The sequence below is a fragment of the Corvus moneduloides genome, chromosome 27, assembly GCF_009650955.1.
Source record: "Corvus moneduloides isolate bCorMon1 chromosome 27, bCorMon1.pri, whole genome shotgun sequence".
Lineage (NCBI taxonomy): Eukaryota > Metazoa > Chordata > Aves > Passeriformes > Corvidae > Corvus > Corvus moneduloides.
In genome coordinates, this window is record NC_045502.1 from 4,973,854 (window position 1) to 5,107,553 (window position 133,700).

Sequence of the window (133,700 nt, forward strand, 5' to 3'; positions counted from 1 at the left end):
CATGCTTGTCACAGGGAAACAAACTCTGGCATCGATCACACACACGCTGGAACTGTGCTTCCCTCTAGCGTTGTCAGAGCTCTGAGCTTGTGGAGAATGTGCAGCGACGGAGCGGGATGGCACCACGGTGATCCAATTGTGCCTTAAAGCTGCAGGGCAAACCTTGCTGGGTAAAATGGCTCGTTCTCCTCCTATACGAGGTTCTCATTACAGATGAAAGAGCAGCTGAAGGGCGTGGGGGAAACTTCAAACACACACGGCCAGTTTTAAAGGACGCAAGTCAAAATTAAAAACTGAAGCTGACAAAAACCAGGACCACACTTGGGTTTGGGGCAGCCCCAGCAGAGAGGCATTTGAAGGTGGTGATTTCTGGAGAAGCTTCAAGTTTGTTTTTCATAATTTTTCTCTAATTAGAAATTCTAGATAAAAATTAACATGAACAAGAGATCTCATAAGTGAATTCCAAGTATGACCTCTCTTTCAGGTGAAAAGGCCCACAGGGAATCATACTCCCAGGACTAAGTATCAGGGACAGCATTCACCACTCAAATGGAAGAAAAAAAATCTACACGCACAACTGACATCCAAAATGGCTCAACATAATTTATTTTTTTATGTTAAAATGTACAGAGTTCTTTTGAAAGTACTTGCTAGAAAGGGGAAAAAAAAGTGATATTACATACAAGGAGAGGAAGGGAGACCATCCAGCCAGGAGCGTATGACATGAAGAATTACAAAGGCATCTAGGCACCCCCTTCCCCTTAGCTTACAAGTCACCATGAACAAAGTACAAAGAGGTTACAAAACAGGAAAAGCAAATATAAACAGACAGGAATAGACTCAGCTTCATTTGTACATGCGGCTTTTAGAGGCATCTGGAGCTCCTATTCACACACTCTAGAGATCTCTTTAAAGAGAATTTTATCTTTCTTAAAATAGTTTTTAATATTCTACAACAAAGATAAAAAATTTTAAAGATGGAATGAAATGAAAAAGCTCTTATTTTTAAAAGGCATCGAAGTCACTAACAGTGAGATTTTTTTTAATTTCTTTTAGAAGATTACCCAAGTTATCTTGCTAAAAATACATTTTTTTTTTTAAACAGAAGTGAAAAAATGGTAGGTACCAATATTACTGCGCTGGATAATTTCTTTTTATATATAGAAAAGAACTTTTTTTTTTCTACAATAGTTCTACAGTCACAAAGGTTTGTGGAAAAGGGAGCTGCCCAATTGATAAAAAAACCCATACAAAACCAAACCAAACATAAAGGCAAACAAACTGAATTCATGGCCCTCGTTTCAACAGCTTCTCCTCCTGTCTCAGACCCACCCCCACCCCCAGGAAGCAGCGACACAGCTGAAGATCTAAGAAGAGAGGGCAGCACAGTGCGCTTTCTACACGGGTTATTTGGAACTGGAATAGTATATACAGAGAAATGGGGTCCTACACAGCCTTGTACATGCTCAAAACTAAACAGAAATAAAAAGTGGAAGTCCTTTGAATTCTGCCTTTTATGGTTAGCAGTTACTGGAGGAAAGTCCATTTTAGTGCATCTGAAGAAACCCCAACTTTTAGATTCTTTTGGTTTAAAAACAAAAGGAATTAGTCTTATTAATGTGTCTGTATTTCTACTTCATATACAATAAAAAAAGAACTTTACATTAAAGGGCTGTCCCTTTTTGTATTGGGTGACATGCCAGCAGTGTAGCCAAAATTAATGTAAATTGGATTTTGCAGTAATAAACAGCAAAATCCTGCCGCCTAGATCCTGCTACAGTGTTGGGACGGTTTCACTGCTGTAAGAGGCCGATTCCCTTCTTTTCCCACACTAGATCAAATGTGTGGCTATTCCTATAAAATGGATATCAAACACAGTAAGAGAATCAGGAAAAACATCACTGACCCCCAGAAAGCGGCACATTCAGCAACTTCCTACCGCAGACCAGGAATGGGAAGAGTGACAAGGACACCACAGGGTTCTCATCCCAGTCACCAAATGCACACTTTATCTTCCACCACTTCCCAAGCCAAGAGATTAACTGGAAACAGCTGCTTCTGAGCTCAGTCTGACTCAAAGGCTCAGAACCAAAACCCTCAGCATTTCCACGTATGTACTAAAGCAGTCTGGGATCTCAGAGCTGTGGCTGACTCGCAGGTCACCAGAAGAGCCTGTAACTATTTTCTTGTCCTAACAGACCATTACCCACCCTGTCCTCTTCACGACTGCCGAAGGGATACAAAACAAGTTCTCTTTTGAGATGCTTCCAGCAGTTCAGTGACAGAACATGTGTGCATGCATGCACATGTGTGTTCACGTGCATGACTGGGTGGTGAATGGGATCATTTTAAAGTTACATTATATTTTCAGCATAAAACATACAATTTCAATTAACTCATCTACAAAAACACCAATGTGAATAGTTTATTGTTTCCACCTAACTCCAAATTTTACTGAGGGTGAGGGAGTCAAGGAAAATTAAAGATTTTTCCTGACTTGCAGAAATAAAGATCTTCATTTATCCTCTGTGTCCCCTTCCAAATCTCCCAATAAGTGCCTCCTGCTAGAAGTAGGAAATGTTAGGTGGGGTTTAGAGGGAAGGGTTGTTATTCTTTGAGATGTCAAACATTTTACATGCCTGCAGCACTAGAAACTGCATACAGAGGGGCACAGGGGAGGGAAAAGGACATACATTGAAAAAAAATTTAGGAAGATGATTTCACGTTACACATAGTCTGTCCACTTTGTCAGCAAAGTAAGGCTCTTTTTAAATTATGAAAAGATTTTGTGCATGTTTCCCCTCTAAAAAACATCTGTAAGTGATTTTAGCTGTAAAATGTTTGACGATTGTGAAGAAAAGAAAAACAAACAAACAAACAAACATCAAAAAAATAAAGACCAGGCTTCCTAAAAAATAAAATAAACCAAAGAAAATCCCTCTAAATCTACAGCAATATTTTAACTGGAAAAAGGTCCATTTTCTCTGGTTCGTCAGTATAAAAGGTTCCTTTATTTATATTTATTTCAGTTTTTTAGGATGCAAGTTGATCTTGCTCATCTTCTCATGTATGGTCCATTAAGAGACTGCTTGGGCACCCCAGCAGCATTCATGTAGCTGTGATGGGAGGGGCCAGTGTACATCATGTTTCCATGAGGATTTGGCTGCATAGGCTGCTGGGTATAGGCCTGGCTCCCCATCATTCCCATCTGCATCTGCATAGGATACTGTGCTGTCTGATTCATGTAGGCAGGGTTACTATGGTAACTGCTGTTCATCATGGGCTGTGTCATTCTGTAGCTGTTCATGGCATTCAGGGTGTTCATATTCATGGAGTTCACGTTGTACGGGGTGGTTGGCATCAGGTTGACTCCCATGTTCATGCCCCGCTGCACGGCCAAGGTCCGAGGCCCAGCCTGCATGGCGACGGCTGGGGGGCTGCGGCCGTACAGCTGCTGCTGGTGTGCGGTTGCTGAGGGCAGGGGGGCTGATTTGGAGCGGATGGAAATGTGCCCCTTGACTGGCATCTGCCCCTGCAGCCTCTGGGTATGGGGAATACCAATATTGGTAGCAGACATATTACACTGAAGCAGAGGTGATGTGAGGTTCATGGTGGTGGATGCCAGGTTTGGTGGGGGTGTCATAGTGGCTTGTGCTTGTGGGGTGCCGGCCAGGGGGTGAGAGGGAGCCAGCTGAGCCAGCCCTGTGTTGGAAAGAGAAACGCTGGTTGCATAGGAAGTCACAGCAGGAGAATGGCTATAAGGCATGGCATGAGGGTCCATAATGGTGTTTGTCAGCTGCTGCAACTTGGCTAAACTGAATGTGGCTGATGGTTGTGAATAGCTCCCAGCACCAAAATCTCCTGGAATCCTCTCATAGATACTTATGTTACCAGTGCTGCCTGATTCAGGTATTTCCATGATCATAGGTGCTGGGGTGAAGCTGTTGTTCATGCTACACTGAGATAATGGAGGTTGCTGCTGGGGTGGAGGTGGGGGCTGTGGCTGCTGGGACTGAGGCTGCTGCTGTTGTGGCTGTGTTGCTGGTTGCTGGTTACTTGGGGGCCTTTCTACTACACAGCTCTGAGGTGACTTGATATTACAGTTTGCTGCAGGCTGGACACTGTTTTGCTGCATCATGCTGCAACTGCTGCCAATGTTTGCCATTTGCTGAGTGACAACACAACTGTTCTGTGTGAGGCTGCTAGAAGAAGACAGTCCTCCATATGAACAGCTGCTCTGGGAAGAGTTATTTCCACAAATGCTGCCTCCCATAGTGGAGTCATAGCTGCTGGGGTTTTCATAATTCTCTGTAGTGCTCTCAATGCTGCCAAGGTCACTGAAGCCACTATCCACCACCTGCTGAGAGTGGTCCGATACTGAAGGCACATCCATCATGGGGCTGGTCTCCATGTTCTGCATAGAGGGTGCGGACAGGGATCCTTGTTCAGGACTTATCTGTGTGTAACTGCTCTCCAGAGCAGGCACATTTGGGCTGCTGACAGAACGCACAGACTGGCTGGGGTGGGACTGAACAGAGGATATTGGACTGTTGTGTTCTGAGGCCTGGCAATCTTCAACCATTGATATCTGAGGATCCTCCTCAGTTTGGGTATAACTCTGCAAAGTCTGACAAGCTGCAAGAGTTTCTTCACAGTCCTGGTAAGCTACATCATGCTCATTGCTTTCCTCCTGTGTCAAGGACTGGACAGCTTGAACAGTTTCAAGATCTAGTTCACTATGAGGAATCTCTTCCTCTTCCTTTAATTCAATTAACCCCTCTTTATTACTTTGCTCTTCTTCATGATCATCTTCAGACCCAGGGACATGCTCTGAGCCCACTGATGTCTCATTGGAAGCCTGCTCTTCCTCAGAATCTGCCTCTGCTTCATCTTTTTCTTTTGCATCTGCTCTACTGCTTGGTATGCTTGTTTCTAAAAAACATTCTTGCACCTGAGGCTCCTCCTTCACCCCTTCTTTAACAGGCTGCTCCTCCAATTCTTTTTTCTTCAGAGACTCCGGATGACCATCATCTTCATCATCAGCATCATGATCTTCGTTTTGATTTGTCACTACTGCAACTTCCTCTTCTTCCTCATGGTCGTGCTCAGGTTCGTCTAATTCTTGCTGCTCTTCTTCTGATTGCCTCTGCTCTTCTAAAATCCGTGGCTTCTCCTCTACTTCCTCTTCTATCTCAGGCTCTTTTACTTCTGGCACTGGACTGCTGTTGCTGTCCACAGGAGAAACTGCTCTTGCTTCACCGCTTGCTGTATCTTCCTCTTCTCCCTCTCCCACCTCTTCTGCTTCCATATTCACATCTTCCTCTTTCCTCTCCTCAGTGAGAGGCAGGTCTTTCTGCTCAACACGTTCTTCTTTATCTGAAATTTTGGCCTTACGCCCTGGTTTTGAATTAGCTACTGCTTCATCACCTATTTCATCCTGAACTGATGGTGGCACGTCTTCCCGGCTCAGTTTAAAACCTGGTTTTCGACCAGGTCTTTTCTTCCAGTGGACTGGTTTTCGGCTTTTCCCTTTTGGCCATCCCTTCTTCTTTTTCATAGGTGTGGAAGTATCTGGCTCAAGTGAAGAATCCTTTGCTTCATTATTCCTCAGCATAGGTAATGGTTTCAAGGGTGGGTTACCTGAAAATACAAATTGAAAGACACTGTTCAAACATTTTTGTTTGACCTAAGCATTCAGGGAAGCTTTCCCAAGCATGCCCAATGTATTTATCAACTTCAATATTAGCCTAGCTTAGAAATATTAGCTTAGAAGGATCAAGGTCTGCTCATTAGCAGCATGTTGCACATTACATTTTCGAAGAACATCAACATTTTCAAGATTTTCTGTGTTCAAAGCTCTGAGCCTTTAATACACAATTCAAATTAAGCTCTAAGCTATATAATGAAGTCCTGAGAAGACAAATTTTATTTATAAAATATGTTCACAAATGAACGGGTTGCAGTGTAGGGGAACATATGAAGTTGCAATAAAAGCATGTTTCCATTTAGATCTGGGCATCTGCTTAAGAAAGGAAATACTTTCTCTTTTTTCACAGCTTTATGCTTTTTAATGCCAACAGAAATACACAGATGCCTGGATTTGGCTAGTAATTTTTTTAATTGAAGGAATCATTAACAAGAAGCTGAATTTCTCTTTCATCTTTTATTTGATGAAGCAAGATTTGCATTTCAGTGATTTCCAAACACTCAAATAGGTTCAGAGCTTATACAGCCAGAAAGGAATGTGATTGCTTACTGAGAACTTACTGAATAGTATAAGGCATTCCATGAATTAATTTTGGTTTGAACCTGTCAATTAGGACAGTCAGTGACATTTTATACATCTGTATAAAGGGGAGTTATTCTTGCCCTTTGCTCAGACAGGCATTTACTTTAAATACCTCCCTCCAACGAAAAGCATTCTGAAAAAATTCTGGGTATTAAAAAATGAATTAAAAAATCAGTAACTCCTTATGTCATCCAAAAAGAAGTATTTGGAATGTGCATAAAGAAAAGAAAGGATCTGCCAGTCAGCCAGCATACTGTTGTACAGGAAGAAGGTAACACTATTTTCATAATACTTATTAAAGCATTAACACTTAAACCCTTAGAAATAAAACCCACCTCTTAAAAAAAAAGCCATCACTATTTCTCTTCCCTGTCTTTCACATTTCGTATCTACTACAGAGGATTAGATTTACCACATTCACAGTAAAACTTGCACGTAGAACTAGGAAAAGCAAAATAATACAGCCCAGCCATTACCAAGCTTCATCTTCCCCTACACAACACTACTCAAATTGCACAGATTTGGTAGAATATAGAGAAACAAACTTTGTTTTTGACACCACAGAACACCTTCTGTCTTCCAGAATGTCTAACCCTTACTAAAAACCGGCCTCAAATCACCACCCTACACTATCCATTCTCACTGCTGCCCTGACAGCAATCAGAACCAATCCAAATTCTCATCAGACACCCATTTAAGAAACCACAATGATGCATTTCAGCGAAATATTAAAACACTTTCAATGGATTGCCTCAGCTAGACATTAAGTTCTCAGCAGCAAAATCTGGCCCCAAGTCAGAAAGTTAAAAAAAGAAAAGAAAAAAAGAAGTCAAAAGTAGGCTTCTGTAGTGATGGGAGAACCTCCAAAAAAATTCTAAGATTCCTATAAACACTCCTACCTCATAGTTATGACTAAAATAGTCTAAATCTGAACCATTTGTTAATTGCTGCAACACTGTATTTTTGAAGTGTCATAAGGCAGTGCTGTCCCTGCCACCTAGCCTAATGTTTTTATCAAAATAAAAAGCCAGCTGTTTATGATGAACATGTTTAGGTAACTGACAGCACACTGTATTTTCTCTAAGGGCATTACAGTTTTAACATGTATGTGCAAAGGCATCTACACTGAAGACAAAAGCAGCCAACAGAGATGTGATGTCAGGAGCTGCAATACCCTAAAACAATATGGTTACTACTTTATTACTTCAGAGGCTCTGACCAATTTGCAGAAGCTCATGGGGAAAAAAAAAAGCAACAGAAGTGAGACAAGGGAACAGAAAACACTAAATGACAAATATTTATAAAGTTGGTGAGCCAGAAATTTATCACTGTAGTATAAAATGGATGTCAGTTAATACAGTGGCTTTCCAAGTACCATTTTTGATCCCTGGGCACTTAATGGACTATCTGTAGTCTGCAAAAGATGGTTAAAAATCACTGATTTATTTTATAAAAGAATATACATCAGTGGAATCTCTAAAGAGATCTGCATCTCCACCAGAAAACATTCAGAAGAGCACAAATGAAAAATACTTAAAACAACCGATCTAACAGATCTGTCTCCGACTCCATAGGCTTATTAATAGTGCTGGAGTATCACAAAAATGTATTTAATGAGTAATCTAATCACAACAGAATTTAAAAAAATTGTATCTTATACCAATGGTATAAGATGACTGTGCATGTATTCCCACTAAGGAAACTTAATGCTGTAAGCACATGTTTGCACTAAATCTACATAGTTATATGCTGTAGTAAGGATTTAAGGGTAACTGATGCTAAATAGAAAGTAAACCTGGCTATTATCATATTAATGCTTTTAGTATTAAAGTACTTTTAAAGAAAAATTCTTCTCTGGTAACCACAGCCTAATTGAAAGCCATAAATTAATGAGGTAACAATTTTTTCTTGTGGGATAATGGCACCATATTTGTTTTTCACACAGTTGTTCATTTTTATTTCACCGACTGTCTTGCACTATGTAGCCCATCAAAACAACTGGACATCTAACAGCCATAAAGAAGATTGCTAATGGAGCACCTGAATGACAGATGCTTCTTCTGAATTGTCAGTGGACTCTAAGCAACCAGTCACAACCAAATTATCTTGTTTTATGAACTGAAGGTTCAGAGAACTTTAAGGAGGTATGAGAAGCTGAGAGGGTGAACATGCAATGTGATGAAGAAGAGGATGTCAGAAGAGACAATTTAATATTTCCCTTTGTTATGGAAAACCGGGGGCTTGCAAGTTCATTTCCGTTTTATTTCTGTAAGTGACTCTGCTGCATAGGTTTTTCCACAATCACAGATACCAATTCCATTAGGAAAGCTGAATCAAAAGGATAGCCTGGGATCAGGTCATTGCCAATAAGATAGTTAAATATATGCAGCACATTTTCATAAAACTAGGGAATGTCTGAGACTGGTTTGACTGGTAATTTATGCCTAACCTACATTTCAGCTGGAAGTTACAAGCCAAAGAAAGCAGCTGGTTCTGTCATGAGCTGTTATCATCCAATACAATCTATCAAACTTTCACCAGTGTACCGCCAAACATACCATTATTGTCATCAGACTCCTCCTCATCTCTGGACTTCCTCTTAGAAGAGGGTCTATGCCTGAGTGTGTCTGGTGGGGCTAAGTGCCGAAAGTATCCACTGGATGAAAGTTCACTCTCCTCCTCTTCGTCCTCCTCCTCCTCTTCCTCTTCCTCCTCCTCAATCTCAAACGTAGGCTCTAATCGGGGCATTGGTCGTTCAGAGTCTGAGTCCTCAAATGGTTCATCCAGCACTTCTGTGGTTTCTGAGATTGTTTCAGTGACAACACTGCTGTTGTGGTGCTTACGCTTGCGGACACGCCTCTTCCGATGAAGAATTGGTTTCTGAAAGTGGAAGGTGGGAAAAGAGAAGACATTTTATCATGTGCAGTAGAAATAAAACACTAGATAAATACAAAACATGAACCACAGAGAGTTCCACTCTAGAATCTGGAATTCACTAGAAATAGTGACTGGCACCTGCCACTAGTTAGAATTTAAGCAGCTGAAGTGAACAGCCCATCCGTAACAGCTGGAAGTTTAGACACACTACAACACAGATGTGAACAGCTTAGAATAAGGCGCAAAAATGATACAGAAGAGAACTTTTTAGTGCAGCATCCCATGAAGAAAGGATTTGCTTAGATACATTGACAGAATTCACATCTCCATGGTAAATAATTTCAAAGACTTTACACTCTGATTTCAGTTGTTTAGAGAGCATTTGTTTTGTAAGCTTCTTTCATAACTAGGACTGTATCTGTTTCTATTTTGCATTACTGAGTAAAACTTTAATAACTAAGTTAGAAAAAAAATTAAAAGCACAAGATAGAAGCTAGAATCAAAAAACCCTCAAACTCCTACCTCTGATTCACCAAAAACCACCACTAAAAAAAGTCAGCAGGAAGTACCCTGCAGAGAGAGTTCTGGAACACTGAACAAGTGCTCCCTGTACACTTAATACAGACCTCGTGAACTGCACCATCCTTCAGAAAGCCCCAACATACTGACAAAACCGACTGGATAACATAGTCAGAAACAACAAGAAATAAGGCACACACCTTTCGTTTCAATGTTGGCTTGGTGAGAACAGGTGGAGAGCTTGATCGAGGACTCGCAGGCTCATCATCTTCCTCCTCACTACTCTCACTAAAACACCTCAGAAGTGCCCTATCACTATCACTGTAGCGCCGGGGTAATCTGTCGCAGTCCTCTGGGAATCTGCATTTCAGTGGCTCTGTGTTCTTTTTCAACTGCCCCCTCCACCTTTCCATACCTTCACTCTGCTGCCGACGGGGAATAGCAGATTTTTCACCTTTGCCATACTGTCCCTGGGAAACTGCAGATTTTTCCTCATCTTCAGCATACCGGCCTCTCGAGGCTGGAGATTTCTCTTCACACTCACCACATCTTCCTTGCAAGGCCACTGATTTCTCCTCACAGTCACTGCACCGGCCTCGTGAGGCTGCTGATTTTTCCTCACACTCACTGCATCGTCCACTGGGAACTGCTGTTTTGTCCTCAGCGGGCAATACTGGCTCCTTCTCGCAAAAGGGCTCAGGAAGTTTTTTGCTCTTCCGGTTCCATCGACCTCTTCGTGATGGCTGACTGTTTGCAGGAAGACTATCCAGGGGAAAAATGTGCTTGTTTGGTCGTGCAGAATTGGCTGGAGCAACAACGTCTGGCTTTTTTTCACTCTCTGTTGGTGAGTAAGGCTCTTGCTCTTTCTTCTCCCATGACACAGATTTTACCATCTGATTTAAATAAAAACAAATATATTTCATACTTCCTATTTACGCATAAATGTCTATCCTGAATTTGATTCCACAAAAGCTTTTGAGCAAAAAGTCAGAAAAGTTTAGCAGAAGTGTCCTTTAAAAATACAAGATTAAAAAAAAGACTTGACCTTTAAGAGATTCCTGTAGTGCTACTTGCTACTCCTTTCCTCACAGGTGATAATACACCTCACTTAGCTTCCCAACAAGTCACTTCAGTCAGCCACTCAGTGGTGTGCTAGAACGCTAACTTCACCCTGCTACATTCACAGTATTTGTGCAATTTTCAAGAAAAAAGTAAGAAAAACTTGAAGCTATTTTTCCATTAAAATGTACAATTAATGTAAATACAGTAACAGCAGATAATTTGCCTCTAAGTATTCTAGTCAGCGCTCATCACCTGATGCGAGAGTGCAACCCCTTCAAGGATTTTCTCCAGACTATGCCTTGATGTTTTCTCTATTTATTTTCTAATCTGAAACCATAAAGATACATAAACTAACCATGACTGCACTGCTTTTTATGATTATGACAAATGCGCAAGCTTCACATATGAAATGTTGTTAGAACAGCCTGCAAAAGCATTAAGTATAAACTACATGCCACACAGAAATAAGAGATTCACTCTTACACTGGTCTCTGGATCCTTTTCTTTCTGCTTTTGTTGCTCTTCATTTTCCCCATCTTCTGTTTCCTCTTCTTCATCTTCAGAGACAACTGAGTTGGAAACTATAACAGGTGTCCAACGCAGACATTCTGCATCCACATCGATAGGTCGGACGTTAGTTCTGAGCTTTGCCATGTGTTCCTGGATAAGCTTCTCACGACGAATGATCACAAATCTGAACAGCAATAATACTCTCATCAATAACAGGTGACATACCGTACATGTTGTTATGTGAAACAGATATATTACAGAAAAATCTGTATACTCTCAATCAGTGCTGCCACAAGTAACTTCAGAGAGAACAGAAGCTCATTAAAATAGTACAATTTGCAGTACCATCTGACTACCAGAGAAAGCATCTCACGACTGAGGAAATGTTAAAATTCTTTCCACTTCTTGTTAATGGTGAAGCCATTATCCTTCCATGTGTAACATTCAGCTGCAGAGTATCATTTTTATTATGGACAAGGGGTACGCCATTTGGGGAATGGACAACATAAGGTGAAAGCTACCAAAGCGAAATAAAAGGACTGCTCAAGAAAAGTTGCATTCCCACTACCATAGTGCATTTTATTTAGGGGTCTGAGAGAAATATCACCGGTTAAAGGTATATTGTGAGATGAGGACATAAAACTATCCTCAAGTTTTCCAAGTAAGTTTCAACTTTAACACAAAACACAATAGAATACAACCCCACTCACCAAACCGCTATGGTCTGAAACAAGACTAATTCGCAGTATTTCACCTAACTTGTCAGCTGAGCAAGCAGGCTACCTCTATTCTATACCAACACACTTCACCTCTCCCAGTGATCTGTCCCACTCTTCAAGCACTCCACGTTAATCCACACAGTTTATGGCATTTTTGAGACATAGAGAAAAGGAGGGAAACAACTGTCTGCTCACTGACTGAAAATAAGGAGCAGATCTGCCTCTAGAGAAGGAAAGTTGCTGTTCTTTGCTCTGTTTTGTGAGTGTATTAGATGGATTTTGCTGAGGGATCCCAAGAAAACATGACCAAGAGACCAACTTGCTCTCTCTCACAGCAGCAAATTACTCAGAATTCCACATCTACAGTGCTACACAGCTGGACATCTGAGCCAGCTTTGGCACTGAATGATTCTTGCATTGCACATGAGTACCAAGATGTGACTTGTCTTCAAACACCATTAAATTTCAATGAAATACATCTGAAGGTATGTGGGATTACAACAGGACTCCTGTACTCACTGATCACTACGGAAGTCAAGCATTCGTAGGTGATGCAGAGTGGAAGTGATATCTTGAGGGCAGATTCCAGTCAGCTTACTCAATTTCTTGATGCTTAATTGCTTGTCACGTTGATGATAAAGGCACTCCAATATTACACTTTTCCAGTAAGCCATATATGACAGGCGCCCCAGGTCTGACAGGGGCTTCTCTGGTGATCCTGCTTGACCCTCACGCTTTGAAAGCAAATAGCCTAAAGAAACACAATAAAAAAGGTTTCAAAACATTAGCTTCTGTTTCCACCCCAACTTCTACAAAGGCCTCATACAATAGCTTAGTGCTGCCTACAAGATGTAGATGAGAACTCTGACAGATACTTAGAGGTGTCGGGCCAATTTTTTATCTGTTTGTTTAAACTCCCGTTATTCAATGATCGAGTATGAGATTTCTGAGCTCTGCTGCCATCAGACACTGACTATGGCAATGCCACGAGATGGCAGCAGGTACCTACCTAGAAACTACACCAAGCCTGAAGCACAATTGCAATAGCAATTTTGGAAATGACAGAGGAAAAACATACTCTTAAAACTAATATGACTAAAAATTTTCTTGAAAATTCTCTTCTGTCAAACTTCACGACCATACTGGAGAGTACCAAGCTCTATTTGCAGAGATTTCATTAATTTAAGACTGTGATAACGTTGCACAGGTTCAATAAAGGCCGAGAGGTTATATTCTACCTAGTGAGACAAAGAGGGGTGGATGGACGAAGATGACAAATGTGCCTTCTCACTGTTGCTCTACCATAACATTAACATTAACTCTAAAATTTGTATGTCCGCAGGGAGGGCTGTATTCAATTGCTGTAGGCATAATAAACAATGTATAGTTAGGGGGAAGTTTCCTATGACCTTGCTAAGATACATGTAGGAATCTGAGAATTTCTTGAGTATTCAGAGCTTAAGTATGTCTGGTTTTGTTGCTCTCAAAGTTAAATTAAAATGTAAGACATTTCTGCTTGAGACACTCATTCACCTACTCAAGCTGCTGAAGATTTCCACAGAGCATGCGGTCTTACAGCTGGCTTTCTGTGTAAGGAACTAAACGCACAAGACAAGCTTTGGCTAAAATCACTATACTGACACATGCCTTCAGTTTCTACCTTAAGTTGCATACACAGAAAACATGGGAATCAAAGGAAAAATGATCGATTTTGTCTTTAGAACTGAAGTTCCAAAAAATGAATAAACTGTGAAGTTCAGATGATTTTGTGAGCTTCAGAAGCCTTTGTCCTGAGATGTGTTTTAATTTGAAAAATATCCACTTCTACTGTTAAGTCCTTTAAAATATGAAAAGACAGACTAAAAAAAAGTGAAGAAAAAGTTCCTTACTGAAGTCAATTAGGAACCTGCCATAGCCCTTTCGCTGGTATTGTGGAAGAATCATTATACAGGAAACATTGTACTTCTGTTGGCAGTGCTTTTCCTGTTGGAAAAAAAAGCATCATATTGAAAAAACAGATCAGCAAGAAACAGCAGAAGTTGTAAGTTGTTCTGTAAAAGTAGTTCTACAGCAAAAAGTGAGCCAGGAAGCCACAGTCAAAGTTTCTGAGGAACAATAAAGCCAAGGAAAGACTTCAAAGAGACAATATTAAAACTCTACCATTATTTCAGTTAAGAAAAGCACAAAGAATGAAAATTTGACATCACCCTCTGCTTAGATAGTATACAGTAAAGAACATGGACTGCAGAGAAGATGAATTCTAAGAATAAATCTGAAGGCAGCTAAATTCATTACAAAAGATTGCAACATTCCAGTGAATCCTTAAACATTACAAGCATAAGATACTAAAATCCAGTCTCAAATCTGCTGTTCTGAATACTAAAAAAAAAAAGCTTCAAATAAAACTACTTAAAAATAATTGAAATTATTAAGGATAAAAATCTTAAGACAAGTCCTATCTGAAATCATGGCCCTGTTCCCTCAAAAAAATAAAAGGCTTCAAATCAGGTGCAAAGTTGCCAAACTTGTTTGGAAAACAATGTATATACAGAACAAAGGGTGAGAAACAGAATTACCAAGCAGCTCTATCTCACAAACAGTACTACCCCATCTCCACCAAGAGCAGGAAGTAATTTGAAAAGTTTTTTTTAACCATTAGCTGCAGTGCAAGTTCCTTAGCAAGTATATGCTATTCAATATTAAAGGAAACTTGAGTTTACTAACCCAAGTGGTCTCCAAATGTAATAGAAATAAAACCTGGTTGCAGCAGCTGTCTATACCTGTGTTACATAATTTATTATATAAAATGCAAGAGCATAAGTTACAACTTTTACAACAATTTAAAGAATCCAAAGCAGCACTGCTCACCATACCAAACAATTCGTACCCAAATACTTACCTTGGAAAAGTAGCCAACAAGGTGACAGCCCTTAACATCATTCTGTGTCAGCACATAGAAAAGAAATGGCTCCACATCGTAATAGAGAGTCTTGTGGTCCAAGAAGAGTTTAGCTAACAAGCACAAATTCTGGCAGTAGATAGTGCTGACATTGCCATCAACCTTAGAGACATGAGGAGAAGTTCTGTCACTCCATTTGCTGTTATGCAAGGACATGCTTCACCTGAGTATCCCCACACATTTGAAACGTCTTAACGTGAGAGACTTCTCTGTCACAGGCAGCATCTCAAGGGACTTAAAACTTACACAGAATAAAGGCTGTGACCAAGTCACTGTCACATTCAGTAGCTTAAGAGACAACTTAAAATTAATTTTCGCAAAATATAAAAACCAGATTTTTACAAAGTGAGTCTTCTGTGTTTTACGGATGAATAATCTGTACACAAGGTCAGTTCCTACTGGATGCTTGCTTGTTGTTCTTCACTCTTGGAAACTTAAGTGTTTCAAGAATGAAGATTTTTAGGACTACGAAAAATTTATCATGTGATTAGGTGCTGAAGACCCTATTTTACAGAGAAAAGTGAGCGGCTTCATTTTCTAACTTACCTCAAAGACTGATATATTATTTTTTCTGTAAATTTCATTGGCTGGAGGATGAAACCAGCCACATTTTTTCATATGCTGTTGGAGAATAGTCCTGCTTTTCATATATTTTAGACAGAATTCACAAAGGTACAACTTCGGTAGCCTGTAAGCAAAGACAGAGAAAGATCAGAGACTGAAGGCAGAGACTTTTATACAAAATTCCTCACTCCTGTTGATAGAGAACTTGGTAAGAACAAACCCAATACACACTGACCTTGTGTATGTGCTAATGAGGGCAAAACCACCTTACCATAGTTAAAGTCATGACACTTACTCTGTAACAAACGCGTTTTTAAAAACAGCCCTTAATGTCCTGCATAATTACATTTACATTATTAACTTATGCCAGAAGAAATAGATTAAAATCCTAGGAAAAAAACAGTAACCCCTCCCAGTTTTGCACTAATGATGCTAGGATGGATGAGATAAATAGTTCCTATTCCTTTCTTTCCCTCATCATCACAGCCGACATCCCAGCTGTATGTACATACCCTTGAGTGATGGGTCACATCACCACCTATCCATCTGCTTTAAAACCGTTTTACATACTACACTGACATGAACGACTGGAATGCATGTTTCCCAAAATTCTTGTGATTTAACTCCATTTATATACCCTAGCTTGGGCAGGAATGTCTTTGTACAGCTAGAGTAATTCCTCATGACAGACCACATGTTCTTATTAAATGGCAGAAAAAAGAGTTTCATTTAATTTTCTTCCTCTAGCTATAGCCCTTGTAAGTCATTCCTCTTTCTGAATAAAGTTAAAAGAGTTTGCAGTTTAGACAATTTGCAAAGTTCTTAAGCAAGAGAACAGCAAAGCAACTATATGTGCAGCACAGCAGAACAATCTTTCAGACACCAAAATGTAGAAACCACCAGATTTCTATGCCTGCTCGAGTACAGTTTTCCCATAAACACCAAAGAAGAACAAAGAAGAGTCCTACCTCGAGTACTCCTGTGGATACGGGGAGGAGTACCAGGTCTGGATTTCGTACTTGCCAAATTCGATAACAGAAGGGCAGCGGACTTGCGGATCAGGAGGCCCAGTCACCCCTACTTTCTATGCAAGGGTAAAAAAAAAAACAAGTTTTCATAAATTTTCAAGTGAAAGACTTCTAAGATTAAATAAATTAAAACATTTTCATCTACACAGTCCATTCTGCTCAAACTCCCAGATAATTAGGAAGATGCAGATGTTGCTCTCTGACACTAAAAACCAGTACCAGTCACACTTCAAGCAACCACATGATTCACAAAAAGAAAGAATTAATAAACATTATCATACCACGTATCTCCACTACCATTCACAGTGTTGCATGCCATAGTTTCAAATGCAAATTAGTACACAGCAAAGTTTAATACAATCTTTTTTGAATCTCATCGTAATTTTCTTTCTTGTTATTTCAGTAGTGAAGAACAGAAACATATAAACTGCTCCTGAAGTTAAAAACTAGAACATGCAAGTATTTAACATCACACATCAGTGTCTTCCCAGCTCTGAGACTAGATGCACTACTGTGACCATAGCAGCTACCAAACCAATATTCAGGATGTGGCTATCTGCTTATCATCACAACTGCTGAAGAATTAAGGAAAAACCTCACATTTATTAGAAGAAGAGAAAAATAGAAAATAGAGTATTTTTAAACTACTTATACAACCTTTATTTCCCCTGTCCCTCTGATAGTAACTATATTTTATAGCAACTAAAAATAAGGATACTAAATGCTCTACTTTAAAAGAAAACAAATGCTTTCTCAGCTCATGAAGATTTTATCTCAAAAGACTGTCACTCACAGAATTATAGAAATCTAAATATTCCCACTTGCCTTGCATTATAATATGAACCACCCAGACTGAAGTTATTAACAAATGAGAATTTTTCATGCTGGAGGTCAGCAGCTAATGGGACGAGTACCAGTGAATTACCTATATGCAAATTTATCCTAGCAGAATGAGACAGCTGTACCCAGGACAGTTTAAAAAGTTAACACTGAAAAGTTAACATTCCAAATTAGTATCTTGCTAAGCTTCTTAAGTGGGACTGGTATAGGCAAAAGTCACCTCAGGATCTAATCCTAGGCATCCACATCTGTGGAGCTCTAGATGAAAAGGAACAGCAACCTCTATTGGCAAACATCTGTCAATGTGTATACAGACACATGCTCTACCCTGCTCCATAAGGAGTTAAAGTACCCAGAAAAAGAATGCTTTAACTACTCTGAGACTCTATGTGACCCATGCTGCTAGCAAACCATCCCACATTTTATTGTTTTCACAGTCCACATGTTTTACCAGCTATTTAACAGTTCTGACAGGACTAAAGCCACAGACCTCAAGGTTTTTTAGCCACCTTAACCACTCACACTCCCTTTTATGTTATCCTTCAGCTCTCTTGAGGTCAGTTGTCCATAATTTTCAAGCAGCAGAAACCAAGCACATTAGCTTCTGTGACAGACTGACTCATCTGAAGTCTGCATTTCTTGTTGTTATTTTGTTGCTGGGGTGGTGGCTTTGTATTTGTTTAAATGTCTTTCACAGATTTGGTACTTACTGCCAGACACTGACAATTTAACTTTACCTGCAGCGCTTGTTCCTGAATATCTCGAAACAACTCCATGTCTTTTTCATTTAACACATCCTGGCTTCCAAAAAAACGCTCCTCCGTTTCTTGTTTTCCATCCCAGCCATCCTGATTGTCTGTAAATGAGAGAGAAAATTGTCTTCACCTACATTTACAAGAGTATTTGCTTTTAGTGCAGTGACAAACAACATCTGGCTGTATTCACACACTGTGCCAGATTTTTTTTGATGGGATTTTCTGTTCAGATTTGGGACCACAAAGGAAGAACAGGTTCTAGATTTGGGACCATGTAAGTAGTACTGTCCTATATTTAAGCAGGTCCAAATGTCGCCACCTAGATAGTCATAGTACCATGAAGGCATCAATGGCTTACCACTAAGCCTGCTTTTCACAAACAAGGATCACAACTATTTACATGCCATATCTGGTAAAACCAAAACCAGGACACCTGCATTTATCACCTTAGAAATACCCCTTCAACAAAAACAAACAAAGAAACCCAAACAAAAAATCCAACAAAACCCTCTATGCACTTCACCTCACTCCCAAAGCATTAAGTCACGTTGCTGTTCTTCCAGCACCAGCCAGGTCAATGCAGATAACTATTCTAAAGCTGTAAATATAGTATTTTATTGTGGAATATTTTCCACTGCCTGCTCAGGAACAACTCAGAACCATTCAACAAAACTGTAAATATCTGAATACAGAAATTAAATAAAGGTCCAGTCATAGATAATATCTTAAGCTAGAAAAGCAAAAAAAACCAAGGAAAGCAGAACTGCACTCTAAAGGGAAGGGATAGTTTTCAGCAAGAAGATGCCAAGCCACACAAACAGGCTCCTGTACGGCTGAGAAAATTAGGAAACATTTGCACGCATCCATAGATTGGAAACTCATGGGTCTATCCGACTGGCTTTAGTTATTTATTTTCCATTTCATACTTCTACCTTGCTGCTCTTAATTCTCATGAACCGCTGCCTATGTAATTTCTTTCCAATGTGACATTATTTAGCCCATTTCCTAGGGCTGTCTGCAAGCACCTCCTTACCAATGGGCATTCTACCTCACCGTAATCATTTAACCCCTCATCACACCTTGCCATCATATCTAAAGAGGCTAAGGTCTCTAGGATCACTTCCTTTTTCCAGCTCGTACTCTACCTCAATGCACCAAAGGTAAGTGCATTTCAGTGTTAACTTTCAGCTCAAAGTTTCCAGCCTCTAACAATTCCAGTCACTTCAACATCCTAGCCTTTGAACACTTGCTTGGTATACAGGATACTTACATTGGCAGGGTGAAAGATCTTTACCTGTGGGCCATTCTGAAGTGCTAGATTTCCTGGTACCCTTTTTCCTGATCCTATACTGCTGAGAATAGTCTACCACTTCTCCTCGAGCTTTTCGTCCATCAGGGGAGGGAGTGAAGAATTTAGTAAGGCCATCTATAAGCCCTTTGGTTTTCTTGTTAAACTTCAAGGTGTTGCTGCCATCTCTGCAGAAGTCCAAGACATCTGCCTGCTCCAGGTATCCTCCTTCTGATGATGCTGACTGGCTGGACAGAGCGATCTTACGCTTCCGACCCCGACCAGGACCAGTGCGAACTTTGCTGAAAGGACCTTTTGATCTAAAAGATGAGAAGGGGAAAGATACGGTCAGAAGATGTGGTAAGGTGGTCTACCATCTTCTCTAACATATTTATCAGCCACACAGAACGTGAGCTGAAGAATTTAATAATACAGGAGTCATCAAGAGTCTGCGTACCCTAGAGGAGCCAGGATTTAAACATCTCAGTAGAAGTACTGCACTATTTTTCTCTACATTGAACATTATGTCAAACTAATTTGAGTATAAACAATAGATTTTCACCAAATTTAACAACAGTAAATTTTAAAATCAGTAACCAAAATGAATACATTGCACAGAAGGCTTCAATTTACGCAATCCTTAAACATTTACACTTGTCATTTGCCATAGTTCTCGTACTGATAGGAAATTGTTGTAGGAATTTCACAGAATGTTAATACATGAAGGATGCACCTAGTAGCTAAGAACCTACACCACTGATGGTCACCTTAGCTGAAAACAGCGTTGCTCTCCAACCAGCTGCCATCTTTAAGACTGCAAATTCCAAAACTCTGTTGAGATGGAAGTATCAAAAGGTGTCTGGATGTGGGGTATGGGTAGTGGTGAACACAGTGATGCTGGGTTAATGACTGGACTCGATGATCTTAGAGGTCTTTTCCAACCTAAATGATCCTATGATTCTGTGAGATAACTTCTCAGAAGGAGTGCCGTAGACTGACTGACTATTTTTAGCTACAGTCCTTTCAGCTATGGAGGATAGAAGTAGGCAGCTTTTCCCCAAGAAGACAAACTATAGATCTTTGCACTATTCTGATATATTTTGCAAGTGAAATGATGGAACAAAGGCAAAAAAACCTGTGAATCAATCATGAAATAATAGTTAAAAGGGACAAAAGAGTAGAAGCAGATAGCTAGTTTTCCTTTAGTTCCTCTGAATTATACTGAGAGTTCTTCTATGCAAAGTTATTGTACTGACTGAAAGAAAATATCATGTTTAATACAGACACTCCCTCTGTTTTTAGAAGCATTAAATTTTGTAAGGTTGTTTTCCAGAACATCCTCTGGTGCTATTGGTTAGAATCAAGTGGTGGTTCCACTGTTTTTTTAAGCTGATTTGATATCCAAAACAGAAGTTCTTGTGACATGCTCCTTCACTGTTTTGCATCCTGAAGAGTCCATAGTGCTGCATCACAAACAGCACTGTACAGCAATCTTAATTCAAGGAAATTGCTTTGGCTGAACAGTTCTCCAAAGAATTCCTGCCCAGCCAAATCCAATTCCCTGACAACTAGATAGTTGCCCCACAACAACCATGACAAGGCTGCAGCAACACAATCTGTCTCAGCACAATGGAGTTCTCCACAAATGTAGAAACACGTGGAATGGAAGCAGAAAGCGGACAAATATTTTCTGGCAGCAGTGTCAGTTTAAATACACGTCAAACAATCTCATATGCTTTCTTGTGATTACTTAATTTCTTTAAACAAGGTTCTTGGGAAATGTAAAGCAAGGCAATTATGCTGGAAGAAGGAGCCATCCAGCAAAAAAGATTACATGAACAGGAAAATTCAGGAATTTGACTATAAGGAATAGTTCAAAAATAAACAGTAAATTACTACAAAGAGTCAAAAATCTTGGCCAAAAGAAGCACTAAGGTTACTTCTAGTCTTTCACAGCCCTTTTCAGGAAATTTGTAGTAAAGAATAATGAACAGCTCTTAATTGTAAAAGAAAAATTCTCACGAAGTAGACAAGAGACTTCAGAAATACCCACTGTCCTACGGAATCTCACATCTTCCTTTTCCTTATAGAGACTTACGCTGTATTTTGATTCTTTAACCTGTTTTTGGGACGTCCTATTGGGTTAGCATAGCGTCTTTTTATCTGTGCTGCCTTCTTCTGTAAAAGTTTTCTTCCTTTCTTCCGTGGTCGACATATTTGACATATCCACATACCTATAAGACACAAGTCCCCATCACCGAATGCAAGAGACATCTATATAGGACAAAAGGGAGAAATACAGTCCACAGGCCTTCTGAGATTAAGGGTAGGAACAGTACCAAAGGCACTGATTATCACATATACGTGCAAGAAGAATTATGTGCATGCTTCAACAATCTGAACTCAAGTCCTGTTAATACTCCCCAGCCCCCACAGAGTTACAAACCCAAAGGAAGTCTCCTTAATCGGCAGCATATCATCAGAAAACCTTGATTTAATGGTTAATTATCCCATTATCTGCTCACTTCTATACTACTTCCAACTATCTTACACACAAAAGTTTTCTTCTAACTACCAAGGAAGAATCTTCCATACATAATCTGCTTTCTGATTGGAAAGAGAAGTTCACTTGTCCAGAATACTCTACTGTCCAAATGGATATCACTTCAAAAACATAGATGTTATCTCTTTCTTTTGTACAAGGCTATTCATGCAAATGAAAGCTGATCATCTTAATCTGTAGGGATCACTTCTATTCCTTCAAACATCAAGAATTTTTTTTCAAAACCCTTCACAGAGAGTAATGTACAGGGAACAGGAGACAGTGAAAAACCTGGATGTGAAGTTCTGAACCTTCTTTGGTTTCTAATACTTGAAAGATAATTCCATACAAAAATGAGCTATATGTAGCTAAAAGAGGACCAAATAAGTGGAAGCTCTGCCTGCCCACTGATCTCTTCCAACACCATCTTAAATTATCCTTTTCACCACAAAGTCCTCACCTTTTGGCATCCTGGTAAGAGGAGGATCACAGCATTCCATGTGAAAGCCACGGTCACAGGAGTCACAAAATAGCATGTTATCCTGTTGAAGACACATAATCTCTCTTTATATGTGCATCAGCATCAAGCCCTCCATTAATTTCAGAGGACAGGCACATAATTTTACACTACGAACAATTCAAGGTATTTCGCAGGTCTCAGAAAGACTACCAGACTAAAATAAAATCTAGAGATATTTGTCTCTAAAATAATTTTATTTTGTAGTTTAACGTAACAGCCAACAAACTGGCATCATCTTCATTCAATCCATACTCCACTATACTCACAGCATTTTTCCCTTGATCTCTACAGGAGCTGCACGTTTTGCATTCAATACACTGCCACCGCAAGGCTTTCACTCGAACTGTCAGCTCTGGAGAGAACTTCAAACAGGACGGATGACCTGGAGAAAAAGGAGAACACTTTACTGGTAAAATCATTATACTTCTGTTGATGGTCATAGATAGCTCACAGAGAGACAACTTTATCAATTATGTATTACCATGCAGAATTTTGGTTGTCCAGATACTCCTATTTTTAGGTGCTTCTATTCTTACCTACTTATAACACAAACCAGTACCCTAGATAGCAAATGGCAGGCCCACATACAAAAGAACACAAAGGTAATTCTTCATAATTGAATTGAGAAACATGGTGAAACTGGTCTTCATTGCCACATTTTAAAAAAAAACCTTCCAGGAGCCAAATGAATTATTTGTGCTAGGTTAACTTAGCTGTCTCCCCTCTGGGAGCCTAAGATTCAGTTGTATTGTATGAACTAGCTGTACTGTATGCCACAGAAGCATATTCCTCACGTCTGGGTCAGCAGGAGTGACTACACCAGACTTCTCTGTCTTAAGTGGTAAGATTCTTACTAGATGCATACTCCCTCTGTGCATTGGGCAGCACCAGGCAGTGTGTGGGCTCTTCTGTCTCAAGGGAAGGGACAGTACCAGCAGCCCTGTAAATGGTCACCTACCACTGTTGCCACAGTCAGCACAAGAGATGAGCTCTTCAGGTTTCTTCTCCCGATTTTGCTCTTTTGTACCAAGGCAGAAACTGCAAATTGGAATTGGTTCAGCAACCGGCTGTGAGGAGAACAGAGAGTAAGAGCACTGGGTATCTCAAGGGAGCAAACTGTAATACACAAAATGACACAGACGTTTATATATATCACATAAATGTGATGTAATACACATCATGTCTCAAAGATTTTACTTGGTTCTCACATTCAATACAGCACTGACTGAATAGAAGTTAATACTCCAAAGAACAAAATCTGTACAACTGTTAACACTGTTATGAAAAACGAAAATAAAAATCTTCCTGCAAAAAATTATGTGAGTATGCTATTTAGCAATCACAAGCAGATAAAAAGGTGTGCTCTCTGTGAAAAAGTTATGGGGGGAGTTAAACATTGTGTAGCGAAAAATATGCTTTTAATATGAGGCACAGCACTAGCAAAGTAACCAATAGATATGAACTAGCCAACAATACATTTGGCCAGAAATAAGCAGTACATTTTTAAACTTAAGGACTGACACTCTACAACAGCCTCATCTAAGATGTAGCAACTGCAATAATTGTTTTAAAGTGGTACTCAGTCAACTAATAAGAGTGAAAGGATGGCCTAATTTAACATTAAGTACTGGATTTCATGATCTAGCAAATTATTTCTAATCCACTTCTGCATTTAAATCCTGTGATTTATAGTTTCCAGAGAAAAGATGTACACAAAATTTAATTTAAAAGTACAATAAAAATATGCTGAAACCACATTTAAAACACTGGAAATGGGAATAACATTAGATTACGGCAAGTTCTGAGAAACATTCTTTGTATAGCTGTATCAAGTTACAGTTAGTGATTTCACACATACCTTTTCAGAATCTATTCTGCAGGTACATATGTGTGTACTGTTAATTATTGCATGGAAGCCCGTACCAGAAAAACTTCAAGCACCTTTACTCTGCCTAAGCCAAAGCAAAAGCTGTATCCAGAATAGCTTCTTGCAGGAATCAGTAAATAAATCAAATATCAATTTGTTTACATTACTGTAACACAGAAACTGAAAATTTGAAATCTCTACCTTTTGCTCAGTGTACAGACAGAGCACACACGGTACACTTTCAGTCTGAGATGTGGTCCTTAAAGCACCCACTAGATGGAAACAATCTGAACACCTTAGGAAATCTGCTGTTTCAAAATTAAGCCACACAACAGGAAAGAAAGCCTGACATTCCTCATTTAGAACACAAGTATTTATATTAGCCTTTGGGGAAATCCCAAATGATGCTGAAGTATAAACTAGTATGAAATCACCTGCCCATCAAACTACTTCAGTTTGGAATACGTTCACAGGATTAGTTAATTGAAGGATTGCAGTTTCTGCTCCTTTTGAGAAACAGAGAAAACAAGACACACTGTAGATAGTTATGCCAAGCATACTAATCATTAATATCCAAATGGGAAGGGGAAGCTAGCATCTTCACTGCCCACAGGCAGTATCTTTCCAGCCATAGTCACCCCAGCAACATCAGCTGAAATCAGCTATGCAGGGATTCCCCATCCTCTTTTAACAGAGAGGAATCTTCTGTACACAAATTGTTCTCTTTTTGTTCATGACTGGACTCTAGGTGCCAGACAGTTAGCTGCTTCCAGTCAGTAAGAGGTTTACTGGGGAAAAAAACCCTGTGTAGGAAGGGTCAGTCAGTGCTTTAATTTCTCTGGATTCAAGATTTCAGGAACTACTTTTACTTTCTGCCTTTTGAAAGGAAAGCTGCAACATTCATGCAACTTTTCAGGGGAGAAATAAGATTATTTCACATATCCTCTGCAGGAAGTTCACGAGCAATTTATTTCATCAAATAGAGTTTTACAGACAGTCAACAGCCTAAGATAGTCTTTCTTATCTGTTCGAGCCAGTATTTGTGCATACCCTGTTCATCCCTACAGTCCTTCAAATTTGGATGCCCAGATGTAAACACTGTCTAGGTTTGGAAGAGCCAGATGAAAGACTATCCTCCACAGCTTCAGTGTTTCCTCTATTTACCACCCCTGGCAAGCTGCAAGCAAACACTTTATCACTTTTAAAAAAAAACCCAAAACATCTACAGTTTAGGGGAAGGCTCTACTAGAATTCAAAATGTTTTAGAATAATTCATTAAATTGGAACAATTTTGAACGTAGGGATCAGGCTACTCCTCCAAAGCCTCTGTGTGAGACTGTTATGCTAAGCATGGAGAGATTTCACTGCTGCTGTGTTTGTTCCGCAAAGAACATCCTGGCAAGTGAAAAATGCAAGCACACAATGAAAGATTCGTGAAAACAAGACTGGAAGCAGGCAGCTCCGTTTCATACTGCAAATTTTTGGCAGACATTCAACTCCTTCTGCTGTTTTGCTCACAAGCACATCTATCTGTGTGATGTCACCAGATTCAGTGAGGGAGGGAGCCAGAACAAATCGGGGCTGACAGTGTCTTACAGCCTGCCAGCCTCTCAGCACATGTTGTTACTATACAAAGGGTTTCTAGAAACCAAATGTGCCTTAAAGATTCACAGACTGTACGCTCTCCTAAAGGCGACTACAGAGAAGTGCCTATGGAAAAAGTGTGTGTGTGTAGTAATTCTACAATCTCAGTTTTGGCCAACCCATCTGCTTTGTAGTCTTCTTAATTTAGGAAAAGTGAGGTTAGGAAACGCCTCAGAACTCACAGCCAAGTCTGCAGGCCACGGTGTCACAATGGTCACTTGTCAGTAATGTTAAAGCACTTTACAGACATTTTAATACCATCTGGGGCTCACTAGATACCATGACTGTCTTAGTCTCATCATCACATATACCCTTCCGGTAGTCATAGTGGCTGTGGTTGGAATCGAGTGGGTATAGAATTTAAACCAGCATAAAAGAAACACATACGCTCACACCAACTTTTTTTTGCTTTGCTCTTTAAGATCCCTCGAATGTGAAGCCTCCTAGGAGCAATGGTAGATGGCTTCCGAGAATTCACACTAGGTAATGCTTTTTTGTGCGTCTATTTCTGAGCAAGTGACAAATCATTACTCCTCATTTCAAATAGCCCATTCTGTCACAAAAGTCTCCCTCAAAAGCTGAAGCTCCTGGCAAGAGCAGATGAACCAGAAAAGACAGAGGGAAAGTACAACCTACACCACACACAAAAAAAATATTTTAAACATGAGGAAACATGTTTCAGTGAGCAGGGCATCACAAAGGCTGGATTCCATGCCTTTTGGATCAGTGGCTGGAGAGGAAAACTGCTTCAGTTCCATGCCTCAAAATCAGAGCCAATGAATTTCATATTGTCAAAGTAATTTTACAAATTGTGTGGACTTTTTTGCTTTATATAGAGAAAACTGCAGAATTTAGAAAATACTATTCAATAATATCAACTTGTAGCAGCAATGACTAATAACTAACCCTTCTTCTATATAAGTTACCACATCTCAACTCAATGTTCCCTTCCGACAGTATGGTGAAGAAAAAGTATGAAGCAACTTAGAGTAAAAACAGAAATCTCTTAAAATACTGTTTTTACTCAAGAAAACAATGCTAAATATATTTAAATACACCCAAGAAAAGCTATTACCATAACACACGTATGTGTGTTTGTCTCTGTAAATGGATATTGTCTCCAATTCACTTGTTGAATCTCACTTGAAAGGAAGAAGCATATTTATATGGCAAAATGATGGCCTAAAACATGAGACAACATTAAAACAAATATAAGGGAGAAAAGATAAAATAGCATACAGAAGAAAGGAACAAGCATGAAATACATACCTCTTCTTAAGAGAAACATATAGGGTCATTTAAATAGAAAAATTAAAGGACATTTAAAATAGGTGCTGCCGTTTGAGGAAGGACTAATACAACGGAGAGAAAATCTGAAATGCTGCTGCAAGAGTAGAGTCAAGTGCAAAGGCCAATAGCTTGGATATTAGTGAGGTATCTACAGGCTGAATTTTATGCAGTGATTATTGACATCTGGAAACCAATGCAAAAAAGCAAGGTGAGTATTATCTGGGGCTGGCATTCAAACCGAAGAAATTATCTTACTATCAGACATGCACAAGGTAAAAACTTCACAGAATGTCAACGGGAAATGCTTAGACAGTCAATTGTTAGTCCCAGAACTAACAAGTCCTCTAATCAGAGGATTAAAAGGACTCAAGATTTGTTAGTCACAATCAGAATCACATGCCAAGACTTCCTGACTGCAAACTCAGGGTGGTGAGGGGAAAGAGAGGCTCCAATTTCTTTCTCTGCAGTATAAACTCCCTTCACTTGCCATTGATTCAGGAACCTAGCAGTTCAAGTTACTGAAGTTTTCTTTACCCAAAGTTATATCCTGTGAGCTCTCACCTACATTTTGTTCCAGCCTCATAATTTTCAAGAAAATATAGGATGCTGTCTTGGGAGTGACAGATTATTTTACTCTATTTGAGATCAAAAGATATTTCTAAGAAGTCACAGACTTCCACAGCTGCTAAAGGAAGACACACCCCTCGAATCAAGAGCAAGCTAAAATCTTAATTCCTCTCACTGAAAAAAACCTCGCATTCCACAATACTTTGATTATCACAAAAAGTAAGGAACTTCAACATTGACTTTGATTTCTAGAAACAAAGTTACTTTGGGGATGAGATTTTTGTTAACATCTAAGTAATGTCTATGCGTATAGGTAATTATTCTATCTTTAAATATTGTACACTGCTTTACTTCAAGATTAGCAGCATCCCTGTAAGAATGGAAAAGACTTCCGTTAGAAAATGTAAAAAAGTATTTAACAGAATGCAGGGCCCCACATAAACATGATACCAGAGAAGACACAAAAGGAACTGTCAATGAGCATTTCATGCACATTACAGATCTCTACCTGATTCAAGGCTGCTACTTGTAGTTTACCCAGGATACCCGCAACAAGTTCAACTATGAAACCAAATCCTACTTAGTTTTTGAAACTTCACCACTTTGAGCACAAAATGAAGAGAACAAAAGAAGCATTCTACACATAAGTCTTCACTATCAAGATTCACTGCTCAGTATAAACTCTTGACAGTAAGATTTACCCAAGTCCCATGTTCTTGACCCATAGTCATTCCACGCTATTCTCTCTCCCTGCACTGTCTGCAGAGACACAGACCATTCTCACCTGGGCAGCCTTATACAGCAAGTGTGGCAAAACCCCAAACACATGCAGATAAAAGCTTTTCCAAACAGGTCTGTTGCTGAGAGACCACCCATACAAAGGTATCTTGAATTTGCAAAGCCAAGTGAAGTCAGTCAGAACATTTCATGGTTGCATATTTTGAAGAAAAAAAAAACAATTGGTGGCAGCACAAAGCAAGTGCATCTACTTGTTCCTGAGATTGCACTAAATATTTTGCATGCAGCTTAATGATTAGCAGCTTCTGAAGCTCAGTCATTGCAATGCTCAGCAGCAGAATTACTTTCTTTCCTTCCATGCACACCTTCAAGAAATTCACTGTTAGTCCAGACAAGTTCAGAGATCCAACACTACAATCAGAACGCTCATTACTAAATATCCAGAACTGAGTCTCAAAGACTGAGGAGAAACCTAATGCCTGGGAGAAGCTGTATACTGTTCATGAATTCTAAATTACGTCAAACCTATACAAACACTCATCTAAAGGCTGTATCTGACACCAGTTTTTCTGGACTTTTAAGATTAGATGGGACAGTTCAACAGAAATGGGGAGAAATGCGTAGAACTGGTAACTTCTTTTATAATTCAGAACACCTTTAGTTTTGACAAAATTTTCATTTTACACACTGATAAGTGGAGATAGAATGGTGACTCAGCTTACTGCTAAAGGTTCAAAAACGAGCAAAGATTCTAGGAAATGAAGGGGTCCAGTCTCATATTTTTAATAGCACTTGTGCAGGCATTTAACTTTGTACCAAGACCCATAATTTGTTCTATTCAGTTTTCTGAAATACAGTGAACTAATAGAGGTACTGGTAATTAAAAGTTTTAGTAATTCGTAAGTCTTCACAGAAACACGTTTGGAAGATTCTGTATTTTCAAACCAGAAGTTGTTCATGAATAAGTCCACAGACTGGTTAACTGACTTTCAAAAGTACCTCAAAACAAGCAAATATATTACAAATGGGATTCTGTTTCCTACTCAAGAGTCATTCTTCTTGGACACCCTTCTCCCTCCTTTCTTTTCCATCTCACTACAAGTCCAGATTTACCACAATAGCAGTAACAATGGGGAGACTGCCAGATTCTTGAACAATGAAACAAGCAGTAAGTTACAACTTCTCATCCAATGCCAGAAGCAGTATTAGTAGCTGCTCAAAGGAAAGGTGCTCATACAGTCAGAAAAATACTGGCGAGGACAGAAAAATTAAGTCAGATTTACACACGAAATACAAAGGAAACCTAAACAGGTGAACTAGAGGCCAACATGACTTAACTCACTAGGATAAATGCAGTTTGAAATCCTTGAACAAGTAAATACCCACCTACTTCACAAAGACTGAAGGACTCAGCAGTCTGTCACACATAGTGTTTGTTCACCAGATTTTGTTGACTGAATGTTTGAATTTAAAATTTTAAGAACATGGAACCTATTTTTCAACTACAATGGCAGTACTTCATTTAATAACTATTGCTTTTTAACTGTTTTTTCCACCACCATTACAACTTGAGATGAAATTGCTGGGAAACTAGGAGAAAAGCAGGGACAGAATGACCTGTCTCATTCTCTCTGCTGTTTCTTCCCTTCCTGTATAACAAAGCCAACACTGGAATCAAACTGTTGTTTCTTTATCAACATTCTCCATCATCCACTCTCCTCCCTGTCTGACTAGCCTTTAAAGCTCTGTAGTAAATACAATTCCTTTATTAACCAAACTTCAGAGAGATGTCATTCCATATCTGTCAATAATCTACCGGACAGAAAGGACTGACAACAGGGATCCAGCCACCGTATTGGACTAGTCTCCTCCGTTTTAATCTGTTATCCTATACTCAGCTTCTGCTGAAATTGTGTCAGAGAACACTGTTAAAAAGACTTCCTCCACAGCAGTATCCATTGACACAGGTACTCATCACAGCATCTGATGTCTTCCCACAGTGACAAGCTTTGCCTCTAAGTTGCCATGACTCCAGACACTGCCAGAGCCACTCTTGGTACCATTCAGCCCCATTCCACGCTAAATGCATCAGCTCATCGCATCCATTCACAGGTGCCCATGGCAATAACATTTAGGACCTGCTTACATTTGCTCAATTACTAAGAGCTACTTCACCTGTTCACTAATCGAGTGAATAAAGTTCAAAGTAATTTTTTAGCACTTGGGTTTCCAGGGTTACACAGTGTACAGATGGAGGCCATCTGTTATCAACCACAAGGTGTTTTTTAGACAGAACTACAGACTTCTCTTCCCCAGAAGCAGCTGGAAGAGAGTGAATCCTAATCTTCCTCCAGCTGGGAGCCCGAGCTTGAAGAACGCCCTTGGAGAGATGGGTGAGCTCTCAATATATAATTACAGTGTTCTGGTTGCAGATCATTTATGTACTCCGCCCCACACAAATCAATCCACAAATAACTTCTGTACCAGTAATTGCACAGTTCTTTCATTTAAGACATGGAATTAACAATTATTAAAACAGGCACAATATAGCAATAGTTATCGTATGCTTAAAGGCCTTCAAAACAACTATGATGCCCTCAAAGCATACAAACTTTCTAGAAAGACACAAGAAGTTTTGCTTCACGTGAGTTTACGAGTGCACACTGGGATCTAGAACTACTACTGGCAAGAGGGAAGGCCTGAAGGATGCTGCATGTATAACAGCCCGGAGTTAAAGTGATTGATAAGTACCTACAGATGTAAATAGCAACACAAAACTAGGAAACAGACACACCTTAAGGAACATGCAAGACAGCAGCACAGGGAATCTGTGTTAAATATTACCCCTACTTTTCAGCCACAGAAGTTCCTCTTATTTTTTTTTCAGGAAGCACTTCCATTTTGGCTTTATACCCTCACCTGAACTGCAGGATAATACTAAGATACTTACTTAAAGGTTGCTACAGCCACAGACAGTTTTAACTGACATAAAAGACAGTTTCAAGGACAGTGCAAATGGAGCTCAAATAATATCACCTGTATTTTCCTTCTAATTGAGGAAGAAACAGTCCTACTGTTGTCCTGAGATCAAATTTCAGATGCTCTGGAAACTTCCAACACATATAGCAATTATTTCCACTTCTCTTTCAGTGAGTTGATACGTTATTGTTGGGTTTTTTCAATAATAATGATTTTACAGAAATTCTTACAGCCTTTTAACCTGTGTTCTGTAACAAGTGTCAACAAAACAAAAGCAGAGCAAGCTATCTTTAAGGCATCCAGCCTTAAGACCTGCAACTTACTACAGCCTAAGTTCCTCACGACGGTGTACCAGGAAAGAGCTCTTTGCTCTTAAACGTTATTAAATATTACTGTGTTGTAGTAGTCTCATAGGAGTGCAGTAATTTTTGCATTGTAGTAATTCTATAATAACTATTTAACGGTTGTGCTGGTTTTGGCTGGGATAGTGTTAATTCTTCTCATAGTAGCTGGTATGGTGTTGTGTTTTGTAGGATGAGAATACTTTGGATAACTCACTGATGTTTCAGTTGTTGCCGAGTAGGACTTACACCAAGTCAAGGACTTTTTAGCTTCTCACCCCACCCACAGTGAGGAGGCTGGCAGGCACAGGATGCTGGCATGGGACACAGCCGGGACAGCTGACCCAGCCTGTCCAAAGAGATATTCTAGACCATATGGTGTCATGCTCAGTACATAAACTGGGGAGAAGCTGTCTGGGGGCTGCTGCTCGGGGACTGTCAGGCCATCAGTTGGCAGGTGGTGAGCAACTGCTTTGTGCATCACTTGTTTTGTATATTTTAATTATTTTACCATAGCTGTTATTATTTCCCCTTTATTTTCTGTCTTATTAAACTGTCTTTATTTCGACCCATGAATTTTACTTTTTTTTTTCTTCCAATTCTCTCCCCCATCCCACTCTGGGGGGGGAATGAGAGAGAGGATGCATGGCATTTTGCTGTCTGATGACAATAGTCTTTATTAACTGCAGCCATGTTGCAAAAGTCATGCATGCAAATGGTAAATTTAATTTTCATTTGTTAGATATTTTACTACTATTTTTGATAAATAGAACATGCAGGTAGTGAGATAACGTATTTTAGCATTTTGGAGTAGCAGCTGCAGCATTTATCAAAAGCTACTGCATTAATAAGGTAACAGTTTGCCTTAAGTTTTATTCAAGTACTACATTTGTATCTCCCACATATTCATTAGTTTTTCACTAAAGCTAGTATTCAAGCTGTGGCTGAGTTTCTTCTTCTAGTTTGACCACTGTACTACTAAATTTTAAAATCATGCTAAATGATCCCAAAGGAAGATATACCCTGCAGAAAAGACTGTCATAATACACAGTCATAATTCTTCTATAACCTCAAAACCATTAGTTTTGTAGTGACTAAAAGACATGATTAAAATTTTCAGCATGTAGCTAATATACCATGACCTTTATTTATTACCTAATAGTATTACCTTGTGCTCATTATCTCATGAGTATTGCCTTTTTTCACACTAAGTACCAAAAATTTTAAAAAGAGATGCTGTTCAGTTACACTTTTGTACATTGCCAATACAGTATCACTTGAACTACTAGGCACTATAGCCATATAAATAAACGGTGCTGTATCCACTTTCAGGAACTGTTCAGGAAGACAACCCCCAGCTTTTTTTTTCTTTGCAATGGCTGTGGCAACCTCTGGCCAGAGATGCGTTGTGTCAGTGTGAATAATATTAACTTCCTAAATCATCTCTACAGCACTTGCCACAATCAGAACAAACAAAAAATCAACCAAACAACACACCACCATGAATCCCCAAGCTAAAAATTTAATCGAGTGGTGGTGAAAGACCCTAAAAACTTTCATCGAGATACTTGCACCTTTTTCTTTCTGAATACTCATGTCAAGCCTTTCTATTCCCAAAGACATCTCAACAGCCAGCATATGTTAAAACAGGAACACTGATGATTCTGTTTCGCTGAAAAAAAAAATTTTGCCCCTATCTATCTAAAGATACATGACATTCATTTAAGGGTAAGTCATAGTTTCCAAAGCAGCACCAAAGAAATTTTTCGCCTGCCTCAGAAAAAAGCATTTAAAAAAATAAAAATTAGTAAGAAGTTTCAAGAAATGAAACTGTTCCTATGAACCAATACTAGAAAACAACAATTTTTCATCAAGAAAAAAAACCCACAAACTTCAAAAAGTAAAATTCCTGTTTCAGTCTGCAAGTGCAGCAACTACGCAGAAGGAAACAGAAGGCATCATCATACTTTAAAAAAATCTTTCATGCATATTTAATCAGGGGTTTGCTACAGAAACTACTGTTACGGTATTTTAGCTTCTAAAATAACTGCAAAGAAAGGAAAGGCCACTTCCCTAAAGCCTATGCATGCATGGTGCTTGAAACTCGAATTTAAGACAACTCTGCTTTTGTCAGCCATTGTCACTATCAGATAAGCAACTTTCAGCAGTGAGCTCTGCCCATCAGCAGGATTTTTTTTCTGTTTGCTTGTTTTCATCCAAGTAGCGTTTTTAGGCTAGGGATTTGAAAACCATAATGTCAGCAGCACACCATTACTACCCAGTAAACCATGACAACTTGCCAGGATTTTTGCCCTTGAACGCTATAATCTGGTATTCACAGAACATCGAGATGAAAAAGAAGATCTGAAAAAAACAAGTAATATTTACTAAACAAAGCTTCTGTGGTGCTGCGTTATGCTAAATTTGGTTAAAACACTTGAGCCTCAGCTTTATAGACCTCCTGCAAGGTATTCAGTTTTATAACACACAGTAAAAGACCCAGAATTGAATGTTCACTTCCAGGCATCTAACAAAGTGAAAACACTATCAGACAGGTAACTAAATGCAGCTGTGTGGATGCTACATTTAAATAAACGAAAAAATATTATTCCTTTAAGATTCATATATTTGGATCATATGATAAATGGAGAGTTCTTAAATGTATGTTAAAGATCAAAACAGTGTAAGGACAGAAGCTTAACAGCAGCAAATGAGACAGTTCATAAGGATTTCTCAGATTTGGGAGGTTGAACTTTTTTGTTCATGTTACTGCCAGTGCTCTTCTAAGAATCAAGGGAAACATCGTCACAATACTCCCAAAGAATTTGTACCAAGTATACTCCATTGAAGAAAAAAAAAAGGAAGAGAAAAAAAATCCCTCACCACTCTCAAGCACCCCGTAAGTCAAGCAAATCACTACAGCACAGTATGTCTCCTGCACCTGCATAAACTGGTTGAGATTTAACAGAAAGCAGTAGAGTGAAGGTCATTGCAGTGTCTGCACGGAAAAAACAACCAACCAAAACCAAACCAAAACCAAAAAATAAACTGTCTTAAAAATCCTAGAAAACAGGAACTTTGAGCTACCACTGACTTGCCAGTCAATTAATGCTGGCAGAACCTACATGTTTTAACATCGTATCTTCAAGATTACTTCAGAAACCAGTATGAAATTTGGCCTGAGTTACACAGCACAGAGATGGTACATGAAGAGCAGAAATCTAGGGTTAAACACAGATACACACAGACACAAAAGAACCAGAAGAATTTATTGAAGAAATCCCTTGCAAAATTTATATTTTTCCGAGGGGACAAAAAACAAATCCCAGACTAAATTCAGTATTTGTAGCAGCTCATACTACCATTCACCACTCTGATTCATAACATTTTAAGAAAAGCGCAGGGAACAATTCATCTCAAAGAATATCAAGCTGCTCCTGAGTTTCAGCACATTACAAGAAGGCTGATTAGGTTGTGAAACATACTGTGTTAATAATATGCACAGCTAATATTATCCACTGTTACCAGCACTCTCAATCCAGCCACCTCATGTGCCAGGTTTGTTTATATCCAGTTTTCATAACATTTTACAGCTATATTGATTTCATTGTAGATAAAGTTGGAGACTTACATAGGAGACATTTGTACACAAAACACTTGAAAAAAGGACAGAGGAAGCTGCTGGAATTTTCAGCATAGTAATACTTCCTACGTTACGCCAGCCCACAGCACAACACACTGACAAATTAAGTACTGTGTCCACAGTAAAGCTCCCACGCTTAAATTAGAACTTCAGAGAAACTTTACTGGTGATAAAGCAGCTGTGCAGATTTTAGTTTCTTTAGGAAGAAGACTCCTACAGCAGTTTTAAGTCTTCAAATCCTAATAGATCATTAAAGCATCTCTCACCTGAGAGTGAAGCTGACTTCAAAAACCATGAGCAGGACACATCCAAAGAACTCATCCCTGAACAGGATATTTACAACAACCAAGTATTTCCCATTCTGCTGAAAAATCTATCTCTTTAGGATAAAAAAGAGTAACTTCACATTCTTGATGTCCTAGAGAGTAGTAGCGCAAATATACGAATCACTGGCAAATTGATCTTCAATAAACAAAGACAAGCTTCTGGTTTTAACTCTGCATTCACAGTAACAGAAAGAATAAAAAGATACTGACTGGGCATGAATTTCACTCCCAACAACTTCATCTTGAGGTTGGAGTGGAGGATCAATGACCTTAGGCATGCAGAAGTATGGCAGAAAGGAGGGGAAAACCACAAAAAATAAGAGAAAGCAACAGAAAAAATATTTCGGTTTCTATCAAGAACTCATATTTTCAATGGGGGGGAGGGGAGGGGATAAAGGGTACAGAAGTCCCTGAGTGCTCTTTCCAGCATTTCCATGATCTCCAGATCATAGAATGGTTTGGGTTAAAAATAATCCAGTTCCAACCCCCTTCCCACAGATAGGAACATCTTCCACTGGACCAGGTTTCTTCCTATTTCACACCGAAGTGGTTCTGGGACAAAAAGTTGTCTGCTCATTATGAAGAAAGCCTCTAAGACAGCATTAGGTGGCAATTGCTAATTAGTCCTTCACTATGTTACCTGAACTCAAATACAAAGAAGAAATGGCAGTCACATAAAAGTGTGAAAGAAATCATTTCAAGTGTGCTTTGCAAATCCACCTCACCTTCAAGACAGAAGGCTTACTTCCTACGTTTTGCTAACACACCTACAGTAAGCCTGTTACCATACATTCAGTTCCACTGTACAGAAGCATTGTCAATTCCCCACAGCAGCTCATCTGCAATTTTCTGGTCCAAAGTACAAATTACAATCCATTACATTTCCTCTCATGCTTACAAAATTGGATACAATGGGATCCCAAATACACATTAATAACTTCTAACATACCAGATGCAAGATCACTGGCCTCAAACTGCAACTCTGTATTGATACATTCCATCAATCACAAGAAAATGACCATGCAAAAACTGGGTCTTACCTTATCCTTTTCATGGGGAAGGAGACACACTGGAGGGAGACAGGAAAGAGACTCAAAACTCTCCTTCCCATCAGCATTAGTGGTTGCTTTAGTGTTGAGTTGGTACAGAGGTCCATCCTTAAGGAGCCTACCATGGCCAACAGCACGTTTGACAGCTAATCGTAATTGCTGGTGAAAAATGGAGGCAGCGCTACCCCCAAATAATGCAGACACATCTTTCTGACCTTTCAGAAAGCGCTCGATGTTCTTCAAGGATGAGCCACTAGACTCAGCCAAGCCCTCAATTGCCCGTTTAATAAGTTTATTCCAGTCCACATTTGGTTTACCATCCAACTTGCCATGGTTCCGAGGCTTCGGAAGTGCTATTCTCCCAGGATTATCAGGATCCTTGTAGGAGTTGAGACCCTTGTTGGAGACTTTTAAAATAGTTCCATCTTTAACACTCAACTCTAACTGTTCCAGAACAGTTTTGCGGTCCAAACCATGCGAAGACGACACTGCATTGCATATCCTCTCCTCTGAAGGACGCTGTTTTTGCTTCTTTACCTTTTTGATTGCCTCCAAAATCCACTCTGTATACAGCGGGTTGGCGAGTTTTACCATGGTGAAGAATTCTGTATATCCATAGAGTCGTTATCCTTTATCCTGATGCTGAACGAGTTTCAAACGATGAGAAAACAGATCCTCGAATGATGGGAACCAGCTAACCATAGCATACACGTTTTCTGTCCTGAATTAATCCTCCTTTCTCAAACATTATTTGTTTTCACACTGAAGAGAAGAAAACAAAACAATTAGAAACCTCTATACTCTTTCCAATAAATCCCATAACAGCTTCACAGAAGGTTTTTCCACTAAAGTATAAAGATTTCAGCATTATCTCACCTGAGCTTCTGGTCTCACAATCAAAAGAATTCTAATGTTAGGCCTGGAAGAAAACAAGAGACACATTTAAGAAAAAACAGTTATGAAGAAAAGAAAAGAAAAGAAAAGAAAAGAAAAGAAAAGAAAAGAAAAGAAAAGAAAAGAAAAGAAAAGAAAAGAAAAGAGCAAACAATGTTAATTCATTAAACACATAGCAGAGTTTTAAGCCACTACAGTTCCAAAACACTGTAGTAATACTTCAGGTTTTATCTTCACTACTAATAAAAGTATACTTTAGCACTAAAATTACTCCATGCAACCTCGAGAAAAGCATCCTTTTCATTTTGATCCATTAGTCGGTATACATTCTATACCAGGTTTTGTATCACTGTTGGGCACGACGTATATTAATATTTGGAGAAAAAAAGAAAACCACAACAAACAACTTAAAATAGCAGCAGCGCTCTTAATTTTTACACATGGAAGACACTGCCTGAAACTCCAATAGAAAATAGGAATAACTAAGACTCTTGAGCAAACAGCAAGAAACTTTCAGAGCGTTTTCAGGAGTGTCATCATAGGTCTGTTTCCCTTCTGTGAAGAAAAGCTACGACAGTTGTTCCATAAAGGAAAAAAGTGAAGAAACACAGCTGGAGATTGTAATTAAATGCTCTACTTTTAGAGGCCATAGAAAAAAGAATACAACATAATTTTCATTATTGATGAGGCACACTGAAAACACTTGAGGACAAAGTAACAGGTGACCATACACAGCATAAAAGGAATGCTTATGACACTGCTAATTAAAGGTGCTGGTGAAAGGGTATGAGGCTCTACTTCAGAGCCTTAGTTAGTTATCTTTAAAATAGCTTTTTCTGAGTGTGATAACTGTCTGCTCTGCTGAAGTTCTACTTCAGGAGTACACTAGTACACTAACTGAGAAGCATCTGCAAACTGTTTATCGCAAGAAATAACAATTTTCTTCAAGGGCAGTTTTAGACAAAACTAAATCGACAACACAGTTATCCTGTTCTCTCTAGTAAGTACTAAAGAATTTATCAACACAGAACACGTTTGCATACAGACATCAGACTCAATAGCAGAGTTCCACACAGCCTGTACTGGAAAGATTCTGAACGACTGCTTAAACTAGAAAGGATGCGGTGCTTGCCTAGAGTTCTTTTATTCTGCGAACAACAGATGCAAAGGGAAACATGGTCCTCGACACCTGCCCTCCTCGCAAAGCAGAGATGCGCTCCCGCGGTGCCCCTGCCCGCCTGGATCCCGAGGCCCGGAGGATTCCTTCCCCTTTCCCCAGCAGAGCTCCGGCGCAAAGCGTTATGTAAGCGTCCGGCCAGGCCGGGGCGATACCGGGACGGTCCCAGTGCCGGTGGGTCACTCGCTCGCTCGCTCTCTGCGTGACAAGCGACCCCTGCACCTGCTACCGCTCGTCCCCATCCCCACCGCGGGCGGGTCCCGCACACGGCGCCCGGAGGAGCGCACTGCCTCAGCACAGAGACTCGCACCGGCGAGATCGGGAAAAGCGGGGCGCAGGCCGCAGCCGCGGCAGGCAGCCGGGCCCCACGCAGCTCTCCGTCCTGCCGGACACGGGCAGTGCAGCCCGGCCAGCTCCTCACACTGGTACGGCTGGGCCCGCACCCGCCTCAGCCGCGCTCTCTTGCGCCAGACACTGAGCGGACCTCAGCTCGCGGACCCCCGGCCGCTCCGCCCGCCTCACCCGCGCCGTGCCGCGGCCGCCACCTCCCCGAAGCGTGGGCCTGGCGAGCGCCGCGGGAGCGGACGGCAGGGCCGGGCCTGGCGCAGAGCGGCGGCGGGGCCGGAACAGGCCGCGAGCCTGGAGCGCCCAACGGGCCTTCCCCTTCCCCAGGCCACGAAGCTCGCAAGCCGCCTGTCCCCGACTTCCTCGGCATCAACCACCCAAGGCGGCGCTGCTCCGCCAGCGTTACTTACCGAGGCCCGCGAGCGCCGGGACCCGGGAGGTGAAGGCCGGACGGCGGCGAAGCCCGAAACTGACACGGCGGCCATCTTGGGCCCGGCGCGCTGCGGCGGGGGGAGGGGGGGGCGCGAGGTGGAACAGCCCGCGGGGGGAGGGGGTGGCGAGGCGGCGGAACAGCACGGCGGGGAGCAGACGGCCGCCGGGGGGCGCTGTGGAGCCACAGCTGCGCCCCCGCGGGCGGGGGAGGCGGGGCCGCTCTCGGGGCCGCCCGAGCGGAGCGGAGCGGAGCGGCCGCCCGGGGCCGAGTGAGGGAAGTGGCCGGGCCGGGCCGGGCCGGGCCGGGCCGCGGGACTGAGCATCGCCGCGCTGGGCCGTGCGGGGAGGCGGCGGCGCTCGGTAAAGGCTGACTGGAAGCGCACTTGGGGGGGTAGCGGCTGCAGACCTGGGCGTCTCGCTGTGGCTGTGCGGAACTTCCGCGCTCCAGGAATGCGGGCTGCGGCCGCCGGAGGCTCCGGGCGCCGAGAACCGGGCAGCGTGGTGGGATGGCTCGGGCTGCCGGGAGCGCGCTGGCCACGGATACCCGTACCCTGAAAAGAAGGAAATTCCTCTCCTAGGCTTAGTTAAGCTTGCGCTTGAAACCGCGACTCTAGGCTTTTACTGAAGAGATGTGGAATTCTTAAACAACGATACCGTTTAGCTCTGTGAGCGGGTACTCTTTGCCTGTGCCTCTTCATCTGTGCGCGAATAAGGATTTTGAGCTAAACCACTACAGCTGCTCTATCCTTGGCCATCTTTGCCAGGTAATTTGTGTAACTTTCTGACGTATTTTACAGTGTAGAGTAATAAATAATACCCTGTCAAAACATTAGCTGTCCCACGTGACAGTACCCTGGGAGCTCTCTGGGTACTTCGGTCTGGCTGCACAGAGCTGGCTGTTCCTCGCAGACATCAAAAGGGGCCTGTCAGAGGTGCAGCCTTGGCTCGCTCACGCCACAGGTTCTCCTCGGCTCTGCAGAGGTACAGCGTTCCACTGGCATGCGCTGAACCTTGGCAGACATGAGCAAAGAGCAGACTCTCATTTAAAAGAATTCTCTCTTAGCTTATATTTAATTGAAAGAGTCTCATTTTGTTATGCATACTGTATGGCTATGTGCTGCATGCAATTCTCCCACCTTTTGTAGCCTCTGGCTCAGCTCACCAGTTGTGTTTTCACATTATAGACGTTTCACCATTGCCTTAAAGGACAACTATCGTGTAAAGTTTTGTGTGAGCTTCTGTTCCTAAAAAAGAAAAAATCTTAAGAAATGCTTTAGAGACAGAGTTGATAAAACAAACATGGTGTTTCTGAATGGCTTTGTTTAGTGTCTTAAGGTTAGAAATTTCTCTTTTGAGCAAGAGTAATTACTTTGATGTTTTAACAGTAAGTTTTTCAGTGTGAAAGTTAAACGTTCCCAGTGAGTTGCTTATTAATTGAAGCAAACGGAGTTTGAGGTGCTGTTTTGCAAGGTACCGTACAAACAGTTCAGTTTCTGCCGTGTAGACTGCAGAGGTCTGGCCTTTTCTTGTCAGAGTTGGGTTCTCTCAACAGATTAATCTTCTCACACCTCTTCCCAAGTCTTCAAGGCTTCCAAATTATAAGGCTGTCTTAAATTACAAGGTTGTGGTGCTATATTCAGAAAAGCTAATAGAGACATAAATGCAATTTCCAGATGAGAAAATAAAGCAAGACTAACAGGGTGCAGTACGTAACGGTGAAACCCAACTGTGTTCCTACAACAGTGTCAATCCGTAGACTCTATTCTGTTTCAGAATTGGCAGTAGGTTATTAATAGCAACCTTGCAAAACTAATTGGTTTTGTAGACTATTATAAATAAAAAATGGCCTGTTTTCATCAACTCTGTCTTGTATTTTCACAGCACAAGCTAAAAGTTAAATCATCAGAATTTCTGCATATGGCAAACTACAGATGGTAAGGAATTGTTTTATCGTAAAGACGATGATGTTTTGGCAGCACCATTTTGTAGCACTGCTCTTTGTGCATAATTTTCTCTTGAGGTTCATATAATGAAAGTAAAGTACCCTTCAACTGAGCAGTTTTCAGGCTGTCCTTAAGTTAACCAGCAAAACTAAATTCTGTTCTGGCAGCATATTCTGTCATGTTCCCCAAAGTTCCAGTTTCTACAAGCTCCCAAACCATTGTGCAGACTTTCAGAACAAAGCATGGTGTAATGGTTTGGAAGCAGCTAGGCTTCCCTCAACAACCTTTTCCACTGCTGTGCAGAAATAGTAAGTTACCATATGATTGCTTTTGTATGAGCACCAATCTTCTTGACAGCTAAGAAAGCTGAAGCAACCGTAGGAAAAATAGGAAAGTGACAACATAATAAACTGGATAAAATAAAATTTTGATGATGGGTAAAGGCAGTCAGAGGGAAATGACAGGATTTAAATAATGTAATATACTGTCAAAATTGAATTGCATTTCATGAGACAATAAAGAAATGCCTGTATTGAAAAGACGTATCCCATGACTGTTGATTTTAAAGTCCAGGTTAAGAACAGAACCGTATTGTGTTTGATGAAGAACCCAATGTATTAACGCTTTATGTTGCCTGTTTAACTATGTTCTGCTGCTTTCTGTCTGTGATATCTATATGATTCCCAATAATACAATTTCCTCATAGGCTGATACAATAATCTTTACAGTGCCTTTGTGTTAAAAGTAAACTGATTATATTAAAATAATAATTACTTTAAATTTAGAAGTGATGTAATTAAATGACAAATTGCTGCCTCTATGTTGCTCTCAAATGTGTAATTCATCACAGTAATTTAAGTTAGACATTTATAAACATTATTTGATGTTTAAAAAATGCATTTGTTACAAATAATTACCATAAAAGAGAAATTAATATATAGGTCATTTCTCCTTCATTATTTTACTGCTATGGCGAAAAGCGCATCTAGTCCAGGTAGAATTACCTAATGCTTTAAATAAGGATGTATGCATACAGTAGTACTGAAAGGTAGTGTTAGAGTAAGTGAACTGATCTGTGTCCCATTTTTGGGAAAAAACAGCTACAGTGAATCAATAGAAATAAAATATATCAACTCTGAACTGGGCCTTTTTTTGCATTCTGACATAATTTTTCATGTCTTCCAGACTTTGGGATATCACCACTTAAAAGATTTGCCCACGATCATGGAGCACAGTTGGGTGTGAAATCTCGGACCTCAGTCTCTCTGTGCTGGTACAAGTCTGACCTTCCCTCCCATGTAAGAAAGGCTGTGTGCTCAGACAGCTTGTTTAATGGGATACAAAGGACTGCTTTTCTGTTGTTTCTGTATGTTCCCAGCACTGTAGTAGAAAAATTATTTGTCATGGCATGTCTTACTCAGAAGTCCTGGGATCTGCTATATGAACATGAAACACTAGTTCTAATTATGCAAAGGAATAATTTGCTAGAGAATTTAGGTAAATTTGGCGTGACAATTGTTTTCATGCCAGCTGGATGTCTTCTGGCGTGTTACTCCGTGGTGAACGAACCAGCAAAATAATACAGAGAAAAACGTTCCCCTAGCTGCTCCTCCCCGCACGAGCCGGGTTATTTCCACATTTCATTGACTATACTCAAGCTCCCCTCTAGAAAAGGCACCCCTGAACGCCGATGAGGAGCCGGCGGGGTAGCCGGGCCGTGAGCCCTCCCCGCCGAACGAGGGGGAACGTGCAGCGGCCTCCGTGTGGGACATCCCCGGGTCGCGATGGTGCCGCCTGACGGGGGCGGCCCTGCGCAGCTCCGGGCCTGAGGACCCCACGCGGGCCGGCCCCACGTCGCCCCCTGTCAGGTGTGTAACGGCGGGGGGGAGGGACGGACTCGGTCGCGGGACAGAGACATGGGACACAGGACACGTGGCAGGCGGGGCGCTGCCGGGGCGATGCCGTCCCCGCCACGATCGCCGTCCGCCCGCTGCCGGGATGGCTGCGGAGCGCGCCGCTTGGCCGCGTCACGAGGCGCGCGCCTCGCCGGCCCGCGGGGCGCGGGTGTGCGCGGGCCGCCCAATCGCAGCGCCCGCTGCAGGGGCGCGTCCCGAGCGCTGCGCGGGAGGGCGCCTGTCCGCGCGCCGGGGGCGGGGCTGCGGCGGCCGTGCTGCGCGCGCCGGGGGCGGGGCCTGTGTGGGGAGCCGGCTCGGGGGTTTTGCTGCAGCGCAGCCCGGCCCCGCCGCAGCCATGATCCACAGTCTGTTCCTGATCAACGCCTCGGGAGACATCTTCCTGGAGAAGCACTGGAAGAGCGTCGTCAGCCGCTCCGTCTGTGACTACTTCTTTGAGGCGCAGGAGCGGGCCTCGGAGGCGGAGAACGTGCCGCCCGTGATCCCCACACCGCACCACTACCTCCTTAGCGTCTACCGCCACAAGATCTTCTTCGTGGCCGTCATCCAAAGCGAGGTGCCGCCGCTCTTCGTCATCGAGTTCCTGCACCGCGTCGTGGACACGTTCCAGGTACGGCCGAGGAGCGTGGGCCCCGCTGGCTGGAGCGGAGGAGCCTCGGCACGGCCGCGCTGCGGGGGAGAACGGGCGGGCGGCGCAAAGAGCCCCTCTGGTTCGCAGCTATTAGTTTTTTGTTGTTTCCTATCCCGTAATTTTCATCCGGCGTTTGTGAGGATATAGACAGGGCTTGCCATAGTCGGGAATTTACTGCCTAGCATTACGATGGATTCGGGATCTACCTGTGCTCACAGGATGAACCTTTCAGCAATCAGTATTTCTGTTCTGCACCCTTTTCTGCTCTGGGAACTGTGAACTAAGACCAAACTGGCCTTGTTCTCACAAGGAGCTTTTGCAATTCATAGCCACGTGCTTTAATCAATTAGTGACAACCTGCGCTTACATCTAGTGATGCTTCTTGGAAGCTTCCTAAAGGAGTGAGTTGCAGGGATTGCCCAGAGTAGTCCCTCTGTACTATGGTTGACACGACTTCTGATCTGTTTAGGAAAACGTTAAAGATGTCTGCCTTCCGCCTGCCAACAACAGGATTGTGTTGTCTGGATTTGAAATGTCTTGTGACCAGCATCTTGCCAGAATACAGGAAATGTGTGTGCTTGGCCAAACAAGTATCATGGGAGTGTTTGCTTCCAAGATGTCAGTCAGAACCTGCCTGTATTCTGAGTTATGTTTCTCTGCCTTTAGGGAGTGGATTGGCTGTTCAGGCCATCAGTGGATTGTGTCAGGCTCTTAGGTCTTATTTTTTATGAGGGTACGAGGCATGAGTGTGTCGTCACTGGCTTAGATGTATATTAAAATCTGATATGTCTGAAAAAGAGTGTTTGTAATGCAGAACTAGGATTTCTCTACTGTCACAGTATACGTATACTCATTCTTTATGCAAAATGCCTGATCTCTTTAATTGCTGTAAGTAACTAGAAGCTCAGGTTTGTGTTTATGCATGTGCCCTTGCTCTCTCCTGAAAGATGCTTGAAGTCCACATAGAAAAAGACAGTAAGTAAGTGTTTGATTTTAAAAATTGCTGAATTAGTTGGGACTGCTAATGCGGGAATTTGCCACCTTACTGGAGCAGTGGCAGAGGTGTGCTCAGAGTTGTCCATGTCTGTGGGAGTGGTGTGTCTGATGTGCTTGTAGTAATACAGGGAATTTCAGTGTTGTTTTGCCTCCTCCAAGAAGGGGCTCAATTTTTTCCTATGTGGGAGGGCACTGGACTGAATGATCACTAAGATTCTCTTTCAGAGATTGTTGAGTAATTCTTTCTTTTGCACAGGATTATTTTGGTGTCTGTTCAGAGGTAATAATCAAGGACAATGTTGTGGTGGTTTATGAGGTGCTGGAGGAGATGCTGGACAATGGCTTTCCATTGGCAACAGAGTCTAATATTCTTAAGGAACTGATAAAACCTCCTACTATTCTGCGAACAGTCGTCAACACCATCACAGGTACAGGGAAACAAGAAGAAGATAAACTGGGGAGTCCAGGTGGCAATATTTCTGCATAAGTAAATTAGGACGTGGGTGAAGAAAATTTATGTTGTCCCATACCACTCATGCAGCACAGGTATATTTAGGGAGTCACGTGTTACTGCTTTGCTTTGAGGTTCCTTCCAATTTCAGCACCAGCTGCACTTTGGTTTTACATTTTGTTTTGTCTGATTTGGGGGTTTTTAACCTAAAAAACGTCAGATTACATTTTCAGTTACAGCCATTGACATGACTTCCAGGATGAGTTAGTTTGATGTGAGTTTACACATCCCCACGTGTAGACACTTCCCCATGCATTACCGTGGTATGTTTTAGAGCTGGGTGTAAGAGAGATGTACATTTCTGGAGTACAGGGAGTCTGGAAGAGTAACTGCTCTCCTACAAAGAAATAGAGGTTCTCAGGGATTAATTACAATTAAGTTCTGTGAGGGCAAGGACTTGTTCTGCACCATTGCCTAACTTCTGTGGTTGTTGATTCCCTTTCTCTTTCCAGGAAGCACTAATGTGGGTGACCAGCTTCCCACTGGACAGCTCTCAGTGGTGCCTTGGAGACGTACTGGTGTAAAATATACCAACAATGAGGCCTATTTTGATGTGATTGAGGAGATAGATGCAATCATTGACAAATCGGGTATGAAAGTTGCTTGTGGCTAAGACGAGGATAACTTGTCCTGGTAGTGCCTGAAGAGAGAGTTAGGTTTTCAAATAGGCGCACCTTCATCCAAGTGTGGGAAGCTGTTCCTATTTTTATTCTGGAATGTTGCTAACTTGTATGTGCTATTCAGTCAAAAATTTTACAGAGGCACCAAGATTTTCACTTGTCCTTGTTCTTGAGGTCTCATAAGCAATTCTATACTGGGAAAATAGAAGATGAGTAAAAATTGTGCATAGCACTTTCTCTTTAGTATTTGTGCATCTTAGTCTTGTTAAAATTGGGAGCTATTTTCATTGGTCATTAAAATGGACATTGCTGGTGTCCATGGTTCTTAATTGAATGAATCTTCTAGCGGACTCATTGGGAATGATAAAAATGTTGAGCAGGCAACATAATGAGCCATGACATTGCATTAAGAAAATAGATTTCCTTCCTCCTCACCAATAGTTTTTCCACTTTGGGATTTTTTGACCAGGTTCACATAACCACCTGTGTTTACTTTATTGTTACAGGTTCCACGATCACTGCTGAAATTCAAGGGGTGATTGATGCTTGTGTCAAGCTGACTGGGATGCCAGACCTTACCCTCTCCTTTATGGTAAAGCTCAAGGATGCATCTTTACTTAAGTATTTTGAAAGGGCTTTCCCAGCCCTGCTGCTAAGATTGCAGTCTCGTGATGATGGATTCCAGTACATCAGAATCTGGGTATGCCAGACGAAAAGAGAAAGAAATGACAATGGGAACTCACCAGGAAGTTCAGCAACTTAGAGCCTGAAAGGGCTTTTTCAGATTCTTTGTTTAAAAGCACAGGTAATGTGTGCTGTGACTAAATTTTTGAGATACAGTGGTGCTTTAAGCAGACATCCGGAAGGGCCTTCTCTTTTATGAGTATGCACCAATGCAATTATGTGACATGACTAAGTTTTATGAAATAGGATTTTAAATATCCTAAAAAAGGATAGAGGTTATTGAGTACTGCTTTCACATGGATATAGCAGCATCAGACGTGTCTGAATGGAGACACCTTCAAGTGGTCAAGAGTGTGTCAAATGGTGGGCCCTTCATGGATAAAAGATTGATAAGAAGAGGAGGTCATTTTAAGTTGTATTGCCTTCACAAACCTTGTGACTTTCTTTTTGTTTCAGAACCCTCGGTTATTGGATGATGTCAGCTTTCACCCATGTGTGCGTTTTAAGCGCTGGGAGTCAGAGAGAATACTCTCCTTCATTCCACCTGATGGAAATTTCCGCTTGCTGTCCTACCACGTCAGTGCTCAGAAGTAGGTGATGAATCTGGTGCTGTGAATTACGAAATTTGGATCTTTCTGGCTAGGAAGAGGATAAAAGAAGGAACTTCTAAAGATGAAGTGGCATGTTGAGCCAAGTGAAGTAGAGGTGCATGGTAACTTGCATGTGTCTTTTTTTAAATTACATGCTTTCTCCTTGTTTGGAGCAGTGATTCTATAATTTCTTTCTGGTTAGCCAACATTTTTCAAAGACTACTAGCAGATAAACAAACTAGAGAGGGAAAGAATTAGGCAGAGTAATCAAGCTGTTGATTTCATATGTTTATAAAACTTTTTGGAATAAAACAAGGTAGTTTGGTGCTCCTCTTGGGTTTTTGACATCTCTCTTAATAGAACTGCAAGTTCTTGTCCATGTTTGCACTCTTTTCTTGAAGCAGCTTGCCAAGTACTGTTAGGGGTTACGGGTGCTGAAGAATTTTGCTAGACCTTTGTCAGATTTATCTCTAGTAGATGAAAAGGAGTGGAAAACGCAACTGAAAGCACAAACATGAAGTTCAAGTGCTGCTGCAGTGCCAGGAACTACTTGACAGCCTGGTTGTGACATGCAAAAACATTTCTCATCCTTTTCTCTAGCCTCCTGTTTTATTGGATGTAGTTTCCTGTTCTGATAAAAAAAAATAGGAATCAGCAAGCTTGATTACAAAAAGTGTAATTAAGACTTTGGAATGGAATCCTGACTTTGCTCCTAGCTCTTTGCTCTAGATGGGTGTACGATTTCCTTCTCTTTTAAGCAAATATGAAGGCAAGAGATTGACAAGGACTTTGTGTTTGCATCTTTATTCTAGTCTTGTGGCAATTCCTGTCTATGTTAAGCACAACATCAGTTTCCGTGACAGCAGCTCACTGGGACGGTTTGAGATCACGGTGGGGCCGAAGCAGACTATGGGGAAGACTGTAGAGGGAGTGATGGTCACTAGCCAGATGCCAAAAAGTGTCTTAAATATGACCCTTACACCCTCCCAGGGAACACATGTCTTCGATCCAGTTACAAAGGTAAGAGGAAAGAGAGAAATTAGATAAATTTTTAAAAAACCTTTCTTATACTATCAGAAAATGCAGTCAAGCTGTTCATGCTTACATGAACATTTCCATGAACACTGCTTTGCTGAAGGCAGTATGTTGGGATGAGAACTTTTTCTGAACAACTGCATACTAGGAGTTTTCTTAATCCCCAGAACAAATACCTTAGTGTGTGAGTGGATTGTAGTTCTGGCTACTTGGTGTGTGAAGAAAATCCAAGCACCGGTCTTGTATGATGGGACATTAGTCTGGTGGGTGGCTTACAAACGTCTGCATATCTAGTTGTCATGCCCAGTGATGCATGTTGGTGTTTTGCAAACACTAAGGGTTGGTTAATGGTTTTCATTTGGTTTGGGGTGTTCTGGTTTTGTTGTTTGTTGTTTGAGCCTGAGGAGTTAATTTTTTTCTTCTTGCAAAGTTTAAGCTGATGGGCTTACCCATGGGGCCTTTAGCACAAATAGTGGAAATATTCACAGTAGGTTTTTGGGGAGCCTCATGGAAAGAGAGGGAGAACAACGGTTCTGAGGTATCTGCTCCTTAGTCCTGTGTCTGGCCGATATGAAAGGCAAGATACCAAGAAAAAGACATTTTTCACAGAGAAACATTAAAAGCTGTCATTGGAAGGGGACTCTTCTTTACAGGGGGTTAACAGCATTTGAGTTTCACTCCTGCATTTTCTGTTCCTTAAAGTTACTGTCATGGGATGTTGGGAAAATAAACCCCCAGAAACTGCCAAGCCTGAAGGGGAGTGTGAGCCTGCAAGCTGGGACATCGAAACCAGATGAAAACCCCACCATTAACCTGCAGTTTAAAATTCAGCAGCTGGCTATATCTGGTAAGTGATTGTGAGGTAAAGAAGTGGAATGTTCTCTGCTGTGGCAGTGCTCATTCTGCATGTAGCTGAAGTAACTTTGCAAACCTTTTGACGTATGTTCTACCTGAAACGTGTTCTTCAAGCAAAAAAGTTGTCTGCTTTGACTACAGATATATGGATTTGTTCTTTCTGGTGGTCTGTGAAACAACTTACACATACGTTTCCTTGCATTTTGTGCTTACAGACCTATAAAGAGATTTAGGGTATGGATGGGTTTGTAAAGAATGATTCTAACAGCAGTTGACAGCTTTTCTCCGTTCTGTCTACTGCTTGCTAAAACCTTGCCTGTGCTTTTTGCACCGCTAGTACAATCTTCTGTCCCTTTATCCCAAAGGTCTGTCAGCTTTGTTTGTGGCAGCAGTCAGTCTTACGGTGTGTTTGTTTGCCTTTAGGACTGAAGGTGAATCGCCTGGACATGTATGGGGAGAAGTACAAGCCATTCAAGGGGATAAAATACATGACTAAGGCTGGCAAGTTCCAAGTCCGAACCTAGAGGCTCCTGACAGTGAGGAAGAGCACTTTTCCTGTTTCCTCTGTCCCAGGCTGTTGGATGCAGCCTCTTATCCCATCCATCTATTTAGGGTTGCTCCCTTGTCTGTAGTAGCATGAGCTACATGCTCAGAGTGCTGGAAAACAGGGAAAAGTAAGGTTGACCTGAAAACACCTCATCCCTACCTGAGTCTGAATTATTTGGAACAATAGCAGATGGGAGAGGTGCTCTGGTCCCTTAGGATTAGCGAGTCAGCTATGTAAGCTTGTATCACATTTATTTTGCTGTCTTAGAGGAAATTCTAGGGATTTATGGCCTTTTGTAACGCCTCTTCCTTGTATTTTGGTTGGCTTTTTATCCCTTTGTAGATGTTACAAAGTTGAATTTCCACAAACTTCAACTCCAGCGCAATGATCCAGCATCTGCCTTTCTGTATCACTGGGTGTTAGGGTGGAGAGCTGTATAGTTCTTGCCAACAGGGAGAACATCTAGCCATTCTGCCTCAAAAGGACTGGAAGAAGTGGAAGGGTAGATTGTTCCACCCAGGACGGAAAGTTGAGAAGCCTGAGATTGGGGATGGTGCCACAAAGGGAGGAAGGGAAGAAGTGCATTCTTTCTCTAGATATTTCATAAGGCATCCTGGTCATCAAGTATCTTGAGTCTCTTGAATACAGACTTGAAATACATTCAAATCTTGTAACTGATGGGCGGTGGTATCTCCATGTAATTCTGCTTCTACTCCTATTTTATCAGTGTTTGAAGGTAGGAATTCTCCTAGCTTATTTGGGGAATCAGAAGAGACAGATAGAGGAACTTTTGTACAGACAGTACTGATGGAAATTGAAGCTGTGGCTACATGAAGATAACCACTGTCCCAGTAACTTGTTGGAACCTCTTTTTGCCTCTGCTTGCCTACTGCAAATGAAGGTGATACTGCTGTTTCCTGTTCACTCATGTCTTTCTTTGAGATAATTGTGACCTGGTACCTTTGTAGTGTTCCTCCTGTCCTACCTCATTTCAGTTCCTGTACCAATCAGGTGCTGTGCAGATGGATTCAAACCTACACCAGATTTTTCACTGGGATCATCTCTTCCTCAAGAGCTGTTGCTATATCTGCCCATTCCAGCCTGTGGTACATCCCTCTGTACAGCAGAAATAGGAAATGAGAGGCATCTGCTCTGTTCATATTGTCTGTAACAGGCTCTTTAGCCACTACATGCCAATGTGTTTTCTCTTGGTAGCAGAACTTGCACCTAAGCTGCTGTACACGTGACCACACACGTGTGGCTGTGGAGTCCAGCATGTACAGTTCATGCTTGTGAACAGAACAGGGTGACCCTAGACGAAGGATAGCATTCATTCCAGCTTGCATGTGGTGGATACTTGCAGTGGATGAGTGGCATCTTGCTTGTGGAATTGCAAGTTCTGGTGCAACTGAAGAATTCCATAGCAGGTGGCATTCTGCTGAGGTGACATTACTGCCGAGCATGTTCAGTGCAAACAAAACCTTCAACAAGGATGTCAATAAAATTAATTTTTACATGTCATCTGTGTCATTTCAGAGTGGTTTGTGCAGGCTTTACAAGAAATGGTATTTGACGAGGAAGGTAAATTGTGCCAACTGCATTGTGCATAGTGGGTGCCTTAGGGAGATAAATATCTTTATGCAGTTTGCATTGTAAACCTGGGACTAAGTCACTGTCTGAAAAGCTAAAATTAATTACTTTCTTGGTAATTTTTCTTAGTGTTTGCCAAAAGGAGTGCTGAGCATTTCCTGGAACCTCAAATGAAAATGTCTTTAGGAATGCAGCTGAACCATTTTTGTTTACTGGGTTGGGTATCATGCTAAGGGCAGTGCTTTGATTATGAAGACAATTAAATACCTCATCACCTTCCTGCTCCTCAAGTACTAATACTGTCCTTTGGCTTTGTAGCTTTGATTTTTAAAGAATCTTTTATTCACTGCTGAAGTGATTCATGTTACTCAAGATACTGAAAGGTTTCTTATATACATAAGGGCGTCTGGCCCTTATGACATACCAGTCCGAGATGGCTGCAAGTTCCTGTGGAAGATGAAGTAGGGCAGAAGGGGGAAATGCGGAACAACATCAATGACAGAAGTTGGACATAAGAAGGATTTCTGGGGGGGGAAACATGAGGTGCAGCTGTGCACTTCAGTTCCAACAAATGCTGATGTTGACCTGGGTTCTGAAACTACTTGAGTATGACAATATCAGCTGCAAAGTCAGATGAAAGGAAGCAGGCAGATGGCAGTAGTTACTCCTGGACCTTGTCTCAAGATGGTGCTACTGTGTGCTGGAAGAGGACCAGTAGGGATAAAAACCGTGTAAGAAGTGGAAAAGTTGATGAAAAAATGGAAACCATCTCAAGGACTTTTTTTATCACGGTGGGATGTAATGGGTAAACAAGCCAGAGAAAGGCAGTTAAATGCACGGAGCTAGGTGGCAGCAACTTCTGAGAAATGAAATGCAAGTTAAAGTAAGGCTGGAGAATACTATTGGACCGGGATTTGGTAAATCTCCCAGATTAAGGACCTATTACAAAATTAAGGATAAAGAAGCATTTGTAAAACTTTGGGGTTGATTCTGGGCCATTCTTTTGGTCAGCTACAGAGAAGATGTCTCAGAAGACAGACAGGATGGAAGGAACAAACAAGAGCAGACAGCAGCCAGGGCTTATCTAGCATTCTTTGTCAACTTGCATATTTCATATAATGGCATTTTCCAAGAATTGGTAATAGCTGTGAGGTAAAACTGTTCTCTGCAGCTTGCATTTTCGTAAGTTCTATTTTTCTAAAAGAGATCAGTGTCAGGTGTGGTTCAGTTACATTTTATTGGTGGCTGTTAGGTCGCATTGAGCTCAAATACTGTATTTAATAGACCCTTTGAATTGCAAAACAAAAGTTGCCTTCCTGAGGACACTGACTCGTGTTACTCAGTGAAATAGTTTAGACTGTTTTACAGGCAGGCTTGGGAATGCCAGGATAGCAAGGCACAAGAGCACTTGGAAGTGGGCTTAGGGGAAATGAAGGGAAATTAATTTGTATTTTTTTCAATGTTAAAATAAAACTAGCAACAACAACAAAAAATCACACCAAAAACCTAAACTGTGACTCTTCATTAGAAAACATTTTCACCTTCCACTGGCTGGAATATGAGACTTGTTGCTGAAGCTAACTGGACTTTTACCACTGCTCCTCTGAGGCCGCTAGAGAAGATCTCTTTGAGGTCAGTTTCTAAGCTGGTAGCTAGAAAGTCACAGGACATTTGTAAAGTTGCCATTTACAAAACCCCTTTGAGAGAGTAATAGACATCTTACCAAATCTCTCTTCTATACCTACTTATATAGTAAGATTCTTTATTTGAGTAGTTGTCGTGCTAGTAGGTTATCAGAGAGCTCCTTAAAAACTGTGAGAGTAAACATTTAGAGTCACAATGTTTTGAATTTCCAAATACAACAGTCTAGCTTGCTAGCTACCGATGGATACCAAAGCTAAATTCCTTTTGTACCCTCAATACCATGTTATCCTTTTGTAAAATGGTAGTTAAACCTGCTTTCTTCTTTACAAAACAATGGGACACTCTTAGGATGTGCATAGATGGGACTTAGCGTCACATGGTAGCTGCAGTGCAAGGAAGTAATGCTGATTACTGAGGTTCTGGTTCATGGTGACTTGGTTGTACCTGTCCTGTCTTCTGTTAAAGGACAAAGGCAGCCTTGTGACATCTGATTTGGCCTTTACTTGTGGATGTTAATCTAGCAGGCACTTAAAACAGCTACCAGTACACTTGTCCTGTGTTTTGCCCTGCTGCACAGAAGAGAGAGCTTTTGCTTTCATATCAGATGATAATGCATAGGAATTTAATAGTCAAAAAATGCATTGATTCTGTGGCAGATCAGGCTGGTGTTAAAATTTTTTACCTATTCCATTAGCAGGAGCAAAACCAAGTGAAAGAATAAAATGTCCTAATAAGCACGCCATCCTGAATTTGCTCCGAGAGTTTAAGCTCAAACTCAGTTTATTAATCAGTTCCAAACTGAAGAAGCAAGTAGTATATTGATCTGGAAATAAGCAGCCCATGCCTACAGCTTTTGTTCTTTCTGTTGGAAACCAGCTTCTATTGAAACCAGCTTAAATTACCAAAGTCAAATGGTATAAGGACAGAGCTTAATGTCTTCCAATTGTACAGCCAAGTAAAGAGGGAGATGAAGTTTTCAGGAAATTAAATCCCCTTCAGTTCACACCCATTCCTAAAACAGTATAGCTGCTAAAGAGATACATGATGTTCTCTCTTGGTTTATTCACTCAGGGCCAAAATTAATTTTTTATTATACTTATGTGATTTGATGCAAGGTGAAAGTTTGGTGATGTTGGGGAAAAGGAGGATTAGCTTCTAATCCTCTGCAATAAGGAAAGGAGAGTATTTTAAGAGCATGCCCTTCCCACATATTGCAGTTTGTCTTCCTGTTGTACTGGAACTCGTAAGCATCTGGACAAACAGGAAGCCCTGTCAGCACACTTAAAGTGCCCAGAAGGAAGCTGTGAGGCCATGGTCACAAGATTGCAAGGGGTTCATTTTTCTTTCTCATGAGTTTCATGGTTTCCTGAATCCAGTCAAGATAACGATTCACATTTGTATAAACGCCAGGTATGTCTTTGCGGCCACATCCTATTCCCCAGCTGATGATTCCAATCAGATACATACGATCATCCTTCATACAGACCAGAGGCCCTCCAGAGTCGCCCTACAGAGAAGTTGCAGATTAGTAACAATCTCCTTTTCTCTTCGTTTGGTTTTGCACTGTTTTTCCCACTCCCACTGGCTTTAGTGGTGCACTAGTGTTTACAGAAATACCCTATGAAGTATCCTCACGAATCAAGAGCTCTTAGAGTAACAGTACTTTTACCTAAGTCATGTAAGTTTTATGTTCCAGACTCCCTCAGTGCTCCTCTTATGGGGAGAGACACAGAAAAATGTAACACTAAAGTGTCTAACTTTGTATGGAGCTCATTTATGAAGTGTAGATCAAATGTTGAACAGAACAAAGAGAGGTAAGCCTTTTTTCAAGCTATAAAGATCCAAGGGGTTTTACACTGCTGTGTGTAACAGTAAAACAAAATTATTAAATAGCTGTTTAAACAGAAAGGATGTGGATTGAATGCATACCCTCCTTTTTCCTCATGTTATAGCTGCTTGTTCTCCACTGTCTTTCAGCCTTTCTTCTTCTTTTCTCTACTTTTCAGTAGAGGGGCACCCCCTTTCCTTCTACAGAACCTCCTGCTGAGTGTTTTGCATGCTCACATAACAGAAAATATTAGGAAATGCTGGGGTGGATTTTCCTGTTCAGTTTTGTGGTATTTCCTGTATTTGGGACTTGCAGTCTGTGTTGCTGTGCTGTTTGACTGCTTCAGTGTTCCCTGCCTTTCCCTCCGGGGTGGGGGGGGGGGGGGGGGAAGAAAAATGAAAGAGGAGCCACCAATTCTGTTCTGTTCAACAAAAGTCTACTACAACTGCCATATGGCAGTTGCATAACTTCTTTAAACTATTTTCTGAAGCTTTTTGTTTGATTAGCTCAAAGTACAGAGAAAAGAAAAGAGAGAAGAGAGAAGAGGAAAGAGAAGAGAAGAGAGAAGAGAAGAGAAGAGAGAAGAGAAGAGAAGAGAAGAGAAGAGAAGAGAAGAGAAGAGAAGAGAAGAGAAGAGAAAAGAGAAGAGAAGAGAAGAGAAGAGAAGAGAAGAGAAGAGAAGAGAAGAGAAGAGAAGAGAAGAGAAGAGAAGAGAAGAGAAGAGAATTGGCTTTACCTTGCAGGCATCATCAAGGTGCCTTGTGTCTCCTGCACATAACATATTGTCTGTAACTGTCCGGTTGTCGAGATACTTTGCTGTGCACCGACTGGCTGGGAACAATCTGACATGGCCTTCCTTCAGGTGCTCTGAATAGAATGGAGAAACTGGAAGAAAAATGACAATACAGATCTATGTCTGTGTATGTGCATATATATGTTTTTTAAAAGTTGCAATTCAGCTTCTATAGTTTTGGGGAGAGTGAACAGAAGTAGCTCAGTGGCTAAACTAAAGTTTCCTGGCCAAAGGGTCTTTTTATATCTTGGGTGTTCCACTTTGCTCATCAAAACAGCTTAAATCTAGTTGAGAGAGAATATTGTTTCTTCAGCAAGCTAGAAAGGTTTATGTAGGCTCCAAATTAAAGACTGCCAGCTTTCTTGGGCGGATAAGTCATCTTCACATAGTTACATCAATCAAAATGAAGTCAGAGGAAATATCTATGAGAATGCCTTAAGTATATGAAACAGGATCCTAACTGTTTAATATTAGGTTTGGACTAACAAAAATTAGATGCTTTGTCATTCATAATACTGAGTAACTGGTACACTTAGGTTGGAATGAAAGAGATTTGGTTGGTTGGTTGATTTGGATATCGATTTTATTCTCCTGTATAGCTACAATTGCACAAAACTGAAAGTTGGCAGGATTGTTGTTATTCAGTAGAGTTTTCAATTATAGTTGCAGCATCTTTTCCCTCTCAGAGTTTACCCTGTACTCCCTGTAAGCAATGCTGAGGACAAGTTGTAAAAGCACTTAAAAAAAACTTTATGCCACACTTATTTGCTATGTCTTTAGGTCTGTTCCAAAACCCCAAACTGTAATTTGGTCTTGTGTGATGGATGCTTCACAGTTTCTGTCTTAAGAAGTTTACAAGTTAGAGAATTTAAAGAAAATGGGAAAGGAAGAAAGTAAAATAAGAGCTGGGGTTTTTTTTGTTTGCTTGCTTTAAATACATGTGTATGCCTGTGTATACTTTCAGACAGCTTTTATTTCTGTTTATTTAAAAACAATTTAGCCAGCCTTTTAATGTATATCTGGGATTGTTCTTTCTTTAGCTTTTTTTTGCTAATCTCTGCATAGCCAATGTATCCTTCAGAAAAATGTATCTATCTGCAACTGTATGATATATCAAACCTCGACAGAAATGGATTTCTGTCCAAATTCCAGGATCTAAATGTACTGAGTACAGCAGAAATGTGGCAGCCCTGACTGCAAATCTTATGTCTTTCCTACCTTATTCATTGTGCCATTTTGTTTTGTTGTTGTTTTGTACTGTGGAGAGGAAGACTCTACTAGCCCACACAACTGACAGAACTCAGATGAATGAAATAACTTACAGCAAAACTTGGTTTTGAGTAACTCCTACTTCTACATACATTTTGTAGTGCTCATATAAGCCAATATGATACATTACACATTCAGTGATGCCAAAGGCTTGGATTCTTCGAGGGCAGAGGACATACTATCTTCTACTTGCATGTAGACATGTATCTTCTACTTACATTCTTCATTTCTGCCATAACCAGAGATCTCGCATTCAGTCCAGTCAGGCAGCTGCAGCTCTGGCATGGGGAGGCAGGCAGCACGGACAGTGCTTGTTTCAACAGCACAGTCTTCAGCATCTGAGTTCAACTGCAACAGAGCTGACCAAGGAAAAAAATCCCCACTTCATTAATCACAAAGTTGAGCCAACCATGACCTTTCCAGTCACAAAGTCAGAAAAGTTCTTACCAATATCATTGTTGAAATTTTCTGAATCAAATCTCTGATGCACAGTGTAGTTCTTCACTTGAAACCTTTGTTCATTTTCCTCAGGAGTTGCTCGGGAAGTCCTACCCAGCACAATCTTCAGCTGATTTGTACTAAAGCTGAAGAACAAGAGAGTCTCTGTTCCCATGTTAACTAGAGTGGACCCTTCCCTTGAAGATGTGCTGTTGGAACATTTGCTTTTTTAAAAAAAAAATTTAGGACTATTACTGCTTTGTTACCCAGGCAGTTTGACCTCAACGTGAACCTATTTGCCTTCATTTTTGTTCTATATGCTTACAGACATCATGGCAAAGCTCCTCTGCCAGCCCCTTGCTGTTCTCAAGTTTCAGATGGCTCTGCATGTGTTTGCAACTTGTCTGCAAAGTTTGCAACTTTGTTCTTAAGGTATCTGATACTCTGCTGTGGTACCTTAATGCCATCCTGCTAGTTTGCCCAATTAAATGCCTCTCTGCAATGCTCAGCACAATTAACTATAATCTTCAGTGCAGACTTACTGGGATAAGGAGGGGTTTTTCCAAGTCTGATACCCTTACAGTAAGGCTATGCTGGATGCTTCTATTTTCCAGATTTTTTTCCACCAGATAGTACTGAATCTTCAACTTACCCTTCCTCAAAACAGTGAGCAGCTGACAAAACCCAGCAGGAGCTGATCAGAATTCCTCCACAGAGGAAGTGCTCTCCAGGCACTCGGCGATACTTCACAAAGATGGCAGCTTGCCACGGGTGAGCTGCAATGTCTGCGCGGGAACCACCTTGAATCCTGTACTGGCGTGCTCTGCGCTGCCGTAAGCCACAGGTGGCTGTGGATGACAAACCCAGAAATAGGCTTTTGTTCAGGCACTCTTGCTTTGAGTTTGGGTTAAGAGCCTGTTAGTCACCGGTCCATGTTGAGGCAGTCTGCCATGAACTATTTAGTATTTGACTCATCCCTGTTTCCTAGGAAACTTGTATTCTGATTTGAAAAATACAGTAAGGAAACCCTGCCTTTCCTGTCCTCCATTTCTGCAATCTTCCCTTCTGGCAGAGCAAAAGGCACTTCTGTGAGAACAGAGCTACAGATAACTCTTTCTGCTCCAAAAAGCTTTTTTTTTTTAACTCCAGCTCTTTTTTCACTTGAAGATGCTTGAGTTTAATACAGCTTTTTTTCTCCAGATTTTATTTTAATACATATGACATGCAGGCCAGTAATGCTTCAAAGAAAGAGAAGAACCAGGAATGCTGGTATCCTTACAGCAAGTAGGCACGTTGCAATACTCCCATGTGAGCTGATTTCTTTTCAGGACATGGCACCAGGGCTTGCTGTCATTATCAGGATTCCTGCAGGAGAGGAAATAGAAGAGCTATTTGTGTTATCAGATTGGCAGGGAGTTTGCAGAGACCTAAAGGTGTCGGACTGTGACCCGAGTGTATTCTTTTTGATTTTTCTAGAGATACAGAGAGCCATAAGGCCACATGAAATTTGCACTTACGGAGTCTGATCTTAGAGAAGCATAAATACGTCAGGTAGAATAAAATGACTATTGTGAGTTGCTATTACTACATTGCTACCAGTAATGTATTTCCTGTGCTTTAATAATCCATGTAGAAGACTAGAGCCCTACCTTAAGAGTACTACAAGACAGTTTGGTGGGGGCTTTTTTTATCTATAACCAGCTACCTACCTGCAGAAATTGTGACTACCGAGGCCCAGCTGGTAAGCATCTCTTCTCCAAGCAGTATACAGCTTGTTAACAAGGATTCGAGAATTCCACCTCAGACAGGTAGCTCCAGAACTGGTAACACTGTGGCTCCCACGGTAATCTGTGCCTCTTCCAGATCTGCAGTTGGTGTTCCTAACTTCAATTAGAAAGCTGCACATTAACCGATGGATGTGAACCTGTCACTTGTTCCTAGGTGTGATTTCTGTCAAGGCATCTATATATTACCTATATGTATCTCATTCTCTCAGTGTCATAAATACTAAAAGCCTAAATATGATATATCATGAGAGTCTCAACTTTTTAGGCTACAGAAATAGCCCAAGTCCACAGAGAGCCCTTATATATGCAGTGATTAATGGAAATCCCAAAGTCCATTCCCCGTCCCCTGCATGTACCTTTTGAACAGGAGGGCACACTGCAGTGTTCCCAGGTGTACCTTCCCCCTTTATAGATATAGCACCAAGGTCTGGAATCCTCATCTGGGTTTCTGAAAGAGTTACAATATTATGCATCATTATAGAGCTATTGTCAATAGTGTCATGTAGGCCATCTAATTTGCTGACTAAGTCCTGCTCTGCGGTGAAGATGTGGACTGAGCCATCAGAAGCTGCTTGAATTCCTATCTTAATTATAAAAATGTGGAGTACATTGAGGTGAAGATGAGATGGCCAATAGCTAGCAGGAGTGGACAGCATATTTGTGCAGTTTAGGTCATGTACAGGAAGCAGTATAATTTTACAGTTTTGATCAGGATTTGAAGCTGCAGTAAACTGAATTACAAATGGAGTTTAGGGACTGAGAAGGGGCAAGGGAAAGTCTGTGGGGTGAGAGATACTTGCATTTTGTAGTCTGCCATAAACATCCAGTCTTGGAAGATCTGAAGTTCAGATATGTCTACAGACGTTGCAATTACTGCTCACGGGCTGCACAGTATCTGCACCTGTGCAGAGTGTTCCCTGCTTGGTATCAGACTACAGCAAGCAGCTGTTCTTTTGCTCCAATCTCTTAGAATGCACTGATTCCTGTGGCTCTGGCCTGTGTGCCATCAGCTCCTCACCTGCAATAGTTGTGATTGCCCAATCCCAGCTCAGCAGCATCCTCTCTTTGGCCACTGTATGTCCAGTCCACCAAGCCATTGCTATTCCAATTTAAACATTCAGTTCCACTCTCTGTCATGCTCCACATACCCCTATATGTTACTCCAGTGTCTTTGTAACATTTAACTTCAGTATCTGAACAAAAGGGAACAAAATGATTCTGTAAAGACAGCATCCCATTCTTTCTCAGACAGCTTCCCCAGTCTCTGATCTGTTTACACTTGGCTCTCAGATGTTTTGTTTAGTAAGTCAGTGAAAATGCCCTGTCAGGCAGACTGTAGGTGTATATGAAGGTCTTCAGCTACAAAATTCAGGGATTTATTAAGAGACACTGAGAACAACCCAGGTGTCCTTAAAAGTTCTTTGTAGTATTAGCTTTAGAATAAAAAAAAGACAGCTTAATAGAGAGCCTAGTGTACAGCAGGAGCTGCTGGGTACCTTATCCTTGTGCACTGCATAGCTAAAACCAATAGCATTGTTCACAGAAGCTGATGTGGTATACTTACCTATTTCACACTGCTTCCCTGAGAAACCTTGGTGGCACTGGCAGATGAAGAGCTGTGGGGAATAATACGCCTGCGAACACTGGCCCCCATTGTAGCATTTATTTCTAGTGCAGGCTGTGGAATAAGAAAAAGCCAGGAAATACTGTTAGATTTCACAGAAGCAAGAAGCTGGCAATGTATACACATCTTTCATTTTCCTGTCAGTCTCCTTTAGCCTGTTTTACCCTACCCACCAGTTACTGCCATGTGTTTACAGCCTTTTTGTGTAACACTTCCATTCTTTCTTTGTTTCATTCTCTCCGTATATGCTGCTAGACTTCCTCAGCCCCTTGCCCTAGCCCCTGCTTAGTCCTGCCCGAATCAGTGTACACTGGTATTTTCATTTCTATCCTCTTCTATTCCCAGACAAATTTTCTGTGCAGTAACTCTAGCCCTGACAATGTTCTTCTTCTTTAGGATGATTAGATGGACAATCTTTCACAATTTCCTTTTTCTTTGTCATACTCACCTCTGACAGGCACAGTGTGGCAGCGACTCCGACCACTGTCGCACCTACAGTATTCTATTCTGCTCCCTGAAAGCCTCAGCCAGGTCCCCCTGTGTTGGTAAATTTCTGCAGATGAATTATCTGTGCAAATGGCTGTAATCAGAGAAAGGAAATCCTCTTTTAGAGATTCAGGGAAAAGACCTGGCTGAGCAAAAGGACTCCCTTCTATTTCCAGGAGAAAAGTATCTGTGATGGGAGCATCTGTCTAATGGGTTCCCCTTTTTCCTTCTCAGATCACAGCTGTCCCATCTCTCTCACTGCTGTGCTGCCAGATGTACTATTCCACTATTGACTGGCCTCTTTTTCTTTGAAGAAGAGCAAAGGGAGGGGAAAACTTCATTGCGGATGGTATTAATGGTCTGGTATTTTGCCTTCTGAGTCTCTCATCTAGATAACCATGACAAAAAGCTTTCAGGCTCTGTTCCTTCAGCATCATTTGCTTTCCCCTCCCATGTTCATAATGCTCCAGCTAATACAATTTTAGTTAGCCTGGCTTACCTCTAGGTCTGGCTCCTCGTTTGAAACGCATGTGTAAGCCCTGCAAGCAAAGCATGTTAATTCTATGAGTAACTGCTCTCTTAAAAAAGATGAGAGAACAAGTACTTTCAAAGAGTCAGTCCTTTTCTTGAGGTCATGTAAATCAGGGAAGCTCTGTCAGACAGTCCAGTGAAAAGTGCCTCTAGTACCTCAGAATGGGTACCAAGAACTGTAAATCATTCAGTTGCCATGGATTACCAGGCGATTGCTTGTCATCTGAGTGACATGAACTTGGGATGTGCTGTACTCACATCGTGTGTGAAGTCATTATGTGCTCTTGGGGCATTGCAAATGCTAAGTAAAGCTTGTCAGCTTTCCTCTATTTGAAGGAGGTTCAAGCAAATAATTTCCAAAGTAAACTCAACAAGCAGTTACTTTTGCTCACTGACATGCAATTTCCTCATAAGACTTTGAAGCTTGATTATCTTTAAGAGATATGTCTCCTGCAGCCAATTAAATGAAATAGTTTGGATAAAGTTTTATGGAAGAAACCAATTTAGAAAGCTTCTTCAATTAGGCCACAAGAGAAAGAACATAAAAAGAAGAAGGAAGGGTGGGATAGCAATTTTTTGAGAAAGGGAGTAATCAGAACTGCGTAGCATTTACTCAAGCTGTGCACAGTGTGAGGCCTAAAGTGAGGGGACAAGGGAACCATTGATGTCCAGTTTTAAGTGAGAGTAGTGATGAAGAGGATGACCATAGAAAATGAAAGGCTGGTTACAATGAAATTCTTATTAACAGTGAAAGGTGACAGTGAACAGATACACCAAGAATACCTGGAGAAGACTTGCCTACTGAAATGAAAACCGGCCAGGATAACACACAACACATCCACAACAAGAGGTAGACTACTTTGTAACATTTTTCTTCCTCTGATTTCTAGTGAGCTAAGCAGATTCTCCTTCTGCCTGATGCAGACAGCTGGAGTCGATGGTCAGGAAGTGCTGCTGAAAGTACAGCAGGATGGCAAGAGAATGATCTGATGCATTAGCCTCTTACCTGGCACTGGGCAGTCATGATTGCTCCCACCAGCACAAGGAGACATGGGAGTTTGCCTTCCATTCTGAGTGTTTTCCACATCAGCTCCAAATCTCAAATTATCCATAGAGACAAAAAATAAGATGTTGAAGAAAGGAGGTTTACAGTGTGAATGGAGTCCAAGGTATAACTTTAAATGAAAGTTTTAAATTATGAAAATTCTTTTTACACATTTTCAACCCGTCACTTCTCAGCTGTCTGGTCTAGCTGTCCTGGCCTTCTGGGGAAACTGCCAGGCTGGATCCAGATGTGCTTTTACTTGATAAACTTAGAAAGTGGATAAGCTAAAGCACACTCTTTTAGGCTGGAGGAAACCGAGAGAGTGTTTCCTGGGGAATAAGGCAGAAGTAAATTCCAAGTACTTTTTCCCTAAGTTGCTGGATGCCAGCAGTACCATGTGCACTATTAAAGAGATGGGCTTGCGTGATGATGCACTGTAATGGTGATTTGAATGCGTTAATTGAGATTCAGATTACAGACACCTACTTAAGAGATCTCTTGCAGAGGCACAGACATCTGCTGAAGGATCAGTTTGTGGTAAGAGTGATTTAAGAGGATTTTAAATTTTTGTACAGACTGCTGCTTTGGGTGAGACTGAAGGCTTCTCTCTGGTGTAGAGGATGTGCAGGCAAAATAACTTTGCTTGATGATAGGTGAGAACAGTACTGCTATGTCTTTTATTTTCATTATTTCTACTGCTTCTCCCCAACTGAGCTTTTAGTTTTTACTATTATCATATGCTTTTGCTAAAAAGGCGGAGTATGGCAATGGGCTGGCAGGCTAGCTTTTGTTCTGATGTTCTCTTTTATTTGTTGCAGCATCTTTCTGTATGTCACTTCTATGCAGTCACAATTACATATTATTCCCTCTAACCCCTTCAGCAGCTTTACACTTCAAAGCCCTCCTCAATCCACCAGGAAGAGTTTCTACTTTCTCCAAATTGATTTACATAGTCTGACTCCTATGTCAATAGTCTTGGGAGAGAACCTTCATTGATCTCTAGTGGGAGATTGTGAAGGTGTGATGTAGATGTGGTGGATCCCCCCTGCTTTGAACAAGTCCCGCACCAGAAGTCCATTTTCTCTCTTCCTTTTAAAATATAATACCTCCTATACAAACCAAGAGCTGGGAGTGAGATAGCGCAGCAGGCGCAAGATACAGGCAAGAAGATACAATTTAATTCCCAATCTCTAGGACTGCCCTGAAGTTCCAAGTATTTGAGATAATATTCAGGCACTGTCACTCACACTATCACCTTTTTATCATCTATTTCATATGTAGAAAGCTAACCCAATTATTTGAGAAAACTACTACTTCCAGAAATCAGGAACTCAGACTCTGTTTATATAAAGCCAGAGAAGGCAGCTGGATAACAGCTGGTGAAATTGGAGTATGACAGATGAGTCATAAATTGGGATTCAAGGCTAATATGAAGAAAGACTCTGTGGTGTTTTAGTAGTCTTGTCGTTGAGGTTTTTTTGTTGGTTGGTTTGTTTGCTTTTAAATTTGTTCAAAGCAAAAGGCACAAATAGTCCAGTTTCTGAAGCAGAACTAGGAGTACAGCAGGATAGTTTAGGCTGTGATTTCTCATCATTAGGCTGCAAAAAGAGGAGACTTAAGTTGCAAGTCAGACTGAAAAGATTCACAAGAACATCTTCCAAGAACCTTAATTACTCCACGCCTTATCTTTGCGTCTTGATGATAAAATTACATCTTGATGATAAAACCCTTATCATTTGGAGCATCTCTCAGTGATTTGTATCAGTACGTAGATTTCACAGTACACTTTTTATACACTTTACAGACATTTTTCATCTCTTAGGAAACATTTTGCATTGTATAACAAGCCTTTTTAAAAGCTGTACAAGTGATTTTCAAATAGACATTAATTTCAATTGAATCTGAACTAAATCAGCAGCATTCCCAAAGCCAAAGTGAACGATCTGAACCGCTATCCAGTCATTTGGTTTCTGCTGTAACCCTGTTATAGTACTCTTACTCCCTGCAGCTGTGGCTCATTATTACTATGCAGCTATGCAGGCTTGCGTTCTGAATCCCACAGTGGCAACGTTTTAACTTGCTAATTGTTAGTACCACTGGTGATCTTTGTTGCTATCTGTGGAGAAAGCTTGAAGTTCTTACAGCTTTAAGAAACAAGATTCTGGTAGCTAAGACGGTTTCAAGGAAAGCTTTTTTCAGTGAAACTACTTAGACCTGAGTTGAGCTGCCTTGTCAGAATTTCTCCATGGGAAGCACCGTAAAGAACTGTTGAGACCTTATTTCTGAGGTATCTGCTAAGATGCCCCAAAAACAAGGCGACACCAGTGACAGCAGTGAAATTTTAGTTGTTTTTTTTGTTTTGTTTTTTGTGGGAGGACAGCTGGCCTAACTGATGTCTTGGACGAAGTCCTAGCTACCTGAAACCAGCAGGAAACCATAGATCATTTTCAGAAACATCTCTTAAACTTTAAAATGTCCTTTTTTTTTTTTTTTTTTTTTGCCTGCAAGACTGACATGAGGAGTCTCTACTTAAAAAGCACCTGCATGGTTTAATCAACTTCATGGTTATAGTCAAGTTTATCTCATATATTCATCTGTACAAGTAGGTTCTGGCCTTACACATCATGTGTTTACACTGCAAAATGCCGTAGATAGTCTCTCTAAAGCTGTTTTGCATCAGGTGCCACATCCTTTCTTGCACTGATTCCTGTTGCCCCTGTTCAGGCTATCTTAGCTTATAATGCTGCAGCCCTTCCCCCACTTCTCCCCCTCTCCATGTGGGATACCCGTCCATCCACTGATGGCTGCTGTCCCACTATGCACGGAAAACTGGTAACAGATGTTACCATATGTTTATTTTCAGTTTTGGGAAAGGTACAACTTAGGCCAGTCAATTGGAATGTCTTGAATGATAAGCCCCATCAAATTGAAACCATACGGCTGTTTGAAAACTGTGTTTACAAGGCTCCAAGCTGAAACCTGCAAGCAACGTGCATTCTGGTAGGGCTCTCATAAACAGTGTGTGCCTTCTGATCTCAGCCTGTGCTTCCTTTCCGATTAAAAATACTAGAGCAATAAGTCAAAGACCTAGATGTGATGTTCTGACATTTTGATTTTACACTTCCAAGTACATTAGGACATAAAAATATGTGATACCCTGAATTTGTCTCTTTTTGCCGAAGCATCATCAACAGGAATACTTAAAATCCCACATAGTAACTTATTATTACTAACAGCCTTTCTAAGCAGGAATAATGTGAGCATTATCTTACCAATGTGGAATAAGACCTAAAAAAGAGCTGTAACTCATTAAGGGCATACAAAAAGTCAATAATCATAGAATCATTTAGGTTGGAAAAGATCTTTAAGATCATTGAGTCCACCTGTAAAACTAACATTGCCAAATCCACCGCTAAACCATGTCCCTAAGTGACACATCTATATATACAGAAATTAAAAGTAGCTCTCCTTCCTTCCAATGACATAATGTGTCCATTCCAAAATACATTGTTTCTGAATCTGTAGCACTAATAGCTTTCTTGATGATGAGCAGCTATCTTGATTTAGTTGAGGCAACAGACTGCAGACCCTTGCTGCCTTTTCCCGCCTTCTGGATAAAGTGCTTCTGTATCCCTTTTCTGAACAGAGCAAATGAATAGCAGATTTGTACTATTTCTCCTTAAAATATAACAAGCAGACCTCTGTTTTTGGGGGAAAGAGCTAAAAAGACCAAAAGAAAACAAAAGTAAGATGCTGTAGTCTTTGATGACTTTGGAGGAAATTAATATTTCAAAGTCTGGCTTTGTTTTGGGAATCATTCTCAGTATTTCCTGTGGTTTTGGCCACATTTAAAGAGAAGCATATTTAGGGAGAACTGAAGATGACCCACCCTCCTCCTTCTCTGTGTCCCTCCATTATCGTGCTTTGGAAGCTGGGGTGAAAGGCATAGTCTGATCTTCTCCTGGGAAGATTAGATAGATTCTCCTTTTGCAGCTAGTTCTCTGTGTCTCCTTATCTTACCACCAAGGTATTTATTTGTCCATAACTCTTCCTTTCAGTTCTTCTGCTAATGGCCTTTGTGCAGGAGACTGCTTAAGTGGTCAGAGCCCGAGGCTGTCAGCCCTTTCCCTAGAAAGCTTCAGCAATCTTGAAACAACTGAAAGTTAGCAGCTTTACCCACACTATGAATCTCTTCAAAAGCAGAAAGGCAATAGCTCAGTTAGTTAACTATCACGGTGCTTCAGTGAGATTTATTAAATAATAATATTTACTAGTATTTAATGACAATGCCATTGATTGTTGAAAACAGGAAATGCCCTTTTTGAAACGGGTGCAGAGTAGTACCTACCTTTTTGCTTTTTCTCTTCTGTATTCTCTTGATGATTTTCTTTCCAGACCAGTCTGGGTTTGTGTTTTCTGTGTCTCTGCTCTGATCTCTCTGAACAGCTCCTGTCCTACTTGTAGCGCCATTCGAGGGGGTGGAGACTCCCTGGGCCGTGCTGTCCGCATCCCACCCCTTCCCGAGCATCTAGGGGATGGTCCAGGCAGGCGGCTGGCATCCAGATTGTCGGGGAGGGAGCCTGTGCGGGATGGGAGGAAAGCTGCTTGCTGTCATGACGCTGGATTTTACAGCCAGTTTGTTTTGTTCTTTCTCTTTTCCAGTCAGAGAGCAGATTCAATCTTCGAAACAATTTTTCCCCATTGAACACCGTACTGTTCAGTGACAGAACAGTATGTATCCCTTACAATGAACTGTCCTGTCCCATTTTGCTTCTAGGAGTGTGAGTGCACAGCTGTATTATTTCTAATATAATTAGAGGTCTGCAGTATATAGTCCTAATAATGAGAAACTCCTGTTTCAAGCATAAGTGTGGTGTGCTGTACTCCTAATTAAGATGTTTGGCAGAGAGAGCCTGACCTGCATGTGCAGCAAAGCATGCCCTGAGCAGAGCAATGGGAGAAGAAACAGTCAGAGGAGCTTGCAAGTTAAATGAGCAAAACTTCTAATGGACTTTACATAGAAATAAAGAACAGCATGTTGAGGGCCAGAGTTAAATGTTCACTGATACTACTCATCCTAGAAAATGAAGATCTACTCACCAGGGTGTGGTCATGAGGTATTCAGTTATCAAAGTGTGGCAGACAAATCTGATGATCAGTTTAAGAGCTGATCTTAGGGCACTGTTATGAAAACAGTCAGTGGTGCAGTTACAGTGATGAATGTGTCCTACCTGCTTGGAACTGATGCACTAGCAATCAGGTTCCTGACAGAGTTTAGTGTAAGACGTAAGAACTGGTGTGCGAGGGACTTCCATCTTCAGGAAGCAGCTGTGTGGAGTCCTCATTTGGAAAGCATGGCAGTGGTTATTTTGCATAATGGTAAAGATGAAACACTGGTTACTCTGTATGTTTAGCCCTTCTCTGCATGGAGATCTATGTCAAGATTATCAAAGGCATTTCTCCACAAGTCACAGTGCTGGTGATAACATTACTGCTATAAATCTGATTTAAGTGTAGCTGCGTTTGACTGTTTCCAGAAGGGACTTTCAGTTGTTGAAAAAAAAAGGATTGAACACTGCTGAGCGAGATGGGGCCAATTTATTTTATTTTTAAAGACAACAGCCATTTGACTTCTAGACTAAAGATGCTAGCAAACTAATGTCCGTGGGGGAAGATTTCAAAAATTATTTCCTGGCTTTTCACAGCTTACGGACAACTATAATTGTCTACAGAGTGTGGTGCCATTTGTAGCGGTTAACATATTTTAGGAAAGCCAGCAATAAAAATGTCTCCTCTCTCAAGCACCATCTACTGGCTTTTCTCTAAGTTCATCCTCGGGGTAATTTCAGCAGGACTGTTTAATGTCAGTGACGAAGTGTGACATCGTGCCATCCCGCAGCAGGCCCGTATCACCCTGACGGGGCCCTCTGTGCCCGGTGGCTTTGGCAGGTCCAGCGCAGGCGGCTGGAGCTGTGGTAGGTCCTGGAGTGCACCTTCCACCCCCACGTGCTGTTTTGCGTCTTTGCAGTGGCATTAAAGCACCTCACGCCAGCCAGCCCAGGAGGAAGAAGTATACAAACCCGATGTAATGCCCAGAACAGCGCTTTGGCTCGGGCGGTGCTGTGCGAAACGCAAATGGTGCATCCCGGATTGGCAAGTTTTGGAGATGCTGTGGGAACAAGACGGCAACTCCGCAATTTTACTTACACAGCCCACGAGCTGTACTCTCCTCTCATCCCGAGCCCCTGACTCCACGCGGTATCGCGGCCCCGACGATCGCGACTCCCCCACTCCGCGCCGGGGCGGCCCGGACCGGGCCGAGCGCCGACCCCGTGCGGCCCCTTTAAGGTCGGGCGGGCGCTCGCGCCGGAGCCGGAAGCGCGCGTCCCGCGGAGCGGAGCCGGGCCCGCCATGAGCCGGCCGCCCGCGCTGCAGGCGCTGACCTGCGGGCCCTGGGAGATGCGGGAGCGCCTCGGCACCGGCGGGTTCGGCAACGTCATCCGCTGGCACAACAAGGTAGGCGGCGGCCGGGCCCGCGGCGCCCCGGCTCGGGGCCGGCGCTCAGCCCAACCCTTGCTCTGTCCACAGGAAACCGGCGAGCAGTTGGCCATCAAGCAGTGTCGGCAGGAGCTGAGCCCGCGCAACCGCGACCGCTGGGCGCTGGAAATACAGATCATGAAGAGGTGAGGCGGGGCGGCGGTGCTGCCGGGCCGAGCCCGGTGCCCGCTTGCGGCCCGGCCGGGCCGGGCGGAGGGGTCACTGCGCGGTGTCGCGTCAGTGCCCCGGGACGCGCGGCGGAGACGGCCCTGGAGCGCGGGTCCGACGGTGCGCTGAGGGAAATGGTGGGAAATGGTGGGAGAGGCTGTTGGCCGCCGGCCGCCAAGGGATCCCCTTCCGGGAGGTGCCCAGTCCGCTGCGATGGCAAGTGCGTGGAAGTTCACGCTTAAGAAAACTTCACGTTATGATGCATGAGACTCTTGGGTCTCACACTGCCGTCTTCGGCTCGTCTGCCGTGCCCTCAGCGCTACAACAACGCTCCTACCTAGCCGCTCCTTTGCCTGCCTTAACGGCTGTGCTGGGACAGTCCCTTGGGGTGTTGGGTTGACATTTTAGGATGTAGTGGTCTGATTGCAGTTTGGGTCTTTTCTGGACGGTGACGACAGACTGCCTTGCACTCCTTTGCAGGGCTTGTTTCTGTGCCTTCTAGACAGATCTGTCATGCACATGTGTTGAAGAAGCACACTGTCTTGCACGTGAAATGCCAGGAGTTGGAATGAGTCTAAATCCATGAAAGATGCAAACCTTTAGAATTCACTAGTTCAGTTTCTAAAAAGATTTGTGACCATGTGGGACTTTGAGGGATGACCATGAGCATGTGAAACTGCATAGCAGTTGCAGAACGTCATGCGTACTTGCCTAATTTTTGTTCTGCAGGCTGAACCATCCCAATGTGGTGGCTGCCCGTGATGTCCCTGAAGGGATGCAGAAGCTCGCACCAAATGACTTGCCATTGTTGGCCATGGAGTACTGCCAAGGTGGAGACCTCCGCAAGGTGAGGTCCCTGGGGTGGTGGCCAAGGTCTTATCTGATCCTAGGTTTTCTATTGAAATTTTCCCTTAAAACCTTTGTTTTCATATCCCAATGCTTCCTGATTCTAGTCATGGCATCAACAGGTGTTGGTGGCTTGGTCCTTGATATTATGTTCAGCTTTTGAAGACTTAAGTGCTTTGTGAAACTCTTTGTATTTTTTTGGATGCAAGTGACACTGTGAGGAGTTTGCACATAATGAGCCTTCATGTGGAAGGGATGTGCAACAGTACGTGAGTATGGCCAAGACCGTTGTAGGATAGGTGCATCTGTAGGCTATACCCTTCTTGAAAGTGATTAACTCCTGTCTGTCATAGGAAGAAATAACACATGATAGTTCTAATCCTAAGGCTTTTCTAACCTTTGCTATAATCTGCCCACAGCTAAAGCACAGACCTTAGACCTCAGATTTGAGCTGATATTGTCAGGCACAGGGGAAATGGCAAAGTAGGATGGAACAAATAGAAGGATGAGAATGGGATGACACTGACTTCCTTCACCTGCTCCTTTATCCTCCCATGCAATTAAACCAAGGCACGAAGCTGTAATTGCTGCTACCGGAGGTCACAGTCCATAGAGTTTTGTGCACCTGGAGAATTTAATTGCTGTTGCTGAAACTTCTTGCGTCCCTGAGAATTTTTGGGACTGTGAGCCTCACTCAGGATAGAGGAGGGAAAGACTACATTCTGTGTTGCTTACTTGCAGTACCTGAACCAGCTGGAGAATTGCTGTGGCTTGCGGGAAGAAGCTATTCTCATCTTGTTATCTGACATTGGTAAGTGGCAGCAGTACCTTCAGTTGTCTGAGCTATGGAAATCCTTTTAGTCCTGAATCCACACTATGAGTATGCAGCAATGACCTTAGTGACTCCATTTTAGACTGACCTTTTGTGATCTTGATCATCTACCAAAAGTCTTGGTAGGCTGGGGAGGTCCTTGCCTACTGGAAGCTAGCCAGCATTACTACAGTTCACAGGAAGGATGTGAGAGGGAAGTCAGCTTATGTCCAGAGTTTTATGATGCTGACTTTACCTCTTGCACTTAGTGTTTCGTTGTATGTTTGATTGTACAAGGTTTGATGCAAAAGCCATGCTTATTACTAGATAGAACTGAACCTTTACTGAGCTCGTGCTAGGTAGCATTAATTATGCTTTTACAACTGGCTTTCTCTGCGTCTCAGCTTCTGCTCTCAGATACCTTCATGAGAACAGGATCATCCACAGAGACTTGAAACCAGAGAACATTGTGCTGCAGCAAGGAGAGCAAAGGGTAAGCAGGAGCCACTTGTCTCTACCTGCACAGACAAGTAAGCTTAAGAGGAACACACATGTGCTTCATGCAGTTGCATTGTCCCTCCGCAAGAGCACTCAGCCCAGGATAACACCTGTCTCAGGTCACTGTGTCAGATGAATAGTATTCTGTGTGCAGCTGAGATGAGACATTGTGTTACACATCTGTTAACACATGACATTTTGACTTTCAACTATTAAGGAAAGAACCAGACTGTACTGGTTGACCAAAGATTGGAAGGAGCTAAGTGTGCCACGACACCTTCAAATTCATTGCAGTTTTAGGAATATACAGTAGCCTCCCATTTCTGCTTCTGTCTCTCCGCTGGCACCTTTCCTGCGTAGCTTTGAAGAGCTGAACCTTTTCTTTCTGCTGTATGATGTGCTTTTAACAGGACTTCAGTCTAGTGTTCTTATTCTCTGTTGTGTGTTTCAGTTAATACACAAAATCATTGACCTTGGTTATGCTAAGGAGTTGGATCAGGGTAGCCTATGCACATCCTTTGTTGGGACTCTGCAGTACTTGGTAAGGAAGGAGTTTGGCTAGAAGAGCAGCTGCTGCTTTCTAGTGGGATAGAATTAACCATTATCAAGCTTTGGGCTGGGATTAAGTACTTGAGTGGTATGGGGTGCATTTGTGGTGCTGAAGCTAGCAAAGGTGACTGGGTTTTTTTTTGCTAGCTATGCCTGTTATAAGTAAGCAAGAGTGCCAGCAACCTATGCTGCTCTCTCCGAGAGGGTCTTAAAGCTCGTGAGAGGCAGCATTCAGTAATGTCTTTAATCATTTGTACAAATGTTAATGAGATGTTAAGGGACAGAGAAAGCTAAGAGCTGGGTGGCTTTGTCTCATGTATGCAAACTGTATCAGGCTCCAGAGCTGCTGGAACAGCAGAAATATACGGTGACAGTGGATTACTGGAGCTTTGGCACACTTGCCTTTGAGTGCATTACAGGCTTCCGACCGTTCCTACCCAACTGGCAGCCAGTGCAATGGTGAGTGAGCCGTGGCTTGGTGATGAATGGGCATGATGTGACTTTCCTGTTTACAGGAAGTAGAAGTGTGGTCCCTTGATTCTGAGGATAATACCCCTATGTTCCTTGCTCTTATGGAAACTGATGCCCTTCGCAGGAGTTTGACCTGCCTGAGCAAGTTCAGCATTCCTGATACTTGCTCTATGGGATAAGGGCTGCCTCCTACAGGGCAGATAACAGAAACCAAAGTGGTATCTGTATTCTTTCTGTCAAGGGTAGCTTTAAGAGCCTACTAACATGCAGGCTGGGAAAGGCAGGCAATTATTTCACCATTGTACTTGCTTACATTAGGCATACAAAAGTGCGTCAGAAGGATGAGCTGGATATTGTTGTTTCAGAAGACTTATCCGGAGAAGTCAAGTTTTCTAGCAGTTTGCCCTGCCCAAACAATCTAAACAGGTGAGTACTAGAAATTGCTGTACTGAGATAAACCGATTCTTCTGCAAAAGGACCAAGTTTATATTATATGCCTTACTGTGTTAACCTGTGAATAAATGGAGTGCATGACACAGGCAGTACTTTTGTTGCTTGTCACACTTGTGCAGTTGTGAGTCTTGGTTTCTGCCTTCTAAACGCTGCATTTGTGATGGGGAGAGGTGGAGTGTTGGAGGGGGGGGTGGGTTTTGTCGGTCCTCCCACACAGAACAGGCCATATGGTTACTGCAAATGCACTTTGACCTCTTCTGACCTCCTTCTGGTTTTTATTGCTAAGTGTTTTGTCTGAGAGGCTGGAGAAATGGCTGCAACTCATGTTAATGTGGCACCCACGTCAGAGAGGTACAGATCCTACGTACGGACCCAATGGGTGTTTCAAAGCTTTGGATGACATTTTGAACTTGAAGGTAAGCAATGGTCTGTATTACCCTGGAAAGTTTTCCAGAGAGCAGTTGCCTGTAGCCTATGAGAGGAGAGGCTTGAATCATAGACTTAGGAGGAAGAATGAGGCAGAAACTCATAGAACTGTCTCCTGACAGTTAGTGACAGGTGCTTTACTCTTGCTTCTTCGAGGACAAATACTTCCTGAGCTTGTTGGGAGTAGTAAATAGCTTCTGTGCATGCTTAGTTCCGTATTCTGATAGAGGATGCTACAGCTGAAGCTGTTTAATTGCCATGTAGCCTCTCTTCCGCTTGATGGAGGGCAAGAACTTTGCCGTAACGTTAGGAAGTAGCTGCAAAGTGACTTCTTGAGTCTGCCAAGTGCTTTGAACAGTTTATTGGTGGGCACTGTCTCAGTCCCTCAAATCTCTGCTCTAACGTGACCAATGTGTCTTCAGCCTTTCTCAAACCATGCTACTCTTCTTGTAGTTGCTTCATGTTTTGAACATGGTTACGGGAACTGTGCACACTTACCCTGTGACAGAGGAAGAGACTCTGCAGAGTGTGACGGCCAGGATTCAGTCAGATACGGGAATTCCAGAACAGGACCAGGAGCTACTGCAGGAAGCAGGACTTGAATTGTTTTCTCAGAAGCTGGTCACGAAACACACAGCTGATAGCAAGGTGAGTCTGGATACTCCCTTTCTTGCTTTTGAGTGAATCGGCAGGCACTGCTCTCACTTTGGGATCACAGCACTCCCTGCTGTTGTGGCATACTTTCGTCATGGTAACTACACAGACCTAACAGCTGTTGCAGCATAGGCACCCTATTGCCTTTGGTGTTCTGTGTTTGGCCAAGGAGGACTGTTCTGTTTATGGTGTTACCAAGGCTTGCTTTTCCTGAGAAAACCTAGTTGGGTCTTTGTTTTCTGCAGGTGAATGATACTGCAGCTGCAGACACAGACCTTCTCTTCCTCTTTGATAACAGGAAAGTTTCCTATGAAGCTCAGGTGGCCTTGCGTCCTCATCCAGAAAGTGTTGACTGCATCCGTAAGGACTTTGGCATGAACATGAAATCGTGGTGCGGGGAGGGAGGTTGGTGGGCTCTGTGTTGAGAGGGGTGTCCGTGTTCTGTGGTTATATCACATGCAAAGACTAGAGGGAGCTTTTGCATATTGGGACTGAAGAAGCAGTAAAATGGACTGTCATTCATTCAATTTATCAGAATAACTGAAAAAAGGAAGTGTTTGGTTTTGATATACTGGGGAAACTGCACAGGGGTTATCCAGCTCTAGGCTTTGCAGGTGGTAACATGCCCCTCAAAGGAGTAATGTTGGTCTGTTTTGTGATAACACTACTTTCACACTTCATGCTGAACTGTACATTTCCCTTTCCCTTGCCTCCTCTGTTTTCAGTTCAGGATCCAAAGAAGAATCTCCACTTTTTCCAGTTGCGGAAAGTGTGGGGTCAGATCTGGCACACAATCCGGATGCTGAAAGAGGACTGTAACCGGCTTCAGCAGGGGCAGCGAGCAGCCATGTACGGTGGCAGTTTCTCTTGAATACTTATCTCTGTCTTTGTGCTCTGGTGAAAGGGAAGATGGAAATGGGACCCTGTTGGAATGGGGAAGCCCATGATTGGAGCTGTAAGCAATTAGTGAAAAGCTGAGAGTTAGCCTTTTGGCACAAGTGCATTTGTCTTCACTGCTATCTCAACTATCTGCTTTGGATGTAAGTGGAAGCCTGGTGGATTTTTAGTTTCAGAGGCTAATAGGACCTTCTTGTCCATGCAGGATGAATCTATTGCGTTACAACAGTACCCTCTCGAAGATGAAGAATTCTATGGCCTCTCTTTCTCAGCAGCTGAAGGCAAAGCTGGACTTCTTTAAAACAAGCATCCAAATTGATCTGGAAAAGTATAAAGAGCAGATTGAATTTGGAATTAGTGAGTATAGCATCTGGCAAACAGGTCTTTTCATGCCTCTTATCCTCACAAAAACACCTACCTCTTTCTCTGTGAACCTGAGAAAGCCAATCACTGTTCTTTGATTCCTGTAGCTTCTGAGAAGCTGCTATTTGCCTGGAAAGAGATGGAGCAAGCAGTGGAACTTTGTGGGCGGGTATGTTTCTAAATGCAACTGCTTATCATAAAGAAAAAGAGGCTTGTTTCTATTATCTCCCCCCCACCCTTTTTCTTCATTGCCCCTGCCTTAAATGGAAACTCCTTGTGTCTGGACTGATTCCATATTTCACATTGCCTTGGTTTGCATGGCACCATTTTTGTCCATTACTAGTACTACATGAAGCTCACTCTGTTGCAGGGCTCAGGGGAAAAAGGGAGATCTTGGGGAAACCCCAAAAATGTCTCGGAAGTGGTTTTATCCAAGAGCACCAACCTAATTTCCTTGAATTGAAATGACTTGTATTCTCATTTGTCTTTGGCCGAGGCTGCTGTTTGCATCTTGCTGGTGTGTTTAGAAATGTGAATGAGAAAGGAAGAACCAATGTGAGTGGTAGTGTCTCTAAGTACGAGACTGTTCTATGGCTTATGTTCTACCCTGCTTTCAGGAGGATGATGTGGACCAGTTAGTGAAGAGGATGATGGCCCTGCAGACAGACATTGTGGACCTACAGAGAAGCCCACTAGGTCGTAAACAAGGAGGAACACTGGAGGATTTGTGAGTTGAACTACCTTGAGCTTCAGATGCAGGAGTGTTTCTAGCTAAGCTTACTACAGGACAATGAAAGGGCCATTTCTTCCACCCAAATTATGGGGGACTGGGAGGACTTTAACACTAAAAGATGGTTTTTGACTCATCTGTCATTGGTCTGAAATGGCAGACAGGTGTAGAAAAGATTTGAGTTCTCAAACTATTTGTCCTTAATTTTGGTTCTTTGGAAATCCTTTGTTTTTTCCTGCCTTTTTCTTCTAGAGAAGAACAAGCCAGAGAGCTGTACCGAAGACTGAGAGAGAAGCCAAGAGGTAAAAGACACTTTAGCTCAGGGTCAGCTTGCTTTGTGTGGATAGTAACTTTGAAGATGTAGTAACATCTGCAAACAAACAGTCCAGAATACTACTAGTTTTTTGTAGTATTGAGAAAACTATCTGCCTTCTAGGCCTGCCCAGACACTAGCAGCACACGGACTCTCCTGGACTTGCCTTTTTTTTGGAGAGGGGAGTCGGGGAGTCAGTTTCACACTAGGCCAGCCTTCCTTTCTTGGTGCTTTGTAAGCTGTTCTCGAAACACCTCTGGAGCTCTTCTCAGAGCAGGCTGTTGCTACAAGCATATGCTGCTGCTTCTGTGTAGGAAGGATAAAAGACATGGTTGTTCCTTTGATACAGTCCCAACTCTCCTTTTCAAGTTCTTTAAATTTTGAAGAAGGTGGCTAAAATTCAGTGTAATTCATCCCACTCAAACTTGCATATCCTGAACTTTGGATGTTACAGGATTGAAGCAGCAGTGGAAACAAGCCACTAAGACTCTTTTCACTCTGTCCTGTAAACTTACCTTTCTGTGTAATGCTGACTCTCATTTCAGATCAGAGGACAAGCGGTGACAGCCAGGAAATAGTACGACTGCTCCTACAGGCAATCCAGACCTTTGAAAAAAAAGTTCGAGTCATTTATGCTCAGCTCAGGTGAGCTTTGTAGATTTTATTCGGAGTTGAGAGGAGGCATTTTCTCTTCCAGCAAGAGAAGGTTTAAAACTCAATGCATACACCTAAGGAGATCTTGCCGTATTACAGGAAATAAGTAACTTCAGAAATGTTCTCCTACTGCAGTGGCCCATGTGTGATCTGATTACTTTTTACTTTTTTTATAGTAAAACTGTAGTTTGCAAACAGAAGGCATTGGAATTGTTCCCCAGAGTGGAGAAAGTGATGAATCTGATGAGTGAAGATGAGGAAACAGTTGTTAGGCTTCAGGAGAAACGACAGAAAGAACTGTGGAACTTGCTAAAAATTGCTTGTGTAAGTAAAATAAAAACTCCACTTTAACCTGAAAATATGGTTTGTAGCACAGGTTCCTGAAATAATAGTAAATCAAATATGCCCTATGATCCTTTTCTTTATTTTGAATTAGTATTAAAGCCAAGTTCCAGGTTGTCTCGTATTCCTGGCTGCTGAAAACTAGTGGAAATAATTGCACTCTGAATATTCTGTGTTTTCTTCAGAGTAAAGTACGTGGTCCTGTTACTGGCAGTCCAGAGAGCATGAACACATCACGTCTTGGTAGCTCAGGTCAGCTGCTGCTGCAGGTCCCTTCTGGAACATACAATTTATCCAACTCTGTAAGAAAAAGGTGAGGCAAAGTCTGGAGTTCTTCAGCTGCTACCGCCAGCACTACAAAGCTGGGCTTCCTGCTTTATGAAATAACAGCACACAGGCTTTCTCATATTTTACACTTTGCATTCAGCTTGCATTGTCAGTAGTCTTGGTTTACTTAGTAGTTAGACTTCCTGCGTGGGGCTTGCAGATCTTCCTTATGAAAAATGGAGAATCATGTATAGCTTCACTTCCCCCTGCCTCAATAATAAAGATAGTTTTTTGGTTTTCTTCCTTTAATCTGAGATGGTTGGGCTCACTTGGAAGTACACTGCCAACAAGAACTGCTGAAGCATTGTCATGTAAGGTCATAGTAGCTGAGCTGTATCTTTGAGGAGACTGCTGTAACCAAGCATGTGTAGTTCTGGCTTGCTTAAATGAACTGGGTCCCCACTTGGAATGAGAGACCTTGGTTTGCTTATTTGCATGTTGCCCCATCCTTAAGTTTATAGGCTGTTCTCAGCTTTTTCTCTAGCAACAGTGGTTCCACATAATAAGAACCCAGTCCCATCTTGGAATACATTTCCTTTCCCCTGTCCAGTGAATCAGGGGCTGCCACCAACTTTTCAAGTTGCAGCATGAATTACAAGCCTATGACCTGACTGACTTCAGTGTTCTGCAGCATATCTGCCAGAAATATTTCTTAATGAGAGAGGCAGCATCTCTTTAAACTGCCATAGAAAATCATAGTGTAATAATTGTCCCTTTCAGTGAGGAGCTACTGCTGGAGTCCCGGAAACTTTGTAGCCAACTAGAAAACGTGATGCATGACACAATGAAGGATCAAGAGCAGAGTTTCTTGGTAATGTATTCATTCTTCTATAAATGGACTGGGGAAGTGCATGGCTTCAGAGTTCTGCTTGTGTAACTTTGCCACCACTAACACAGCTGATTGAAATCTGCAATTTACTCTTGGACAAGGGGAGAGTAGGAGTTCCAGAGATAGGAAGCACCTGCTCCCCCATAATCTGCTGACTGACTGATTCTGCTTGCCAAGACTGGGAGCCACGTGCTGGGGACTTGTTGCACTGAACAGTAAAGGATGGGGCAAAGCACTTGGCCATCGTACAAAAGTACTGCAAAACCGCACGCAAAGTTGGGATGATCAGGTGGCAATACAGGGATGTGGGCAGGGATGCTTATGATGCAGAATATTAAAAAGAGTGTAAAATACTAGAGAATGCAAGTAACTTGAGGGTTTCCTTGGCAGCAGTCACATGGCTCATCATGAAGTGATATTGACCAACTTGTTCACAGTAATTTTTTTTAAGACTCTTAACATGCTTCCCCTTTATTCTAGAGAAAGCTCAACTGTAAGCTAGTGTTGAACTTCGTTTATTCTTTAGGCTCTAGACTGGAGCTGGCTGCAGCTTCAGGTAGAAGAAACAAACAGTCCAGAACAAACCCAGATGTAAAATCACTTTGGTTGCCTCTGAAGCCATGCTACTTTGGGAAGCCAACTGTGAAAAGCTGCTGCCTCTGAGAAGGGAGTATCAACCGCCTCCTTCTACTGTCACCTACTGCTTCTGTGATACTTATGGCCTAGCTTTTAGTATCCACTTCTCAGACACTTTTTTTCACAAAGATACAGCAGGGAATGCCTGTTCTAACTGCTTGGAAAATGTTCTTAACTGTGCCTTAAGACAGCAGATACTCTCTGTCCTGATATATCTTCCCTTAGGCATCACCCTGTGGCTATTTCGCTGCATTTTAGGCTTTCTAATGAACAATGGACAACAACGTGTACCCAGTCACTGGTAGATGTCACCTTCCTAATGAACTGTGAACGTAATTTCTTAACTTTGCTGATTTGCACTTTTTTTCTTTAAGTGTAATGGTTGTATTTACCAAATACTTGTTTCCTATATGGGAACGAAATTATCTAAAACATGTATATTTTTGGTTTGCTCTTTTGGATGCCCTCGATAACATTATAATGGAAAAAGCTGCTTTCACTGTGCAGATCTCTAAAACATGAAAGGTGTAAGGATGTTATCCTAGAAACCACAGTAGAAGGTACAGGTATCTTGAGCATACAGGTATCTCGTAACAAAGCATTTGCAGATTATCTATTAACCATGCTTAAAGTTTCATGGAAAGAAAAAAAAAACCCAAAAAACCACCAGCTTGATGGAACTTTGGTGAGAGTCAAGACATGCCAACCTTACGTTCTGTGACCAATTTATTTCATTCTGCTGCAACCCCAAATTTCCGCTACAGCACAGAGACCTCCTTTTATAAAAGGCTGTGAAGTATAGGACATGCAAAATGCAATACAATAATGGGGAGAGGTTGGATTTTCTTCTGGTTTTTTTGGAACATATTTAAAATACAGGAAAACTGAAATGTGGCACAAACATCACAACTTCCATGCACGCCTTCAAGTGTCTTTCTTTGTTGTGCTGGCACTCTCTGGACTTCAGCAACAGGTTAAAGTCATTCTTGGGAAGAGTAGAAAGTTCACACTTCTTCAAATTTCAGAGTAGTATTAAGGCTGAAATGCACTGGGTACACTTTTCCTTCATCTTCCAGAGCACCACCAGTTGTTTTACTTAAAGCTGTGTTAAGCTTCCAGCTCAAATCCCAGACCAATTTTGTGACCTCCAGCACTGAAATTCTTGCCGTCAATCAAGCCTGAGAGGGTCAGCTTTACACCTACAAAAGCAAGTAATGAGAACCATCATACACTGAGATCCCTGTACAGTGCTCTCCCTCAGGTACTTGACCTCACTAAATGTGGCTTAGTTGCTGCAGGAACTTGTGTACATACACATCCTTTACTCCTCTGAGTCTGCATAAAGACTTCTAGCTCCTTTGTTCATCTCTTCTGTTCTTAATACTATTTTCTGCTACCAGTGAGAATTACGTACCAGGTCGCAGGGCATGAGTGTAACCAATTCCAATGAGGCTGGCATTGTTCACTTTAGCCTACAAGAAAAAAAATCACAGTATTTATACTCTGTTTTTAAGTATTCATACAGAAGTGTCCCAGTGCCCTGAGAAGGTGGCTTATGCATTAATGCTCTTCAGCTATTTGTAGACCAACCTCAATTAGAAGCATGTTCCAATCTTTTCTCAGGAGTTTCCAGTTTAAGCAAATGGTGGTCCAATTCTGCCTACACAAAATGCCACACTGTTCTTCACTGCCCCCTCTATTATGTCTCTATATCCTTTAAAGAGCTACTTACTACAGTCCCTCAGAGCCTGTCTTGTTCACATCACTCAGGAGTGATTTTCTTTTTTCTTCTAATGAGCAATGAATGGATATGCAATCCCCTTCTTGCATTACTAAGTTTTGAGCTCTTTACAGTAGTATTTCTCAACTTTAATTTTGGTTCAATGGTCCTGGAAGTAATTGTTGTTTTGAAACATAAATGCTCACTACTTCAGTTCTTAGTATTAAAACACACACACGTCAGCTAACATTCAAGGGTTAACTTACTGTTAGGAGAAGGCTGTAAGCTCAGCTGAATTTGCACCATTGTAACTATAACATGGTTTCACGTTATGGATTTAAGAATTAAAAGGACACTGCGTCCTCTCATTACCTTTTAAAATACCTTTTGCAGCACACTAGCACACTATTCCAAGCACACTAGTTGGACTATTTCCCTACGGACAAAATTGTATTTTAGATTTTTTTCCCCCCATAATTTCACAAGTGTGATGTGTGAGGTCCAAATTTAAATCTGAACCACAACAGAAGCCACAGTTTGCCATCTACCGTACTTCCTCAGTAACTAGTTAAAGCAACTGCTTCATAACACAAATTTTCAGTATTTAGGAGAGCTTGAAATACTCATTTCTGTAACAAAATTCTTACCACAATGGAAGTCTTCTCATCCAGTTGGTACTTTCCAGCAATACCAAAACGTGTGTTGTTACTGCCAGCAGTCCATGCAAGATTGACTGATGTCTCAACCTTATTATTAACCTTCTGATAAATAGACCCACCAAACTCAGTGCCATCATTCCTGTTTGTAATAGATGCAAGTATGTCAAGCCTTGCCTTGTTCAGTAACTCTTTAGATTAACCCATCCCCACAGTCATTTGATCATTATCTCCTAAAATGAACCAAGAGATCCAATACTTCCCTGAACGCAGGCTCACTACTTCGAAGCTGGAGCTGGCAGACTCCTGCTTATATTCTTTTTTACACAAAACATGTTTTGCTTGCAGAATGGAAGAAGACTTTGCAATGGCCAGAGACCTACAGTTTGAGGTTCTGACAAAAAAACCAAAACCAACAAACCCCACACCCAGATAACCTGGTTGCTTGTCTCAAGTAAGCCAGTGTGCAGTAACACATAAAGGAGACTTCAGTAACAATACAGGAGACTTCAATTATGGGAATGAGAAGATTGAAAATAACGTTGCTGCATTACAGTTGTTTAAATACACCATCTTCAAAGCATCTGAATGCCAAGACTAGAGCTGCACAGTGATGACAGCTGGAGACAAACACAAGGCAACACATGCCTCTCTCCTTCACCTTGGGCATTTCTGGGGGGAGAAACCTTCTGTCTGATGGAGAGAGGGAGAAGGTACAGTAGTTTAATTGAAGGCTCTTTTGCCTAGTGCCATAACAGAAGTTAAAGCTCACAGCTTTTAATTACAAATTAACATAAAGTGGCTTTACATCACCATCTTAGATATACAAACCCCAAAATCACTCTGAAACAAGGTATCAAGACAGCCAAGACTTGGGGAGGTTACCCCTGTTTTAGTTGTACTGAAAATGAAAACACTGAATATAAATTAATTTGAAACAAATCAGCATCCCCTTCCATTTACCCACCTTTGACCTAAGGCCATTACTGCTAACTACTCCTACAGTTTTTGCTCCTCTGATAATGTATTTCTAGGCTCAGGTAATACCTACACGTTAGTGTGCAGCTGGAAGTCTCCTGCCTTATATCCCAAGGCAAAGTTATTTTGTGAAAGCTTAGACTTGGCTGTATCAAAAGCCATCTGGTAGCCAGCAAGCCAGCCTTCATAGCCCAACACTGCCCAGCCATAAATGGTTGGTCCAGAGAGATCAATGTCTATGTTGCAGCCTAGATGTACATAATCTCTTTTGTAGGAGGTCTTCAACTTTCCGCTCTTCTTCCTGCAGAGAGAAACAAGCCGTTTTATCTGCAGTAGGATACAAGTATATAATGTATGTAGTTTTATTCCGATATATATTCCTTTATGGCCAGTTAATGAAACTACTGTAATTCCTACTCAAAACTTAAGTGCTGATTAAGAGGGCATGGAATAAGGATAATGGTGTTACGTATATTCACATGGTGCCACTTTTCCCCCTCAAACTTTCCCACTTTCCCACCTCAAACTCCTTGCAATCCTCAAGAAGCAAAAAAACCCAAAATCGTTTCTCCGTAATGCTTTAAAACCCATCCGGTTTCAATTTTTTTTCCCCGCAAGCGTCATGTGTTACGGCATCATCAGTTTCTTTCATGAGCATCCATAACCCTGCAGCAACACCTGTCTTTCAATGATTTTTTTGTCTGTTTGGTTCTCCCCACTGTTCCTTCCTTTGCGCAGTGCTTGCTTTCCTTTCTTCACTGCTGGGTACCAGTCTGCTCTACTGAAAACGGATTTCTTCATCCTCCAGACATCATCCACTTAGTCAGCCTTTCTCTGTCCCTCTTGTGATACCTCTTCCTCTCTCCAATGCATGTCTCTGTTGATTTTGCTACCAATTCAAATACAACTATGACAAAACTTTACCACCTCTTTAATTCTCTCCCCAACCTCCTTTCTCTTCCACTCAAGAGACAGAAGTGTGCCTGTTACTCACACCTAGGCCTGGGGTCTCATTTTTGACTTAGCTTCTAATTCCTCATATCCAAGCAGTATTTCAAACTCAAGATTCTTCTGACAGGCTCTCCCCAACAATAAATAAATACCAGTCATTATTTGCAAAGCAGGCACAAGCTTTGTGCATTATTCAGACATAAACACCCCTCCTTTGCTCTACTACTTACCGAAATTAAGCACATGAGAATTGAGAAAGACAGCTAAGTGCTATTCCACTGCCCATTCTACCTCCTCATTGAACTGTGCACAGACATCTGGCCAAAAGCATTAGCAAAAAAAAAAAATTGGTTTACTGAGTTGACAGCATTAGGACTGTCAACACCATGAAGACCTAGTTGTTTAAGGGGACAGTTAGAGATCTAGTACCTACTGCAAAACAGTAAATTTGCCACTGGCCAAAAAGCTGAAGAATGCTTTCTAGCAGACCTTGTCCTTCTGAGTTCAGTATTATCCACTGCCTGCAGAAGATTCTACAGTGACTGCAGAATCTTCTCCAGTAAATGCTGAGCATTTACACAATGAGCAGAGTAAGTATTTTTAGAAGTTATGGGAAATTCTAGCATTCCTTAGATAAAGGCAATAGAAAACGTTTACCCTGTGTTTGGTACAAATGTACTGTCAAGAGCAACCTTCAATCCTTCAGCCAACTGCAAAGAAAAATAGACATCTGCTCAAAAATCGGTTGAAACATAATTTGTTGTATTCCACTACTAGAACTCTACTTCCTGTCTATAGAGAAAGCAAAATACAACCCTAATGTCTCCCCCATGATTTTCAACAAAATCTGAAGATGCTGCATGATGAAGCATTAAAATAGAACTTTTTCTTCCCACAACGAAGCCCTTTAACAGCACAGACTTGGTGGGTATGCTTTTACATGCAGGAAGATGACACATCTAGTGCTGAAAACAAGAAATTATTCACAGAATAATGACAGAAAGAAAACTACTCAGTTCACGTTTGCTTATTCTTTATAGTTCCAGCAATCCATATAGTAGCTCAAAAATTTCTCTCATAATCTACAGATACTCTGTTAAGACAGAGCGTATAACCAAAGTGTATAACCGTCTCATTTTCCCCCACCTTTGTTATGCTCAGACAGCATTTTCCATTTTAAAGCACGGGTAAAAGTACAAACATGAATGGCCGTACGTGGCAGACAGCACTACAGAATTTTTACTATCTTTGGCATCTTTACCTTGTACTCAAGGCATTCAGTGAAAGGCATAAACCTATTAAGGTCCAAAAGAACCGTGTTTTGAGAGTGCTGTATGCTAGCAGTCCTTTGCGTAAGGAGCGCCAAGCTGCAAACACTCATCTTTCTCTTCAACCTTACAAAATATATTCAATCTCAAGGCAGCCAAACTTAAGTCCTTATACATTAAAGCACTTAAAATTATGAGACCTGTCTTTGGTTTCCCTGCATGACTGCAGCAGTGACAGTTCTACATGGTTAGGTTCATTCAATCAGCTAGGTAATTCCACACACCTGTAACTGCAGTAACTGGACCCCCAAATCATTACCTAGCAGCACACGGCTCTGAGAATGCCAGCACCCCCCACTCCCAGCCTGCGTGTTCTGCAAATATATATAGCTTCTTTTAGTACTCCAGATTCTTTTGTGCAATTTTCGTTCTCCAATGTTTTCTGTTCAACTCAACACTTTCTCATACCAGTTGCAGGAACATTTCCGAAGTATCTATTTGGTCTTACCTGATCCTCCACAGAAACTTCTGTTCCCAATGTGTTATCTGTGTTCCACTTCTGGGTGAATGTAAGTCCATAGTCTTTGACCTTATATTTGGTCTCTAGACTGCCTGAAGCCTTGCCTGTGTCCGTGTTGGAAGAACCAGTTGCAGTGAATTCCTGTCAAGAGCATAGTATCACAGAATCACAAAACAGTCTTGAGTTGGAAGGGACCCAGAAGGATCATCGAGTCCAATTCTTATGTGAATGGCCCATACGGAGATCAAACCTGCGACCGTGGCGTTATTAGCACCATGCTCCGATCGACTGAGCTAATCACAGGGTCATGAGTTTCAGCAGCCTTTATATTTAATTACACTCAGTTTTACCACTTGTCAAGTGCCAGCACTCACACCCTTAGGCCTTTTGACAGAACCCTCAAAATCATCGTCGTCCTCTTCACTATCCCCGCCTAAAATAATTTCTTTTGCGTCACAAAATGCTACGCCTTCTGGCATCCCGGTTCTGAATATTTCTTTTATTGAGGTGTACTGATAGAGCCTTGGAACTTGCCTAGGTTGGAAAAAGCCCTATTACACAAAGACATGACACCTTCATTTACTTTTTGTCATGGCAGTTTGATTACTTGCTCCCCCCAATCTTAACTTTACCACACTTTTCCCCTAGCTTATCTGTCAAAAAATCCTTTTTCTGACTTCTTTTTTTTTTTTTGCCAAAGCAGCAGTTATTTCAACATTCCTGTACCCTCACGTGAATCCATACCCAGATATAAAAAGATACTTGCTTAGGATACAAAGCTGTATATATTCCTGGATTTTTCTTCACAATCTCTTCTAATTCCCTTTATCATCTTACTAGTACTGTCCCAACTGTGGATGAAAAAGCACCTGCTGCAGTCCTGGAAATCCGCTCCCCCTTAGGAAAAGCAATCCTACATTCAAGTTACACTGTTAGATGAATACCAAAAAGAAGAAAAAAAAAAAAAGTTTTTTCTCACATTTCTCCAGACATTTTGTGTGTTTCTTCATTGTAATTATTTTTTTGCCCGTGTTTCAGCAGTGAAAATGTTTTTTGGAGAACTGATGCTTTTCACACCGACTACTGCACCCTAACATTATGGTTCCCCCTACCATTTATGCTACTGTCATTTAGACTCTTCATATACTGTGGTGATGACTTTAGTACCATCCCCAACAACTTCTCTTTCATTGCATCAGCCAGTAACTCCACTTCAGAAGCTAAGTCACCCTTCATAAGGTACCTTCAAATTGTAGACCTTTCCTCCTTTACAGTATCAGAAAGTAACGTGACCCCCACAGCACCCTGACATCTCTCTGTCAGGCTGGTCCTTCACTGAGTCGTGTAATGGAACCAACCACTTTGAATTTTGTGTAACATGTATTCTGTAACGTGCTATTCGGCCAGTCCTCCGCACATCAGAGCTTCCCGTTATTTGGTGGACTTGAAGTCGCAATATACGTCTCTCCTGGAATAGCTCAAGAGGTCTACTCAGTGCTTCATGTGCAGCTGAGTATTAAGCAGCGAATAGGCATATTGCCGCAAGAGTAAGCTCAAGGTGTATGAGTTAGGTTTTAAGAAGCATCTGAGAACTGCTCTCATTTGTTATCCTCATCTCCCAAATATTTTCCTTGAAGAACAACAAATAATCTGTCACTACATTTCCAAGTTACGTCTCTCTTGAAGTTTCAACATTGAAAGATACAGTACTTAAGAAATGGCAGGATCCATTGCCAACATATCCAAGCTTTGGAACCCTGACTTTTGAGATCCTTCTAATTCCAGGTTTGTATTCCTGGATGCTGTGCACATTACTTTCACAATTCTGGACTTTGCAACGCATACAAGGATACAAAGACTGTCTTTAAATGGCTGTGAAGTGCTAGGGAGCCAGGTCACATTCCTTACACACAGGCTGGGGCCGTGAGGGACACTGCTGGCCTGGGGGGCAGACTTGCTTAAGCTAATGCACCCCTGCAACAGCACAGCAGTTATAACAACACATCTAGCCAGATAACAAAAACGTGACAGAAGCCAGGATGCGTTAAGATTACCCTTTAAGATAATTGCTATACAGTGTTCTAATGTCAGGTTCCACAAATTCAGCGTAAAGACAACTCAAACCTGCGTCAGAACTCAGTAAGTAACTGAAGTAACTTTCTTCTAATCTTAGAGCAGGTAACTGACTAAAAAAGCTTGGTTTCTTTCTCAGATCAAGCAAAGGAGGGATTGTAATCACTTGTCTCAAAGCCAGAGGATACAGAACACCCTGCATTGTCCTATGATCAAAAGCCAAAGCATTCTGTCAGGCATCAAGGACTCAATCTGCTTCTGGAAGCAGAAGCCACAGAGTCAGAAGTCTGCTGCCAATCAGTCTTTATCTGTGCAAACCAGAACATCTCACCAAACCATCATTTCATGAATTTTTTGTAGCTGAAAAATCAAACTCCTTCTGGCTCCATGTCACACACCAGTCTGCACCAGCAGTTAAGCTTAGCTTCTCATTGTCCTTCTAGCTGATGGTGCCCGGCATCTACAGGAATGCCATGCACTTAGTAGGCAAAACCACTTGCAATCTATGAAACAATTATAGTCACTAGATACTATCATTGTGGTTTTCTAGGTCCACAGGTATCACTGTTGTTTTCTAAGTCCACAGGAAAAACATCCACGTTTGTGTCGTAACAATCAGAGGTACTATTAGTATCCATGTATGAATTAGATCTCACGCTTTGTTCCTAACTTCATCTCCATCCCCAAAACTCTATTTTGTTGTATCAGAATCCTCATCAGAAACACTAACAAGCTCAAATCCTGAAGCAACAGACAACTGTACCAATACCATATCAATCTTGTTTTCCCTCTCGCTGTTTTTACAGTGTTCTTGTTGTGGATTGTTGGACAAAGATTGCAAATGGCTTTACATACATGGATCATACAGCAGATTTAGAGCTATGGAAACAGTCAAATTGCACAGCGTGAATAACAACACGACTACAAACAATTTAACGGTTTACAAATGACAGTATGCAGCACAGAAAGCCTTGTCAGACAAAGCAATAAAGAACCAACGTGTCAAAACAGTCACTATTCTTACCAACTGGATAAACATCCAATGAAAATTGCATGGAAAAGAAAAAGCCCATTTTAGAACTTAATACAGTTGTTCATGTTCCATCACAATCAGGAGATGGCATCATTAACTATTAGCATATTATTTGAGAATCGAAACTTCCAGCCAGGAAAATTTCCAGCCAGGAAAACTGCCTATCAACGAGATGTCAGTAAGCGGAGGCAGCCACAGTATGGAGACCACACAGTTCCTCTTGCCCACACATTCCTGGTGCACAATGCAAGTAATCATCAAAAGCTCAACTGAGACAGAATACAGTAATACAGAAGTAAGAATTTACACCATTTGCATAATAAGAATGCAAGAAAAGAAGGGAGCTAAGGCAAATATGGCTATGAAGTAGGCTGAAAAGCAGCTCATCTTACCAATCAGAACAGCATTGAGTGGTAAGATGTGGAGAACTCAGAGTCAGCGTGAGAAAAATATTATCTAGTAAACGGTATATGCCTGTGGTTAAAGGTCAACACTAGGACACCCATTCCTGGTTTTGCCAGCCCTCCTGTGAAACTGTGAGGAAGCTTCAATTCTCCATCGTTAAAATGGGGACCACAGAATATTCTTGTTACTTGGAATGCTAAAGCTTACTTAAAATCTCAAATTCTATGTATTGGGTACCACAGAAGGACTGTTTTCAGTCTTAATTAGGTCTTGAATTTTAAGCATAGTGGAAATGAGTGAGAATGCAGTTAAGTTAAACTCTGGTGCTTATTTGCCCCTTGACCTTGTGGATAAAAGTCCCTCTGGACTAAAAATCCTACGAAAACCAGTAACAGCAGGGAAACTCAGTTGCATTCATAAGTAGAAATGAGAGCTACGTAAGGTGAAGAAACTCACGTTTGGGATGCATCAATGGGAACAGGGAGGAGAGTAACAACAAGATGAGTGAAAATTCTTGCACACCACAGGAAAAGAAAAGACTGCTACATCAGGTACATACTATTGTAGAAATAGTTCAGTCAGCTATGAGTTTTAAAATGAGAAATGAAAGAGAGAAGCAACACCTGCCAGCAAGTTAATACTTGTTACCAGTTCAGGAATTTGTCCTTCCATTGCCATGCTGGTGATGTTGAAAGCCCCCAATACTTACCACCCCACTGGAAGACTTGGTCTTCAACTCTAACTTGACCATTCCAAATCCTGAAAATGAAACAGCACACAGCGCCTGTTTCACTGCAACATACAAACAAGTCTTACTTCCAAGATACCCAGAGTAGGCCAGGTAGGGTACACCGACCTGAAACAGCCTATTTTCATGTTTAAACAGTTGTTGATCATACCAGTGGTTATGAGGATTATGAGAAGAATGGCTGAAGGAATTGTGACAACCCAGAGTAAGTGGCCTCATAATCTATAGTCATAATAGACACCACTCGTCAAGTATCTCCACCTTTTATAGCTACCTGCAGTCTGGGACCCATCAACACAGTTAACCCTCTCTTCTGATTTACTTACTTTACATTTGTATTTCTGATTGCAAGGCGGGAAACTTGTCTTTTCCTCTACTCCAAAAACCGTATGTTTCAACTTACTTCAATCAGTGCCATATACAGAGATACTATTGCTTTCTTCCTTTTCTGTCTGCTCTGAATTTGGGGAAATACCTTGCGCAAAGCAGAAAAGCTTGAAGTAACTGACACCAAAGCAGGAAACTTGAGTTGATTTTTAGCAAAGTCTGAACTCCAGGGTGGGAGAGAACAGACCACAGTGCATTTTAGTTTTATGTAGCATGTGGATTCGGGATACAAATGAAATCTTTATTACACACAAAATCAGATTTTAAAAAATCAACACTTCCTAGTACTGTTTCCAGAAAAGGGAGAAATGCAAATAGCATGAAAATATTTGCACTCCAGCTTTAACAATAGGCTTAAAGATCACTCTGCCTCAGGAACCTGTTTATTGCCACACATGGTCTCCCCTATGACAATCTACATCAGTATCTCTGATTTCATGACTAAATAGAAAAATCAGAAGGTAAAAAAAGGGTGCAGCATTTTTCAGAGACTGTTCTGGAGTGCATCTCGGGGTCAAACTTGTAACCTTCCCCTCAAAGGGAAGTCTTTGCCACTGCAGTACTTTCATAACACATATCCAAAGTTCAGAATCAAAAGGGGCTGGATGCTCCAGAGGCCTCTGCTGATTTTCTGCCATAAGATGTTAGGGAATCTCTGAGGTACTCATGTTCTTACTGGCATTTTCAAGATGCCTGAGGAAAAAATGTGAAAGGTGATCAAACCATCATCACCGTCTTACTTACCATATCCCTTGTTGAATACATCCCTGGCAGACTTTCCCAAGTCACTGTACGATGGTGGGACAGCCATTGGATCTAAAACATACGGAAAGCTGTAAGAATTTTAGCTGTAACAGCATAGAATCTAAACTATATCCAAAGCATTTATAAATGTCTATGAATACATCACCAACACAGAACTAACAGATCTTTGAAGAATGTTCATCAAAGTCATCCTTGCATCATTGTTGCTTTGTCAAAAACAAGCTTCGATTCAAGGACGTTACGAAAGCCAATCCATTATTTAGAATCACTGAACCCCAGGTATTACATTCAACTACATATGCTGGCCTCACAGTCTTACATTGCAAAAAGAACTCACGGGAGCCTCACTGCTGTTCTGATAACGAGGAAACATCGCTTTTGTGACAGGACCCATTCTGAAAGGGACCCCACGTGGCAAACGACGTCAGCACTTAACAAGGCCAAAGGAAAACCAGTCTCACTTCCATCTGCACTTGTGACTTCACAGAAAGCTTCTTCAGAGATGTGAAAAATATAAAACACATCTCGGTACACTGTCCAGTAGCCATCAGTGAGTACTTTTGCACTGCACCCACAGAGCAACAAAAACTAAATTTGCTAACATGGGTACATTTCCTAATACTGTTACCGCTACATTGGAGGACAAAGCTCAAAAGGACAGGCATTTAATATTGCAGCTTAGATGATACATTTTGTTAGTTACCACAATTTAGGGATTTTACATCAGAAAGTCCACAGTAAAGAAGTAGGAAAACTCTTCCCCAGTGGAAAATTAGCCTTCCTCTTCTAAAATAAGTTTGCATAAATGCAAAGGCACACCTGCTCTGGAAGAGAAAAGCTATCAAAGATGCTCCTTTCATTTGATTTTAAGGGCAATTCTTTGCCATTCCTACTGCTGATGCATTTGGTCATATTCTTCTCTGCAACACCCAGCACCAGAAATCCCTGATCCCCCATTTGTTTATACCAAAAGACTGAAAGACTAATCTATAAAGCAATGATGCGAGCAAAACACGTGGAAGTCCTAAAGTTATCACTTGTATTCCACCATTTTAGTTGCGTACCTATGTACTCACTTTCCCTGTCGCAAATGCAGCACTACTGTCCTGCTTTCAGACAGCAAGCCCTTCCTAAAATGAAGCACTTGGGCAATTTACATCACACAGTATACAAAAACTCTTTGTTCGGTGACTTAATAACTAACCTGCACTATCTATCTATCTATCAGTACACAGGCTCGATGATCCTTGTGGGTCCCTTCCAATGCAGGATATTCTATGCTTCTATACGTACCTGTGGGTTTAGAGGATCTGGAGCCCGTGGAAACATTACAGAACGCTCCATAATCGTGGATTTGTAGCTGGCCCTCCCCCCCCCCCCCCCCCCGGCTTTGCACAAGAAATAACAATACCCGTGAGGCCGGTTTCACATTTCCTGACGGACGCGGCGGGGCCTTGCCCATGGCCGGCGTCGCGCACCTTTGGCGGCAGAGCCGGAGCGGCGGCGGCTGCGCGGGCCCGGGAGCGCCGCCCCCGCCCCGGCACTGCCCGCGTTACGCAACGGGTAACGGAGCGGGCGGCTCCGGCGCCTCTTCGTCTCCCCGGCTACCGGCGCCGTGGGAACACTCGGTCGCAGCCGCCCCACCACTTCGTCCCTCCCGGCCGAGAAACCGGAGCGGCTGGCAAGACCCCCGGCCGCCCGGTCTCAAGAGACAGAGCCGGCCCGCGTGCCGGGGGTGCCCCTTTCGGCAGCCCGTGGACCTGAGGACGAGGAATTGCCGCCGGAGCCAGCGGTGGGCGCCCCCTCGGGCCACTGGCCCAGCCCCGCCGCGGCAAGGTGACTCCGGGGACGCCCGCCTCGGCCTCGCTGAGGCCCGGAGGACACCACCGGGCTCCGGCCGGACATGGCGGGACCCGGCCCGCCGCGGCCCATGGCCCCTGCGCGCCCCCGGCCCCGGCGCTACCTGCCGCCCGCGCTGCCTCCGCTCCGGCTCCCGGCGCCCCAACGTCCGCATGCGCGCCGCCGCCGCTGCGCACGCGCTCTGGCCCGGCCCGCCCCCCGGGCCCGCCGCCGGCCCCGCTCCCCCCGCGCGGCCCAGGCACGGCGGCGCCGCGGGAGCGCGCCCAGGAGCGCGCCCCGGCCCGTGCCGGTGCGGCCAAAGGCGGCACTGCAGCCGGAGCCGCCGCCGCTCTCGGCGGCCGGTACAAATCGGTGCTTGGGAGGCACGGAGGAGGCGCCTGCGGAGGTATTCAGTGCCGCAGGCGCCGCGCCCACGGAGCTGCAGGGCAGCCCTGCCTCACCCAGCCTGTCAGAGTCGGTATGAGACTCTAGCGGGCACTAAAGCTCCTCTCAAACCCTTCAACCTACCTACAAACATCCTTAACTCATCGTCAGCCCCATTTTGAACTACTGCTCAAACTCCTTCGTAAGGGCCACTATAGCCCTGAATTGAAGGAAGGAGACAGGCTCACCCAATCTTGAAGCAAGACTTGGCAACTGGGACAAAACCAAACACTGACAGAACAGTGCAGCCAGTATTGCTGACAAAGCCCAACCGTTATTCTGCACATAAATAAGGTTGCCTATGTGCCCACCAAGAGTATAGTACATGCCCAATTACACAGGTTCCCTGCAATAGGCACAAGGTTCACAGCTATTGCCTCCCAAGACTACCAGACATCTTGCAGTCTAGTAAAGCAGTCTAGAAGAAAAGCCAGTCAAACTGATATTTAGGGAGTGGGGAAAGGAAAGAAAGAAAAAAATAGGACACATTGTGTATTTATACAGTTCACAAAGACAAGCAAGCTCTCTGAAGAAGCCTTTTGGGTTTTTTTTGCATGTAGAAGAATTCACAGTATCATGGAGAGAGACTGCAAAGCCAACAAATTCTGTATCAAGGCCCAAGACAAAGTAGTCTTCCAAGCTACCTGTTGAAGAGGATGGAGAATGCATCAGTGTAATGCTATGTGCTGCCCAGGAAACATTTGTAAACATGGTAAATATGTGTTACTGCTTTTTGATCTCCTAAAATTACAGCTAATAAAACAATAATCAAATGCCATTACACATTCATGATGGAATATTCAGTCTGTTTATTCCTACTGACTACTGAAGAAAATACTAAGTATATCAGCTATATGTATTTTTACAATCAGACATCAAAATACTTCACATAGTACCAACTTAACTTCTAGTTACCTTACATACTACTGCATGCATTAACACTGGAGAATATTCCCAGAAAAGAATTAAAACTCCCAACAAGAAAAATGGAAGAAAATATAGGGATAACTAAGAGCATCAGCCTATAATCTCCATTACTACAATTGATCAACTCTCCTTGTATAAGAACAAGTTAAAAATGTAGTTGTTCTGCAGGCTTCGGTCAGATAAAAATAAGAAATAGTATTATGCCTGTTTCATGATTCAGGCCAGGTTAAGTAGTCTAACAATACATAATCCTCTCTGCCCTCATAGATGCCGATAAAGAGCCTAACCATTAAGAAACCAAGAGAACTGTTATATAGTTAGCAGTAGTCGATTTGACTATGTACAAAATAGTCTCATCTTTTCAAGCTTGCAGTTCTGTAATATGGTTGCCTCACTGCTACAAGGTATTCAAATACAGCAGCAGCAATACATTCTACGCTCATGCTCTGTAACACACGGAAGCTAGCAGTTTACTACTTTGAAAAGTTTTAAGTTGACCAACAGAATCCCTGTCCCAAATACAACTAGTAATGCATTCTTGAAGAGACCTCTTCTCACATCCAAAATATTCATTACCTTTCCCAACAATTAAAGTGGAGGTATGTAAAATAAGATTTGACAGGTTTGCATATAAAAAAGGGCAGATTGAATCTACAGGAGCAGTAGCAGTGCATCAATTAATCAGACCAAGCCAAACAAGTTAAATGAAACACAGAGCACTGCAATCAATGGCACTACAACATATCTAGTAGCAAAATTCATAGGTCACATGCAACAGCAGAATGGTCACCTTAGCATATAACCCATATTGAAAGATTTTACAAGTAACTACACAAACAACTCATCGTGAGCTTCAGCACCACACCAAGACACTTCACACAGGTATGAGGAGATACAGACAGTAGTTGAAAACAGTACTCTTTAGGAGTACTTCACGATATAGCCCGCTTTTTCATTCTGGTATCTACATATATAAATATATAAGATACAAAAAGAGATGCTGGAAGCCCCATCCCTGGAAACATTCAAGGTCAGATTGGACTGGGCTCTAAGCAGTCTTATCTAGTCAAAGATGGCCTGCTTATGGCAGGGGGACTGGACTACATGATATTTAGGGGTCCCTACCAACCCCAATTATTCTGTGACTATATGAAAATGAAATCTCACAGGATTTATCTTCGCTAGACATTCTGTACGAGTGCCATGGACTTGCTTTAGACATCAGTAATATACAGTTTTTCCAGTAACATCTAAAGTAAGACTATGGACTTTCACATGTTCATAAGCTATGAAAACATCTCTCTAGGCTACAAATCCAGGCAAGCAGTTAGTTATTCACTCCGATCCTTTGGCTCTCGGTACTTCCACTGGATATAGTCAAAGATGTCTTTTTCGCATTCTACTGGCAGGGCCTCTCCAGCAACTCCTGCAAGCAAATTACACAGGCTATTTGAAAGGTGGAAAGCATGTACCATTCAGAAATGCCAAATGCACTGCAAGATTAAGACAAAACTGCTGTAGGTAAAAGACCTAAAAAACCCACCCAGAATGACCTCCCCACCCTCTGTGAACTTTTCATAGTGTTTACATGCTGATTCTCATTAGCATCAAAGGAAACAAGGTCATGAATTAACTTTGGGGCCATGTGGTTATGCAGCTGAATAAATTCATAATTGTGTGTGGGTATATAGAGTCACCTCTCCTCCAAAACAAAGCAACTGAAGGATATGACATACCCTGTGAAAAGAGTAGGAAACCAAGTATGTGCTGTCCATGACACAGAAAAAAAATCTTTAAATCAGTAAGACTTTAAGCAGATTAGGTGGCCCAAAGAGGTAACTTTGTGCCACAGAGCTGTCTGTACATAAGTGGGCTGCCCCTTCTTGCTGTAATGGTGTCCAGTACCAAAAAGGACACCGTGAAAAATTTCACCAACTATAGCATTTATCAGAAGTATTTCCAAAACACTGCAATCAACTGAAGGAGATCACACAAACTGCATAACTAGAAAGAATACTCCATGCAAAGGCCCAGACTTACCAGTAACACCCAAACGACGTATGGTATATTCATTGATTGTGAAGCCCATTTCCAGAGCATGAGTTCTCATGTTCTTATTGAATATATCACTTCCTGTGAAATACAGTACACCACAGTAATACTGATCTTTCGGGATAAGCCTAGAATAAAAAACAGAAGCGCAGACTTAGGACAAATACGTAACAAAAAAGTTACAAGCCATTTAGAATTCAGTCATTCCGACACTTGTAGGTTTACTTTGTATTTATGTGTATACATTCTGCAACTCTGTACAATTAATTTCCCACAAGCCAGATGCAAGAATGAAAGGAACTGCATATCAAAGAAAGGTTCAACACATCCACCCTTACCCCGAAGTTATTGGTGTTCAGCCACTACCCGGTTATGATGCTTGCACTCCTGCCAAGAATCAGTGTCAAAGCAGGAAGATAAAATAGGACAATTCTGAATCTGAAGAGAATATCATTATTTGAAACACAGCATTATTGCTAATAACCTGTTGTAGTTACTGGCAATTGTCCAGTGGCTGCCACACTGCAAAGGCATTAGAAACCCAGTAAATGTCACATTCTGAACACGGAAATAGAGATTTGAATGCGAAAACTGATGCAAATGCCTACTCTGTAGCAGACAGCTAAACTAGGGGTTTGGGTGGGGGTTTTTGATGTGTGTACCGGATGTCGATTCTCCTATGTGGATAGGCTGTTCCATCTTCTTTATCTGGCAGCTGACAGACACCCTGTGAGGAAGTAAGGCAAGCAAGAAATTCAAATGAAATTAAACAGATTTGAGAACCATCTTTACCTCCCCATCCCTAAACAACCTCTAAATAATCCTCAGTCATCCTGGAAAGCAAAGATAAATCCCTGCTGAATTGAATAAATATTTTACTAGGACAGCCAGACATCAGAATACAGTGAATCACTATTTTACACTGTTATGACAACTGTTGTTCAATGTAGCATATAACTGCTTCTTAAATTTTTATTGCACCAGGAAGGATCGCAGGATTCCTCATTTCCCTGTCCTAATTATTATCAGGGTTTTCAGTACATACAAATATCAGCAGGTTAAGAAAAGAAAAAAAACCCTGCACTATCAGCATGGGATCTAAGAAAATTAATGTTCTTGTAATTCATTACTTGCTTTAGGCATCTCACATAATCCCTATTATATCCTGTGTCTAGTAGCTTATCCATTAAATCTGTTCTGCAGCAAAACTGACACAAAAGGAGACAAAAGTATATTATGTATCAGACAAAATCAGGTAAAAATAGCTCCGAGATCAAAGCTAAATGTTTCCAAGATCCTGACGCACAGTAACAGAAGTGGTCACCGGTGCAACTGAAGAGGCGATGCTGCGCTGAGGTTCCAGGAAACATCCAGCAATACAGACACAACTGACATTATGTGAGGAAGGTTATGTCAGCAGGGTTCAGAACTACGCAAATACCTGCACACTTTCTAATACTGACATCTTACCATATGGGACTCCCTGAGTTAACTGCAGAAGTTCTTACGAGGTGCAAGGGGGAGAATTAAAAAAACAAACACAGACACACCATCTCCCACCCCCAATTCCAGCAGTCTAAGCAACATATCTTGTATTCATCCTAGCTTCCGTCAGGAAAAGTAATTCTCCCACAACATCCTTCACCACCAAAAAAGCTCTTACCATGAATTTTGTGTCACCTTTAGAAAGCATATCTGTGACAAAGTGGACTTTTTCTAGCTGTTCTACAACATGACGCAGAAGTTTCGACTAGGAACAACAGTAAAGAAGAAGAAATTACTTCACAAATAACAAGAATATCTTACCTATTTACTAGACAGAGGCTCATATAAGTATAGGACATCATCATAATTATATGTACTATTCTACACAAAATCTGACCCAAACGGAAAAAACCTAACAATGATACCGGGAAAAAGCTAATAAAATTATAGTTGTGCAACATAAAAACCATTTCCACCAATACCCCCATGTGAGATTGCCTTTAGTTGGAAATGACAAATCTAATTCAGGTTTTAAACAATGAATCTATAGAAGCAACACAAGAAGAAAAACCACTGTCATTAATATCACTTCAGAGTTAGTCCCAAAACATTACAAGGGCAGCAGGACAGTTTCCTATCATCTAAATGATTATGGCTACATAAAGAGATACTCAGTCTACCTTTAATCCAGCTGGCTTTACAGTTCTGCATTATAAAAGCACTCAAATTCAAGGGAGTGGGGGAATGCGTGTGACAGGAAGAGGAAGGACAGAAGGATAAAAACAAGCATATTGACCAGTTCTGCAAGAGAAACGCAATATAATACACGGATTTGAGAAGTAATTTTAACTCCTCAAAATAAACATGGTGATCCAAGAGAAGAGTTTAATATTATAGTAAATACAAAACCACAAAAAGCTGCAATACAAGTCTGAGACTGTATGCAAGGTACAGTACTGATCCACAGCATCTGAGAAACACACCTGTTTGGATGATTCAGATGTGAAGCTGGGATGGGTTAGGAGAACATCCATATCACCACTTGACTCTGCACCTAGGCAAGAAAGACGCAAAGAAAAATCCTTCTGTGTACAGCAAAGTATACTAATGTTGGTGAATGTCCATCTTATCTCTTCTTGGAAACATGTTTTTCTAGCAGAAAATGGTCGCTATTCTAGGTATTAGTAAAAAAAAAAAGTCTCATAGTAAAAGAATCTTGTTATTTCATCAAAAGGTTTATACACCCCATACCTAAGAAAAGATCCAAGGCTTTCCTGCTGCACTCTATAGCAATGAAGCACAAATGTCGTTCATGTAAAAACAAAGCAAACAATTTATGTTACAACATCCTACTCTTTATGGGGGAAGGGTGGAGAAGCAAAGATTTATGTGTCTCACCACCGAACTAGCTAGTCAAGACAATACTAACAGGAAAGGCCAGGTTCCAGCATAGGCTCTCTCAAGAAGAACAGCACACAGAGTAACTTGTTTTGCTTATTATCCCAAAATAAAGATAACAAGATCATAGCATACCAACCTCGCCTAAAACTGCCACAGACTGTAGCAATATAGTTTGGGTCCAGCTTCTTTATCTCCTTCAGCACAATTTCCTACGTAAAAAGGAAAGAAGCGTGTTTAGAGGCGTCAGTCATTCACCGGCCATCAGTACTCACATTCTTAACAAAGAGATCTTACCTGCATTTGCAGCATTTCTTCCCTTGGGATTCTTTTCTCGAAATCTTCAAAATACCTGCAAGTACAAAAATAAAAATATCTCAAAGAGTGGCAGGGGCAGCATCTTAAAATTGTAGTCAATTAAATGTATGTCAGAGGAAAGAATACCATCTTACAAAAGCTCCCAACTCTCATCAAACATCTCAGAAAACATCTTGCAAGGCAACAGCAAAAACTCACAACTGCAAGTTTGACAACGCTCGGAACACGGTTTCAGTATTTCCACTGTATACAAGGAGCTGCTATGAGGTGGGAGTAGTATTACCATATAACCAATTGCTTAATATTTACTTAGCCCTCTGAAAATACAAAAGGTTCCTGATGAAACTCAGCCCACCAGCTGAGTGGAAGGGGTCCCTCACCCATGGTCAGAGGTGACCTATTCTGGAAAGAGTTAAATGGAAGCTCCCGACTCAAATACAGCTCCAGACATATTTGCCTTCCACTGTAAAAATCAGATTGTCAGCATGCTGCTTGACTGTGGAGAAAAAGAGGCCAAGTAAAACAGCATTTGGTACATCTGGTTCACTTGCAGCTTCTGACAAACACAACTGTAGTTCTTCCAGAACCAGCACACCAGACACTCAACAAGCAGCATTCAAGTAGACAAATACCAAAGGACAAACACACACTCTGCACAGCATTCTCAAGTTCAGACATGCAAAGGTCTTACCTCATTCACAGCACATAAAAAAATAGTCCAGGCCACTTCTATGCAGATCATGAAGAAACACCACTACAACCTCACTAAAGTGGTTCTCCATGAGCTAACTGAGGAACTTGATATTAACTTCCTTCTGAATGGAGACTAAGCCTTTCAACCCCAATGAAACAAAAGCTCTAAATAACTGCTGAAAAGCACGTAGAACACAGAGAGAAGAGAACCTTACTCGGCCTGCGTAATCTTACGTTACATCCTGGTGTATGAAGGACTCATTAAAAATGCCAAGCACTTGCACCCAAAAAAGCTTACTTCAACCCAATTCGCTGGTGATGGGTCAGCTTGTGCTCAATTTTTCTTAGATCTAGGAAAAAAACCCCAAACAAAATAGTTAACCGAGGACTAAAAATCTTACAGTAAGTTTCCACCAATGCAAAGATGACACATGCAAAAAATACCTAACGAGAACGCAACCTCAAAGCAGGGAATTTCAAGCTATCTACGCAACAGCTGATAGGATGACCACATATGCACAGAGCACTTCTGATAAAGACTTAATAGACCACCAAAGAGCCAAAATCCTCATTATCGTCCACGTAACCTGCACGTCCTTTACTTTGGATATGTACACTATACCTTAAGCCTGTGTACTAGCTTTACAATCTTGCACACCTTCCTCAAAACCTAGGGCATATATGCTACTACAGTACCACTGTAAAAGAGGCAGCTTGACAGAAAAAAAGATTACTGGAGCATGAACAGAGGCCCCAAATTTACACTTACCTTCTAGAGTCTTAATTCCTTCCTCGACAAACTTCCTAGCGGCAGCAGGACTGCGAAGAGACAAGGCAGTCTGGCATCAGGAACAGTAAGAATCTTACGACACTGAATGGGACACTAGAATTCTTTATAACTATCTCAGTTCTTAAAGGCCAAGACTGAGGTTGCTTGTGCTGTTTACATCTTTTCAGCATACTCATTTTCAGTTAATGCTTTCGGTCAGCAGAGATCCAAAGCCTGGCCTGCACATTTCTTAGCATCAATATAACTATACAGTAATGTATAATTGTAAAAAATTAAATACATCACATCAAATAGGCAGTATTGCTTCAGACAGTAACACCAAGTGCACGGTAACATCACAGCAGAGTCCCGATGGGCTTTTTTGTTCGCGTGTTTTTGTCTCGATGCCTGCTTCAAGGCTCTGCTTCTCCTTTTACAAAAACCCCAAGGCCAGATCCTTACTGCCGCTTTTCTTGGACTCTCACGGTTCCATTCTTGACTGGCATTTCCCTCGTTCCCCTCTCAGCTTGCACACAGGAGCTTCCCACTTCAACTCCTGTGCCACAAAGTCTGTAATTGATGATTCTATACCCTTTTGTCTCAGTCAATCCTGTAATCACGACTGCAGTGTGTCAGTGGGGGCATTACATCATCAGCTCAGGCTCAATCTCTTCATTATTTGCAATCACCCAAATTCTGCTCATAAGTCTATCAAATGAACAGGAGAAGGGGGGGAAAATAAAAAACGAAAAAACACCCCAAGAAACTTTTACCCAATGCCAGTGACTCGTGTCAGGAGGTTGATAGAAGCACTTGTATCATCTTGTCGAATCTACAAAAACAAAACAACGCAACCCAAATCCTTCTTTGCTCCATTTGCAATAAACAAAAAAAAAGCCTTGAGAAGACAAAACAGCCTAGTCAGGCTCAGGCTCCGGTCTGGAGGTTCACTGTAAGTCACTGGAAAACAGTACCGAGGGTAGTACGGCATATCACAACAATGCCACACGTAACTAGCCTGAAAACCGCCCAACTATCCATGCTAAGGCGAACAGCAGGCCTAAAGCACAAAACTCCACGGCCTTCCAGAGACAGAATTCCACTTCTGACAGAAGACCTGCGCATGCCAATCACGTAAGCTAACATATTTTCATAAACAGACGGTTTTGAGGCTTTGGCTGAGCTTCTCAATCCTTGATTCTTACTTACCGTACACTCTGCGTTCACCATTCCTAAGATTCTCCAGGGACAACAACAACAGAAATGTGCAAAGCAAGCAGGCTACTTTGCAAGTTATCAAGGAAAGCAACTATCGAGAACCACAGAACAGGGGAAAGAAACCCACCTTTTCCAATTTGCGTAGTTTTCCAGTGGATAAGAACTCGTCTATCTTCTCAGCTATTTTAGCACCTACTCCATCCTAAATATCGGGGGGGGGAGTACAAACAAGTTAACTTCAAAATCACCATTATATGGGGGAAGCAAGGAAAACTCCCTAGAATTTAGAGTCCAGAAAGAACTATGGGGCACCCAAGACCACAATAAAATATTGGGCTATAAAAGAGCACAAGAATTCAGGGGCACAATACAAATGGCATAAACACTGTAATTCAAGGGCTATAGCAAGTTTCCTCGAAGCAATAATTTTGAACAAGGCTTTGATTCTTACTGCTCAAGATCTCAATCAACAGAGGAGTAACAGAGCAAAGGGGAAAGATATTTTTACAGGCAAAGACTCAGATGGGACGCCCAGTTCCAGCTGCGAAACCCCCACAGTGGCCACCCTTCGTCCCCGTCCCCGAACTCTGACTCGGGTATCGGAAAGAGGCGCTGGCAGAAGCGGGGCTGCCCCCACGCTTCCCAGGAACCTTCGGCACCTCGTCCCCGCTCCGGGTGCCCCAGATCCTCCCGCCGGCAACCCGGGCGCGAGCACCTACCAGCTTCTTGGCTTCAGCCCCGCTCCGTATCTTGCTCGGATACCGAGATATGACCGAGGCCGCTTTCCTGCGGAACAGTGCCGGTCAGCGCCCGAACGGGTTGGGCCCCGGGGCGGGGGCGCGGCGGCAGGGAGGCGGTACCTGTACGCGTTGTACTTGTGGATGGCCCGGTTCACGTTGCGCTCGTAGTTGGCCAGTTCTGCAGGAGAACCGCGGTGAGAGCAGCCAGTCCGCGGCCTTTCCCACCCACGGAACCGACCGAGCGCACACACCTACCGGTGAGGAAGTCGGTGATGCCCTCGTTGGGGCTCTCCTGGGGAGCTTTGCGCTTGCTCATGGCCGGCACCGGCACCGGGCGCCCGCGGGAGCTCCGGGCAGCGATCGCGGGGAGGCGCTTCCGGCAGTGGCGTCACCGCGCGTCCGGCCCCGCTGCGCGTGCGCGGGAGCGCCGGAGCGGCCGCGGCGGGGCCGCGGGGGCCGCAGAGGATCGGCCCGTGGCCGCTGTGCTGCTGAACGCCAGTGTGCCGTGTCACGGGCCTTCCTCACGTCTTGATGGCCTCGTAGCTCTTTTTACCCAAGTAGCCAAGTATCGTGGGCTTCAGGTGCCATCACCTGGGTCTCGAACGTCCGTACTTATCGACCTAGCGCTCCTCACGCGCCCCTCTTTTCACGCACGGCACGCATGTTTCTGCCTCGCGTATCTGAGATTTTTGGCCAGTCTGCTTTAGCGGCACTGTTCCAGGCTGCATCGGCAGCCGCGGTCTAATACCAAAGTAACCCAGTTCCAAAATACCAGAATAAACCGGTTTCAAAGTAATAGAAAACCAAACTTCAAAATACCAAAGAAAACCAGGTTTCAAAATCTCAGATGTAAAATATCAGAATTTTAACCTAACCCAAGTTCCAAAATACCAAAGTAACCCAGTTTCAAAATACCAGAACAGCGAGTTCAGAAATACCAAAATGACTCCATTTCAAAACACCGTAACGTCAAGTTCCAAAATATAAAAACGTCCCAATTTCAAAATATCAAATCGCAAAATACCGATTTTCAGATCTCTCATATGGGCAGGATTCCCAAACCCAAAAGAATGCGATGTTGTCAAAATGGAACCTGTGCTACCAAAATGAGTATTTTCTTCTCTGAAAAGCTTTCCCCTGATGACCATCAATCCATATATTTATTTTAATCATACAGCCAGATGTAATAAGAATTTTACTTTTTGTTTAAAAGCAAACACTCGTAGCAATTTCCCACTTAGATTGTGTCTGTGAGAACCGGCATTTGGGCCGCAGAGCTGCGGTCGAGAACAAAGGCTGGAGTAAATCTGCTCCCTGGATGGACAGGGAAAGACTGAGTAGCAGGCAAACAAAGGGAGTATTTATAAAATATATCAATATTTCACTGAAATTCAGGGTGGACCAGCGACAGAGGTGCTTGAGTTAGGTCTGGGCCTGTCAGGATCAGCCATAAAAAACCCAGTCAAACCCCTGGCCCCTGAAGGGAACTGTCAAACGCTTCAACAGAAACACAATTTGGTAACAATTGCAGAGGAAAAATTGTTGGTGATCGCTTACGATCTGTGGGAAATTTCCTCGGTAATTATAAACCTAGGGCGTTGGGAAGTTTTGGAGGCAGGATCCCAATTTGGGCCACGGGCATCCGGACAAGAAAGCCAGTCCTTTTCCACAGAAAGGAAAGCCCAGCACCCCAGTGTTTCAGGGGCAGACAATGGCCCATGTAGGGGAGGGAACGACCGGCAGGACCTTTCTCCACCCTCTCGCTCTGAGGTGTGGCAGCTCCAGGTGTGGCCAGCTGCTTTCAGAGCATTACCCGGGCACACCTGTGCAGGGAGCTGCTAGTCCAGAGGGGCCAATAGGGCCATCCCCAGCGTCCCCATCAGGAACAGCGGTTGGAGCATCCAGCAGGGGCCGGGGAGCAGCCAGCCGCACCTGGGCATAGAGAGCATCACTTCAAGAAAATGCCCAGGGAAAAGCCCTTGTTGCCAAGGGGCAGCACCTGAGCAGGGGGGGCCAACGTGTGGGGTCCCAGGGGTAAAACCTTCAACTCTCCCCTTTCATCTTGCCAGTCCCTCCCCAGAGCCCACAGAAAAGAATGGGGTTACTAGGAGAAAAAGGGTTTAAATTGAGGGGAAAATATTCCTTTTCCCTAACTGTCTGTGTTCAAATTGAGGGAGAATCCCCTTCCCTTACAATTTTAATGGTAACAATTAAAGGAAGCCCTGCTTCTTCCATGCTTTTAGGGATATCAACTGACAGGGAATCCCCATTTTCCATTATTTTCCAGTTTAAAGGGAAGGGGAAAACACTGATGATGCTATTTTATAGGTTTGAATTACAGCTAACTCCCCCATTTGCATCATCTTAAGGCTTAAATTGAGGGTGAAGCCCAGTCGTCCTGCCTTTTAAAGCATTTGAATCGAGGTAAAAATCCCCCTTTTCCATCATTTGAGATATTTAAAGTAAGGAAAACACCTCTTTTTCTTGTATTTTAGGGAGTTAAGTTAAAGGGGAGAAGCCATTTATTTGCCATTGTATTGGATTAAGTAAAGGTAAACACCCTCTGTGTTCCCTCATTTTAAGGGGTTCCGTTGAAGGAAGCTCTCCCTTTTTGAGCATTTTGAGGGTTTAAATCTGCATTTCAGGGCACTCCTACCCACGCCCCAGTACCAAATGTCATACAGGAGCAAGTCCAGCACAGGTGTAACCCCAACGCCACCCAGGAGTCTATTAGTTCTTCTTATTTTTATTTATAAGGTATATAGCCCTAATTAGAGGTCCCAAGGAGAGTTACATCATTCATGCAATTACTATTCTTCTCCACCCTACTTAACCAAATGTGGAGTACTACTTAGTAATCACTAAGGAATAATTATGCACGTTAACAACAGATTATCGCACTTATCTAGCTGTGCTGCCAAAACACAAAATTTTATGTCTTACCACTCATCTGCTCTTCAGCTCAAAGTAAAAGCAAAAAAAGAAAGCATCATCATTTCCCTGAAGAAGTTTTCTTCTCTTTTGAGCCCTTTACTTAACTTGAATTTAAGTCAGAGGAGCCAAACAGCAGCAGCTCCTCTGAGGGCTTTTATACCTTGTGGTATTTGCCTCCTCCCTTTTCCTGGGCATCATGGGAACGAGAGGCGGGCCCAGTCAGGGGTATATTAACCCCAGCCTTTGCCAAAGGGGCTCCTTCCTTCTCTGGGATGGAGTGGGGTAAGAGCTCTCTTCTCACTTCAACAAAGGGAGGGGTCCTTCATCTTATCTCAGCTTTTTTTTTTTTTTTTCAGCAGATGCTTTTAGCTTCTAAAGCAATAGAAGCTTTGAAGACACCTAGAAGAGGATAGCTTTAAACGCAGGGAGTATTTAAGCTTATGATTTTGGGTTGAGTGTTCAGGGGTGGCAAGGTGCTTTTGTAATTTTGGTTTTTGTTCTTGGTTTTTTTTTTTTAGGAGCATTGTAACTTCCAGCTTCCATTGAGTATGAAGCTTCAAATTTATTCAGCATGTTCATTGTGTCACAAAATGGACCTGCCCCATGTCAAGGATGACATCCAAAACTGAGGCTTCTGATAGGTAAGTTATGTCCAGGAGAGGGACTGTGAGCAGGGTAACCGGTTTAGGAAGAGCAAGGAGGGCTTTTGAAAGCCGCATGGTGGGAAAAGGTATCCATTTGGGGCCCCCGAAGGTTTTTCCTCAAGCACAGCAGATGCATTTACGTGTCTTAAAGCACAGAAATGCATTCACCATGGTCACAGAAACACCATATAACTTTGTTCCTCGCTAACCTAAGTGTCCATTGAAATAATGGCCACAGCTTTTGACTCGGGACAAAGCCTCAAGGACCTGGGCACACTTAGGAGAGGGTGAGTAGCTGAGTTGCTGGGGTTTGGCCCATATGCCACTAAACTTGTGCATTGATTTTGGTTTTCTTTATCTTAGCTGACTAAGAGCCTAACCAGGCTATCACGGGGCCTTCCGAGATGGCCAAGGAGGACTCATTTTGCATCCAAAGTGGATTCATGTTGCCGGTCGTCTGAAAGATAAGTTGGGGGCTTTGACTCGGAGATGGGATGATAGCAAGGTGGAAATTCCTGGGAGAGATTCAATAATTAGTGCAGGGTAAGGAATGTCCTCTAAGGGTCCTCTTAGGACAGCTAAAGGCAGTGGCTCTACTCTTGATTGTAACTGTAGAGTGTGCAGAGCAGTTCCAGTCTGTCTTGCGTTGTCTAGTGTGTTGTGTTGTCTAGTGTGCTTCTGGGATCCCTTGGATCAGCTATCTCTGCCTTTTCCCCTTGAGGACCTTATTACAAATGTGAGCCGTCATCTCTAGGTTCTCAAATGTTTGTGCTTCTTGGCACAATGCCAATATCATTTGTCCTTTTACTGGTGGGCTTGGCTGCATCTCAGTAGCGTTGTGTTGGATGTCTTTTGAGGCCTCGTTCCCAGCTGTATTGCCATTCATCCTTTCCAGCTGTAAGTTGTAATGTCCTGGGGCTTGTATGATTTTAAGGATATAGGGAGCATTCTGAACATACCATTGTCTTGTAGCCATCTTGATCATTGTGACCGACTGTTCTTATAATAGGTTACTCTGTTACAGTCTTGTCTTCTGCTCTCTAGAGCCTCCTCTGTTCACTGCTGCCATGATACTGGTCATCTCTTTTAGTGTCATCGCGGTCCTTGCCATCATTCTTCTCCCCAAGAGCTTTTTTTATTATCCGCGTCACACTGTTTGTAGCATAATGTGTTGTTTGAGTTTGTGTTTAGCCTGGAATTGCTCTGCCCTGTGGAATAGACTGGGGGGTAGGTGGAGTAGAAAGAAGACTACAGGTAGCCTTTAGCTTTGCTTAGCTACCCGAGCCACACCTCAGACAAAGCAGCCATGGCTATGTTACAGCACTGTTCTTTGTCTTTATTTTACTCGGGAAGTAAACCTGGAGAGCAGCAGTCAAGGTCGATGGAGGGAGGTGAGCGGTGAACAGAACCGGTTGTTATTCCTCGGGTGCCAAGTTCTGGTACAGCTCTAAGCATCCATTGTCATTTGTGTTTCAGGCAGTCCGCTTGTATTATGCTGCGTCCCCTCACCGACCAGCCAACAGACCCGGCCCACCGCCCTCGTGAGCCCTCCAGAAGTATTACGGGACTCTGCGATGAAGCCTTTACCCTTTGCCTTCAAAGGTGCTGTCCGGGCAGCCTTTGGCAATGGCCGAGTAGTTGCAGCAAGTCGGGGAGGGAGGGAGGAGTGAGGGTCTGCTCAAATTTCAGCAATGCCGCATCACCTTGTCCCCTCTTAACCCAGGCATACCCTGCGACGACGGCGACAGCCTCAGAGTGCGGCCGAAGTGTGCAGCCCGAGAACCCCGGCATTCCTAGGAGACGGTGAGCGGTGGAATTGTCGGGTTCTGACCGAGGTGCCACTAAGTTCGTGCACTGATGTTTGGTTTGGTTTTCTTTATTGTAGCTGACTAAGAGAGAACAGCCCGGCGACTGCAGGAGCTTCCAGGACGGTGAGGCCGCCTTCTTTTACGCCTGAGGCGGATTCTCATTCCCGGACATCCAATAGATGTGTCGAGAGGATGAAAGCGGGGTGTCGGGTCGGGGCTCGCTGGGAGGGAATATTGAGTCAGCTTCAGAGATGGAGCTACCCAAGAAGGGGCCCCTAAGGCCACATGAAGGGAAAGTTTCACTTCAGATCATAATGCCGAGGTGCGCGTGGCAGAGCAGTCCTGGTCCGTGTCATTTCACTTGTCTATTGTGCATTCCATGTCCTTTGGGCATCTTGTGTTGCATGTCTTTTTATTTAGCCCTTTGATGTGCTTGTGGTCATTTTTCTTGCCGAGAGTTTTCTCTCCTCATTGCATCACCTTGTTTGTCGTTTCCTGTGTCATGGGTGCTTGTGTGGGTTTGGTCCGGAGCTGCTCTGCCCTGCTGCATAGTCTGGTGTATAGATGCGATACGACAAAGCCTGGGAAATTGAAATTTGTAATATAGCGCTTAGTTGGGCTTAAGATGGTATTCCTACATTGACATGAGATGTCTGGAGCTGTTAGGTTACCATGCAGCCCTTTGACTTTTGTCATCGCTTTCTTTCAGATGCAGATGGATTAAAGCTGTGGCAGAGCACCCCACATCGGATGAGGGGGTTCCCGCAGGAAGGTCAGTCACTGTTTGTATTTGCAGGGCAAGCGTATGTTGGAAGGGTTTCAAGGACTCTGGCGAGGGGAGAAACTTGCAGTCAAAAACCAATGTGGTTGATAAGAGCAAAACTCCGTTTATTAGCAATCCAGAGGCACTTATATAGTATACCAGCTTGTTAACTCTTAAGTGGCTTAAAACTTATCAAAGTGCATTTCTACTTCTACCTAATTGGACTTACATTGGCAAGCTTCTACAGTTACGTTATGATTAAAAGAATTCAGAGTTTACCTCCCTTCTCTGGGTCTTATCTGAACAGCTGCAAATCTTCAAACTCCCTCTTTGTTCCCAGTCCTGTTTTTTCTTCACACAAGAATTTTCTCATGGAGAGTTTTTCTCACACACAGGCCTTTTGCTTACAGGCCTATTGCTACAGTTCTTTTATTGATCCCATAATTCTATCAATGATCCATGCCCCTGATCCTTTAATAATTGCCAACAAATTCCCCCTTTTTCTTTTTGTACAAGCAATACCTGATTGGTCACAGATGTAGTGACTTTGTATATGATCCTTTGCAAGCATTGGAAGGCAAGGTGAACATGCTATTACTAATAATATTACTAGTCCTACAGTAATCAAATGCTATACAAATAAAACTAGCCATGATTTTAAATGTAATAACTTTAACTATCCCTCTAAGTTGAGACTGTCTTCTTTTTTCTGTAATTGTGTAGTTAATTGATGTAATTCATCTGCTTGTGAAGTAGGAAAAAGTGGTTAGAATGATTCATACAGCACATACCTTGGAACCTTTCACAGCCGTGGCTGTGGGCTAGTAGTAGAAAATCATTGGCTGCTTAATCTTGTAATATTATATGTCTAACACTAATAACATACACACTTAACTCATTGAGCATTTGCAAGGTCATATTAAACTTATCCCTCTCCCAGCAAGCAAGTTTATGTAATATAGCGTAAGCCCTGGCTGCTAAAGTACCAGGTAAAAACAAAAATGCTAACTAAATTAACTGCTTTTACTTGATCTAAATGGGCAGACGGCTGATTGAAAATGCCTGCTAATGCTCTTGTCTCAAGACAGTCAAAAAACAATTTTTCACTTTACTTCTGTGTTTGGTGTTATACCCAAATTCTCTTATTACAACAATCACAAGGTATTTTAACCCAAGCTCTACAGTTCACAAAACCACAGTTAAAACAGTTTCTTGACATAAGGTGAGCCCTTATTCCAAGTCAGGTTTGCAGTCTGTATACAGAGGGCACAACAGCCTGTTTCAGCCTTTCCTCCTCACGTGGATGCACTTCTGGATCCAGGGTCGGCGCTGTTCACTGCAGGCTCTGTCGCAGCACGAGTCCAGCAGCTGGGTACCCACAGAGGTCCTGCTGGGGTAATGTCCTGGGTTGCAGTGTATTCTGTTACCATCCTCATGAGCTGTTGAAATCAGGTGGGGCAGTGTTTCCTTGCCTCCTGCCCCCCAGACTATCTTTCTGTTAATGGCCCATCATTGTCCTGCCGCATGACTCAGAGATAACTCCCTCCAGACTATCTTCTGTTAATGAGCCTAATCAACACTTGGCCTCATGACTCATTACCCCATTGTGAGATGCTCCACCCAGAGGGAGGAACCAAGCATCCCATTGTGGATATAAGCTGGGACTCTGAACACCAGAGACAACCTTTCCACGGGATTTCCACAGGACAGGAGCCACACAGCCACCATTGGACTTTCTGAGGAAGAGCAGACTCTTTTACTACAGGATCACTGCTTCAGAGGACTGCAGCCACCATTCTACCAGACTGCTACCACCACCGTGCCTAACAGGGTGGCAGGTTGTACCTTGACTCTGTCAGTTTGAACCAGTGTTTTCTTTTACTTTTTTTCCCCTTTCTTTAATTTCCATTAAATTGTTATTCTGACTTGGTGCCTCCCACTGGTTTGTTTTCAAACTAGTACAGGTAAGCACACACATGTAACCCCTACCTGAATATTGAACTGCAGCGGGCCCTTGCCAGATCCCTGTAGCTGGGTGCCTATACATCACATAAAAAGGCTTTGTTACTTTTCTCTTTGCTTCTACAATACTGCTGTGAAGATAGGCAGGTGCAGCGTCACTATCCCCAAACAAACACAAGTAATTTAATACAGACAAGGCTTTTGTTAATTTTTCCTGCACATCTGAAATGTCCTTGAACTTGGCTAAATATAACTTCAGCGTCTGATTAGCACGCTCTACAATAGCTTGCCCTGTGGGTACATGAGGGATTCCAGTGATGTGCCGCACATTCCACTGCTGACAAAACTTTCGCAGCCGCTTGCTAATGTAGGCAGGACCGTTGTCTGTCTTGATCTGCTCTGGTACACCCATCATGGCGAAACAGCTGGTCAGGTGTCATATTACATGAAGGGCCTTTTCACCTGTCCTGGGTTGCAGTGTATTCTATTACCATCCCCATCAGCCGTTGAAATCAGGTGGGGCAGGGTTTCCTTGCCTCCTCCCCCCCAGACTATCTTTCTGTTAATGGCCCATCATTGTCCTGCCGCATGACTCAGAGATAACTCCCGCCGGACTATCTTCTGTTAATGAGCCTAATCAACACTTGGCCTCATGACTCATTACCCCATTGTGAGATGCTCCACCCAGAAGGAAGAACCAAGCATCCCATTGTGGATATAAGCTGAGATTCTGAACACCAGAGACAACCCTTCCACTGGATTTCCAGTGGACAGGAGCTACACAGCCACCACGTGACCTTCTGAGGAAGAGCAGCCCCTTTTTTCTACAGGATCACCGCTTCAGAGGACTGCAGGCACCATTCTACCTGACTGCTACCACCACCGTGCCTAACAGCAACTCAGGTTGTATCTTGACTCTGTCAGTTTGAACCAGTGTTCTCTTTTAGTTTCTTTGCTTTCCTTTTCTTTAACTTCCCCATTAAATTGTTATTCTGACTTGGTGCCTCCCACTGGTTTGTTTTCAAACTAGTACACACCTGTCTGTGCTGATGCCCATATAAATTTGCTGCAAGTGTCTATGCTGACATGCACATATTTCAGTCTGCCAAACTCAGGAACATGGGTCACATCCATTTGCCATAGTTCATTCGGGCCTAAGCCTCGGGGATTAACCCCGACACCGAGACCCGGGCAGTGATGACTGCATGTAGGATGTGCCCATACTATTCCTTTGGCTTCTTCCATGGTGATGTCAAACTGTCTATGAAGACCTCTTGCATTCTGATGGAATGTGTTATGGGCTTCTCATGCTTTTGCAAATTCATTCAATGGCACTGTCACAGAGACTAACTGATCTGCATAGGCATTTCCTTCGCCCAGGCCCTCTGTCCATAGATGACTCCTGACATGTATTATAGCATAGGCACATGATCTCTGACCAATAGCTGCTTGGAGCTGGCGCAGTAGTTCAAACAGTCGTCTGTTGTTTATGTCTTTGATCCTAGCATCCTCTATCTGTTCCACCATGCCAGCAACTTATAATGGGTCTGTTACTACATTGAGCTTAACAGACAACCATCGCTTAAATGCCCAGACCACTGCAGCTAATTTAAGGGTCTGCAAAGAGTCTCCAGGTTCAGCCTCTAGTATCTGATGGCACCATTGTCCTTGAACCTGCCATGTCGCAGCTGCTTGTTGGGACTTCTTTCCAGCGTCAGTGAACACTGTTACCGCTTCTTGTAGTGGGTGCTTGCTCCTTTTGGGAATCTGAATCCATGTATGCTGTGTCATCCATTTCAGTACTGGGGCCTTGAGTGGTTGTACTTCAATTTGCTGGGCATTGCTTAGCAAGCTAATTTGCAAGGCTTGAGAATTTTGTAAATACCGCTCGAGCTCAGTTCTTTTCATTGGCAAGTAGATCGTTCCTGGCTCTTGCCCAGTGACTTGTATTATACAGGTGCAGCCTTTCTGTATCAAGTCTGCCACATTATCAATTTTCTGTTGCAATGTTGGTTTAGGCTGTAGGCTTGTAAACATCCATTCTAGGACCTTAACTTGCTCCCCCTTTTTTTTTTTGCACTGAGTCAGTGCACCAATAAGTTGACACTCTCTGTGGAGGACAGTAAAATCGACTGGAATATCAGCGTCCGTTCAATCAACTGCTCTGTCTGCAATAACGGTACTGATACGCTGGATAGTATCCACCTGCTCTGGTGTGGGCTGAACAGGCGAGGCCCTTTCAGCAAGGGCTGTAGCACCTCTAGATCCTCATTACTGATGCCAACAACCAGCCGCAGCCACTGCAGGTCACCCAAGAGTTTTTGTGCATCTTTCAGGGTTTTGAGACTGGTCTGAATTGTCACCTTCTGTGGCCTGATTTGTGCCTCAGTGATATTCCACCCCAGGTACTTCCAAACAGGTGTATGTTGAACCTTTTTGGGCGCAACAGTCAAACCATACCGGTTCAACTGATTGGTGAGCAGGAGCTCCTGCTGGGGGGTGATTGGATCTGGCTGAGCGATCAGTATATTGTCCATATAATGATAAATGATGGCTTTCGGCCACTGCACTCGAACCGGTTTCAGTGCAGCATCAACATACATCTGGCACAAGGTGGGACTGTTCTTCATTCCCTGTGGAAGTACTGTCCACTCATATCGAGAAGCAGGCCCTGCCCTGTTTATGGCAGGGAGAGTAAAAGCAAAATGATGCATATCATCAGGATGCAATGGTATAGTAAAAAACCAGTCCTTTAAGTCCACTATTAGTAAATGCCAGTTCTCAGGTACAACTGCAGGATTGGGAAGACCAGGTTGCAGGGTCCCTATAGCTTGCATCTGAGCATTAATAGCACGCAAATCATGCAACAGCTGATATTTCCCAGATTTCTTCTTGATTACAAAGATGGGTGTATTCCATGGACTCGTAGATGGTCGCAAATGTCCTTGATTTAACTGTTCATGCACTAGAGCATGAGCTTGCTGCAGACTTTCCTCTTTGAGCGGCCACTGCTCGATCCACACTAAGGCATTTGTAATCCAGTGCAAGGCTATCGGGAAAGTCAGTGCAGCGGCCGCTACCAAAAAGGCCTGTCAGTGGTTAGCACAAAACCCAGCTGGTTGAGCACGTCTCTGCCTATTAAAGCGTTAACTTTCTCCGGCAGAGGCATCACTGTGACTACAACAGATGCAGTGTGTCCGTCTAGTATAATTTGAACTCGCTCCTGGCTGCGCTGCACTGAAGCAGTGCCTCCGACACCTTCGACCCCCCCTGCTGCCTGTTGAAGGGGCCAGTGCGGAGGCCAGCATGAATTGGCCATGATTGTCAGGTCTGCTCCAGAGTCCAAAAGCGCAGACAATGTTATAGAATCACTGCCACGAGTGAACACTGCAGTAGCAACTGGCCGCTGAGCTAGTGGGAGGGTGAGAAGAGCGAGACTCCCAGTCGAACCAAAATTTCCCGTTCCCCGCTCCGGCGTTCCCTCGGCTATAGCTGCAGTCAGGTGAGGCAGAGGAATTAATTGAGCGATCTTGCTATGTGCTGGGATGCGCACAGGTGGAAAATGAGTTTGAGCCATAATGCAAATTTCTCCTTCATAGTCCTTATCAATTAGGCTGGGCAATATAAAAAGTCCTCTCAGGCTACTAGAAGAGCGGCCTAACAGCAAAGCTCCATAGTACTGTCCATTGATAATCAGGGGCCCTTTAATGCCAGTTGGAATCCTCTGGGGCCGGCCGTCGATCAGAGTCACATCTATTGCTGTTGCCAGGTCCAAGCCGAGGCTTCCTCGGGTTGCTGGCCAAAGGCAGCCGGCAGGTTGCAGGGAGCTGCGGAGACTGGCATCGCTACTGCTGGGGCCACTGTTGGTGTCAGCGCGCTGTGACTCTTCGCGCTCAGTCTCCCGTTTCCCGGCCTCCTCCGGCAGGCTTCCGTGGAGTGGGTACTGAGATTGCAGTTGCGGCACCATACTTGCTGGACCTGACACTGCCGTTTCACGTGTCCTTTTCGGCCGCGCAGGCCGGACTCATTGACTGTGCCCCGCAGCTGAGTTAACAACTTCCAGTTTACCGGACTATATTCTCCTACTATTTCATCCCCAGCTGCTTGATATATTACCGGGAAGGCAACCGGATCTCCGATCGCTTCGGGGAGTTCGTAATCTTTATTTTCAAGGGCTGTTTTTATGATATTTCTCCAATCAACCCAACTACATTGTAACTTAGGGGTGTTACATGCTCTGCGAATTTCAGTTCCCGCAGGCTCATGGCGACATCTAGCGGCCTCTTGGCCCAACTGTTTGTTGTCGCCGTCCGATAGCTCAGCCTGCGTTCGCACCGGGGGTGCAGTAGATACGGTACCCGGTGTCGGATCTGTAGGGGGTTTCACAGGCACGGAACACCCTATTGGTGGCATGGAACATAATCGCTCCCAAGTGTCATTATACCTGGTGGAGGGTCATTGCCGTCTAAATGAGCTGTAGCAACTGCTGCTACCTGCTTTTCAACCTGATAGTGTTTTAAGCAATTAATAACTGCTCTCCATGGCTTCATTAACTTCCTAGCTTCCTTACTGTCGTCTGTAACCAAATTCCACAAACATTCACCATATTCTCTCCACTGCTGCTCATGAAACAGCGATCCTGACTCTTTAAAATAGCCTCTTGCTATTCCAAACTCCACTAACCCCACCAATTCCTTATTAAGGTTTATCTCCTTAATTCCCCGCTTTTCTAAAAAGCGTAAAAATAAACCAATGGCCACCTCAGTTTCCATAACTGCGTCCCTCCACAATAACTGCGTCTGCCCACAAACACACTGCGTCTGCCCGCAAACTGTGTCTTCCCGCAAACACACTGCGTCTTCCTGCAAAACCGCGTCCTACCGCGATGTTCCTGCTGTCAGGGTCGTGCAGCCTTCAGGTTTAGCCCTCGTCAGCCAAACGGCGGACCCCTGATGTCAGGTCAGTCCAGGCTGGGATCAGGCGAGCTGCCGATCCTTACGCCCACCGGCGCTGCTCCGGCACCGCAGTCGGCTTCCGCCGGGTCGAGAAGTGCCAGTCCGAGTTCGAGTTCCGAGCTCCGAGTTCGGGCGCCAGATGTTGGAAGGGTTTCGAGGACTCTGGCGGGGGGAGAAACTTGCAGTCAAAAACCAATATGGTTGATAAGAGCAAAACTCCGTTTATTAGCAGTCCAGAGGCACTTATATAGTATACCAGCTTGTTAACTCTTAAGTGGCTTAAAACTTATCAAAGCGCATTTCTACTTCCACCTAATTGGACTTACATTGGCAAGCTTCTACAGTTACGTTATGATTAAAAGAATTCAGAGTTTACCTCCCTTCTCTGGGTCTTATCTGAACAGCTGCAAATCTTCAAACTCCCTCTTTGTTCCCAGCCCTGGTTTTTTTTCACACAAGAATTTTCTCATGGAGAGTTTTTCTCACACACAGGCCTTTTGCTTACAGGCCTATTGCTACAGTTCTTTTATTGATCCCATAATTCTATCAATGATCCATGCCCCTGATCCTTTAATAATTGCCAACAAACGTAAATGGTGGCTATGTTACAGCATTGTTCTTTGTCTCTATTTTTAGGAGATAAAGCTGGATAGCAGCAGTCAAGGTGAACGAGGTAAGCGGTAACCGGTGGAAAGAAAAAGTTGTTATTCCTTGGATGTCAAGTTCTGGTACAGCTCTAAGCATCCATTGTCATTTGTGTTTCAGGCAGTCCGCTTGTATTACGCTGCACCCCCTCACCGACCAGCCAACAGACCCGGCCTGCTGTCCTCATGAGCCCTCCAGAGTATTACGGGACTCTGCGATGAAGCCTTTACCCTTTGCATTCAAAGGTGCTGTCCGGGCAGCCTTTGGCAATGGCTGAGTAGTTGCAGCAAGTCGGGGAGGGAGGGAGGAGGAGTGAGGGTCTGCTCAAATTTCAGCAATGCCGCATCACCTTGTCTCCTCTTAACCCAGGCATACCCTGCGACGACGGCGACAGCCTCAGAGTGCGACCAAAGCGTGCAGCCCGAGAACCCCGGCATTCCTAGGAGACGGTGAGCGGTGGAATTGTCGGGTTCTGACCGAGGTGCCACTAAGTTCGTGCACTGATGTTTGGTTTGGTTTTCTTTATTGTAGCTGACTAAGAGAGAACAGCCTGGCGACTGCAGGAGCTTCCAGGATGGCGAGGCCGCCTTCTTTTATACCCGAGGCAGATTCACATCCCCCGACATCCAAGAGGTAAGTCGAGGCTTGTGACCCACGGGGGGGTGACCGCTGGGTGTTGAGTTGGGACTCAACGGGAGGGATTTTTGAGTCATATTTGGAGGTTGGGATACCCAAGAAGGGGCCCCTTAGGCCACCATAAAGGGAAAATCTTGCTTTTGATCACAATGCCAAGGTGTGCCGGGCAGAGCAGTCCTGGTGTACGTCACTTGTCTATTGTGTGTTCTCTGTCTTTTGGGCATCTCGCGTCACAGGTGTTTTGCCTTAGCCCTTTGAGATGCTTATCGCAAATGCTGGCCATTATTCTTAGCATCTCTGCTCTTGGTGTTCCTCAGTGTGGTGCTGGTACCATCGATCCTTTGACTCTTGAGCTTGGAGCCACATCAGAATCTCATCTCATCTCTTTAGCAATGTTGAGTCGAGTGTCTTTTCTGGTCTTGTTCTGAGCTGCATCAACAGCTGTGCACCGCAATGATTCATTATAGGGGATGAGGACTTGTAAGAATGCGAAGATAGATAGAGGATTCTTCCCGTACAATTCTCAGGCATCCATCTTTGTGGTTCTTGGATTAAGTCTTTCTGTTAGCATCCTCTTCTGCCAGGGTTCTTGGAGCCTCGTCGGCTCACCACCAGTCTCGCCTAGGTCATCTCATTCCTTATTCTCTAGGTCCTTGTGTTCATATAGCCCAGAGTTTTCTCTCCTTGTTGTGTCCCCTCATTTGTCATCTCCTGTGTCACGGCTGCCTGCTTGTGTTTGGTCCAGAGCTGCTCTGCCCTGCTGCACAGCCTGGTGTATGGGTGTAATAGGACTAGACCTGGGGACTTGACATTTGTAATGTAGGGTGTAGTTTGGCCTCTAGGTGGTATTTCTAGATTGACACAGGATGACTGGAGCTGTTAAGTTCTCACGCAGCCCTTTGACTTTTGTCATCGCTTTCTTTCAGATGCAGATGGATTAAATCCGTGGCAGAGCACCCCACAGCGGATGAGGGGGTTCCCGCAGGAAGGTCAGTCACTGTTTGTGTTTGCAGGGCAAGTGTAAATGGTGGCTATGTTACAGCATTGTTCTCTGTCTTTATTTTTAGGAGGTAAAGCCGGATCTCAGCAGTCAAGGTCAAGTGAGTAAGGTAAGCAGTGACTGGTGGAAAGAAAAAGTTGTTATTGCTTGGGTGCCAAGTTCTGGTGCAGCTCTTAACATCCATTGTCATTTGTGTGTTTTAGGCGGTTCACTTGTATTACGCCAAACCCCTCGCCGACCGGCCAACATACCCGGCTCGCCGCCCTCATGAGCCCTCCGCAAGTATCACAGGACTCTGCGATGAAGCCTCTACCTTTTCCATGTGAAGGCAACAGCTGAGGAGTTGCGGTGAGTTGGGGAGGGAGGAAGAGCCAGGGTCCACTCAAGTTTCAGCGGTGCCGCATTGCCTTGTCTCCTCTTAACCCAGGTATGTGCTGCGATGACAGCGTCAGCCTCGGAGCGCGGCTGAAGCGTGTGGCCCCGAGAAGCCCGGCCCTCTTAGGAGACGCTGAGTAGAGGAATTGTTGGGTTTTGGCCGATGTCCCACTAAGTTCACGCCTTGATGTTTGATTCTCTTTATGGTAGCCGTCTAAGAGACAACAGCCCGGTGATGGCTGGAAGTTCCCAGATGGCAAGGTGGCCTTCTTTCACACCTGATGCAGATTTGCATCCCCGGACAGCCGAGAGATAAGTCAAGGGCTATGCCTCATAGAGGGGATGTGAGGGGGGTGCCAGGTCAGGACTCACCCAGAGGGATTTTTGAATTACCTCTGGAGACGGGGATGTCCAAGAAAGGGCCCCTTAGGCCACATAATGGGAAAGTCTCACTTTTGATCACAGTGCTGAGGCACGCAGGGCAGAACAGTCTCAGTGCGTGTTGCGTCACTTGTCTATCGTGTGTTCTGTGTCTTTGGGTATTTTATGTTGCACGTCTTTTTCCTTAGCCCTTTGAGGTGCTTGCAGTCATTCTCGCAGCGAGTTTTCTCTCCATGTTGCACCCCCTTGTTTGTCATCTCCTGTGTCACAGGTGTCTGCGTGTGTTTGGTCCAGAGCTGCTCAGCCCTGCTGCACAGTCTGGGTGTAGGTATAATAGGATAAGTCCCGGGGACCTGAGATTCGTAATGTAGGCTGTAGTTGGACTCTAGATAGTATTCCTAGATTGACACAAGCTGTCTGGAACTGTTAAGTTATCATGCAGCACTTTGATTTTTGTAGTAACTTTCTTTCAGATGCAGATGGATTAAATCCGTGGCAGAGCTCCACATACCAGGTGAGGGGGATCCTGCAGGAAGGTCAGTCACCATTTGTGTTTGCAGGGCAAGTGTAAATGGTGGCTATGTTCTAGCATTGTTCTTTGTCCTTTATTTTTAGGAAGTAAAGCCGGATATTGATGTTCAAGGTTGATGGAGCGAGGTGAATGGTGACTGGTGGACAGAATGAGTTGTTATTGCTCCAGTATCAATGTCTGGTTCAGCTCTAAGCATCCACTGTTGTTTGTTCCTTTTCGGCCGTCCACTCGCAAGATGTCCTGGCCCAGAATGCCAGAGGCCAGGTGGGTGCAAGGTTAAGGTATTGGTGTGGCATACTTCAGTTGGAGCGGGGAGGTTGTGATTTCGCAGTCTCTCAGCATGTTTTTTTGCTTTCTTTGCAGGTGCTGCCACCGCCCTAGGCATGCCAAGGAACAGAGGCGAGCAGGTGAGTCCCCATTTAGGTGGAGTGACTAATAGGTGAGTGGTATGTGGTGGCGTGCTAAGCGCATACCTGTTCACTTTGTGGGTATCTTCCGGGCCACCTCCAGAGTCAGATGAAGATTTGAGGTGCGCTGGGGCAGCGGTGTGGAGGAGCCCTGGGGATTAATCTTCTGGAGGGTGGTAGTCACGTTTTCTGTTTTGTTGTCTTAGGTACCATGAGCAGGTGTGGAGCCAAAGTTTGGAAACATCCGGTAAGCGATTAGCCTCAGCAGTAACAAGGGAGGGGGGCGTTGCAGAAGGGGTCACTTTTGGGATGTCTCATCGTAGTCTGAATTTTCTTTCTGAATTTTCACAGCCTCCAAAGCAGACTACAGGGAATGTACCGATGTCTACAGTGCCCATGCGTCTTTTCTGTCGAGGATGGATTTTGTCCGCTCATCTCTGAAAGCTAAGTGTTGGGACTGGTGGTCGGGAGAAGGGAAAAACCTTTGGAATCACAGGAGGCAATTGGAAGTTAGCTTAGAGGAGAGGGCTGTAGCGAGAGGGGCCCCTCGGAAGTAAAGGGAGAGCGTTTCTCCTCAGCATCACCTGACCCTTTGCCGGGCAGGGCAGTTCCATCCCCATGTTTTTTCTGAGCTTCACATCATCAGCCTTCTTTGAGTCTCGACGTCATCGCGGATCTTTTCGCCAGAGGAGCCCGCCCTTGGGTCCGGAGTGGTCGCCTGGCAGTCGTTGCCTCTTTCTCTAGGCCTACTGAGCTTCTCGAGCATCCTCTTAACAGCTTTGGCACTAACTTCTTGTAAGGAGTTACGTTTCACTGTCACATGCTATTGCCGTAGAGCCTTCTTTCCTTTGGCATCATTGTTGTCTGGCTGATCTTGCAGTAGGAATCTTGGGTCCATCAGGTGAAACTGCTGGGCAGCTTTAACTCCTCTCTGTGTTATGTAGTTTATGTCCATTCTCTTGTGTCATAGGGCTTTGTTACGTCTCGATGCTTTATCGGCATCATTCTGGGCTGTATTGGCAGCAGGGGGGTCTCTGCTTGCACACTTTCCCAGATCAGGCTTATTCTGGCATCTTTACATTTTTACTTTTTGAGACCAGAAGAAGTACACAAGATGTTCTCATCCATCTTCTTTCTCACTTTTGGAAGCACCTTCTTTTCAGGTCCCATTCCCTTGGTCTCCTATACAGAGCGTATTAGACCCTCCTCATGTGACTGCAGTAGTTCTGTAGGTTCTGTCGCCTCAAAGCATATCAGGCTAGAGAATTAATCTTCCAGAGACTCATCTCGAGCCTTCACGTCATTTTTGCTTATATTCAGTGCACCACCTTGTCCATGTGCTATTTACAGTTGGAGCTGCCCTTCCCCGGCATAGAGGGTCATGGTTGAGAGGAGCAGTTACAAAACTTAAAGCTTCGTATCTTTTCTATGGGATCTTGGATAGAAAATTTATGGGCCTGTCACAGGGATAACTCCTAGCCTTTGGCCTCTCACTGAAAGCCTCATGTTATCTTGCAGGTCCCTGAGGCGGCTTTGGATCTCCGCGGTCACCGACGCTACCGATTTTTTTCCCAGAATCTACCGTTCAATGTCGAGGAGCAGCAGCTGGAAGATTTGTCGAAGCATCTTCATCGGTAGAGTGTTTTGACAAAGGGCTGCATTCAGGGTGTAAGCTGAAGAGTGTGTGACTGTGTCTGAGTGTGTGACTGTCTGTGTCTGTCTGTGAGAGTTTGTGTCTGTCTGCTTCTGTCTGCCTGTGAGAGCATGTGTGTTGACTGGTTCTAAGGTTGTGTGTGTGATTTTTGCTTTTCAAGTTTTTCAACACATTTTTTAAATTTAGAATTAAAAAAACCCCAGCCAGGTTGTGGGGCTTTTTTTTCCCCTCCCCGGCTGGGGTTTTTTTCTTTCAGTCCTGGCCAGTCTGCAAGGTGACGTTCATCGCCAAGGTTTGAGTGCGGACCCCACCGGCGCCGGGGTTTCGTCAGGCGGGACAACTTGGAGGCTCCTGGGAACCACACTCCCATGGACTGCCAAGGGTTAGTGGAGCGGTTGAGATGAGAGCAAGGGTAGGTTTGTGTGTAAGCTAAAGGAGGTGTGGGTGGTGGACGAGTGTTATGTTCTCCATGTGCTGCTGTTATTTTGGGTTTCCTATAACAATAAAATAAAATGTAATAAACTTTCCAGAAATAGAAAAAATTGTTTTATTGAAATGATATGTATTTGGCTTGCATTGCCCTGTATTGTTCTGTATTTGTGTTTGCCACTGCATTTCCATGTATTGCTCTGTATGTAAACTGGACTTTTACCAGCATGTATATGGATTGTATTCGTACTTGTGTTTGTATACGTTATTTCCACATGTTTTGCTGAAGTGTAAATAAAAACATTAATTCACTAAAGTTGAATAAAGATACCCTCTTCCCCCCCCACCATTTGGCTCCTGTCTTTCTTTGGTGTGGTTTAGTAATTTTTTCACGGTATTTCTTGCTTTGCTACTCGGCTTTGCTTTACTTTTCAGTCTATTCCTCACTTTTTCTGACTTTGTTTCTGTCTCTGTTTCTAACTCTCTTGCTCTGTTTTTCTCACTGTTTCTCTAACTGTTTCTGTTTCTCTATGTCTCTCTCCAGCTCTATTTCTCCTCAGCTCTATTTCTTTTTCTCTTTAACTGTATTTCTTTTTCTCTTCAACACAAATTCTCTTCTAAACTTGATTTCTTTTTCTCTCAAACCCTATTTTTCTCTATTCCTTTTTCTCTCTAAATCTATTTTTCTTTCTCTATTTCTTTGTTTTCTCTCTCCCTTTATTTCTGACTTTCTAGTGACTTTCTATCTTTCTTCCTAAATATCTTTCTAATTTTCAAAAGTTCGTTTCTACCTTTGTTAGTTTCTACCTTTATTGGTTTCTACCCTTCTACATTTCTAACTTTGTACCTTTGTTCGTTTCATCCTTTCTACTTTTCTACCTTGGTTATTTTCTACCTTTGTTCATTCCTACCTTTCTAACATTTTAATTTGTTAGTTTCTACCTTTGTTTGCTTCTAACTTTCTACCTTTGTTTGCTTCTACCTTTCAGCCTTTCCAACTTTGTTTCTAACTAATTGTTTCTAACTTTCTACCTTTCTAAATTTGTTTGTTTCTAACTGGTTTTGATTCTAAATTAGTTCCTTTCAAATTTTATTTCATTATAACTTGGTTTGTTTATACCTTTCTAACATTTTTTTTCTTACTTTGTTTCTTTCTAACTTTTTACCTTTCTAAGTTTCTACCTTTCTAAATTGTTTTGTTTCTATCATTTTTCTCACTTTCTAACTTTCTAGATATCTACCTTGCTAACTTTCCACATTTCTATCTTTGTTTCTGACTTTCAACCTTTCTAACTTGATTTCTTTCTACCTTTCTTACTTTGTTCTTTTCTAAGTTTGTTTGTTTCTATTTTTCTATCTTTCTCATTTTCTACCTTTCTAGCTTTGTTTATTTCTAACTATCTGCCTTTCTAAATTTCTACCTTTCCAACTTTTTTTCTAACCATATCTGTTTCTAACTGGTTTTGGTTCTAGATTATTTCCTTTCTAATTTTATTTCTTGATAAATTGGTTTGTTTCTAACTTTTTACCTTTCTAAAATTGTTTGTTTCTTACTTTGTTTCTAACTTTTATTTGTTTCTCACTTTCTACCTCTCTACCTTTCTAAATATCTACCTTTCTAACTTTGTTTCTGACTTTCTACCTTTCTAACTTTGTTCTTTTCTATCTTGATTTGTTTCTAACTTTCTACTTTTTAAACTTTCTATCTTTCTACCTTTGTTCTGTTCTAACTTTGTTTCTACCTTTCTTCTTTTCTAATTTTGTTTATTTCTATTTTTCTACCTAACTTTCTGCCTTTCTAACTTCGGTTTCTAACTTTTCACCATTCGAGCTTCCTACCTTTCTAACTTTATTTCTAAGTTTCTACCTTTCTAACTGTTTCTAACTCTCTTTGTTTCTTTGTTTCTAACTCTCTTTCTAACTTTGTTCTTTTCTAATTTTGTTTCTATTTTTCTACCTTTCCAACTACTTTCTACCTTTCCAACTTTGTTCTTTTCTTACTAGGTTTGTTTCTGCCTACCTTTCCAAATTTGTTTGTTTCTTACTTTCTACTTTTCTAACTTTGTTCTTTTCTATTTTGATTTGTTTCTAACCTTCTGCCTTTCTAACTTGCAATCTTTCTGCCTTTGTTATTTTCTAACTTTGTTTCTATTTTTCTAACTTCATGCCTTTCTAGTTTTGTTTCTAACTTTTTATCTTCCTAAGTCTCTACCTTTCTAGTTTTGTTTCTAAATTTCTACCTTTAACTTTTTCTTCCTAACTTTTTACTACTATAACTTTCTACATTTCTAACTTTATTTCTACCTTTCTAAATTTTTTTGGTTCTTACTTTCTACCTTTCTAAACTTTTGTCTTTTAAAATTTGTTTATGTCTTATTTCCTTCCTTTCTACCTTTGTTGGTTTCTGCCCCTCTGACTTTCTGCCCTTCTATCTTGATTTGTTTCTAACCTTCTGCCTTTGTTCTTTTCTAACTTTGTTTCTATTTTTCTTCCTTTCTAAATTTCTTTGCTTCTAACATTCTACATTTCTAACTTTGTTTCCCTCTTTGTTTGTTTGCCTTCTAACTTTTGTTTTTTACTTTCTACCTTTCTCATTTTCTGCCTTTTAAAATTTGTTTGTTTCTTACTTTCTACCTTTCTAAATTTTTGCGTTTCTAACTTCATTTGTTTCTAACCCTGTTTGTTTCTATCTTACTAATTTTCTAATTTACTATGTTTTGAACTTTCTAGCTGTCTAACTGATTTCTAAGTTTCTACCTCTCTAACTTTGTTGTCTTCTAACTTTCTGCGTTTCACACTTTGTGTGTCTCTAACTTTCTATTTCTTAACAGAAAGTCAAAATGCAGGAAAATTGCCAGAATTGCAAACAGGTCTGGGTACAGCATGGTCTTTGTGGGTCACTGTCACTCCAGGCCCTTACAGTCTCTCTCCATCTTCTCTGTAGGCTCCCTTCCGGTACAGGAGGCCTTGCTCACTGCTGGTTTTGACTATTCTGTGTCAAGAAAATGAGTTTAATTTCCTTGTCAAATCGAATAGGCTTTTATATTCAGGCTTCTCGGCTGTGGGATTCATACTCAGAGACCGGTGTTTGTGTCTGGACACTTCCAGAAAGCGGATGTAATCCCTAGATGTATAAATAAAATTCCTATTCATCACCTCTTAGGCAGTGAGAGCAGTGCAGGCAAAGGTCAGGCCAGACTGGTGTGGCAGCCTGTTCACCGTTTGAGCTGGTGCCAAGGCAAGCCCAGTCTCTAAATTTCCCTCGCATGCCTCAAGGCGTGCATCGTAAGATTTGTGCTCGTTCGAAGAACAGGATTGAGTTGATCTCCCATGCAGTGAGTGTCAGGCGATGTTCTCTTTTCTGCACATTGGTGACTCCAGGGGGTTCTGGAATAATACAGACATGCTGCCTAGAGAAGGCACAAAAGAGCGCTTTCCTTTCAAACACGGGAACTGGTGAAAAAGTGTGGTTTGTCTCTCACTGCCTGCATTCCCTTCAACCCAGGGAGGCTGTATGGAGCTGATCACTTCCTGCCTGTGTTGACATATGTGCTAGCCCAGTGTGATATACTGGAGCTGGAGATTGAAATCAAATACATGATGGAGTTGCTGGATCCATCCTTGCCGCATGGAGAAGGTAATCTGTTTTTTATTTTTACTAGAACTGTCTGAAGGACTAGCGAGGGGGTGTTCTTCCTCATAGCACAGTTGCTGTTCCCCTTGTTTGAGTAGAAGTCCTAGGAAGGGGAGACCTAATGACAGGGATGTTGATAGTGTAGCAGGAGAATGTCATAATCATTTCCACTGCTGGGTAGCTTGCAGAGCACAAATCCCAGCGGCCCAAAAATCTGCTGCCGTGCATCGCTTTACGAGCAAATACATTGTTTCCAACCGGTTTTGACTCAGCAGGCAAACACACGCTCCGTGCAGGTGCCGAACAGCCTTAGCCTTTTGTGCCTGAAAATTTCCTGAGAGTATTTGTGGGGCAGCAGCACTCAGCTAATTGTAAGGCACATAATGAGACCGGGGTTAGGTGCTTTGTGAAAACTTCTGGGGGATTCTTTGCACCTTTGGGGAAGTGCTTTGAGAATATTGCCCTCTTTTAAGGATCTTTGCTTCTTCCCAATATTTGCTTCTCACAAAGTATTTTTCTGAGCCCTAGGAATATATTTCTTGCGGCATTTCTCAAACGAGGGCCTAAGTGTGCTAGAGGCAAGGAAATCTGCCTCCTCGCTGTTTCCGTGGTAGCATTTTTAACAAAGAAGTTTTCTGCAAGGCTCCAGTAGGCCCCAGAATCTAAAAGGTTTATAAGGAAGTTTAAAAGTTCTCGCAGCCAAGCCTAGCCACGTGTTTAGGTATACGTACATGTTTCCTACTCCTGCCGTATCTCGGGTTTCTGAAGTTGCCGTATCTTCTCGCACGCCAGTATGCCCGCGATGAGGCTGACAGCTGGTCTGAAAGCCTCACAGAGTCAGACCTAGAGACGGTCAGAATCTACCCGTGAGATTTTGCAGTCACAGTGAAAGCCAAGAAGATAACCAATGAAAGAAGATGTTCTGGACACAAGGAGTAGTTGTTCTTGTTATGGAACATTAAGTGTGTGTAAGAAGGAACGTGCATATGATATGTCACCAACTATACTTTTGCTTGTATAGCTAATTTTATTACTGCTTGAATGGTTATTGGTTGTTAGATAGCTTTGTCATTGTTTGCTAGCAGCCAATCTTAATAAGCCACAGTAATTGTGAAGAGGTATAAGAGCAGCAGCAGAGAATAAAAAAACCTTTTACTTCTTACGGCTTTGGATTACAAGAAGCGTGCATGTCGTCTCATCCGTCTCGGCAAAGTGACACGCCTGGGAGAATTCATGCCACGATTCCTCCAATTTGGCACTGGTCCATTCCTCGCTCAGCGTACGGAGCATCCTTGAGCTCATTGTTAGGAATCTTAGCACGGAAAATACTTGAGACGTGAAACTGGAGATCATCAACACGCTTGAAAAGCAGAAAGATTTCCGGGACTATTAAGTCACATTGTTTTGAATGCGGCAAAGGAAGTCTGTCTGTTGGCTGGGCCTGTCTTTGGCACCAGCTCAGCTCTACCGTGCAGAAAAAATTGTGTAGCGCTTTGGGGTCGTGCATTTCAACTGTAATGTATTGTCCAATTTATCTCATGGGTCTGATGCCTTAGGTTTAAACTTTTGTATTTTTCGAATTCTGTACTGCTCAGTGTGTGACTCTGAAGTTTCTTGTAGCCTGATAATTTCTGCTCTCTCATGCTAAGTAGACACAGCAAAGCCTCTCTGGTCCCGCTTTCCAAGGACACCGAGACCATCCTAGGCCAAAAGTATAAACCAAAGAGCTGCAAAGGGGGAAACGAGCCAAGGGAAAAACGGAAGCTTTAATTGAAGAATTAACCCTGCTATGCAAATGAACCAAACCTATAAAAGAGTGAAGAACTCGTGACCCAGGGTCCATCTTGGGGTCCATTTCGAGAATGGCTTCAGGTCCCAGGGTGTACCTTTGAAGGCCTTTCAAATAAATGCCTCTTTTAATCCTTTACTCCTGTCTAGTCTCTGTTTTTAGGAGGCCTCTTAAGGCATCGGGTCTCGCATGAATTTTATGCGTTAATCTCATTGCAAAGCTAAAGGCTGAGAGGGGATGCCATCGGTAATACAGAAAATACTACCGTGCGCATAGAACACGTCTCCGAAAGCCTCCGAACGGACCATGCCGCCTCTTAGCCAGACACTCTCACCCAAACGGCTGACTTTACAAAGAAAAGACGGACAGCGGGTCTTTCGTTTCTCCCAGTTGCTGTGGCCCATTACCTCCAGTTGAGACTCTTTTACTTAGTGACCTTCAGCTTCTTTTATACATTGCAACTTAGTTGCGGCTTTAACGTGTTCTCTGTTCCTGTAATAAAGGTGGAGTATTACAGCTGGTGGGGGGGTTTTTGCACGACACGTTTTAACCAGTAAATGAAATAAAGGAATGAATTTGGAAACGGAGAGGTTTCCCGAGGCTTGAGAGGAATACAGTTTGTTCCCCACACTGTCCCAGAACGAATCAGAAAGAACAGAATCTGTGGTAGCATCAGGGAAATTTAGAAATATCCAATTACTGAAAGATTTAAGATTTTTCTTAGAAAGAATACCTTTACGGAATTTAAAGTCAGATTTTAAGAGAAGGGTTAGAAGAAAGGGGTATAGGTCTCTCTCAGTTTGGGAAAGGCTGGGTTTAGCTTGCCTATGTGCCATCTTAGTTCCTCCCTCAGCAGAAAAAAGAGAAAAAAACCCCAAAATTATTTAAAATGCGCGCAAGAGGAGGAGACCCCCAAATTTAAACTTACAAATCCCGTTTTCGGGTGGGGCTGGCTCCTGGAAAGGTCTGCTGGGGGGATGGTCTGGCAGTTTTGATCCTCAGGGACTTCTGTCCTAGGTGGGAGGCGAGGGTCTCGAACTGTCCCCGTCCAAAAGGCCTGCTAAAACGTAGGTCTATCTTCAGAGGATCAGCACACAAACGGCTGGTTCTGTCTTGGCGATCAAGACGCAGCTCAGGCCAGGTCCGGAGTCCGGGGTCCAAGGCTGTTCGGGCACCAGTTATTACAGCTGGAGAGGGGGGTCCGAGGCTGTGACCCAGGAAGAGATGACCGGTCCGGGGAGATGGTCCCGAAAGGAATCGCCTTCCCGAGGTCCGGTATCTTCCCCCAGCTGCTGGCAGAGGGGCCCTTGCAGAGACTGTCAGCTCTTTAGTGATATCAGCTCGTGATTCCGGCTCAGCTCTGCAGGGCAGCCTCTAGGCCAAACCAGACCAGAGAGAGAGATGAGAAGGCTCGTGTGGCTGGTTCCGCACGAAGGTAGCTTTATTGTGGGTCCCCTCTGGTGAAGGGGGGAGCCAGTGATGGGAGCCCTCTTTCCGAGGGGCCCGAGGGAGCTTGCCTTTATAGGGATACAGGGGATCAGTAGGGGACCAATGGATTACAGAGGGTCTGGGACAGATCAATGGGTTACAGACTGATCTGCATAGTGTCTCCCAAAGGATTATGGGTCTACCTTTCCTCGCCATGACCCAAGGAGTCCTGCTGGGAGATTGCTCAATCTCCTTATCTCAGCAGACATCCCTCCAGGGCAGTGGCTGGGCATACCCCACAGTGGAGTATGTAGGACTGTACATACCATCTCCTGAATGAGTTGGACATTATGGGGAATGCCAACAAAAAGGGAAAGGAAAGAAAGCTCTATTTGTTGGGGAGGATGAAAGCTTGGTAAGAAAGTTTCACAGATATGTAGGCTTGGCAGAAAGGTCTCTGAATGTAGAAACTGAGGATGAGATAGAAATGGAAGAAAGTTTTGATACAGAGTAAAAGATGTTTTGCTGAAACACTGAGTGCTGAATAACTGAGAAGGCAAAGGTTGGAGATGCGTTGGAAGGAGATTTTTATGAATAGGACAAAGGTATGTGACTACAAACAAAGACATGTTTTTTACCAAGTAAATGAGTCTCAAGAAGAGCATAAGTAAACAGAAAACATGTTTTTACCAAAAAGAGAGATACCGCAGGCAAACAAGAAATGTCGAAGTAGGAAGAAAAAGAGAGGTCTGAGAATTTTCCACTGTAAGCTTAAATTGTAACTTACTTACTCTTGTGATTGGATACTAATGACTATAATATGGTGATGGTAGTAGCTATGATAGGCTATAGGCAAATGTAAAGGTATTGGGTATGGTGCTTACTGTTTGTTATGTGTTAAGATACTCTGCAAAGAAAAGTATATAATGCTTTGTAACTTGAACAGCGGGTGGCTTCAGGTATGCCCACAGCTGGAGCTGGCAGCTGTAGGGCTGGCTCTGGATACCCGCTCCCTGAACTGCTGTAATTTTGCCTATGCAATAAACAGCTTTCAAGAGAGCCGCCTGAAGTCCAGACATCCTTCGTGAAACTTTCTCCTATAAATTGGCACCCAGCGTTATAGAGGGGCCAAAAGGGATTTTTCCGCATATAGAAGACTTCTTGGTGAACGTGTAGTCGGTCGCTGAAACGAAGTGACCTGAGAAGCTGCAAACGAGACGCCTGAAAGGAAAGTGTGTGCAGCTGCTAACGAGAGGAGACCCCTGAAAGGAAGGCGTGTGGAGGCCGGACGGACACTGCGACGGGTCAGAGTCTGGACCGGACCTCAACGAGGGAGGCCGGACGGACACTGCAACGGGTCAGAGCCTGGACCGGACCTCGATGAGAGACACCTGCCGCGACGGGACGGCAAAGGTGAGCACCGAGTAATCGAGTCATGGGTCAGCATGTGTCTGCCCAACAGAAGGATGTCTATCACCAAAAACCTCTAATTAAGTCCAGTCCAACTAAATTGGCAAAAAAAGAACTCAAAGATCTCATAGCATGGACTGTGACCCATGTCCCAGTCGCTGATTCTAAAGCAGTCTACACCAGAGACTTTTGGGACTCAGTGGGAATCAAATTATTTAATGCCATATCACGCTGGGACAAGAGAACCACAAAACTCATCCCGGCTTGTGCAGCATTAGTAGAAATACTCGCTGCTCCCCCCTGACGGCCGTGCAGCTCCGCCCCGCCACCTCGCCCACCGCCCCCTCACCCGCCACCACTGAGTTCTGCCGTGCCGGAGTCACGGAGCCAGTCCCCCGCGGCCCCGCCGCCTCCTCGCCCGCCGCCACCGAGATCGGCCGTGCCGGAGTCACGGAGCCAGTCCCCCGCGGCCCCGCTGCCTCCTCGCCTGCCGCCACGGAGATCGGCCGTGCCATCGCCGCCCCCGCCGGGCCCCATCGCCTCCCCACAGCCGCCCCGGCACCGCGCAGCTGTATCCCTCCGCCACCGCGCAGCCGTATCCCTCCGCCGCCCAGCCGTATCCCTCCGCGCAGCGCAGCCCCGCCTCACAGGCCGCAAACAGGGAGGGAACGGAGGGCAACGATGCAGCTCCAGTGGCAGGGGGGACGGAGAGCCGCTCTGCCGGAGCTGATGCTTTAAATCTAACACAAGTAAACCCTGAAAAGCAGCCAGATTTGTTTGCAATGAGCCCCAGAGTCCCGCCAGCGAGCGGCGGGGATCTTGCAACCCAGAAAGAGAAAACGAGTTCTGAGAGTTTGTCAGCGCTACTTTCTGAATCAAAAAATCCCTCAAAGTGCTCAGATTATTCTCACTTAACAGATTGGCATGAAGTAAGACGCCAAATCTGTAAAGATTTAAGTCTTAGTCTGTTAGCTAAGCCTGTGATAGCTAGCCAACAGCCTGACAGTCCTAAAATGTGGGCTCCCACCCCCACTCTCGAAATTAAAGAACTAAGAAGAGCTGTAAAATACAGTGGTATTTGCTCACCGTATCTTAAACAACTGCTAAAAAGTACCCTAAAAGGAACACATCAAACTTTAAAACACATTTTAAATCAACAGAAAGGGGGAGAAGCCCAGGCTACACTTCAAAGAAGGTTGAATAAAGCCTTGTATGTTTATAATTTCTTGAACAGCTCTGCAGAAGATCCTGACCCCCCCATTTACAGACATTTCTTGAACAACAAAAAAGAAAAATTGAAAGAACATCCTCCAGTTTTAATTAAGAATTTAGAATCAGGAAAAATAGAAAGACCATATGATCCTATAACATGGGGAAAGGGATTTGCATGTCTCTCCACAGGTGAAGGAACCAAGTGGATTCCAGCAAAGAACGTGAAGCCGTACCACGCATCAAAGCCCGTTGTCGGTTCCACTTCAGGCAGTGACCCCGCGAGTGGAAGCCGAGAAGCGGCACCCAAATGTGAACTCGGCAGAACCACTGAGAGAAGATCGTCTGCCAGAAACAGCTCAAGAAAAGAATGGAGTTTTAGTATTATTTGTACAGATGCATGTTGCTTTTACCCTTTTGTTTTTGTTCTTGCAGTGAAGCTTTACCTGTAAATCAACCAAAGACAAATATTTGGGTTTCTTTAGCCAAGTCCCAGGCTCCAACACCATCTGTTTATGCGACACGAGCCCTGACAAACCCTTCTCAACTTGTTTAGTTGGAGTGCCTTTCCCAGAAGGTTTTGGTAATGTTACTTTGGATAAATATTGGCCATATGATGATCATCACATTTCTCCAACTCCCAGCCTGAGGCACTGTAGGTACAAAAATGCTGCTAGCGAGGATTTTCTTGTTATTATCTAAGTCCGTGAGAGATTTTTCTCTCTCACAGAAGAGGTAGCAGAGTATGGAAACAACCAAGCCACCTGCAACCTTGAAAAGTCTTGTTTATGGTATAGTAGGAAAATATTTTGACAATGGATGTTTTAGAATTTTAGCCAATCACCCCAAGGAGTGGCTGATCCTTTGTCCGAATAGATTATGAAGAAAAAAGTCTGTAAAAGAGTTTGTAAAATAATTAAATAAATCAATCTTGCTGCACAATTCCTGCCTGCTGGATCTTCTCCTCCTCCTCCTCCCTATGGCTGCGGGACACGGTGATATACCGTAGGAACCAGGCCTGCAGTAATAAGGCACCAAACTTATATTGATAATTTCAAAGTTGATAAATCTGACCTTCAAGAATTAGAAATTTTGGGCTCATTAACTATGGACACTTGCGACGTGTTTCATTTTATAGGAAAAAATGGCCCTCATCTAAACATCACTCCTTACCACCCAGTTTATAGTAATATGACTTCCTGGTGTAATCAAACTAAGCTTCTCACATATGATGAACCTCACACAGATCGCTTTAACAAGCTTCCTATTCGATTTCCTAAAGGAATTTGGCTCATCTGTGGAGACAGAGCTTGGCAAGGTATTCCCTCAAAAACAGATGGTGGTCCTTGCGCCCTGGGACAACTTACAATAATTGCTCCCAGTGTCAAAAAAAGCAATCAAAAAGAAAAACAGAAAAATAAGATCTTCCCAAGGACATTACTATGAGGGCAATTGTGATAGTGATTTTCACCCTTGGAATTCTGGAAAATCAATTGTTACAAGCATTTTTTTGCCTCAGCTAAGTTCTTCAATTGCATTGAATCAACTAAACAAATTAGGATGCTGGCTCAGTAAATAAGTAAATGCCACTTCGTCTATGATCAGTGACTTGCTGACAGATGAAGAGGCTGTCAAACATGCCACTTTACAAAACAGAGCTGCCCTTGACTATCTTCTACTAGTACATAGGCATGGCTGTGAAGATTTTGAAGGATTGTGTTGTATGAACTTATCTGATCATTCTGCTTCTATTCATAAGCAGTTGCAAAACTTAAGAGATTTAGCTAACCAAGTTACAACAGATGAACCATCTTGGCTAGACAGTTTGTTTGATGGTTGGAGCTTTGCACCTTGGCTGAAGGAACTTTGTAAAATAGGCTAAATTATTTTAGTAGTGATAATTGTGGTTATAGTAGTAGTACCCTGTGTACTTCAATGTGTGCAGAAAATAATGAATAAGACAATTTCTAATGTTTTAATAGTCCAACAGAAAGGGGAGATGTTGGAGAGAATGAAAGTTTGGTAAGAAAGTTTCACAGATATGTAGGCTTGGCAGAAAGGTCTCTGAATGTAGAAACTGAGGATGAGAT

The 133,700-nt window shown here is 42.9% G+C and overlaps 6 protein-coding genes across 14 annotated transcripts; 2 read left to right on the forward strand and 4 right to left on the reverse strand.

Annotated features, from left to right (window-relative positions):
• Nucleotides 1-578: 578 nt before the first annotated feature.
• KAT6A (lysine acetyltransferase 6A) lies at nucleotides 579-39,831 on the reverse strand. Of its 2 annotated transcripts, XM_032091862.1 has the most exons (18): nucleotides 39,743-39,831; nucleotides 37,793-37,835; nucleotides 36,908-37,678; nucleotides 23,431-23,539; nucleotides 22,739-22,854; nucleotides 22,413-22,494; nucleotides 21,509-21,644; nucleotides 19,417-19,730; nucleotides 18,105-18,223; nucleotides 16,468-16,583; nucleotides 15,482-15,623; nucleotides 14,876-15,037; nucleotides 13,866-13,959; nucleotides 12,496-12,727; nucleotides 11,231-11,441; nucleotides 9,886-10,578; nucleotides 8,848-9,169; nucleotides 579-5,640 (listed from the first exon to the last, which is right to left on the reverse strand). In XM_032091862.1, exons 3-18 carry the CDS (start codon nucleotides 37,508-37,510, stop codon nucleotides 3,056-3,058), a joined length of 6,036 nt encoding a protein of 2,011 aa, XP_031947753.1. In that variant the 5' UTR covers nucleotides 37,511-37,678; nucleotides 37,793-37,835; nucleotides 39,743-39,831; the 3' UTR covers nucleotides 579-3,055. The 2 variants fall into 2 exon arrangements, with proteins under 2 accessions (XP_031947753.1, XP_031947755.1); XM_032091864.1 differs by lacking the exon at nucleotides 37,793-37,835 and having other exon boundaries at nucleotides 3,056-5,640.
• Nucleotides 39,832-40,012: 181 nt separating this feature from the next.
• Nucleotides 40,013-51,608, forward strand: AP3M2 (adaptor related protein complex 3 subunit mu 2). 2 transcript variants are annotated; one of them, XM_032092071.1, is made up of 11 exons: nucleotides 40,013-40,528; nucleotides 41,646-41,698; nucleotides 42,893-43,005; nucleotides 43,956-44,230; nucleotides 45,504-45,675; nucleotides 46,211-46,348; nucleotides 46,885-46,970; nucleotides 47,519-47,652; nucleotides 48,465-48,672; nucleotides 49,390-49,534; nucleotides 49,966-50,456. In XM_032092071.1, the coding sequence occupies exons 4-11, from the start codon at nucleotides 43,958-43,960 to the stop codon at nucleotides 50,064-50,066; spliced, it is 1,257 nt and encodes a 418-aa protein (XP_031947962.1). In that variant the 5' UTR covers nucleotides 40,013-40,528; nucleotides 41,646-41,698; nucleotides 42,893-43,005; nucleotides 43,956-43,957; the 3' UTR covers nucleotides 50,067-50,456. The 2 variants fall into 2 exon arrangements, with proteins under 2 accessions (XP_031947962.1, XP_031947961.1); XM_032092070.1 differs by lacking the exons at nucleotides 40,013-40,528; nucleotides 41,646-41,698; nucleotides 42,893-43,005 and having other exon boundaries at nucleotides 49,966-51,608.
• A 2,315-nt stretch (nucleotides 51,609-53,923) lies between these two features.
• PLAT (plasminogen activator, tissue type) lies at nucleotides 53,924-69,422 on the reverse strand. 3 transcript variants are annotated; one of them, XM_032092067.1, is made up of 15 exons: nucleotides 69,332-69,422; nucleotides 67,473-67,704; nucleotides 63,086-63,177; nucleotides 62,048-62,087; nucleotides 61,511-61,642; nucleotides 61,003-61,116; nucleotides 60,457-60,631; nucleotides 59,795-59,886; nucleotides 59,361-59,535; nucleotides 58,931-59,016; nucleotides 58,304-58,499; nucleotides 57,661-57,797; nucleotides 57,432-57,572; nucleotides 55,888-56,036; nucleotides 53,924-54,830 (listed from the first exon to the last, which is right to left on the reverse strand). In XM_032092067.1, the coding sequence occupies exons 3-15, from the start codon at nucleotides 63,164-63,166 to the stop codon at nucleotides 54,639-54,641; spliced, it is 1,710 nt and encodes a 569-aa protein (XP_031947958.1). In that variant the 5' UTR covers nucleotides 63,167-63,177; nucleotides 67,473-67,704; nucleotides 69,332-69,422; the 3' UTR covers nucleotides 53,924-54,638. The 3 variants fall into 3 exon arrangements, with proteins under 3 accessions (XP_031947958.1, XP_031947959.1, XP_031947960.1); XM_032092068.1 differs by having other exon boundaries at nucleotides 63,086-63,187; XM_032092069.1 differs by lacking the exon at nucleotides 61,511-61,642.
• A 73-nt stretch (nucleotides 69,423-69,495) lies between these two features.
• IKBKB (inhibitor of nuclear factor kappa B kinase subunit beta) lies at nucleotides 69,496-80,066 on the forward strand. Its single transcript, XM_032092066.1, has 21 exons — nucleotides 69,496-69,640; nucleotides 69,713-69,807; nucleotides 70,559-70,676; nucleotides 71,417-71,486; nucleotides 71,891-71,979; nucleotides 72,436-72,525; nucleotides 72,868-72,992; nucleotides 73,323-73,430; nucleotides 73,744-73,873; nucleotides 74,337-74,531; nucleotides 74,783-74,897; nucleotides 75,263-75,386; nucleotides 75,640-75,791; nucleotides 75,905-75,966; nucleotides 76,415-76,524; nucleotides 76,780-76,829; nucleotides 77,386-77,485; nucleotides 77,671-77,818; nucleotides 78,022-78,149; nucleotides 78,884-78,974; nucleotides 79,519-80,066. Exons 1-21 carry the CDS (start codon nucleotides 69,536-69,538, stop codon nucleotides 79,585-79,587), a joined length of 2,274 nt encoding a protein of 757 aa, XP_031947957.1. The 5' UTR covers nucleotides 69,496-69,535; the 3' UTR covers nucleotides 79,588-80,066.
• A 270-nt stretch (nucleotides 80,067-80,336) lies between these two features.
• On the reverse strand, nucleotides 80,337-93,177 carry VDAC3 (voltage dependent anion channel 3). Of its 5 annotated transcripts, none has more exons than XM_032092072.1 (10): nucleotides 93,096-93,177; nucleotides 91,112-91,183; nucleotides 89,942-89,991; nucleotides 88,819-88,821; nucleotides 85,710-85,862; nucleotides 84,591-84,643; nucleotides 83,056-83,283; nucleotides 81,996-82,146; nucleotides 81,043-81,100; nucleotides 80,337-80,827 (listed from the first exon to the last, which is right to left on the reverse strand). In XM_032092072.1, exons 2-10 carry the CDS (start codon nucleotides 91,176-91,178, stop codon nucleotides 80,736-80,738), a joined length of 855 nt encoding a protein of 284 aa, XP_031947963.1. In that variant the 5' UTR covers nucleotides 91,179-91,183; nucleotides 93,096-93,177; the 3' UTR covers nucleotides 80,337-80,735. The 5 variants fall into 5 exon arrangements, with proteins under 5 accessions (XP_031947963.1, XP_031947964.1, XP_031947968.1 ...); XM_032092073.1 differs by lacking the exon at nucleotides 93,096-93,177 and adding an exon at nucleotides 92,544-92,563; XM_032092077.1 differs by lacking the exon at nucleotides 93,096-93,177 and adding an exon at nucleotides 92,426-92,445.
• Nucleotides 93,178-93,894: 717 nt separating this feature from the next.
• Nucleotides 93,895-103,410, reverse strand: POLB (DNA polymerase beta). The gene is made up of 14 exons (XM_032091994.1): nucleotides 103,271-103,410; nucleotides 103,136-103,193; nucleotides 102,995-103,061; nucleotides 102,403-102,477; nucleotides 101,831-101,889; nucleotides 101,058-101,107; nucleotides 100,587-100,638; nucleotides 99,575-99,629; nucleotides 99,417-99,489; nucleotides 98,863-98,933; nucleotides 98,058-98,144; nucleotides 97,057-97,121; nucleotides 96,383-96,522; nucleotides 93,895-95,768 (listed from the first exon to the last, which is right to left on the reverse strand). The coding sequence occupies exons 1-14, from the start codon at nucleotides 103,329-103,331 to the stop codon at nucleotides 95,674-95,676; spliced, it is 1,008 nt and encodes a 335-aa protein (XP_031947885.1). The 5' UTR covers nucleotides 103,332-103,410; the 3' UTR covers nucleotides 93,895-95,673.
• Between the last annotated feature and the right edge of the window lie 30,290 nt (nucleotides 103,411-133,700).

Bases quoted from the DNA above. Each gene is read 5' to 3' on its own strand.
- IKBKB (XM_032092066.1), top strand. From the start codon at position 69,536: ATGAGCCGGCCGCCCGCGCTGCAGGCGCTGACCTGCGGGCCCTGGGAG. The intron at 69,808-70,558 runs GTGAGGCGGGGC...TTTGTTCTGCAG, and splicing joins GAAATACAGATCATGAAGAG to GCTGAACCATCCCAATGTGG. The intron at 74,532-74,782 runs GTGAGTCTGGAT...TGTTTTCTGCAG, and splicing joins AACACACAGCTGATAGCAAG to GTGAATGATACTGCAGCTGC.
- POLB (XM_032091994.1), bottom strand. From the start codon at position 103,331: ATGAGCAAGCGCAAAGCTCCCCAGGAGAGCCCCAACGAGGGCATCACC. The intron at 101,108-101,830 runs GTAAAAGTTTCT...GTCTCTTCGCAG, and splicing joins ACACGAGTCACTGGCATTGG to TCCTGCTGCCGCTAGGAAGT. The intron at 99,490-99,574 runs GTAAGATCTCTT...CTTTTTACGTAG, and splicing joins AAGAAATGCTGCAAATGCAG to GAAATTGTGCTGAAGGAGAT.
- PLAT (XM_032092067.1), bottom strand. From the start codon at position 63,166: ATGTGGAAAACACTCAGAATGGAAGGCAAACTCCCATGTCTCCTTGTG. The intron at 61,643-62,047 runs GTAAGCCAGGCT...CTCTGATTACAG, and splicing joins ACGAGGAGCCAGACCTAGAG to CCATTTGCACAGATAATTCA. The intron at 57,573-57,660 runs GTAAGAACTTTT...TTCCTTGGTCAG, and splicing joins AAATTTCAACAATGATATTG to CTCTGTTGCAGTTGAACTCA.
- AP3M2 (XM_032092071.1), top strand. From the start codon at position 43,958: ATGATCCACAGTCTGTTCCTGATCAACGCCTCGGGAGACATCTTCCTG. The intron at 45,676-46,210 runs GTACAGGGAAAC...TTCTCTTTCCAG, and splicing joins AGTCGTCAACACCATCACAG to GAAGCACTAATGTGGGTGAC. The intron at 46,971-47,518 runs GTAAAGCTCAAG...TTTTTGTTTCAG, and splicing joins ACCTTACCCTCTCCTTTATG to AACCCTCGGTTATTGGATGA.
- VDAC3 (XM_032092072.1), bottom strand. From the start codon at position 91,178: ATGGCTGTCCCACCATCGTACAGTGACTTGGGAAAGTCTGCCAGGGAT. The intron at 83,284-84,590 runs GTAAACGTTTTC...TTCTCTCTGCAG, and splicing joins ACATTTGTACCAAACACAGG to GAAGAAGAGCGGAAAGTTGA. The intron at 81,101-81,995 runs GTAAGAATTTTG...TTTTTCTTGTAG, and splicing joins ATGAGAAGACTTCCATTGTG to GCTAAAGTGAACAATGCCAG.
- KAT6A (XM_032091862.1), bottom strand. From the start codon at position 37,510: ATGGTAAAACTCGCCAACCCGCTGTATACAGAGTGGATTTTGGAGGCA. The intron at 19,731-21,508 runs GTAAGTCTCTAT...CTCATCTTTTAG, and splicing joins TTAAAGAATCAAAATACAGC to ATCAAAAGGTCCTTTCAGCA. The intron at 11,442-12,495 runs GTGAGTACAGGA...ATTGCTGTTCAG, and splicing joins CTTGACTTCCGTAGTGATCA to ATTTGTGATCATTCGTCGTG.